We start from the raw sequence: 103,006 nt of genomic DNA, 5'->3' as shown, positions 1-103,006 counted from the left end.
ATGACATTCATTGTTCACATCAGTATAGAACTGGGTCTTTGCTGTTCCATGTAATTCACATCACCATTGTGTTGCCATTTGCAAGATAAAAGGCAAAACCGTAATGTCTTCACCTATAAAGATAGATTGCTAGTATCTTCCTGATATGGGGCAAATTCAGTATTGATTCCAGAGGTATTTGAATTTTTAGTATTATTCTCCCCTGCCTTTCTAATTGAAATAGACAAATTAAGCAAAAATGTGTGTTCACAACCAAATGTTGATGCACTTATCTACAATAATATCCTCTCAATGTTCACTGAGGCATAGAGATTGTTTCAGAGTAGAAATTGCAGCGTGAGGAGAAACTCACCTCACTGTCCTGGAAACAGAACTCAATCATTTTGCTTTTAGGTGATTCTTTTCTCTTTCACCATCATAAGATCTTGTGCCTCCCAGTGCACTGGAAAATGACAAAAGCCTATCTCTCAAAACTCCTATTTAACAAGTTTTCTTTAAGTCACCATCTTTCCAATCTTAGCTCAACTCTCACCAAGTAAAAATTGGCGACTTGGGAGAAAGTTCACTTTCTCTGGTGGGAGGGTGAAGGACTAGGGACAGTTTACACAGGGAAACAAAGTCTAAAGTCCATGTTGAAATAGCACATTTCCACTTATTCTCTGCTAACCCTAAATTATTTTTGCATCTACACTTGAGGTTATAGTCTGTGCCTAGACCTAAATGCACCAGCGGGGGGATTTTTAAAAATCCTTCAAAATCCCAGTTTTTTCCCACAAGTACAATTGTTCTTGTGCCTTCTGTGGCTTTCGATTTCATCTTTTTGACTTTATTTCCAATTACTACAGCTGCAATAAACACTAGATTTTTTTTCTGGCTGTTTGACATAACGTTGATAGCTATGCATATTTTGTGTCTTTTTAAAACAAAGCAGGAGAATACGTTTTTGAAGAAGAGAATTTTTAGAACAGTTTGATACCGCAAATTATTTTTTCCTCAATTGTTTGAGCAGCATTCGAGTTTTGAAAATTCTTGTAGAAGCCAATTTTTTGTAACTGTGGTGCAAATCTTGTGTTTTCTTAGCCTAATGAAAAGTAGTATAGAAGCAATATTTCATACCATGTGCTATATATGTGTGTGCAGATGTGTGAACATAAAAACACATACACACATATACACACATGTAAAAATATACATATATATATGCGTGTGAAGTGGAAAGCTTACCTTTTCCTATCTAGATTTAAGGACCTATTTTAGGCATTTGTTATGTTTTGTGAAAAGAATGTTCTATTTGCAACAACAAAACATTTAATTCTTACTGTATCTCTGGCTGTTTAATGAGGACATTTCACTTTAAATGGTAAAACAACGTGGAAGATGGTAGAATGTAGTAATTATTTAAGGAAATGTTCACCCACATATTCCTGAAGTTTGCTTTGTGCCTCCAAGTATTATTTCATTAAAGTGTTTTATGTTTGCAGAATCTTTGTTGCTGTGCTAGGGATGTGGGTGAATATCATTTTTAAAAATTTTAAAAACAACAAAAAAAAGCAAAACAAAAACACTAAAGCAAGAGGGGAACTTTTATAAAGCAATGTAAATATTTAACCTCATGGCTGTTGTTACGTAAGACATGAGATTTTAATAAATAACTACATTCTCACAACATCTGTTGAATTTATTAGGAACACTTCAGTGACTGTATAGACAGTTGAAAGCATTCTTGAAAATCCTGCTCTCTACTTTTAAAAGATAACAGTCTCTTTCATCAGATGTCAAGGGCAAGGGTAATGCAGTTTCTGTAAATTTATGAAATTTCTTTTCTATGTACATGAAGACATTTAGTATGCAACCTCCCTCCCCCCCACACACACATACATGCATACACATACAGGTTAATATTAAGTCATAAAGCTAAAGATTTGGGGGCTTTAAAAATAAGAAGTCCCCCAGAAGCAATCATAAATTCATCAAAGAAAAAGTGGTTTACAGACTCCCCTGAAAGAAGCAGTGTACATGTGAGGACAGAGCAGAATCTCTTTGCCATGTATATTATAGAATCTTCATTGGTGTGAATAGTACAGATGTTTCGTTCTGGTACAAACTCTGTGTTTGCAAATTACAAGAAGCATTGTTTTTGAAAAGCTCCCCTTAAAAGAACGTAACTGGTTTCTATGAGTAAGCAGTTACTGTATTGCACTTACATGTGATGTTGAAGGAAATGCAGTTTTGTTTTCTGTAGATCTGTTGATTGTAAACCATCCATAAGACTAAAGCTAAAATGCTCATATTCAGAGCTGGGATCAAAACTGGTATTTAACCTTTGCATCTTCTTATAATCATCCTTCTAAGAATATAACGGAATCTGGAAGCATCTGGACTTTGAGTCTTTTCAACTGAGCCCTCTCTCAAACCTGACACCCCCGAAAATGCACAGACATGAACAGAAAAGGCAAACAGACTGGCCCTCTTCTGTGAAAATGGCTTCATTCTTTATTTTTAAAATATTCGAATATTCTCCATAGGTGGGAAAAGCAGTTTAAAATTGTATATTACCACTTCAAAATTAGAATTAGAAAAGCAAATGTATTTGGGGTTGGTCTCAGCAATACCCAGAAAAATCAAAGGTCCTGGCTTCCCCCAATATTGTCCCAGCCATTTCTCATATGTATATAGTATAAACCATGACAAAACACTGCCTTTGTATTATTTAGCAATATGTTGTAAATAGCATTATTAAGCTCTTTTTCTTTTGTAATAAAGACCCTTTGATTTGAATATAGTACAATAACTGAACTGATAAAGTCAATTTTTGATTTTTTTTTTTAGCTAGAGGCATTTTCAATTGTGGATTTTTGTTGTTGTCTATTGTTCTGAAGACTTTGCATAATTTATTGGTTTAATTTATCCTAATTTATTTGATGAAGGTGTACAATTTTGTATTACCAAGGATGTACTGTAATATTAATTGATATGATAAAAAAACAATGAGACTCCCTGTCCATATTAAAAAGTAAATAAAAAGGTGCAGTAGACAATTGATTTTAAAGTAAAAGTAAAAAATTTAGTTTGGCAGCTACTAAATTTTAAAACAGGAAAAAAAAAAATAGTTGTGGGGGGAAGGGTGGGAAGGGGGTTTTACTTTGTGTGTTTAAGCTTTTGTATACTCTCCAAACTTTTACCTTTTGCTTTGTACCACTTAAAGGATACAGTAGTCCAATTGCCTTGTGTGCCTTCCATCTTCTCTTAAACTGAATGTATGTGCAGTATATATGCAAGCTTGTGCAAAATAAAATATACATTACAAGCTCAGTGCCGTTTGATTTTTTTTAAACATGTGACATTTAATTTTTGGACCTGTGTCCAGTTGTAGGACAGCAGGCTAGTTGTGACTGTAATTTCAGTGATGGAGTTTTCCTTCCTCTCCCCACACTTGGCACTTTATTTTATTTATTTATTTATTTTTGGCCACGCAGCTTGCAGGATCTTAGTTCCCCAACCAGGGATTGAACCCGTGCCCTCGGCAGTGAAAGCGTAGAGTCCTAACCACTGAACTGCCAGGGAATTCCCTGGAGTTTTCTTTTTATTGCAATTCTTAATTATGTTGATACAAACCTAGGATCAATGCATGCAACTCCTAGAAATGATCTTTTTTATTTCAGACGTTTGTAGTAAATGGCTAGATTTCTGTCTGAAAACTCTTCTCACAGATTTAACTTTAGCCCTCAAAATTTAAAAACGACAAACATTTTGGTTCAAAACAATGTTGTGAGCTAAATTCAGTTCAACGATTGCTAATAATGTCTCATGATTTGAAGAACAAGGAAGGATGTTCCCCCAAATCACAGAATGGTAAATATATTATTTGAAATATGGGGAGTGAGAGCTTGTGTTGTTTCTACTTGGTTGAACTCAGAACTAAGTCCTAATGTAAATTCAAAACCTTTCTAAAGTGTTCCTTTAGACATGACTGGCAGCATGTTTCATACTAAGAACATTGGTTGTATGGCTTTTGAAATTTTTCTTTATCTCTTTTGCTTTGGTTTAAAATCATGTCTCCTTTATCTTCAAATCAGGAGCATGAAGAGTCAGCAGAAATCATTGACCCTATTAAATGTCATTCACAGCTGCACCTCCCTTTCCATCCACCATATTATTGTTCAGTGAGTCTTCATCTCTCAGATGCCTTCATTTGCTTTTCCCCTCAATGATGAAAACTTGGTATTTTGACCCTGTTGTCATGAGGGTGCTTAGAACCAATGCAATCTCGAAACTATTAAGTGCTAACAGTACTTTTCCACTTTCAGCTCTTTTTCTATCAATGGCACAAACTTAAATTCCAGTCTTCCTAACTAAATTGTGCAAAAGGGCATGCCTGTGTCCCTCTAGGCCAAAATATTTATTCCCTGATTGGAGAAAAAAGGGAATTCCCCCCAACTCCCTTCTACCTGCTCTTGAAAGGGAGAAGGCATTTGTGGTAATGTAATGACTTCCATCTTCTGATACTTATTTAACACCAATCTGCTTTAAATCAGATTGGATAATCCAGGTAGAGACTAAATCACTAAGAAGTTACAGCAGGTGGTAATGTTTTCTGAGAGGAGGTTTATTTAAAATGTTAGCTTCAAATCATTGCTTTTGTGACTCTAATTATCTGACGGCACTAGTCCAGAATAATATGTACCATCCTTCTTAACATTGATCTGAATTCTGATCACAAAACTTTTTCCACATATGTCTGTCTTGATGCCTGGCAGTATCCTTGCTATACTTGAAGGTATAAGTTTCACCAACTAATAGTAAAGAAAAGGTTAATTTTATTCATCGGTACCTCCATTTATCATCTTAAATGATTTACAAGTTTTTCTTAAAGACTAACAGCTAAAGATCATCACATTTTTACAATTAATTTACTCACACATGCTAAGGTGAGGGATAGATGTCCCTGAATACAAGTCATAGGAAAACATCAAATATTTACTGTGTGTTACCAAGTTCTGGGGTCTATGAACACTCCTGAAGGCATAAAATACAAGGGAGGTATTTATAAAGGAAAAGAGCTCATACAATTTTAGAAAACAGCTGATACGATATCTAAGCAAAATGGTGAAAGATTACTAAAGAGATAAATGGTGCCACACATTCCCCCACGCCCCACAAGCAATATAACCCTTTGGAGGGAGGGTCAAGACTGTGGAGGAAAAAACCTAAAGGGTAACCTTTCTAACTAAAGGAAAATAAAGAGAGTACTGCTTTGGGTGTCAGAAGACCTTCCTCCAATCAATCCATTTCTAAAAATCTTTACGTGGCCTCCCTGGGACCCCAGGGCATGACACTTAACCCTTGAATGTCCAGGAGACTGAAAAGAATTATAAAAGGCTAAAGGATTCTTAGAATCAGTGCAACCACCATGTTGACTTTCTCCGAAGGATTTCTACATACCAAAAGAAAAAAAAAGTTAGTTAAAATGTTTTTGCTTCTCATAAGAAAGGGAATTTAAGTTGCAGGGCAAGACAAGGGCAAAATTCTGAAGTTGGCCAAGTGTGACTTTGGATCTTTTTCTCTCTGTTCACGATCTATTCTCCCTTCAGTAAGTGCCTCTGCCCCCTGCCAAGCATTTAATGCTCTCGTGTGGCCCCAGCCTTTCCTCTGTTCATGGGGACTGAGGCGTCTACTAAAGGTAACATGAAGAAATCACTGACTTAGTGTGTTTCTCTTCCAGTGGTATAGGCATTAAAAAATACGTGGTGCATTTTACGTTTTCATATTAGGGCCAAGGACACCTGAGTGATTAGGGGCTGGAGGCCTTCCCCACCAAACACAAGGCCAGGTCCTTTGAGCAGTATCACTCATGGCTACACCTTGCCTGAATGCAGTGTCATCTGTCAAGGCGTCCTTCTTTTCTCTCTGCAGGACTTGTTTCCTGCCCGTGGTCATAGAGTCCTTCCAAATGTCTCCAAAATCATTCAGAAGGAGGGACCCTTCTCCACTGGACATTGGTTTATTTTTCTGGTTAGAGAGGAAAATAACTAGTGCTAAAGAAATTTTAAAGAGAATATAACTCAGTGACTTTTGTTCCCGAGATCTCTAGGGTAATGTGCATTATCTCAGGGGCCACCAAATTGGGACCTCTTTTAACCAAAGGAGCTTTATCTTTATATTGGGGTGCAATAAAATGTTCATTTTTAAAAAAGGGTGTTCTCTGTTTAAAATAACAATGATCTCACCAGGTATAATAGAACAAATCTCTAAGTATGAATGTGAGTATTAAATTCAATAAGTAAGTTCTGTCAAACTTTCATTTAAAGAAAGGAGTTACATGAACTTATGGTTACCAGAGGGGAAGGGTGGGGAGGAGGGATAGATTGGGAGTTTGAGATTGACATGTACACACTGCTATATTTAAAATAGATAACCAACAAGGACCTACTGTATAGCACAGGGAACACTGCTCAATATTCTGTATTGAAATGGAAAAAGAATTGGGAAAAGAATTTGAAAAAGAATAGATACATGTACATGTATAACTGAATCACTTTGCTGTACACATGAAACTGACACAACATTGTTAATCAACTATACTCCAATATAAAATAAAGGTTTAAAAAATATATGCTTACTGATAAAGTCAATCAATGAAAAAACAAACAAAAAAACCAAAATAATAAACGTGGGATCAACCCAATCTTCCACTTACAGATGAATTGATTAAAAAAATGTGGTATATACATACAATGGAATATTATTCAGCCTTAAAAAGGAAGAAAATTCTGACAGAAGCTGTAACATGGAAGCATCTTGAGGACATCATGCTAAGTGCAATAGGCTAGTCACAAAAAGACAAATGCTGTGTGATTCCACTTATATGAGGTTCTAAAAGCAGTCAAATTCAAAGAGTCAGAAAATAGGATGGTGGTTGCCAGGGGGTAAGAGAAGGGAATGGGCAGCTATTGTTTAAGGGGTATGGGGTTTTAAATGGGGGAGATGAAAAAGTTCCAGAGGTGGATAATGGTGATGGTTGCAGACCATGTGAATGTGCTTATTGCCACTGAATTGTACACTTACGAATGGCTAAAAACATAAATTTTATTTTATGTATATTTTACAATATAACAATAAACATTTTTTAAAAAAAGGTAAAACAAAATAAAGAAAGGAGTGCTCTGCTAAACAACAACACAATACTCATTGGGTAGAGTGAGAGATCTTTAAGGATGAATGTGAAAATTAAAACAGTACTTTCTGTGAGTTCTAGCAAACCTTCAAAAAAAGAGATTATTTTTATACTATAGAAACAGCACAGAGCCTGCCTGACACATGGGTTTTTTGCCGAATCACCACTAGTTCCCTTTCTTCTCCCACAGCCGGTGGCTTTTGTCATCTTGCCATATTGTTTCAAATTGCGATCTAAGAACTACACCCAGATCCATGGCAGCTTCCCAGGACATTCAAATTTTGAAGAACACAGACCGTTCTCCAGGAACTGAAAGTTTCTTCCCATGCCTCCTGTTTCCTGGGGCCCTTGCCCTCAGCCTCAGGCCTATAGCTGCTGTAGCCCCACCTGCAGGCAGCCATGCTTGGGTAGGCCCCAGAATAGGAGTGGAGCAGCTTAGAAAAATTAAGGTGGCACAATAAGCTGAAACAATCACAAAGGCTGCCTCTACCCTGGCAAAGGGGAGGGTATTATTTGCAAAGCCCCCTGATGGGTGGCCCAGGTGCCAGCTAGACAGGCTCAGGAGATAGCTTGGCAGCCACCCTGGAAAAAATGCCTGTGTCTCTGCAAATAAATCCACCGGTGGAGAAAGCACTGGGTTTTCCCCAGTGCTTGTGCAAACAGTACTCTGTGCTTTGCCGGTATTGGAAATTCCTTGGTGTGAGTAGCTCTAGACCATGAAAATCGGAGCTATGGATTTCTTGTCATTGTTGTTACCCTTGACCTGTTGGGAAATAATTTCAAAAATCAATAGTCCTATTTCCAATTATTCACAAACATGAAAATTGCTGGTAACCAGAAGAAACATTTTCTCTAAATCCCTGTTCACTGCTCAGCAACTGACAGTGAGCAAGAGAGTCTTGAAGTCTGACACAGAGGAAAGTTAATGATCATGCACCCAAGCATGGTGTGGGCATGTGCATCTGAGTATGGGTATCTGCGGTCTAGAAAAAATTATGAATAATATATAGATTACCAACTGAGTATTATTTATATATTTTCCCCACTCGATATCCAAGAATTTGTAGAATCAACATTATGGTTAAATATGTGAAAAATCTCAGTGAAGTGGATGCATCTCTAAGCAAAATGAAGGTATCAAAATTTACACTAGAGGTAAAAAATTTTAATAGAACCGAGATCCTAAAAGAAATTGAAAAAGCTGTCCAAAAACAATACAAAAACAAATACAATCTCCTCTCCTCCAAAGGCACCCGGCCTCATAGGTTTATGGGTGACTTTTATTCAATATTTAAAAATATTGGATAAACAGCTCAGACACCTACATATATACATATATATATCCCAATTTTTTTTATGAAGTTCACATTTATTAATACAATTGCAAAAATCCTAAGTAAATTCCAATCCACCAGTATAGTAAAATTAAAATACTATACTATACTATAAACAAGCAGGGCTTGTAATGAAACTGAGATGAAGGAAGACCCAGATTTACTGATTTTCTGGGTGAAAAACGGGAAAAAGTTTACTGATATGCTGATTTGTTTTTTCTACCTTCTAATGACAATGGAAACAAATATATCTTATTGGGGCTGTCAGCTAATTTTTTCTTTTACTAGGGCCAAGTAGCCTTTGCTCTTTCAGCCACTTTAGTTTGCCAGGTTGCCTAATTCAGAGGCCGTGTCTCATTTTAATATGTCTTTTTGGAACTCCGAGTCTTTAAAAAAGTCAGATTCATCTAGTAGAGCTTTAAGGATTTCCCTCAATAAATTTTTTTAAAAAGAATAAAAAAAGGAAAAGAAATCCAGAAAAGTAATGCTAATTAAAGATAGGCTATTTCTTCTACATAAAAGGAATCATGACTTTTTCATTTTCTGGAATATTGACTTAAAATTAGAGCCTATTTGTTTATATTATGAGAGGAAAGGATAAGATACCAGGCTCTAAAGAAGTATTGACTTGGCCAGCACTGACCCCAGGCCATCTGGTGAAGCTTACGAGAGTTGCCATTGCTTAGAACTTTGGAGAGGGATGTGGCAATATCCTTAATTTTTTTAAACGTACATGTTTTTGCCTCATCAGCTCCACATCTAGCAATCAACCTTATGGAAACAACTGAATGCATAAGCAGACAGGAATCACAAAAGCACATATTCAGTTAGGTTAAAACTAACCTAACTGTGTGATTTTTTTTTTTTTCTATAACTCAACTTAATCTCTTCCTCAAGCTCCTTTTTTGTCTGATGGTAGGAAATAATCTAGTCACTTTCAGATGTGCTCAACCTTTTCAGACGAAGTTTCATCCCTTTCTGCTGCTTTCCCTTAGGATGGCATCTAAGCTCTTGGGTATTAGCAAGGAGAAGGAGGCTTCTGGTTGTTGGCTGATGTTTAATAGTGCCAGGTCCTCTGATCCTTGAGCAAGGAGTCCTGAGACTTCTGATTCCAAGGCGTCATCAGGCCACCAGCCTTTGTTTGCTAACATGGCTATTACTGCATTGGGCTTCTGGCCTGCAGGGTTCATACCACTTTCCACTAAGGCATCTTCAGGCCTTCACTGGCTCACTTTCTTCCCCATTATATTTCCTTCAGGGCTCTGGGCACAGGGATGTTGGACTCTTTTCTCAAGTCACTCTGAGGTCTATGCTCTCTGCCCCTGGCACTCATATAGTCTCTACCCTATGGAGCCACACTATGTTGGCCCAGGGCATTTCTTCATGGCTACTATATTCTAGGTGCAAGGCAGCACATAGATACAAATCCCTTCTTCTACACTCCAAACGTACTTGGCTGTTCTGTCACCTCCACCCAAACCCCAGGCTCAGCCCAGGACAGAAGTTGCAGGACCCCTTTGTAGGGAAAGGGTCTGATTAAATCCCTCTTATCTTAGCCATTTTGTTGTCCCCTAGACTAGGAAAACTTCTTCCAACCAGTGAAGGTGGGCCAGGCTGGCTCCTCATCTGTTATCACTCTGTTCTTTGTTGAGGATGAAGCTTTATGCCTTGATTCCTTTGACTTAACTTTTGAGACTAAAAACACTCTTTTCTATCACAAAAAAAGTTAGGCTCTGGAAAATTAAAAGCCTTAACTTTCAAGACTATTGTCTCAACACTGAGTTTTAAAACCCTATTTTAAAATTCAAAAGTCAAAACCTTGATTCTTTGTTCTCTGCATTTGCTCCATGAATCCCTTCTAGAAGCAGTCCTTGCCCATGACTGAATGAGGACAAGTCACAGATACTGGTTTGCAGCTGGGAGGACCTCAGTTAAAATGTCTAAATTTTATGTGACATGTTCAGAAATATGCATTGCAGGATTGTATGTAATAATAGAAAATGGTAGACAAACTAAATATCCATCACAAACTGAATTGTTAAAATGAATTGTGTTACTTTATGCCTCTTTCAGCTGAACTTAACTTGGGTAGAACTGACCCCAAGAGTACCTGTTTCCCTAATATGTCATCACAGCCACACAAAAATTATATCTGGCTTTTCCAAAGCTTTATTTGTGCTTTCAGTTGTAAGATTTGTATTTTGATTCCATGGCCTATGGAATATTATGCAGCCACTAAAAATCTGAGGATGAGCGGTAGCTATGTAGTGAAATGGAAAGTTTCCACAATACGTTCTTGAGTTTTACAAATAAATGTAAGAGTATGTCATATAACATGACTCCACTTTGGTATTTTTTTTCAGCTGATATATCTATCTATATCTACAAAGCTCATGCACGCTTGTGTATGGGCACACACACACATACACACACCACCACCACAGTAAATGCTACTTTTGAGGACTAGAAATGGGCAAGGAAGCATTTAGGTGAGGGGGTAATTGTCACATTTACTTTATACATTTCTGTAATGTTGGAGTTTTTTTTAGTGAGCAAGCACAACGTTTGTTTGTAAGGTGCCTACATACCAAGACAAAAGCAAAGAGGGAAAGTGCGCCCTTCACTTCAGAGGGGACTCAAGGTCCTGCCCTGGATGGATGCATCCCCTGTCTTGTCTTGCTCTCCAGTGGGCAGTCTGCACTGCCCAGCTGGCCTCAGGTGTCACGGACTCCTGAAGAAAGTAGGAGGCACAGAGCTAGACGGACCTGCCTCTGAAGCTTAATCCATGACTTGTTAGGTTTTTAGTCTTTTTGAATCACCATTCTTTCTTTCATAAAATAACACCTACCTCTCAAACTGAGGAGTAAAAGAGATGTGTTGTGTGAAGTGCCTGGTATGGAATGTGCTCCTAAACAGTAGGAGGAGGAGAAAGTCAGGTAGGAAGATGTACTGGTAACCTTGGGGAGTGGGAGCCATGATTGTCCCCACAGGGTGGTTATTGACATGGTAATGCACCATTGGTGGCTTATTCCTTTTTCTTTTTTCTTTTTTTCCTTCAACTTAGCAGCCCAGATCCACCCTAATTGAGCATCTGGAAAAGGAAACAAGCAGGGTACACACACAGGAGTGAGCTCTGCACTGTCCTCAAAATGAGCCATCTCCAGGTGGTATGTAGGTGTGGGTATTATAGATGGGAGGCAGGAGTCAAATACACCCAAAGCATATGCTGTGTTTTGCTTGGATCAGTGTGATAATGGGTTTGCAGTTCCCTACCACGTATGAGGAAGAAGTAAGGAAAGAGACAGGGGAAATTTATTTAGGAAGACCAGAGTTTAGGGTGAGTGATCAGAAAAGATATTAACTTATGAAACAGATGGCAAAAAATCATCCTATAAGTCTGGGTACAGGGCAAAATAGGGCAACAGAGAGGATGGTAAACAATGCCCATTCAGACATCAAAACTTGCTCTGGACTTAGTGAGATGTGATGCTTACACTTCCGGGAAATGGAGACTAGGGCAGAGCGTGTATGGAGGCAGAGCAGGAAGGTAGAGGAAATGCAGGCCACCCACATCCCCACCTGCCCTGACCTCTCACCCTAAAGCCTCAGGAAAGGGAAAATCAATGGGCTCCCGAAATGCAGGAGCCCGGGGTCTAGGGCTGGAATCTGACCCATGCAGAGTGTTTACTGATCTAAAGACGGATAGGTTCAAATGAGCTCATCTTTATCTTGAGAGGAAATTAGGGAGCCCAGACCCAGACAAAGGCACATTTTATTCAATGAAAATTTAACACCACCATCACCACTGCCGCCACCACCTCCTACCCCACAACGTACACAATATCACACAAGACATCTACCCTAGTAACCTCATTTCTGAAGTTCAGTTCTGAAACATCAACAAATAGGAAACTATGAGCTTACAGAAAACCAAAAAAGTGATTCCAGAATATTTTACTTTTACCCTTCTTGCTGATCTGTATCCTCTTTTGTCCCCCACAGATTGCAAATATTGACTAAGTTCAAGGGCAGTGGTAGAAGGTCTAACTTCAGAGTTAGCATGAGGTGAAATACTTAAGATGGTGCAATCCTGTCCTAATGAAGAGCATATCAGATCCCAAGTTTGGTTATGGACAGCTCTTGTCCCCTGCCCCAGTTGATATTTGTTTTATCAAGTCAGAGACTATTTTTGTCATCATTGTTAATCTCCCTCTTGCCAGATCTGTTTTGGCCGAGGGCATGCACTTGAGGTATGTTAGAAGAATGGAGTGCAGTATTGTGGGAAAGAATTATCACTAATTCTGTCTGCCTACAGCTTCCTCAGCCCTGTTCATCTGATCTTAACACACTAAGCAAACTTGTAGATGGAAAGTCCTACAAGTCCATGACCTGGTTCCAAGAAGTAGATTTTGAAGCTGAAAGAGCAAGAGAGCAGCATTCCCATGATGACTTTACGTCCTCATTCTGTTGGAAATTTTTTGATTTGCCCATCAGGGGAGAGCTTGATAGAATATTTTGCCAATAAAGAAACACACTGCTAAACGGAAAGCTCCAACTCGTTTAAACTCCTCTTTGGCTTCAGTATTACACAAATCTTGTCTTAAGAATTCCTGGAGACCTGGCCTAAGTCTAGTAGTTCTAACTGGAACTGAGAATGAACTGGCACTTCTGACCCAAGGGTTTTGGAGTTAAATAGACCCTGGCTCAAATCTTAATTTCTCTGAGCCTCAGTTTCTTCCTATGTGAAAATAATCATAACAATGCTCTCCTTGCAAGATAGCCATGAGGATTAAATGTGGTATTATATCTGAAAGCATTTAACACAGTGCCTGTTGCTTAAAATGGGATTAATACATTTTAGTCTCCTTCCTTCCGCTCAGCTCCTCCAGCTGCTGGTGTATCCCCTTTCTCTGCTGCATACATTTGACATAGTGGAATCAGGCCAATGACACTTGAGGGGATACCATCCTGATAAGAATGAATAGAGAAAAGGAAAGGTTAAACAATGTTCAGAATAGCAATGTTCACTTTTAAATGATCTGAGTGTAAACTGAGTGAGTTCCACTGACATTTGAAAAATGCAAATATATAAGTAAACTTGTAGTTGTGCTTTCTAGACCTGGACACTGCCAACAAAAAAATCTCCATGTGGAGACCTTTGGGGAGATTTTTAATCTACACACCATAGAGGCCATTGTATTCTGTTGATATTATTAATGATGTAACTTGGTTACCGAGTAAATGAAATGATAAATCTCCTGGATAGTTTGTTCCAAGGAGAGGTAATATTCTTTCAGACTCATACAGCCTCAGCTGCTATGTTCTACCTAGAGTTCCAACACTATCTCTTGTTTGAAATTATCACATGTAAAAATTGTAGTAGATTATGTAACCCTTAGCCACTTCCTCTCCTAGCATTCTGGGAATGGCTGGAATCCCCCAAACTATATCCTCTTCTTGGGCCTCCCGAGCTCCCCCAGGTGTCTCAAAGCAAACTTGCCTCCTACCCTTTAGATAAATGGCTATATGCAAAGTAGATGGTCAAATGTGTATTTTGTATAAGCCAGTCTTCAAAGGTTCTGACAGCAATAATGACTTCCATATGCAATACAATCAATTCTCCAATGTACACGATCTGGCCAGAGGGAAGATTAATATGAACAACTGAGCATTGAAAATGTATTTATGTTTGATTTTCGAGTGATAACCCATCAGCCTTGAGAGGAAGTCACACAGTAACCCCTGAATCTGGCCTCTGTTTCTCCACTTTTGGTAATTCCCAATATCACCAGAGCTAGACTGGAGGAAGGAATGGGAAGAGACCATAGAGGACACTCAATAAATATGTGGCCAATTAACATATATTTCAATTTATGTTTCTGTATGTTAAACAATAAACAACTAGAACAAAAAAATGGAAATAAAGTAACACTAAACCTATAAATTATTAGGAATAAGGCTAAAAATGGTACTGTAAAGACATAAAGAAGACCTAAAAAAATTCAGTCAGACAATAATGATAACAATAATAATGATGATAACAGTAACTAACATTTATTATGTTCTTATAATGTGGCAGGAATTATCTAGATGATTTCTTTAATCTCAGAAATTTTATGAGGTATTTATACTATTAGCCTAATTTGTAAAAAAAGGAAACTGAGGCACATAAAGGTAAGGTAACTTTTTGAATAGAAAGATCCAAATTCATAAATTTTTTATTTTGTCTAATTTGCTCAATAACTTTATAAATTAATGCAATCAATTTACTCTATAAGCTAATGCAGTCCCAATCAAATTTAGAGGACTGTTAATGGAACTTAATAAACAATTTTAAAGTTCACCTCAAAAAGGAAATGCTAGCAAAAAAGAAAGCCGAGAAAGTGTTGGGAAAAAAAAAAAGAATCAATTTTAAAAACTATTAAAATTATGTTAAGGTTTAGTACGGTTGTTAGATACACTCAAGGACTTACCACAGAGCCCAGGACATAGAGGACACTCAATAATATTTCAAAAGTTAATGCATATTTCTACCTATCTTTTCTATGGCTTGCCCCAATAGATACAGAAACAAAATTTAAAGTTACTGTAATTAAATACTATGTTATTAACACAAGGATTGAAAACAATAGTTCAAGAAAGCAGATTAGAAAATCCTGAAACAGATATATAGGAAACATAGGAATTTGGTCTCTCGTAAAGATTACTTTCAATCAGGAGGAAAAAATAAACTATTCAACAAATAGCATTGGGATAATTTGCTAATGATATGGATAAAACAAAGTTAGATTCCCATCTCACAACATATGTAAAAATAAATTATTGATAGACAAAAGTTTGAAAATATATATTCACACACATAGGCATGTGCACAAACACATGCACACACACACATAACACATGCATGAACATTCTGGAAAACTAATTTTACCATCTTACAGTTTGGAAGATATTTTAAGCAACACAAAACCCAGAAGCCATAAAGAAGTAAAATAAAAGATATGGCTACATAAAAAGCACATATATATACATACATACATATACATGTATGTATGTATATATATATCACTCAGCCGTAAAAAAGAATGAAATTTTGCCATTTGCAGCAACATGGAAGGACTTGGAGGGCATTATGTGAAGTGAAATCAGTCAGACAGAGAAAGACAAATACTGTATGATATCATATGTAGAATCTAAAAAATACAACAAACTAGTGAATATAACAAAAAAAGAAGCAGACTCACAGATACAGAGAACGAACTAGTGGTTACCAGTGGTGAGAGAGAAGAGGGAGGGGCAATAAAGGGATAGGGGATTAAAAAAAGGGGTTATTATGGGTTTCTATGAAATCATGTATGTGAAACTTTTGAAAATTGTAGAATTTAAAGACTCTTTCATTCAATAAAAGAAATTTAAAAATTACATCTCTGGAATAATAACCAAAAAATCATGGAAAAAGAGAAAATAAATATGGAGAAAATACATAGTAGATACATGTAGACTATTAGCCTTACTATAAAAGCATCTATAAATCAATTAAAAAATTGTGCCACTCAATGGTAAAATAGTCAAAGGACACGAATTGTCAGAATACCAGAGAAGAAATGAAAGAGGCTAATGAATATCTGAAAATATGCTTAACTTCTCCAGCAATCAGAGAAATACAAATTTAAAAATAATACCATTTTTGTCAATTTGATTAGAAAAATGAAAAATATTGATATCATCCAGTTTGGACAAGTGCATGGGGAAATGGGCACTCTCAGACATTATTGCAACATTATAAATAGCATTTTTAGGGACAAATTGACAGTAATTGTCAAAATTTAATATGACCTAGTAATTCTACATCTAAGAACTGGAAATGTTCACAAAATACATTGAAAGTACAAGAATCTTCATTAAAGCCCTGTTTTCAACTGCAAAAATTAAAATCTCTCGGTAGATGAATGATTGAATAAATTATTTTAATTTTTTTAAAATAAATTATTTTATATCCTTATATGGGATATTATAGAGTGATTTCTTTCTAATGAGCTAGATCTTTATATATCAATACAGAAAAATCTCCAAGACAAATTACTAACTAAAAATGTCTAGGAGCAGAATAATGTAGTACTATATTCTGTTGATTCTAAAAATCATTTCATTCACATTTCAACACTTCTGACATTGTGAGGTATCATGCAATCAACAGTGTCTAATAATTGTAATAGGTGGTATTTTTCTCTTCTTAGTAAAACATAAAATTATGGCATGCCTTACAATTGATGCAGCTTAGACTTGATGAAATACAGTAAATCATATAATCCCACTTATACTTTAAATTACATTTATTTAAGTATTTAATAGAATGAGTAATTGAGAACTTAATTGATGCCTTTCTTGTGTACCCGTCTTTAAGGGAAATGAAGAAGGAGGAGGAGGAGAAGGAGGAATAGAATTTTCTTCCTTTCCCTTTAAGGATAGTCTGGTCTTTATGTTCTTGAATTTGGCTCACTCATTCCAGGGGACTTTACGTGCCTTTAACCATCAGATCTATGGGTTGATAGCACTATCTCTGAGAAAAAAAGGATGGAGGCATTTGTGTCTCGAGGGGAAGAGAGGGATGTAGAACAACTCCATGCCCTGGTGACTCGGAGGAGATGGGAAATTAGGGTTTGGGTGAGGAGGTGAGAAAGTCACTTCCCTGAAGTGAAAGGATGAGTGGAATTGCTACATAGGTGCCTGTGGAGGACAGAGTGCTAAGCATACAGTGCCGATGGCAGAAGCAAAGATGTCTGCAACCAAGCTTGTCATAGTGGCAGAGATGCCCCATCAGACCCACTTGCCTTAGTAGCCTTTAGCGTCATAAGCAGGAAGCACCGGGTACAGAAGCATAATTGACTGAAGACCCAAGGCCCATCCTCAATCTTACTGGATAAGCCTTTGATCAACCTCAAGGGAGAGAGAGAGTACCCTCAGGTAATCAAGCTTAGATGTCCAGCCAGCTCTGCTTGATGGGCTCTGGGCCACATTATAAAAGAAAATGTCTTAGTTACTGCTTGATTCTGAATGTTCTGGACCAATTTGCACCAGAGAAAGACAGATTAGATAGATAGATAGATAGATAGATAGATAGATAGATAGATAGATAGATAGATGATAGATAGATAGATGATAGATAGATGATAGATACATAGATAGATGCATAGGTAGATGATTAGATAGATACAATAGATATAGATGAATGATAGATAAAAGAGAGATACTTGGGATTAGAGAGAAAAATTGAGTATCTTTAATTTTTCATTGTATAATCTTTTTATTATTTGAATGTTTACAAGCTTTATTGCCTTTATAATTTTAAAACAATTTTTAAAAGAAGAAATTTTACTTTAAAAAAACATGATAAGATGCAGATAAGTAGCTCTGTCTTCATGTATACATTTGCTTATTTAACACATATTGAGCGCATCTGATGTGCCCAGCACTCAGCATGGTCCAAGGGAGGTCTTGGACAAGACCAGGCTACCCCCAGGGAGCTCATGGTCTACAAGATGGCAAACGTCCCCAAAGGAAAGCACTTCAGTTGTGTGTGCCCCCTCATCTTGTAGTAAAATCGTAAGCCTCCTGCTGATTGCTGCCCAGAGTGATCCGGCAGCAAGTGTGGCTTCCCCAACTCAGAACTTGAATTGGTGCATCCTGAAGGTCTTGAGGCTATAGTTTTGCCTGAACTCTGTGCAGTGGCCCCCCCACATGGCCTGCAGCTAAGCTGCTGTCTGGGAATTAGTCCCGTAACTTCTCAAACAACTGCTGAGCGTTGTCGGAGAAGAGTCATTTCACTCCGGGGGCAGAGCACCTCTGAGGTCACAGCCACGCTAAGCTTCAGGCCATCCTTCTTTTTCATCCCTTCCATAAACATTTGTCCTAGGCTTCGCTGAAACAGCTATGAGTAAAGCAGACATGGTTCTAATCCTGACGGAGGCTATACTCTAGTGGGGGAGAGAAGTAGGTCCTGAGTTTGGAGAAAATAGGGAGCATTTGAAAGCCTGAGAGAAGACTGTAGTTCTGGAGTCAGGGAGCCAAAGAGAGGATATTTCCAGGAGAAGATGTTGTGATGGCGAGGATGCTCTATTACACTGGAGGAGGAAAAACACTCAGCTGTTCGGTTTGTATTTTATTTTCGCTTCACCCGACAGATAAAAGTGATTTATATTTAAGGAGAGAGAAAAAAAGAGCCACACTTGATTGATCTGCTCCATCCCAGCTTATGACATCCTTCCCGCAAAATCGTCTTCTCCCAGGTAAGTGGTGTCATCACCCACCCACCTGCTGGCCCAAACCGAGAACCCGGAAGTCATTCCGTCTTTCTTCTCTCAATTCCCACGTGTAATCAACCATTATTTGGCTGTCAATTCACATTCCTCATGTCACTCAAATCCATTCTCTTCTCTCTAGACACAGGTCTCAACTCTGATCTCTGCTTCTACAATGGCAAGAAGTAAACAAATATCAGGATTGGCATTTTTACCTCCAGTTTTTCCACCCCAACATGAATTCATTCTTTTGTACTCTATCCAGAGTGATTTTTCTAAAGTATTAATCTGTCCCCCTATTCAAAATCTGGAGTTTTACCATTGCTCCAGAATAAAGTTCAAACTCCTTAGCGTGGCTCTTAACACCCCTTAGGCTCTGTCCCTGGTTACTTCCTGACCGTTCTCCACTCCTGCTATCATGAATGCTTCTTTTGTGCTGGTCCTTTTTCTTCCAATCTCATGGCCATCCTCCACACTACTGTTATAAGCAATCAATCTTTCTCTATCGCATCTCTGGTATTTCCCAGATTAAGACTAATCTGGGGCTCCCTTTCACTTCAGGATTATAGCCAATCCCCTTAGCATGGCAGATAAGACCCCTTAGGATATTACCCCTACCTTTTCCTTCTGCTGTATTTCCCACTACTTTCTCTCTTCCCTCTAATTCTTGCCCTTTATGCCCCTATAGTATTGACTTGCTTGTACTGTATTGTAGTTCCCAAAACATCCCCTGTCATTTAATGTCTCAGTACATTTGCACAGATGTTCCCACTGCCTAAACGTTTTTCTTTTCTTATTTGTTGCTTGAACTCTTTGTTACTTTCTAAAACACTATTCAGATGTTGAATATGAAAACCTAGAATACAATATTAATCCAAACTATCAACAAGCATAAGAATAAAGACTCCAGTGTGCACTGATTCAAAAACTTATTTTCCATATAGTCTTTCTGAAAAATTTACCTGAGCTATATTCCAACAGAATGAAACTAAAAACCAAAAAAGAGGAAGATGTGGAATAAAGAAAAAGCAGAACAAACTGAGTTATATAGAAGACAGGTTGACAGCTGTGCAACAAGCTTAGAGTACAATTAGTTCAAATTAGAGCAGGAACTCAATAGTTGCAAGAAAGATGTCTTTAGAAAAGTTAAAAAGATTCTGCGCCGTGGGCAGAATGAGTAAGAAGCTTGAAAATATTTGTGAAATGATAATGAAATTCTGTTTTGTCTCATAACAAGGAAAACAGGAAACAACCGAGGGAAACTCCAAGACAATCAAAAAATAAACGAAACAAAAATACAAGAAAGTGAAATTAAAAGAAAATAAAACAGTATGATCTTAAGCAATTGATAAATTATGTGAAGATAATGCATTTTTTGGCGCTTCCCTGGTGGCGCAGTGGTTGAGAGTCTGCCTGCCAATGCAGGGGACACGGGTTCGAGCCCTGGTCTGGGAAGATCCCACATGCCGCGGAGCTACTAGGCCCGTGAGCCACAGCTACTGAGCCTGCGCGTCTGGAGCCTGTGCTCCGCAACAGGAGAGGCCGTGACAGTGAGAGGCCCACGCACCGCGATGAAGAGTGGCCCCCGCTCGCAGCAACTAGAGAAAGCCCTTGCACAGAAACGAAGACCCAACACAAACAAAAATAAATTAAATAAATTAATTAAAAAAAAAAGATAATGCATTTTAGAAAAATATATACCATGCCCACACTAACTCAAAGAAAGCTGGTATAGTGATACTAAAATCAGACCAAAAAAGGCTGATAAAAGGGACAAAAGAGGATTTTTTAAAAGAGAATACTTTTGAATGTACTCTAGACGCATTCTCTCTCCAGTGATATAGAGTCCATGCCAGAAGTTAAGCGTGATGAGGGCAGGCAATTTGATTTGTATAATGCTAACAACTAAAACAGTGCCTGTGATGGGGAAGAGAGTCAATAACTATTTAGTAAATGAATGATTTGAACCCATAAAGAAGGAAATGTACTCTTGGCACTCAGCGTGGCTTAGCAATGCCCAACACCTATACGCTTTAATAGTATAAACGTTGTTTACTCTTTGTTACCACTGAGGATCAGCATACGGACCTAACAGAGAGAACTAAAAGGTGGTTGCAGAGAAGAATGTAAAGGTTATCAAAGTTGGCAAAGTAAAAGCAAAGGCATGATTGGCCAAAGTTAGGAGGTGGAGAGGAGGAAGTGGGGATATTAATACCCTCAACTAGGGAGTCAAAAAACACAGTGTAAAGATGATAGAACTAGAATTAGAGATTTAAAGATGATATTTAAGGTTACAAAGGTACACAATAGTAGGACAGGGGCACCCAAGAACTGTTATCAGACTTCTCTCCAGTTGCATACAGCACCTAAGTGATCTTATCCAGCCTCGTGGCTTGAAAGACCATCTATACACTGCCAGCTCCCAAACGTGTGGTTCCAGCTGGATAATCTCTCAGACTCTTACATCCAAGTGTCTATTAAACATTTCCTCTTAGAAGTCCACTAAAGATTTCAAGTTTAACATGCCCAGTCTAAAGCCCAATAGTGCATTTAAAGAAATTCTCTCTTGAAACAATAAAGTAATTAAAAGCACTTCAAATCTTTACACAGTCTCTGGATGAAATGCTACAAGACAAAGTGAAATGTTAAAGCTCAACGAACATGTAAAAATTTCTCTTTCTCCATCTCTGCTCCTTCTAAAACCTCCCACATGTCAGCAACAGCTCCCTGACACTCATTCACTCCCAACTCCTGCTTTTCACTCCCAACCTCCCCAGATTCTTGTGTAAACATTTTTCCACACTCCCCAGTCTCTTACAGTGCTTTACTCTGTGAATGGTAATAATAACAAATGCTTAGATAGAATTACAACATCCCAGGCACTGTTCCAGCTACTTTACATATATCAACTCATTAAATCTTCACAATCACAAAAGACAGATACTACTATTATACCCCATACATGAAGATATAGATATTGAAAGAAATGATTTGCCCAAGGTCATCCAGCTAGTAAAAAGTGGAAAAATTGAGATTTAAACCTCGTCTGTCTGGCTCCAGAGCTTGTGCTCTTAACTGCTATGTTATCTAGTCTTTGAAACACTCAGGTTTCTTTCTTTCATATTCTCTATTATATGCCCATTACTTCGATTTTCCACAACAAAGGAGAGCCTGAGAGCTGTTTCTACAAGCAATAATTATTCCATGTTAGAAACCAGAAGAAAGTAGGAAAATTGCAAACACTGAAAATAAAAATTTCCCCCCCAAAATAGTAATAATTTTTGCCCCAATAGAAATAGGAAGAATAAAATGCATGGATGAAAATGTGTTACTGAAAACTGTGGGAATGTGCAAACTGGAAGTCCTGAATTTCTCTGGACTAAAGGACCCCAAGATGCATTGCCTTGGAGGACCACAACATGCAACTGCCATCATCCACTTGCAAGTTCCCTCAAGCACAACTACACATGCTGGAAATGTAAACTGGTGCAGTCACTATGGAAAACAGCATGGAGGTTCCTCAAAAAACTAAAAAAATGGAATTACTATATGATCCAGCAATCCAACTCCTGGGCATATATCCAGCACTATTCACAATAGCCAAGACATGGAAACAACCTAAATGTCCATCAACAGATGAATGGATAAAGAAGATGTGGTATATATAGACAATGGAATATTACTCAGCCATAAGAAAGAATGAAATAATACCATTTGCAGCAACATGGATGGACCTAGAGATTATCATACTAGATGAAGTAAGTCAGACAGAGAGAGACAAATACCATATGATATCACTTATATGTGGAATCTAAGATATGACACAAATGAACATATCTATGAAACAGAAACAGACTCACAGATGTAGAGAACAAAATTGTGGTTGCCAAGGGGGAGGAAATGTGGAGGAGGGAAGGATTAGGAGTTTGGGATTAGCAGATGCAAACAATTATATACAGAATGGATAAACAACAAGGTCCTACTGTATAGCACAGGGAACTATATTCAATATCCTGTAATAAACCATAATAGAAAAGAATATGAAAAAGTATATATATATATATATATATATATACACACACACATACATATAACTGAATCACTTTGCTGTACAGCAGAAATTAACACAACATTGTAAATCAACTAAACTTCAATAAAATAAATTTTACAAAGAAAGGAATTATACCTGCTACATCCTAACCCCTCCAGGTCCTTTAGCCTTCAGACATGGCTGCACTCTCTTTATATTCTATGGGGTTGGCAATATTTGGGCAGTCCCTAAGATTCCTGTCCCTTGTGTACATGTCTTGAACAGTCCCCTTACTTTGTGTGTGGGCACAACCTATGGATATGATGAGCTATCACTCCCATGATTAAGTTCCATTATATGGCAAAGATGAAGGTACTTTGCAGATGTAATTATGGTCCCTAAGCAGTTGACTTTGAGTTAATCAAAAGAGAGTTATCCTGGATGTGCCTGGACTAATTAGGTGAGCTCTTAAAAGAGATTTCCCTGCTGGCCTTGAAATGCCAGGTTTTGAACTATCTATATAGGGGCCCACATGGCAAGGACCTGATGGCAGCCTCCAGGAGCTGAAAATGGTCCCTAGTCACCACCCAACAAGAGAGTAATGCCTTTAGTACTGTGACCACAGGGAACTGAATTCTGCCAACAGCTGGAGAGCTTGGGTGAGACTCTAAAGCCTTGCACGAGGTCACAGTCCTAGCCCACACTTTGATTTCAGCCTGAGACCCTGAGCAGAGGGTCCAGCTAACCCATACCAAGATTCCTGCCATATGAAAACTCTGAGATAATACATTTGTCTTACTAAACTTTTTCTAATCATTGAAAATGATTTTTTTCAATGTGTAACTAAATGTGATTTTTATCTATCACTTTACAAGGCTTTATAAATAAATCTGTTCCCAAATCATAAAACAATTTCAATCATAAAATACGTAAATCACCAGACATGCATTTCACCAAGGCTGCCAAATGCAGTTGACTTTTCTTAACTCTCAAATAATAAGAAACATCCAACTCTGACAATGCTTCTCTGACTTTCTCTTTCTCCACTATGGCAAGTTATGGTGGTTTTCTCTGGGCAGCTGAATTTGCAGAGTGTCTTCCAAAGACCACAAGTGAATACAGAGGATCATTCTGCTGCCCCTCTCTATTACACAGTCTCCAAGTCTCTAACACTTTTGATTTCCAGAGGATGAAGCTGTTTCAATGCACTGTTCTGGGCTTTGAGTGTTCCAGGGGTACTATGACTTATTAAGTGGTTTCTGGAGTTCTCTTAAAGGCTTTTGGACCATGTAATATTGCTAAGTCAGTGTTTCTGTGGAAGGACAAAGCCTGAGGCTTCCTCTTCCACCATCTTGATGACATCATCATCATCATGAGTATTTTTTAACTTCATTTATTTGCTCCACAGACTTTAATAAGTGTCTTCTACATGCTGCTTCTAGACTAAGTGCTGGTAAGTAGGAGACTCAAGAAATTCAAAACTTGAATCCAAATATATCTAACTGAAAAGCCCTCCTTGTTGTCTGCACTATGCCATGTTGTTGCCCACTGTACCATTAAATTTGTGGTAGTTTGTTACCCAGCCATAGAAAACGAATTCACATTGCAATGTCAATGATGGTGTCCAGTAGGTGGTGTGGGCACCAGATCAGTTGCTCTTGTGAAAGACTGCTGGAGCCTAAGGTATGATAGCTCCAGGGTCATCGGCCCAGGAGGCAGCAAAGGTGACTGTTAGGAAAGTCCTGTCTGGACATGCTCAGGGTGCTATGTTTCTCTGAAGGAGGGCTTGGCACCCGGGGACATAGGCAGGGGATGGGTTAGGTTTCTCAAGCACTTTGCAGAAATGACAGTGAAGAGGGAGAAATTCAATCATGTAGTAGGATCTTCATGTGTTACCAAACCAAAAAGGCAATGGATTGGATGGAAGCTGGGAAAAAAAGGAATAAATCACACTTTCTAAAAATTGCCCCTTTACTCCACAAGCATGCAAGGTGGATGTTATTACTCCTTATAACAGATAAGTTAACTGAGCATCAGAAAGGTTAAGAAATCTACCTATGTTCTCCCAGGTGTTTGGGTTTGGGGGAGCAGAGTTTGGTCTGAATACAAGGCCTATCTGTTCTTGAATATTTTCTGAATATGTGATAGAAGTATCTTGCTCTAATAATGTTTATGTCCTTGTGCCACTTTTACTATTGATACAATAAAATATTACTTTCAGTTAAAAAAAATTGCCTTATGCATTATTGGTCTGAACTCTAGATAGGACAGACCTGGGTTCAAATCCTTCAAACCACTCTTATTCTGTGCTCTTGAGCAAGTTACCTGAACGTCAGGGTCATTGGCTCTTTCAGGCACCTCCATCACCAGGTTGTTGTGAGAATCAAGAGAACACGTGTATATACCCTAGTTCAAAGTAAAGTGCACAGTAGACACCCAATAAGGGGTAGCTATTGCTATACGATAATAAAATGTTGCAATACATATTGGTTTTCTACGTCTGCAGAACAAATTACCACACATTTTGTGGCCTAAAGCAACACAGATTCATCATCTCATAGTTTCTATGGGCAGGAATTCAGGCATGGACTTGCTGGGTGCTGTCACCTTAATGGGGGCAGTTTACCCCAAAAGCAGGACACACGAATCTGGCCCATTTGGGAAAAGTATTTATATCTCCTTTCTTCAGAGATAGTCCAGCCAAGATGATTGAAATATGTGCCTTGGAGATTCTGACCCTCAATGTAGGAGTGATGATGGTTTGCTGGGGGGAAGGGGCAGAGCTGACGACCTGATTAGTCCTCATCGAAAACGGCTGTCAGAGAAAGGACCAAGAACAGGGAACAGAGCCTGAGCCAGGGCCAAACACCCCTCCCGCCTCTCTGCTCTGGATTTGGAGCTGTGTCTTGCTATTTAAAGGAACTCTTTAATCGAATAGCATTGATTCGTCAGCAGAGAGATACTATTTCTGCTCATCAAGTTCACTGTCATTTGAATTTCTCACGGGTTAACATAGCCTCTTCCAGAGCTGGTTTCCCTGCCCATGTGAACATTCACAAGTGGTCTCTGTACCTCCTACAAACGTGCATAGTTTTACTTAATGTTTCTTCTTATAAGGTCTGGGGAATGGGCAACACTCAGTGGACTATTCAGAGAGAAGATCCATCAGCCTGGTTTTGAATCACCAACGTCCCCTCCATTATGACTGCGGCAACTATGGCAACCACCACAAAGATGCCTCACCAATCCTGATTGGCTGGTTAGTCAGTCACCTCCCCTCCCACTACCCTGCAGTGCACATGGCCTGAACCGAGAGCACCAACTTGCCAGCCTCTGTACTTTACCCTCTCACATTCACATCGTCGTCCCCAGAGCTCACAACCCTGAGAGACTCCGGGAGAAGGAAGACCTGATTATTCCTCTCTCATGGGTAATTTCATTAGTCTGATTAATGATAGGATTTGAGAGCAAACCCAGGACTTGTGAATCCTTGCCTAGCCTGCTTTCTGGGGCCACTGCCTTCCATTTTCCTCCTCACTCTGGGTCATCTGTTAAATGTCTCACAGTTCAATAAATTGATATTCAAACCACAGAAATCTCCCACGCACTGCAGAGATTCTAGATGGAGGTGATCAGAGAAGGTTTCCTTTCCATCCTTCCTCTGCAATTAGGGCCAGCTTCATAGGCATGAGACCTGTGTGGTCACTCAGGGTCCCACACTTAGGGAGAGTCCCACGTTTGCTTTACTGCTCTGCTGGTACCCTCTTGATGTTCTTAATAATTTTTGAACAAAGGGCCACACATTTGGACTGAGCTCTGCAAATTATGTCACCAGTCCTGTGTGCAATCAAGATACAGAGGGCTTTAACATACATTTGCAACTTGGAGAGATAATCTAAATCCCTTTTCTCAATTTGCTAATCTAACTCCAGACATTTATGATAACTCAACGTCCTATCAGCTGTTTTCTAAATTTTTATTTTTTATTGGAGTATAGTTGATTAACAACGTTGTGTTAGTTTCAGGTATAGAGCAAAGTGATGCAGTTACACATATACATGATCAGCTTTACCCTCACTAAAACCAGGTTGATTTCTTTAACCAGTTAACCAATAAAGATAAGCAAAAAGAAGAGGTTTTCGTAGGAGCAGCGTGTGAAACATCACAGGATGGTCCTCCCCACTAGGCGGGTACCTGAAAATTCCCCCCCGTGCCCTCCTCCACCTCCATCCTTGTCCCATCCAGAGTGGCTCTCTACCCACCCTATCCCCACTGGAGGCCCTCGATATCTCCTCCTGTTCGTCTTGGCACGATGGTTCTTCCCCTCATCTCCTATGGCACATCTGTGTTTGTTAAATATTATTTGGCCCACAGTAAGCTCTTCAGAACAAGAGACTTGGATTGCAGGGGCTGGGCAGTGGGCTTGCAAGCCATGCAGGGATGAGATTGTGCTGCCCTCACCTCCCTCTCCTCCCTGCCACACCTACACGGTAACACAGAGCTGGGCACCACGGTGCTGAGAAAGAAAATTAACAGGTCCAGATAAAGTTTTGGAAACGGAGCCTGGTAACTTACCTAGACTTAAAAGCTTGGATTCTGAAGGAGTCTGGAATGGAAGCTGTTGAATCCACATTCTTCTTTTCCAAGTATGTCTGTTTCCTGGCACTACACTCAGGACCTCCACTGAAAAGGTTCTATCATTGACCAGGATCTGATGGCACCACGATCTCTAAATCACTGTTCCCCAAACGTCCCTAATTTGAAAAAGCGAAGTAACCATTTGGAGGGCATACCTCTCTAGCCAGGGCTTCTGCTGGTCTCACATCATTTAATAAGGCCAACTTCTAATACCACAGCACTTTTCTAGGACCTACATGGAAGGAGAGTGGATTTCTGATTGAGAATTCCCAAGGTACAGGGCGATTTCTCCTTTCAATGCAAGACACCACACTCTCCCATTCTCAGACCTTGACAATGACAATCACATGCCTGTCAACAGCACTTTCTATTTTCCAAGACACTTTCTAATCCAGCATTCTATGTGATCTTCTCTGCACTTCTGAGAGATCAGAGAGGCCGACGTTATCCCCATTTTACAGAAGAGACAGCTGAGTCTCACTGATGCTCAGACTGTGCTAGCAGCAACCTCAGCATGTGTTTGAAGCTGTAACCTGGCTTCTGTTTAAAGGTCGAGTTCTCATTGCAAAGCATGAACGATGCAGTCTTTTTCCTTAGACGATGGGAACTTTGGCAGCCGCTTCCTATTTTGCCCTAACTTTGGGCACGAGCCTGCCTTGGATGAGGCTATGCATTCTCTGATCGACACCATGGTTGTGAAAGACGGGATGGTGAGGTGAGACAATTTGCCGAAGGGAGAGAGGAGTTTTTAAGGCTGGAGTAAAAGAGGCTGGAAAGGGAGGCGGGGCGTGGGAGAGCAGAGAGAGCCCCTGATTGCAAGAAAAGGGGAAAATTATCCCAATTCTAGGACTGCTGGAAAATGGGAAAGTTACTGCTGCACAAAGACCCTCTCGAAGCGCCTGCCTTCCAAAATTCCTACTGCACTCTCTGCAGTTACTTGTGTATGGCAGAAGCAGCATCTTTGTATTATATGAACAGTCTGCTTCATAATCAAATACCATCTGTCGCTACATCTGAACTTGTTTTCAACATCTGTGCGTTCTGGTCTTAACAAAGCTTTAAAAACTAATTCAAAAACTTTCACAGATCACTGACTAAATATGTCCATTGACCATCTTTCCACGTTGGTGTGTGATGTTCCTTCTATAGGTGCCTCCCTCTGCCTGGGAAGAGTGAAGACATATACACTTGGAGACTTCATTAAGCTTATTTCCTAATGGCCTTGGGTAGCCAAGTGCAAGAGGGGGACACTTGCTTCTGCACCGAGAGGACCCATCATATTCTTTCTAGGTGCCAATATGGTCCCTTTCTGCCAATGAGAAACCTGTAAGTTGATCAGCTACCATACCCCAATTACTCAAAATGACACTACAGATAAAACGGCAACCAAGGGGAGAATCAACGGTACAGCTTCTACGCAGCTAAAGTGTGTTTGAACAAATGGTGAAGTAAAACCATGAGAGCTCTCAGGAGGATAAGGGCGCTGTTACTTTGCACATGCTTCAGAAATGTGAAGTACATCTTTACAGAACTTTTGGCCAACCCCCTGGCAGATGTTGACCAGTTTTGCTTATGTATACATCAGTTGCAGAACACTAAAACAGAGATTGGAAATTTTAATTTAGTCAAGGCAGTTGGGCTAAAATGATGGCTTTTGTTGAAACCATTAAATAGAGCTGCCTAATGAAGTACAGTACCGGGCTGGCAAACAGAGCCCTGATGAGAGTCAGCTACTTTCGAGCAGGAGAGAGGGAAGGCAGTGGCTGCTTGGGTCTCAGAGTGCAGGCAGCATGGCACCCTCGGACAGAGAGAAAGGCTTGGGGTGTAGGGGCAGAGAGGAAGGGAAGGCTAGAAGCCATGAGCAGAGGGACATCTGTGCACAACACTGACCCTGGTGGAATTTTAACAGCGCATGCGTGTGTGTTCCTGTGCATGAGTGTGTGTAGCTTGTGTGTGTGTGTGTAATGGGGCAAGTGAAGGTTTTATTTTGGAAATGTTCTTTTAAGTTTCAGCTGCCAATTTGCAAGGGGCCAGGAGGGAAGTGTGGTGTGGTGAGCAGGTGTACAGCCCCTTGAAGGTGATTTGGATGGGTTTGGATCAGAGAGATGGGAGAGTGGTGGCAAAGTTGTAAGGCTGGGGAGCTCGTGGGAGGGGTGGGAGGCTGCCAGATTAATGAATCCGGTGATTGATTCCGCTGCTTCAGTACACTTGCCCTTCCCACGGCTGCTTGACGGCAAGTAGCCATTAGGTGTGCCCGAGCTATTCTTCCTTTCCCACTCAGGGTCAGGAGAGGCAGAGCAAAGATAACCTCAGTATTGATAGAAACCCACTTTAGCGTGATGGGGCTGACTGATCACTATTTAGAGGACTGGACATTGACTTCTTACACAGTGATGAATATATTAAAAGCACCAGACTGTGCGTATTTTTCAATTGTTTTCCTGTTTTAGTGGGAATTTTTACCATGTGACCACTTAATACTCTAGTAGTCATGAATGTTTTAAAAGAACAAACAATACTATATTTTAGTGAAGATGACTATTATTATTAAGGTATAATTATTTGCAGCATATAAATAAGTGAAATTGTCTTCAGTAAACACCTATTATTGGCCAGGTTTTACAGGAAATAGAAGGAGAATCAGTCCTTGTTCATCTTGTAGGGAATAGCATGAAACAGCAGTGTATTTTCATCAAACAGAGTTTATTTTGAAAACCACCAAAGGAATCAGTTGATAGTTGCTGGAAATGATTGTCCAAGATTAAGCAGTGTATTTTATTTTCAAGCTGGCTCAGATGTATAGACGTAGCCTAAGTACAAAACCAACCAACAAGCAAAAACACATACACACAAAAACATGTTACTGCTGTTTAGTCTTTTGGATGTGTATATATCGTGTCGTTGTTGGATTTTTGTCAGGGAGAGGATCAGACTCCTAATTCTTCAAGTGAAACCAGCAAAAGGTCAGGATTAAACCCTGAAAGTTCTGTGTTCCAGAACATCTTCCCAACTTCTCAGGGATGAGGACACTTTATGACCCCCAGCATCCTGTAACATAAATTCTTTATACAGGTGATACAATGGACACAGTGAGCATTCCAACATGCACTTTTAGCTCCAATTAACTCTAGATCTTTCATAGTTATAGAGATATATTAATCCCACCCAGTGAAATATGCAAAAGTCAATTCTATTGGGTTAAGGAATATTCATGTTCCACTCAGGTAATTATTGAAATAAGTTTGGATTTTTTAAAAACAGATTTACTGACAGCCTGGGGGGACAACCAAGAGAGTTCTGAGTGGGACAGGGAAACCAGCATGGAATTAAATATTTCCTAAAATATTTCTATTCTAGCTCTCAAAAATGGATGCTTCCCTCCCCACCCCACAAGTGATTGTGATTTGTCTGTAATATTTTCCCCACTGTTTCAGCTAAATATCCAGATTTATCTCCAAATGAACAAATTTCCAGGAGGTTTGGAGAAGGGGAAAGAAGGAGAATTCCAATTAGATACTGCATATTTTATGTATCTACTAAAGAGAGAACAGCAGATGCAATTTTGAAAGCCAAATTATTTGGAGGCGGGTGAGAAGAAAAATCAGAACTCAGTTGACACTGATGATCACCCTGATGTACAGTTTCCAGTTCATTTCTTTTTCCTAGGATGTAGTGTCAGTAAATGGCACTGCTCTTAAAGGTTGGCCAATATTACTGTGAGAACTCTCCATCCTTTCTACTAGGGCTTTGCTATAACTTGGCAATTTGTAAGCACATTGGGCTGAAGCATGGTATACACATTGTCGGTCCAGATGCAATTTTCTGTTGCAATTACCAAAAATGAAATCAAAGAAGCTTCTTGGGATTTTAGTTGACAGGGAAACTTAGTGAAAGAGGAATATTTGTATTGCTATTTTCTTGCTCCACATTTTTTAATCCTTGATTTCGTTCAGCTTTATTTTGGGTTATCCTTATCTTAGAAAAACTAAAGTTTAAACACATATTTAAAAATCAAGGCAGGTTCCGTTATAGAATACATCTTTGTGATGGCACAAATGTGGTTTAAATATGGTTTTTGCTGCTAGAAGTTGAGGGTAGCACATGTACGCTTTTCTCAGCTGCTGCAAAACTCTCTTCATTGCTGTGCTGATTTCCCCCAAGTTTCATGGGATTCTCTGAGCACCCTACATTTTAGTCTGTGTTGGTTCACTGGGGGACAGGGGCCACATCTAAGCAAACCATTGTGTATGAGGCCTCATACTATGTCACCCCTTTGGCCACATCAATGTGTAGCTCTTGACTGAAGAGTCACATTTCTTTAACAATTGACTTAAATTTTTTCAGCTGAATCCTATGATTCTTATGACCTTGTAGATTTGAAGACACATATTTAAGTCATGCCTAAAAAGTATGACTGAAATACGAAGGGAGGGCTCGCTAGAACCATCGATAGCTGTGTGAAAACTCTTGGATTCAGAAAAGGAAAAATGTTCATTGACTTCAACGGAGTAGACCACGTCATAGAAATGGAGTCGGTCCTCAAAGACAAAACTCTAGCTTTATCGCTAAGTCGGTTGTTCTCAAACTAAAGATGAAAAACTCCAGGAAATGGATAGAAGCTGACTTCTGAGGGAGCAGCACACAGTGAGTATTGGCTGGATGAACAAGGGGCCCCAAGAAATGGACTGTGAAATGAGGTCAGGCTCACTACCACCAGCGCTTCTCCCAAGAGGAGAGCTGTCGTTTTCACAGATGCGTCATCTGCTTAAGAGAAAGAATCAGGGTCCTGCTTGAATCCCAGGAAAACTTTAGTCACAAGGATGCTTCCATCAGGGACTTAGCAATTCTTCATTGTCTCACCATCTTCTCCTTTCTCCATTTGATTCTTCCAAAATGGAAAAGGAAAACAGAGGATTGAAGGAAGAAAGAAAGGGAGAGAGGGAAGAAGGGAAGGAGGAAAGGAAAAGAAAGAAAACCCAGCAACTCCTATGCATATTCAGGAACTTCCATTTGACTTCCCACTTCAAAGATGGCTCCTCCCATCACCTTGTTCTCTGACGTGCTGAGCTATGAGGCATTTGAGGAGTAACAGCAAGAGAAAAACCTTGGCATTGCTGACAAGGCACACTGTAGCATCTGGGGTGCTCCTTGGAGACCTGTGGCCAGGCTAACCTGGCCTCACTCTGCGGAGCTTGCAGAACCTAGAGGATGAGGTCACATTTGTCCATGACTATAAATAGACATCAGTGACAACTAAAGCCAAAAGGGAGCTTTGCCTCTGATTCACAGGCTAACATCTCTGAACAAAGGAATTGGGCATCCATCGTTATCTAGAAATCTCAAGAAGAGCAACACACTCTGGAAGGTAATATTTGTCCCCTTCCTTTTTTGCTTCCCTTGAAATCCTTTGATCTGAGAAAGATAGCCCTTGGATTCCAATATCAAGATGAGGAAGGATTCTGAGAAATTCCCTATTGCCTGGGATTCCCTAAGAAAAAGTATCCAACCATAGCCTTATGGCAAATGGAATCATGACACATTTTGACACTGCACAATGACTTTCTCACGGGAGCAATACACTATATAATGTATTATATAATATAATACATTATATTATATATAATATAATGTATTATATTATATATTATATAATACATTACCTATTCACAGTGAGACCTAACATGGCAGCCTACATCCCCCTTCCTGCCCTCGGTGTTACTTATATTACACATAACTCATTATCTCCCCAGAGCCCACCCTTAGCTAACAACTTAGTAGATCTGAACAAGAGTAAAATAGCCTCCCTTGTTTCCAGCACAGCCTGTAAGAACCAGGGTCCAGCCATCTGCAGCATCTGTTCATAGACAACTCAGCGGAGGTATTTGTCTTCCAAATCACAGAGAGAATTCACACGGGGAGCCAAGGTTCTTCCATTTTATGGAGTGGTGGGACCGGCTGTCTGGGAGTCATCCGTCCATTTCCCCAGAAGCATAAGCTGCAGCTGCTCTCTGAGACTCTGAACTCCCCTGCGCCTGAACAGCAGGGTCAACTTGCATTGTCAAGAAAACAGGAACCCGAGCCCCGAGTTCTAACATGAATAACAGTATCCGAGCAAAGTCTGTTCCATCAGAAAATGCAAGTAAGACTCTAAAAAACTGCCATCTGGACGAGGGAAACATGTCATCTCTCAGACTATGCATAGCATCAGTGTTTTTCTTTTCACAAATTTAGCACTCTGCCCCCTCCTCCCTGCCGCCTTGCCCCTCTTCCCTCACTACCCTCTCCACAGCTCTGTCATTTGAGAAGCCCTGTCTTCACTTTTCTTTGTATTTAATTTTTCATATCATTCGCAGGACATATCACATATTTGTTGTGATTTATTCAATACCCATCCCTCCTCTGACTTTGGAGAAGGCTATCACATTCCCCTCCTGCTCTGGGGGAAACTGCCAAGCCCACAGTGTGTGATTTTTGTCATAATCCATGTGCTTAAACAGCCAGGAGAGACTGTCTCAAGATTCTGCATGTCCCCAAAGCCGCCTTCTACCCATTATCTGCCCACTCGGATTTAATTCTAAGGAGAAGGCAGGGTATGCCTGGGTTGAGCACCATGTGATGTGACTTTGTTGAGAATAAGAAACTCACTTTTTTCTTCTTATTTATTCCCTAGGAATGAAGATATTTGGATTTGCTAAAATGTGTAAAACTGTATTTAAAATTTGCCCTAACATGCTGGGGACACAAGTATTAGAAAATGAAACTCTGCCATTTGTTTTTTAAAAAAAATTTATAACCATTTTTTTATTGAAGTATAGTTAATTTACAATGTTGTGGTAGCTTCACGTGTACAGCAAAGTGATTCAGTTTATATATCTATATCTATCTATCTATCTATCTATTCTTTTTCAGATTCTTTTCCATTACAGGTTATTACAAGACATTGAATATAGTTCCCTGTGCTATGCAGTAGGTCCTTGTTGTTTATCTATTTTATACATAGTAGTGTGTATATGTTAACCCCAAACTCCTAATTTATCCCTCCCCCCCACCCCGCTAGCCCCTCTGATAACCATAAGTTTGTTTTCTATGTCTGAATTTATTTCTGTTTTGTAAATAACTTCATTTATATCATTTTTTTTTTTTTAGATTTCACATGTAAGTGATAGCATATGATGTTTGTCTTTCTCTGTCTGACTTCACTTAATATGATACTCTCTAGGTCCATCCATGTTGCTGCAGATTCTGCCATTTGCTTTTAATCATGATGGGTATTGGCACCATCTCCCAAATGGCAAAATATTCATATTTAGAGTGAGTAAGGGAGAGAGAGAGACAAAGACAGGGGCAGAGAGAGGGCGGGATGGAGAGACAGAGAAATGAAAATGAAAAACAAACAAACTACTGAGGTAGGTCAGTTGCTTATTGAGATCATTCTCAGTAAGAGATCTTAAGGAACCAAAAGGGAAAAGAAAACCGTCATGTGGATGTCAGCAAATTTTGATGACTATCAGCCATGTGCAAAGTTCTACTGGGGAAACCAAAAAGAGTAAGGCTCAGTCTGTCCCCTATAAAAGACCTAGATGATGCCCTTACAAGCTAGCATAGAAACTAGGGATCAAGACAAGCCTTTTTTGTTACAGGTATCACTTTCCTCCTTGCTCGTTATTATATAGGCACACATTTTAGCCCTCTTGCTGGAAGGTAAACTGCTTGAAGGCAAAATCCATCATCACCTTAACCTCAATGGTAGGGACCAACAGGAAGTCGATTCCCAATGAATTTAAATGAATGAATGGTCACCTGGAATGGACAATCTCATCAGGCAGGTCAGGCAACTCTGTGATCCTGTGGAGGAGAGGCCAGAGGGAGAACACTCAGGAATTCCATCCACTACTGTTTCTGCACCCCCTCTGTGGGCAGCTATAAAATGAATGGCATGCCACCACAGTCCCCTGATGGCTGTATACATAAAATAGTACTTTTGGCTAAGGCAACACCATGATGTAAAAACTAAAGGCTTTTGCATCTAGTTGGCACTCCATAACTGCGGGTTCTGCATCTTCAGATTCAACCAGCTGGGGATTAAAAATATTCAGAAAAAAAAATCCAGAAATTTCCAAAAAGCAAAACTTGAATTTCCCACACTGGTAACTATTTACATATCATTTACATTGTGTTTAAAATGATTTACACAGTATTTACATTGTATAATACATTCAAAGTAATCTAGATATGATTTAAAGCACGTGCATAGGCTGAGTGCAAATACTATCCCATTTTATATAAGGGACTTGAGCATCCATAGATTTTGGTACCCTCAGGGGTCTTGGAAATAATCCCTCAGGATAGCATTTGACCTAGATGAATCCCCAGCCCTCCTGTTACTGTTCCCCAGTTTGGCCTTTCTGGGGCTTGTATTCCTCAGCCATGCTCCTTTCTGCCGAGTCATTAGAAACAGAATCTCAGTATCTCAAGGTTTCCTTCTGCCCTTGCTGCTTAGAGTCACACCACTTCATTTCTCCAGAAACCCTGTCAATCCATATGGGGTATCCAAAAATCAACCCCACTACTGGCTCTGATTTTGGACAAGCCACTCAACCATTCAAGGTCTCCATCTTCCCCTTCTCTAAAATGAGAAAAATACTGGCCACCCCTCCTACTTCCACCTCAGGATTTTGTGCCACTCAAGTGAGGCAAAATTATATGAACGTGGAGCAAAACTGTCGAATGTTTTCCAAATGCAAGGTGTGACTCTTATCCTGGGCTGTCCAAGGATTTATTTTGTGAAATTGGGATTTTCCCTTGACATTCGTGCGTCTTTGTTTTGCCCACCTATCAAGGCAGAAATTTGCTTTGAGATCTTGAGCAAAAGATACGGTCGTACTACAAATTACCATGATCTAATTAGGCCTCCTTCCATAAATCTGTCATTTGCAAGCCATTCAGGCCTGCTCAGCCCAGCCCTTGATTTAAACTGCTCCAGGAGTCTAGCCGAAGATATGTCCAGGACAGAATCCAACACAATATTCTGGTCTCCTCCCACTGCTCCCTCGAGAATGGGTTGCTCACCAATTTTGGCCACAATAACAGTTATGTAGAAGAGAGATTCATTATAGTTTGGGCATAGATCTTAACCAGTGCCCATGCAACCTCGTGACAACATTATTTAGCATTCAGATTGGATGTGAGCTCTTATTGGGAAAAAAAATATTGCGGAAGATTAGCATTGCTGGGCCCTTAAGCAAAGAGAGACAGATAGGAAAGATGCATATTTTCTCAGCTGAACTGACAGATGTATGCGGCTTCTCCTAAGTATGATGGATACTTTGCAATGACATATCAAACAGAACTATGGTTTTTTTAAAAAATTGCTGGTGCTGGCCAAATCAAATAATGTCCATTCCTGGTTGTTCTGGCTGAAGGAGATAAAAAAAGGGGTATGGAAAATTCAAAGCAATGGGCAATCCAAAACTCATTTATACTGGGCTTTAGAATGTGTGTTTATACTTATCTGATGATGGGTGTCTCCGCGGTTCTGGGAATTCATACGTACCAATGTAGCAACACCACTGTGTCCTCCCCCTGGAAAATCTAGGAAGCAGAAAAACTCCCCATCTTTCCTCTTCTTACCTCTTTCCCCACTACTGATATTTCTGCTTTGCTAACCTTGCCCCACCATCCACAAACACACCCCTACACTTCCACCTTAATATCCTTCTGCACCTCATACCAGGCTATTTGGGTTTCAAAGTAATGCTCTGTGTGCAAAGCAAACAGAAAACGGTGGAATATCAACAAAGCTTTATTAAACAGCTAATGGGCTTACACTCCCTGGAGGAGCCGACACTGGGCTGCTGGGCTGGGAGAGCCCAACACCACGCACACACACAGTGGGATGTGACTCTTATAGCTTTCTTTTCCTGGTTGGAACTGGGAAGGACACAGAATAATCATGTAACAGATGAAGACGGCATTTGGGGATGACAAGGGTGAGCTAGGAGTGGTGGATTCAGAGTCCCAGGAGACAATCAGGTGATTCAGTCAGGGGCTGGGAGAGGAATTAGCATTTCGTACAGCTGTAAAGGGGCAGGGGGATAAGATGTCAGAGACCCTGGAAATACTGAGGGGCCACACTGGGCTTTGCCTCCACACCCCCAGAGGGTTTTCCAGGCAGTCCTTTGTTCTAATGAGCAAAGGCCAACATGAAGATCCCAGTGTTTATCTAAGGGCTGAGGGAGGAGGTGATTAGGGAGGAGGAGGGCAGGAGAAACGAAGCAGAAGGATCAGAGGAGAGAAGAGGGAGAGGAATCAACCAATAAAGGACCGTTTCAGCGTCCCCTTTCACGGGGGTTCAGATTAATGGGGGAGGCGAGCGCCCACACACATCAAGGAGAACGCAGAACCAAGGTTTTTAAGCAGAGCTTCGCAGGAAGGAAAGTCTGAGGAAACGTGAACAGGGGCTCGAAACCTTACTAAGGAAAGGGGTCAATGAATGTTTTCAAAATAAAAAAGGCTGAGAAGAGAAGAGTGAACGGGGTGGCACTGGAGGTCAACCGGCACATTCAAGTGTTTTATTGTTGCTATCAAAAAGATACTTGGAAAGGAAAAGGAGGAAGGGAAAATGCTTTTAAGTTTTAAATTCCTTTTTTCTTCCCTCAAAAAGAGGCATGTGAGCAATGGAGCTGAGTGTTATTTTCGTCTATTTTGGGAGATGATGCTGGTGTCATCGGACTCTAGCCAGCCAGGGAGAGGAGAGGCAAGCAGCCGAGTCCGAGCCTGGATTCCCGAGGCTGAAAGTGGCGGTGATCTGTGCACGGAAGCCGGGCACAACTGCGACCAGGATGTGTGCAAGGGAGAGCTCGTGGGCCTCAACCCGTGAGGGATATGATCAAGACACAGGCAGAGCTGCCATTTTTATGGCTGTGCCCTTTAGCTCTCTCCAGTCTCCAGGGGGGAAAAAAATTCTGGGGGAAAAAAAAAAAAAAACCCTTCCTGAAGGACCGCTCTGGACTCAATGCCAACCTGAGACAGCTGCTGATGGGGAACAACAACATCAAGGACCTACTGTCCCTTCCTGCCCCTCCTCCTCCTCCTCCACCACCCCTGAAAGAACTGTGAAAAGACCAAGAGTTGGTGAGCGGCCAACAAGAACTAAAGAACTTGCAGCTGGTAAAACCACCTGGGCCTTGTCAAATTCCAGCCAAAACAATCCCTTCCCCAGAGTCTCCCGTTCAGGAGAAGGGGAGAAAATCTGATCATAAGATGAGAATCAAAGGGGTGGAAAGTGAGCACTCAGACCAAGCGCTAAGCCAGTCGGGGAAGCGAATACTGGGCGGTCATGCCAATGGAAGGAAAAGCTTTGGTGCTGGTTCTTGAGGAAGAGAGCAACAAATTTGTGCGACCAAGCCAGACGGGCCACGCTGAGACTCCAGCTCCCCTGACGAGCAGAGCTTTGCGGCACCGAGGCTGATGTCTGGATCAGTGTGGCAAACGGTGCAAGAAGGGTGGCACCTTCAAATGCAGGGTGCCCACGGGAATATTCCAGAAAGGGCCCCCTCGCCCTTTCCAACTGCAACATCAAAAGCTGTCTAGAGGTTTAATGGTCCCCAGTTCCACTGCTTATCTGCCATGCTTGATCTACCTGGGAGATTTTTGTTCAGAAGGCCAAGGTCCCGTGGCCAGGCTTCCTAAAAGGTGTGTGAATGACAGTAATAAAGAAGGCATTTGAGGATCGTGGAGAAACAACACATCTTCGAAGGAGATGTTCTCAGATTCAGTCTCTAATGGGAGTTCCTCCTCTTTCAACCCCATTTCTTTTCTTTCTTCCACTTGCTGAGAATGCTTTCTTTCTTCCAATGCCACCATAAGTTTAGTTATCATTCCTCTAGCCAGGGTGTTTTAAAGTAATCACCCATTCATTTGAAGTGCTAATAAGTGCTGGTGCTAAAATTAGAAAGTTCTCCTTGTCCTTTGAAGATTAGCTGAATCTCTAACTAATGTTATCATTGGCCAGGTAATGTTGGCCTCAACCTGAACTGAATTTTTGTTGGCATCTCTAGCTGAAATCCACATCACAATTATAGCCATTAAAGATTAGTAGGTCGTTCCCTGTGTTAAGACTTCATTTTCAAAGTATTTATTCATTTCACTGATGACGGCCACCCCGTCTGGCTTTTTCCTTAGAGCATCCAAGAGAATGCTATGACCAGAAGGATGGTGAGAATAAATAAACCCATGGTCAGCGTCCATTGTAAACACCCAAAGCAACGTCCTATCATTTATCACGGGAAATAGTGGTGCAATTGGTGAAAATAGAGAAAGAGGGTTTCTTTTTTTTCTGGTATTGATATTAAAATCTTCCTTTTTCTATACAAAAGTAAATCTTCATCATAACAAATTGAAATAATAATTATTCAATAATAGTAATTGAAATAGAACAAATTTTTTTAAAATTTTTATTGGGGTATAATTGCTTTGCAATGGTGTGTTAGATTCTGCTTTATAACAAAGTGAATCAGCTATACATATACATATATCCCCATATCTCCTCCCTCTTGCGTCTCCCTCCCATCTCCCGTATCCTACCCCTCTAGGTGAACACAAAGCACTGAGGTGATCTCCCTGTGCTATGCGGCTGCTTCCCACTAGCTATCGATTTTACATTTGGTAGTGTATATGTGTCCATGCCACTCTCTCACTTCGTCCCAGCTTACCCTTCCCCCTTCCCGTGTCCTCAAGTCCATTCTCTACGTTCGCGTCTTTATTCCTGTCCTGCCCCTATGTTCTTCAGAACCTTTTTTTTTTTTTTTTAGATTCCATATATATGGGTTAGCATACAGTATTTGTTTTCCTCTTTCTGACTTACTTACTTCACTCTGTATGATAGACTCTAGGTCCATCCACCTCACTACAAATAACTCAACTGAAATAGAACAAATTTTAATAATATGTTTATTAAAAGTACAATGTTGTTAATGGTAACAGTGCTTTTGTGGTATTCCTGCAGAAAGTATGCAACTTAAATCTAATTATGAGCAAACAAATCCAAATTAAGGGATTTTCTACAAAATAATTGGCCCGTACTCTTCAAAAAAACGTCAAGTTCAAGAAAGACACAGAAAGCCTGAGGACCTGCTCCAGATTAAATGAAACTAAAGTCATGATCACTAAATGAAATGCATGATCCCAGGTTGGATCCTGGACCAAGAAGAAAAAGATAGCTATGAAGAAATTCCTGAGAAATTTGATGAAATTTGAATATGGATTCTGTAATAGTATAGTATTAATGTTTAATTTTCTGATTCATTTTAATATTTTACTATGGTTATATAAGAAATGTCTTTGTTCTTAGAAAATAACACTGAGATAAAAAGAGGAAAAGGGACAGTATATTTCCAACTTAACTCTCCAGTGGTTCAGAAAGAAAAGATAATATGCATACATAGATGAACATAGAGAGAGAATGATAAAGCAAGGGGGCAAAATGGAAACAATTGGTTAATCTGGGTAAACATGCATATAGGAGGTCTTTGGACTATTCTTACAATTTTCTTTAAGTTTGGAATCATATTTTAAAAAGCAAAATTGTCTCCAGTTTCCTGCCTTGGAGATAACTATTTACATATTTACAGTTCAATGCACATTCTGTGGTAAGCAGATTCTAAAATGGTTCCAAATGCACTCAACCTCCTGGTATTCGAGCCCTTGTGTGATCCCCTCCCATTGTGTGTGGGCTGAAGCTAGTGACTTGTGTCTAAGCAATAGAATACTGCAAAAGTGATGGATGTCACTTTTGAAATTTGGTTGCAAAGGTCCTTGACATCCATCTTGCTCACACTCTCTCTGGCTCTTCTCACTTGTTCAGTCTAAGGAAAGTCAGCCACCATGTTTCAAGTTGCCTTAAGGAGAGGCCCACCTGACAAGGAACTAAGGGTGGTCTCCAGCCAACAGCCATCAGAGATCTGAGGCCCTCGGTGCAACAGCAGACAAGGAACTAAATCCTGCCAACAACCCCAAGCATGAACTTGAAAGCTGATCCCTCCTTAGTTGAGCCTTGAGACAACTGCAGCCCTGGCCAACACCTTGATATCAGCCTTTAGAGAGGCCCTGAGCCAGAGGACCCAGTTAAGCTATGCCAGGATTCCTCACCCACAGAAACTGTAAGATAATAAATATTTGTTTCTTTAACGCAGTAAGATTTGGGGAAATTTATTATGCAGAAATAAGTAATACTTTCACCAACTTTCTTCTCTTGTGTTTTTGTTTTTTTTTCTTTCTTTCTTTTCTCGTAGGGGAGGAGGTTACAGTATCATGGAGAGCTTTCCATGTCATTATGTAAAATATTATTTCATTATTTTTAACAGCCAATGTTGTTAAGTATTGTCCAGATTCTGCATTGCAAGGGAGCACCTGGCAGAGGGGGGGGTAGTAGGAATTAAAATCTAGCCTGTGCTCCATTCACCAAATTGTGCTTCCCAGCATTTGGCTTTGTTTACCCAAAGGAGGGGGTATCCTTTTCTAATTTACATAAAGGTGCCCTCTGGGCTAGTAGCATCCTGTTAACAGCTGCATAATATTCCATGGTATGGATATACTATAATTTACTTAACTAACCTCATCTTGCTGGCCATTTAGATTGCTTCCCGTGTTGTTATTGCAATAACAATAATAATGTAATAAACTGCAGTGAACATCCTTTTATATAGATCTTTGTATTCCTGTTCAAACATTTAGAAAAGATTCCAAAATGGGGTTCCTGGACCATAGATTGTGTCCCTCTTTAATTTTGATAGATCCTGACAAATTAACTTTACGAAAGGTTTTCACCTTGTTTATACTCCTAGCAAGTATAAAGAAGTGGCTTATTTCCTTATCCTCTCACCAACACTGGATGAGATCAATCTTTTAAATATTTGCCAATCTGATAAGTAAAAAATTTTATCTCAGTTTTATAGATCATTTGTAGGAAACCAAATATTCCTAACTTTATGACTCTGAGTCAGGACAATTTCCTAGTAATACTGAGTCAATTTTTTCCCGCAAATATGCAGGCAATGTTGAATAAATCTGTTAGAGATCAGAGAATAGACCTTACCCAACCAACGTCTGTTCACTCAATCCTATCTCTTGTGTGAAATGTGAGTAGAAGAGAGAAATACAATGCCAAGTGAGGGTAGCGAAGTGTAGAATTTCAGCAAATGTCTTCCAGCATTTGACTTTCTGATCATGTCTCAATAAAAATTTTATTGACTCTTCACCAGATTTGCTTGTTTAGCCACCACCAGCCCCTTTGCAAATAAGATCACTTTCATTCAACTATTTTGATGTAGGTTATGTGAGCAGAACCAAATGCTAGTGAGAATATCAGGGTTTAGGACACATGTGACTGTAAGCCTTGCTCTTCCATTAGGGGAGTATTTTAGTCCAAGTGCCCTGGGAAGCAGACATGCATAAGAATTTTATTAGAGGAAAGCTCTGTGGTAAAAAATGGTGAAGGAACCAGGGAAAGCAGGAAGAGCTGCCCAGGCAGTGATGCAAGTCTTAGCCCAAGGGAAGGGGAAAAGGAGGGTAAATTGGGTAGACACATCCTAGACTTCCATGCAGTCTAAGGAAGGTTCAGCAAGACTTCGGGAAATCCTCAAACCAAAGCCAGCCATCAGAGGAGTCCGGTGTCTCCCAGAGTGCAATCTGCCTTAGTATTCTTGCCACACCCAGTCACTGGTGGGGAGAAGCTCCAGGGAAGCACAGCCCTGGTGTGAATGGGGCGGTAGATTTCAGAGCACAGAAGCTAGAGGCCTTGGTCAATTGCACATCCTAGAATTGGAGACCTCCTAAACTCATTGTCAAGGCCACCACCACACATTCTCAATGAGCTAATCTGCAGTCAGAGCCTCAGCAGAATTATAACGATAGAAAATAAAAGGGAATTTGTGCTTCCGTTTTGGTTTCTTGTTTCCATAAGTTCTATGCAACTGCTTGCTTTACTTCCAAATAAATGAAAGAAAGCCTTTCTCTCTGGTTAATGATTGTACAACTTTCCTAAGTCTCACAGGTAAAAGATGAAGACTTGTAAAACAGAGAAGTAGCTGGAATTCTGTGAGCAAGAAACAAAGAAATGAACAGCAATTGGGGGATGTAGAAGAGCAAAGAAGAAAGAAGAGGGGAAGTCAGAGGAAACCTAGAAATCCCCAGAGGTAGGTGGCCTGAGAGAAATTCCCAGCAAAAGGCTGGGTGAAGGGTATTGAAGCGTAAGAATGTCCAGTCATCAAAATAATGATTATTTTATGCAAAGCACCAGCATCAGATATACAAATTGCCAGGTTTTTTTTTTAACTAGGTTTATAAGTGCTAGGTTTTGGGGAGAGAAGGTTAAATACTAGCTCCTCTCTAAAATATATGTCTTAGATATTATGTTTGAGTTCATTTTGCCTCATCTCCAGGGGGACATTTTGTTATGTTGAACTCTAAGGAACAGTCCAATTTTTTTTGTTAAATTCGAATTTATCTTTATCAAATACTCTTTTAGAATGTTTATAAAACAGAACTTGGAAATATCTTGTGCTGTGCAAATAGTGTCAGAATTGTTCAATCTGTATATATGTTTGGACCAGTCAAATCTTACCTTTCAGATTGTAAAGTCTTTAGGAGTATCTCTAAAATATAAATATTTCTGTAGCCCGTGCATTTGTCACACCAGAATTATTATTTGATTATGATCATGATGTTTGAATCCTGAAGTGTATGTACAAAAATAAAATATTTTATACACTCGTTAATACAAATCCAATAAGCTCCCCCTTATCTATTTCCTTTGTTGTATCTCTGCTGCTTTTGATACTGTTAATCAATCACTTATTGAATGATGCTTCTTCCTGGGTTCCTATTATATTAACTTCTTGGCTCTCCTCCTAGCTCCCTGCTTCCTCTTTCTCCCCAGCTATATTTGGCTTTCTATCACCTCTTAATTTTGAATATCACACATCAATCTTTCTGAAACTTTCCTTTCCGTTGCTCCTATTACCACCACTAACCTACTGCTCCTATTTTACATTCCCAAATCTTACTTAGCTTTGATCCTGTAGTTTCTACGTCCTCCAGGATGTTTCCTCTAAAACATTCCGTCATCACTGCTAATTCAATTTGGTCCAAAGCCTTCTCTTGCTATCACTTATCAATGTCACTACCATTGTCTTTCACTCCTGCAAAGCAAACTTTGATGATACTACTCACATTTACTCACATCTGACTGCTTTACCAAATGGTATTTCTCTTTTCTTTATGAAACAATATTTCAGCTACCTGTCTTATCGCAAGCCCTCAGCTTAAAGAGGTTGTGTGGTCCTTTAAGCTTGGCTCAAATCCCCTTACTCCATTTAAGAGAAATCTCAGGGTCTCTCCCAATGTTTCCAGAGTTGTCTGGAGATCTCCCATTTCAGCTCATCATTCTGGTTCCTATTTCCTGTTTTCTGGTGAACTTTCATTCTCCCTCACAACTCACCTTTGAAGCTGTTCACGCTGTGTACCCCAAAGGGACCCCAAAATAGGATGTGACTGCTTTGCTTAATTTTACCCCAAACACCTCTCATCCAACAAAGCCTTTTGAGTAAACTTAACTGAAGATTTCAATAGTAATGACAAGGGGCCCATGCAATTGCCCTCAGAGCAGACAACAAAACTAAATATTCAACTTCTCTGCTTTCGAGAGTTCTGTATTCATTCGTGTCACCAGGGAATATACACTAACCATTCCTTATACTAGGGCTCCAGCCCCCATCATCTTTATGAGTTCTAGCTCTCATTTAATCTCCTGCCTTATTCTCAACTTACTCACTCTCAACCCCCAAAGTTCCTTCTCATTTAAGTGGGTAAAGTAGATAAAGTGGGACCAACTGTTAAAGACTCTTGAAACAGTTTAGTTATCACTTTGTCTCATAATATTGAGAGCTTGTTACAAGTGGGTTTCACATCTGAGTCATTTTTGTAATCCCTATGGAGTCTGGCCTGATGCCTGCCACATAGTAGGCTCTTGATAAATAGCTAATAAATTTAATTTGGACTGGGTTAATTCTCTTTGGAAATGGGAATCGTTTTTCTCACCCTGTAATTTACCTTTCAAGGACAATGACTATACTCTGAAAACTCACTCCAACAGGTGGGTCCCTCAGTAATGTTTAAAAACACATGATCGGGGGCTTCCCTGGTGGCGCAGTGTTTGAGAGTCTGCCTGCCAATGCAGGGGACACGGGTTCGAACTCTGGTCTGGGAAGATCCCACATGCTGCACAGCAATTAGGCCCATGAGCCACAACTACTGAGCCTGCGAGTCTGGAGCCTGTGCTCCACAACAAGAGAGGCGGCGATAGTGAGAGGCCCGCGCACCGAGATGAAGAGTGGCCCCCGTTTGCCACAACTAGAGAAAGCCCTCACACAGAAACGAAGACCCAACACAGCCAAAAATAAATAAATAAATAATAAATAAATAAATAAAAAAGAGATCTGCAGCAACTGATAGAATATGAAAGCATCTTGATTTCTATAAAAAAATATGATATATTATATGATACCAAATAACCTGTTGGTTTGATTTTTTTGACCTTGAAATAATCAATTCCTTGGAACCATGTAGTAGAAAGTTTTGATGAATTAACTCAGTTAATATTCATTAGGCGCGGGGCTTCCCTGGTGGCGCAGTGGTTGAGAATCTGCCTGCCAATGCAGGGGACACGGGTTCGAGCCCTGGTCTGGGAAGATCCCACGTGCCGCGGAGCAACTAGGCCCGTGAGGCACAATTACTGAGCCTGCGCATCTGGAGCCTGTGCTCTGCAACAAGAGAGGCGGCGATAGTGAGAGGTCCACGCACCGCGATGATGAGTGGCCCCCACTTGCCACAACTAGAGAAAGCCCTCGCACAGAAACGAAGACCCAACACAGCCAAAAATAAATAAATTAAAAAAAAGAAATTCATTAGGCGCCATCTGTGTGTAAAGGCCTATGCTAGGAGCTTTGTGGGATCCAAAGCTAATTCACACATGATCCTGACTCAGGATGCCTTTGATCTATAGAGGTGACAAGGATGTGGATTCAAATCGTTACAAGGCAAATGTATAGTGTGCAGAGGGTGTTGACTCTCGGTTGGTGTAGTTAAAGTGTGGCTCGAAGCTTCAGGGACATAGGTATCTGGCCATGCTAGTAGTGGTGCTGACCACCCCTTCTACTTGAGCTTGTGCTGACACTAACATGTTGTTATCACAGGGCTTATATCAATTCCAGTTGCTTTCTTTTTATACTTTATCTTGAAAAGCTCACAGTTTTTAATATCTTTATAGAGCAAATAGATCTTGACTTAGATTTCACATTTCCATGGCTTCTATGAACAAAAAAAATTATTTTTCAGTCAACACAACTAACACTGTAGTTTTGCCCATGGAGGGGATCAGCAATGGCTCTGAAATATAGTCACGTGCACCACGGCCCCTCCCAGGCCACTAGCCTTATGATCTCAACTAATCAAACCTGACCACCTCCAGGTGAGAAAGGGCCACTTGGTTGGACTCCATTGAAACATTGAAACTGCCTCTGTGACGCCCTTGCCAAGCGACTGTGCACCTATGATTGGATACCTCCAATGAAAAAGGCCTCACTGCCTCTTGAGGCTGCCCATTCTAAAGTCACAGTCTCCCTTAGAAATGTCCTCCTTTATACTATATGAACATCTATCTCCCAGCATCTTCATCCACTGTGGAGTCATCCAGAAAACATCCAGAAAAAATATCTCATCACTTTTCCAATGATGAGGACTGTATTTGACAATAACTATGTTGCTCCCCTACTGAGTCTTCTCTTCTCCAGACTAAAACTTCCTGTGCCTTCAACCACACTTCATTAGACTGAATTTTGAGTCTTTTTCTAGCCTGCACATCTTCTTTGGAACATTCTATACTTTCTTTTTTAAAGTATAGTATCTGGGTACTTCCGTGGTGGCGCAGTGGTCAAGAATCCACCTGCCAATGCAGGGGACATGGGTTCGAGCCCTGGTCTGGGAAGATCCCACATGCCACAGAGCAACTAAGCCCGTGCACCACAACTACTGAGCCCACGTGCCACAGCTACTGAAGCCCACACACCTAGAGCCCATGCTCCGCAACAAAAGAAGCCACTGCAAGGAGAAGCCTGTGCACCACCATGAAGAGTAGCCCCGGCTCGCCGCAACTAGAGAAAGCTGGCGTGCAACAACGAAGACCCAACGCAGCCAAAAATAAATAAATAAGAAAATAAATTTACATATAAAAAAAGTATAGCATCTGGATGACATATTTCATGCATGTTCTAAATACTACAGACTTAGATAAGACAATCACCTCCCTAATTTTAAACATGAGCTACTATAATGCCTACTAAAAGCACTTTCTTTTTTTGTGTGGGGTGGAATGTCATTCACAGTATTTTTTTGTGTTGAGCTTTATGTTAGTTAAACTCTCTAACTCTTTTTCACATGTGCTATGACTAAGCTGTAAGTATTTGGTATATGGTAAGAGCTTGATAAATGTTAGCTATCATTATTAGCAGTTATCCTTCTTTGTGACAGTGAATTTGATAATTTCAAGTTAGGATAAAACTTGCTCAAATGTAGTATTTTGTACCTCGCATTCCCGTCAGTTCCTCAAATATCTCAGACAGAGCTACAGTGACCAAATTTACAGGTCCTTTCATGACCTGGAACCTAATTTTTCTTGGCAATAAATTATTTCTCTACTTATATACCTTAAGAGAATCTGTAATCTCTACTTTCCAGTTACTGAAATCAGATGCTTATTGGTTACTGATGCTACATGTAATGCTAGGTGAAGGAGGTACAGGAACCAGACATTGCAATCCTTGATCTCAAGGATCCACAATCTAAGGCAAGAGACAGACATATAATATGTAGTAGTAGTCAGCGTTATTGAGGAGAAATAAAATCAGTGGGCACTTGTCCATCTGGGCAATAGTCAGAGCATTTGACAGCTAAATAGCTCCACTCTGTCATCATCTTGAAGCCAAAGTGGGCGAGTCAGAGGTAAACTGATAGATGGTGTGGTGCTAATTTCCCAGAGAGAACATGAGGGAGGTGGGCGGGGCTCAGTCTAAGATGGCAGAGCACAGGGAGGACCAGCCCCGGGCTTGAGTGCAAAGAGAAGGGTCTGGAATCTAAAATATGGCACAAATGAACCTATCTACAAAACAGAAACAGATTCACAGGCATAGAGACTTGCGGTTGCCAAGGGGGAGGGGGGAGGGAGAGGGATGGACTGGGAGTTAGGGGTAAAAAAAAAAAAAATCGGCGGGCATAGAAGAAGATTCAAGTGTTCATTGTAGTCATTGTCAGAGGAAGTCACTTATGGCTAAAGTCTACTATGCTGGATCCAAAAGGATAACTAGAAATTTGCCAGATAAAAATTTAAATGGAAAAAAACACAGAAGGAACAGCGGTTATTACAGTTATTAGAGCAAATTATTTTCCTTAGATACCACCGTCAATCAATTCTTCCGCTCTTCCATGGATTCTCTCCTCCTGTCATATTTATTCTAGACTACTCAGCCTAACTTTTAAGACCTCTACTAGTGTATTCACTGATTCATTCAACAAATATTTATTGAGTGCCCTGATGAGCTATATGAGCCAGGGCCCAGACATGAGTTTAGTTCTAGGCATTAAAAATGCAACAGAAGGGACTTCCCTGGTGGCACAGGGGTTAAGAATCCGCCTGCCAATGTAGGGGACATGGGTTCGAGCCCTGGTCCGGGAAGATCCCACATGCCACAGAGCAACTAAGCACGTGCGCCAAAACTACTGAGCATGCACTCTAGAGCCTGCTAGCCACAACTACTGAGCCCACGTGCCACAACTACTGAAGCCCGTGAGCCTACAGCCCATGCTCGGCAACAAAGAGAAGCCACTGCAATGAGAAGCCCGTGTACCACAACGAAGAGTAGCCCCCGTTCGCCGCAGCTAGAGAAAGCCCGCGCACAGCAACAAAGACCCAAAGCAGCCAAAAATTAAAAAATAAACGAATTTATTTTTAAAAAATGGAACAGAAAACAAAACTAAAAGCTTTAACCTCAAACTTGCTCTCAACCTGTGCCTCCCTGGAGTTTACCTGCTGGTAAAAAGAAACAAGGAAAAAATAAATGAGTTAAATATATAGATGTGTCAAGAAATGCCTGACAGGGGTGGAGGGGTGATCTAGGAAGACCTATCTGAGAAGCAGGCACTGAAGCAAAGAACTGAAGGAGATAAAGGGGGACGAGCACTCCAGGCCAAGGAGGTAGTGAGAGCAAAGGCTCTGAGGCAGGAGTGTTGGAATGTGGCTGAAGAAAATTTGGAGGCAGTTTGGATTGGAGCCAAGTGGGTAAGAGGGAAAAGAGTGGGAAATGAGGTCAGAGAGGTGAGGCGTTGTAAGGACTTTGGTTTTATTCTGAGTAAGAGGTGGGAACTATGAAGGGTTTTGAGCAGAAAAGTGATGTGACCCGATGTGCTTTCATAGGATCATTCTGGCTGCAAAGTTAGGAGGAGGTGAGGGCAGAAAGACAAAGAATGGATCAGAGGCTACCAGACTATCCCAGGTGCCAGATGATGGGGTTTGGACCAAGATAGGGGCATGATGGTAGCATAAAATAATGTAGTTTGGGTTTAATTTGAAGGTTGAGCTGAAAATATATGCTTATGAATTCAACATGGAACATGAAAGGGAAAAGAGAGACAGAGAGAGAGTGAGAACAGTCAGAGGTGACTCCAAGGATTTGGGCTTAAGCAAAAAGTTCGCAGTTATCATTCACTAAGATGGGGAAGACTGTTGAAGAGATAGGTTTGCAGAGAAATTTATGTTAAGCCTGAGATGCCTATTAGATATCCAAGTGGAGATATCAAGTAGGCAGTTGGATATAGGTGTTCCAGGGAGAGTACAGGACTAGAGATAGGAATGTGGGAGTATGATAGGTCCTTGGCTGCCATAACAAAATGCTACAGATTGGGTGGTTAAAACAACAGAAATTTGCTTTCCTACAGTTCTGGAGCCTAGATGTCCAAGATCAAGTTGTCCCCTGAGGTCTCTCTCCTTGGCTTGCAGATGAACCCCTCCTTGCTGTGTCCTCACATGGTCATTTCTCTATGCATGCTCATACCTGGTGTCTCTTTGTGTTTCAGAATCTCCACTTCTTATAAGGACACCAGTCAGATTGGATTAGAGCCTGCCCTTAACAACCTTATTTTAACTTAATCATTTCTTTAAAGGCTCTATCTCCAAATACAGTCACATTCTGAGGTACTGGCAGTTAGCGTTTCAACATATGAATTTTGAGAAGGCACAATTCAGCCCGTAACAGGGAGTCATCACTTATTGAAAGGGATTCGATGAGATCATTAAGGCTGTGAACATAGAGAAAGGAGAGAAGAGGTGTGAAGACGAGCTCTGGTGCTCTTCGATGTTTACAGGTAAGGGCGATAAACAGGAACCAGCAAAGGCGAATGGGAAAGGGTGGCCAGCAAGTTAGAGGAAATCCAGAAACATATGGTAACCTAAGAGCCTAGTAAGGAGATGCTCAAGGAAAGTCATCCACATTGTTAAATGCTTCTGAGAGACAAGATGGGGACTGAGAAGTGACTGTCAAATTTAGACACATGGACGTTATTAGTGACCTTGATGAGAGCAGTTTTGGTGACTGGCTTGGGAAGAAAGGCAGACTGGAGTAGAGTGAGAATTGGAGAGGAATTGTGACATGGAATTTCACCAGTTCTTTTGATTTTTGCCATCAAGGAGAATACAGTAAAAGGTAAAGGGGTATAAGAGGTCAGGGCAGAGGATTTTTTAAGACGGGGATAAATAGCAATATGGGTTGTATGCTGATGGGATTGATGCATTACAAAGGAAGAAATGGATGATACAGAATTGCTGGAGTGAGGTCTTTGAGTAGCAAGACACAAAGCAACATGTAGTATCAAGTAGCAAAAGTAAAGGGGTCTTCCTTACCTAGGAACCTATATATTGAAGGTAGAGCACATAGTCCAAAGGCAGGTGGGTGGGTAGATGTGGTGGTAAAGTTTATAGATTTCCCTACTGAGCACGGATGGGAGGGGAGATATCGCATACTGAGGAAAGAGAAGAAGTTGTGAAATAGCTGTCTAGATGAGAAGGGAAGTGAGTGAAGTAGGGAATTATAGTAGAATTGGCAGCCAACACTGAGAGCCAGCTTGAAATTAGTCATCTTGAGTTTAAACCAAGGCCACTCACCATAGTTGTGTATTTTTCTCCAGCCATGGTCAGCTAGAAAGGTGTGGGTACCATGCAGGTTGGCAGTTAAATTCAACCAGGGTTGAGGTTTTGCCAGACAAGTCCAGCTAGGAGAGAGGAGGCAAGGGAGTTAGAATGTTACGTAGGGGCCGTACTCTAAGAGAAACAAGGACATAATTCAAGCGAGTGATGGTAAAATGGAAGTAGGATCAAGGGGTATGCATCCCGGTGGGGTGACTGAAATTACTGGAGTCAGAGTTCTAAAAGGAGAGAGATGGAAAAATCGAAGGGGTTACTCAGAAAGCTCGTAGCTCAGCTCTATCCTAAATAGCAGTTCTATTCCAAAAGCAGGGGCTATGATTTTTACTTATTTTTCTATCCCCAGAAGCACCTTTTAAACAAACTTCGTATAATAGACATCTCTTGATGAGCGAACCATTATTGCGTTACTAATTTGACAATTATTTTCAGGAGACAGGGTGAGAATAATGGACTTGCACTAACAGAGGCGTGAGATCATCTGGGCTCAAAATCAGACTTTGCCCCTTACTTGTGGTTTGTGGGTTCATTTCTTAACCATTGTGAGCTTCACTTGGCTCATCTGTAAAAGGAGGAAAATAATCGCTGCCCTGCAGTTATTGGCCAGATCAAATGCAATAAGGTATGTGAAAGTGCTTTGTAAACTAAAAGGTCAATTAACAATAACCTGAAATAGCCACAAGATCGTGAATCACCCAGCAAAGGGAGAAAAGCAAGCCTCCAAGGACTTTTGAGGGGGAACTTTGCTCTCCTTCCAGCCTCTGTGACTAAGACAAGCATCATGCTTGTTGGACCCCAGGCTTTGTTTGCAGATTTCTTGCTTACCAGTCCCTTCTTTTATGCTCCCAAATTCTATGTCCCATTGGAGGGGAACAGAGGAAAAGGAAAGGGAAGGGAGAAAGTCAGAGAAGAGAGGAAGAGAGTGGAATGGAAAGAACATCTTCTGAGTGCCTACTGAACACCAGGCACTTTGCATAAATCTCATTTAGTCCTCTCTCCACCACTGTTTGGTATTATCCTCCCCATAATTCGACATTATATAATAGATGAGGAAACAGACTCAAAAGTTTAAGTCATTTAACCCAAATCATACAACCAGGAAGTGGCAGAAGAGGGAATCATCCCTTCTCTTTCTGAATCCAAAGCCCAGGACCTTTCTTACAAATTCTGAGGTGTACAGCTAATTGCAATCACTTTTCTCTGCCCAAGAAAAACTGTCATGTGGGAGAGTTTTCATTTTTTATTGAGGTATATTTGATTTACAACATTAGTTTCAGGTGTACAACATGGTGATTCAATATTTTTAGAGACTATAATCCATTTAAACTTATTATAAAATATTGGCTATATCTCCTGTGCTGTACAATATATCCTTGTAGCTTATTTATTTTATACATGTAGCTTGTACATCTTAATCCCATACCCCTATTTTGCCCCTCCCTCCTTCCCTCTCTCACCTGATAACCATTAGTTTGTTCCCTTTATCTGTGGGTCTGTTTCTGTTTTGTTATATTCATTCATTTGTTTATTTAGTTTTTGGCCACACCACGCAGCTTGCAGGATCTTAGTTCCCAGACCAGGGATCGAACCCAGGCCACAGCAATGAAAGCACTGAGTCCTAACCACTGAGACCTCCAGAGAATTCCCTGTTTATTTTTTAGACTCCACATTTTTTAGATTCCACAAATACTGTATGTTATCACATATAGTATTTGTATTTCTCTGTCTGACTTATTTCACTAGACATAATACCCTCAAGGTCCATCCATGTTTTATAAGGCAAATTTCAAAATTTCATCGTTTTTTATGGTTGAGTAATATTCCATTGTATGAATGTGTGTATATTTGGGTTGGCCAAAATGTTCCTTTGCTTTTTAAGTAAAAATAAAAGACACATTTTTCATTTTCACCAAGAACTTTATTGAACAACGTATTCACCATTTTGTTCCACTACCTTCTGACATTTTTCAGGCAACTTCATAATTCCATCTTCCCAAAACTTTTTATCTTTTTGAGCAAAGAACACAGCTGTTTTTTATGGCCTACCAGGGAATTGAAATTTTTTCCATTAAGAGAATTTTGTAAAGACCGAAATAAATGGAAATCTGAAGGTGCAATGTCTGGTGAATACGGTGGATGAATCAAAACTTCGCAGTCAAGCTATAACAATTTTTGCGTGGTCATCAAAGAAACATGCGGTCTTGCGTTATCCTGATGGAAGATTATGCGTTTTCTGTTGACTAAATCCGGGTGCTTTTTGTCGAGTGCTGCTTTCAGTTGGTCTAATTGGGAGCAGTACTTGTTGGAATTAATTGTTTGGTTTTCTGGAAGGAGCTCATAATAGAGAAGTCTCTTCCAATCCCACCATATACATAACATCACCTTCTTTGGATGAAGGCCGGCCTTTGTTGTGGTTAGTGGTGGTTCATTTCACTTGCCCCACGATCTCTTCCATTCCACATTATTGTACAGTATCCACTTTTCATCGCCAGTCACAAATCGTTTTAAAAACAGAACATTTTCATTACGTTTAGGTAGAGAATTGCACGTGGAAATACAGTCAAGAAGTTTTTTTTCACTTAACTTATGTGGAACCCAGACATCAAAGTGATTAACATAACCAATCGCTTGGTGCAAATGATTTTCAATGCTTGATTTGGATATTTTGAGTATGTTGGATATCTCCCGCTTGGTATAATGTTGATTGTTCTCAATTAATGTCTGGATTTGATCACTATAACTTCAACTGGTCTATCTGACCATGAAACATCGTCCAGCGAAAAATCTCTAGCACAAAACCTCAAAAACCACTTTTGAAACGTTCGATCAGTCACGGCACCTTCTCCATACACTGCACAAATCTTAGTTTTGCATTTCAGTTGCGTTTTTACCTTTCTTGAAATAATAAATGATAATATGCCAAAAATGTTACTTTTTTCTTCCATCTTCAATATTAAAATGGCTACACAAAAATTCACGAACTTTGATAAGTTTTTTTTAAAAGCATGCTGATATGACAGCTCTCATAATACAGTCTAACAAAATAGTTTTGAATGAAGTTAAAGACAACTAAGCACTACTAAAGCCATCTTATGGAAAAAATCAAACCAAGTTTTTAGCCAACCCAATATATATATATATGTATAGATATACATATATATGTATATATCACACCTTCTTTATCCATTCATCTGTTGATGGACACAAGTTGCTTCCATATCTTGGCTATTGTAAATAATGCTGCTGTGAGTATTGAGATGCATGTATTTTTTCAAATTACTGATTTCATTTTCTTCGGATATGTACCCAGGAGTGGAATTGCTGGATCATATGGTAGTTTTATTTTTAGTTTTTGAGGAACTTCCATACTGTTTTCCATAGTGGCTACACCAATTTACGTTCCCACCAACGTGTATGAGGGTTCGCTTTCCTCTAAATCCTCCCCAAAACTTGTTATTTGTGGTCTTTTTGATGATAGCCATTCTGACAGGTATGAGGTAATATCTCATTGTTGTATTGTTTTGCATTTCTATGATGATGGGAGATGGCGAGCACTTTTTCATGGCCTGTTGCCCATCTGTATATCTTCTTTGGGAAAATGTCTATTTAGGTCTTTTGCCCGCTTTTTGATTGGGTTGTTGTTGTTGTTGTTTTGGAATTGAGTTTTATGAGCTGTTTATATATTTTGGATATTAACACTTTATTGGTCATATCATTTGTGAACATTTTCTACCATTCCATAGATTGTCTTTTGATTTTGTCAGTAGTTTCCTTTGCTGTGCAAATGCTTTAAGCTTAGTTAGGTCCCATTTGTTTATTTTTCCTTTCGTTTCCTTTGCCTTAGGAGACAGATCTTAAAAAATATTTCTACTATTTATGTCAAAGAATGTTCTGCCTACTTCTAGGAGTTTTATGGTTTCCAGTCTTACATTTAGGTCTTTAATCCATTTGGGGTTTATTTTTGTATATGGTGTGATAAAATGTTCTAATTTCATTCTTTTACACATAGCTGTCTAGTTTTCTCAGTGCCATTTATTGAAGAAACTGTTCTTCCTCATTGTATATTCTTGCCGACTTTGTCATAGATTAATTGACCATCGGTGCATGGGTTTATTTCTGAGCTCTCTATTCTGTTCCATTGATCTATGTGCCTGTTTTTGTGCCAGTACCATACTGTTTTGATGACTGTAGCTTTGTAGTATAGCCTGAAGTTCGAGAGTGTGCTACCTCCAACGTTGTTGTTTTTTCTCAAGATTGCTTTGGCTATTCAGGGTCTTTTGTGTTTCCATATAAATTTTAGGATTATTTTTTCTAGTTCTGTGAAAAAATGTCATGAGTATTTTGATAGGGGTTGCATCAAATCTGTTGGTTGCTTTGGGTAGTATGGACATTTTAACAATATTAATTCTTTCAATCCGTGAACACAGGACATTTTTCCATTTCTTTGTATCATCTTCAATTTCTTTTATCAATGTTTTATAGTTTTCAGAGTATAGATCTTTCACCTCCTGGGTTAAGTTATTCCTAGATATTATGTTCTTTTTGATGTGATTTTAAATGGGATTGCCTTCTTGCTTTCTCTTTCTGATAGTTCATTGCTAGTGTATAGAAAAGTGACAGATTTGTGTATATTAATCTTGCATCCTGCAAATTTACTGAAGTCATTTATTAGTTCTAATACTCTTTTGGTGGAGATTTTAGGGTTTTCTAAATATAGTATCATGTCATCTGCAAATAGTGACAGTTTTACTTCTTCCCTTCCAAGTTGGATGCCTTTTATTTCTTTTTCTTGTCTGATTGCTGTGGCTAGGACTTCCAATACTATGTTAAATAGAAATGGTGAGAGTGGGCATCCTTGTCCCTGATTTTAGAGGAAAAGCTTTCAGCTTTTCACCACTGAGTATGATGTTAGCTGTAGATTTGTCATATATGGCCTTTTTATGTTGAGATATGTTCCTCTATACCAACTTCGATAAGAGTTTTTGTCATGAATGGATATTGAATTTTATAAAATGCTCTTTCTTCATCTATTGAAATAATCATGTGATTTTTTAAATTCTTCATTATGTTAATGTGGTATAGCACATTGATTGATTTGCAGGTATTGAACCATCTTTGCATCCCAGGAATGAATCCCACTTGATCATGGTGTAGGATCCCTGTTATATGCTGTTGAATTTGGTTTGCTAATATTTTGTTGAGGATTTTGCATCTATAATTGTCAGAAATATTAGCCTGCAAGGTATTTTTTGTAGTGCCTTTCTCTGGTTTTAGTATCAGCGTAATGGTGGCCTCAGAGAATGAATTTGGGAGTGTTCCCTCCTCTTCAATCTTCAGTTTTTTGGAATAGTTTGAGAAGGATAGGTATTAGCTCTGATTTATATGGTTGGTAGAATTCCCCTGTGAAGCCATCCAGTCCTAGACTTTTGTTTGCTGGGAGTTTTTTGATAACTAATTCAATTTCACTACTAGTGATTGGTCTGTTCAAATTGTCTATTTTTTTTCCTGATTCAGTCTTAAAAGATTGTATGTTTCTAGAAATTGTCCATTTCTTCTAGATTGTCTAATTTGTTGGCATTTAACTGTTTGTAGTATTCTCTTATGATTTTTTTGTGATGTCTCCTTTTTCATTCCTTATTTGGGTTCTCTCTTTTTCTTGAAGACACCTAGCAAAAGGCTCATCAATTTTCCTCATCTTTTCAGGAAACAAACTCTTGTTTTCATTGACCTTTTCTACTATTTTTTTTTTTTTGACCTCTACTTTATTTCCTTCTGTTTATTATTTCCTTCCTTCTACTGGCTAACTATTGGCCTTGTTTTTTCTTCTTTTTCTAATTCTTTTAGATGGAAGGTTTGGATGTTTATTTGAGATTTTTCTTGTTTCTTGAGGTAGGCTGTCTCTCTTTAAACTTCCCTCTCAGAACTGCTTTTCCTCATCCCATAGATTTTGGAAAGTTGTGCTTTTATTTTCATTTGTCTCAAGGTACTTTCTGATTTCCTCTTTGATTTCTTCATTGATCCATTGATATTTTAGTAGCATGTTGTTTAGGCTCTCTCCACATATTTGTGTTTTTCTCATTTTTCTTCCTGTAGTTGATTTCTAGTTTCATACCTTGGTGCTCAGAAAAAAATGCTTGATATAATTCCTATCCTCTTAAATTTGTTGAGACCTGTTTTGTTGACCAGCATGTGATTTATCCTAGATAAAGTTCCATGTGCACTTGAAATGAATGTGTATTCTGCTGTTCTTGGATGGAATGTCCTGTGGATATCGAATAAGTCCTACTGGTCTAATGTGTCACGTAAGACCACTGTTTCCTTATTGATTTTCTGTCTGGATGATCTGTCCATTGATGTAAGTGGGATATTAAAGTCCCCTACTATTATTGTATTATTGTCAATTTCTCCATTTATGTCTGTTAATATTTGCTTTGTATTTTTAGGTGGTCCTGTATTAGATGCATATATATTAATGAGTGCTATCCTCTTCTTTTATTGATCCCTTTATCATTTTATAATGCCTTTCTTTGTCTCTAGTCATAGACTTTCTTTTAAACTCTACTTTGTCTGATATGAGTCTTGCTACCCCAGCTTTCTTGTTGCTTCCATTTGCATAACATATCTTTTTCCAGCCCCTTACCTTTATTCTGTGTCTTTAGTGCTGAAGTGAGTCTCTTGTAAGCAGCATATAGATGGGTCTTGTTTTTTTATCCAATCAGCCACCCTATGGTTTTTGATTGAAGCATTTAGTCCACTGACATTTACAGTGATTATTGATGGGCATGTACTTATTGCCATTTTGTTACTTGTTTCCTGGTTGTTTTGTAGATCTTCTCTGTTCTTTTCTTCTTCTTTTATTTTCTTCCCTGTGGTTTGATGATTTTCTTTAGTAGTATGCTTGTGTTCCTTTCTCTCTAGTTTCTGTGTATCTATTGTAGGTTTTTGATTTGTAGCTACATGAAGTTCATATATTTTGTCCTATATCTACTCGTGTTAAACTGATAATTAAGTTCAAATACATTCTAAAAGATCTACATTTTTTTACTCCCCTCCACATTTTGGGGGGTTGATGTCATATTTTATATCTTCATATTTATCCCTTCACTATTTATTGTAGTTATAGTTGATTTTACAATTTTTGTCTTTTAATATTCATACTAGCTTATTTATGTGGTTGATCCATAGCCTTTACCATGTATTTGCCTTTATTAGTGGGATTTTTCCTTTCCTGTAAATTCTTGTTTCTTGTAGCAGCCTTTTCTTTTCCACTTAGAGAATACTCTTTAACATTTCTTTTAGGATAAATTTATTACTGTGAACTCCTTTAGTTTCTGCTCATCTGAGAAGTTCTTTATCTCTCCTTCAATTCTGAATGATAAATATGCTGGGTAGAATATCCTAGGTTGTAGTTTTTTTTCCCACTCAGCACTTTAAATGTATCATGCCACTCCCTTCTTGCCTGCAAAGTTTCTGCAGAAAAATCAGCTGATAACCTTTCTTGTATATGACTCTTTGTTTTTCTCTTGCTGCCTTTAGAATTCTTTCTTTATCTTTAAGTTTTGCCATTTTCATTATGATATGTCTTGGTGTGGGTCTCTTTGGGTTCATCTTGTTTGGGATTCTCTCTGCTTCCTATACCAGGATATCATTAAAGTCTCAGCTCAAATATCATCTCTTCTGGGAGAGCTTCTTTGACAAACACATGACTCCATTTACATCCCCCATAATGCTATGTGCTTGCTTTCTCTTCCATCATCTCTGTTCCCCCACTACAACACAAGCTCTGTGAGAGCAGTGACCTGGTCTATCTTGTCCACAGCATATCTCTAGTGCTGACACTAGTGTCCACTGTGTAGTGGTCATTCAGTCAACTTTTGTTGAATGAATGGATAAACAAATGAATATCTCTGTCACGTAGCAGTCAGTGACTGCCTAGACTCCTCTCCTGACAGAGAATTCTATACTACTTCTCTGGGAAGTTATTTTATCTTTGGACACATCTTAGACAATTCCTGAATGACATTATGAATTTACCTAACTAGTCAAAATAATAATAATAATAACTAGTCTATTATTTATTTACTAACACTAATTCAGGGGTTTCCAAACTGTAACCTCCAAGTGCTATAGCTCTGTGGCTCCAACCCCCAGGAAAAGGTTAAGGGGAAAAGGAAAGACAAGGGACCCCACCATCATTTTAATCATAGTGACAATCCTTTTTTTTTTTTTTTTTAGGGAGATGGGGAAGGACAGGATGCCCAATCTCATAGGGAAAAAAATGAGAAACAGTATGAGGACTTTTTTAAAAAATAAATTTACTTGTTTATTTATTTTTGGCTGTATTGGGTCTTCGTTGCTGCACATGGGCTTTCTCTAGTTGCGGCAAGTGGGGGCTACGCTTTGTTGCGGTGCGCAGGCTTCTCATTGCGGTGGCTTCTCTTGTTGCGGAGCATGGGCTCTAGGTGCATGGGCTTCAGTAGTTGTGGCTTGCTGGCTCAGTAGTTGTGGCTCATGGGCTCTAGAGCGCAGGCTCAGTAGTTGTTGCACACAGGCTTAGTTGCTCCGTGGCATGTGGGATCTTCCCAGCCCAGGGATCAAACCTGTGTCCCCTGCATTTGCAGGTGGATTCTTAACCACTGCACCAAGAGGGAAGTCCCAATAGTGACAATCCTTTTGTTTGTTTTACCTACTGAGGATATATATAAGACAATTTGAAAAATAGTTCCATTGCTAAAAATAAATCTAAGTGGTCTTTTTAACTCTGTTCTATACCTTCATGATGATATTTCTCACAGTGTGGTCTTCCAATCTCCTATGTCAGAATCAACACGTCGGATACTTGTGGAAAATGCAGATTCTCTGGCCTCTATGAATTAAAATTTCTGGCCATAGAACCAAGGAATCTATTAACAAGCACCTCAGGGCTACTTAGGTAGTGATTTAAAAATCACTGCTCTATGATGTGAGAACAATCTAATAAAATACAGAAATGGGTCGTCATGGAAAGTAGAATTCTTTTTCCTTTGGGATGACCTCTTGCAAAATGTAATGTCTTTTCTCAGTACAGTTATCTGTCCATATCCCTGAAGGATTGGTTTCAGGACCATCCTCAAATACCAAAATCTGCAAATGTTCAAGTCCCTTATATAAAATGGTGTAGTACCATCTGCCCTCTGTGACTGCAGAGGCAGAACCCACAGATACAGAGGGCTGACTTTATATACAGAATTTCTTGGAGGAGTAGGAATGACTGGTTGACCTCAAGATATCCAGAAAGTGGACTTTTATCTCTTTGCTGGAGGCCCTGATTGCCCCCAAAAATACCTCTCTGTGGCCAAGTGACTGAAATTAGAGTAGATACATGTGTACACACACACACACACACACACACACACACACGTCAGTGGCCAGCGTCACAGCCAACCTACCACCTCATTCAGCTGAGTCCTGCCAATTAAGTACTTCTGGAGAGGTATAAGAGCAGGGCGCTTAAAATTCCAAGCATAAAACTGCTAATAAGAGAATCTTGTTTAACAAAGTAATAAAAAAAAAAAAAAAAGCAGAGACAAAAAAATGCTGCAAAGTTTTCTTTGTGATCATTGTTTAACACTGTATGTAATTAAATATTAATGAAAGTATGCTACTTTCATTTTGTGAGCAATTTAATTCAATTAAAAATAAATGGGTCTCCTTGGCTCAGTGGGCATACTGACATACAGAACAGCACTGCCCTTAACTTGGCTTCCACTGTGTTTAAATCCAGCACTGAGCAAAGCTACTGAAATACAACCTCAGGCTTACCTGATTAACCCATTAAGAACCAAGACCCACCTCAGGCAGGCAAAGGAGTATAGCGCTAGGTAGTATTCACCAGGTGCAAAGCATAATACGTTTTACTTGAAAAATATATTTATCAAGCATTTGCTAGGTGGGATGAAAAGACATTTAAGACATCTCTTAGATATCAAAACAGTGGTTATGGGGGGGGGGTGGGCATTGACTGGGAAGAAGAATCTAGAAACACTATCTTGACCTGGGTATTGGTTAGTATATACACATACACACACATATATATATATACATATATATATATATATATACACATATATACACACACACATATATTGAGCTGTACTCAATGTATACATATACATACCTAAGATTTGTGTACTTTCCGCAGTTGACTACAGATATTTCACACCTCAGTCGGGGTAAGAGAGACAATTTTCTGCCCACCAGGACCTCACAGTCTGGTATCATTAGCACATGAGAGGCAGCGTGGGCACCAGAAGGTTTCCAGCTTACGGTCTGGCTGGGAAGGCACATGAAAACACTTAAGGGCGTTTACGCTGTGATAAAAACATACACAGATCTTAAAGAGCCCGAGGAAGAAACCGACAAACAAGAGGCAGTGAATTTTTGCAGTCAGTGCTCAGGGACGCATGCGGTACGTAGGGCACCCCGGATGGGGGGGAGAGGAAAGAAGGGACATTGAGGACACAGAAGAGGGCATGGAGCAGAAGCCGGGAGTCAGGGAACCAGCCGCTTGGGGCAAATGAACCCGGTGTCAGGCCTGGCGCGAGTGGGGTCATCCAGCGAGCGCGGAGGGAGGTGGGATGCGCGTGGTGCCAGGACCAGCGAAGAGGAGGGGCAGGGGCACTGGTCCCGGGCGCTGGTTTCAGCCCGGGTTCCGGGGATAACTTTCCCGGCGGGTTTCTTGTGCAGGAGCCGCCCGGGAGGTAATGGATCCGGGCCGCCACCGCGATAACCTAACCGGAGCTGCTCTTTCATTGCACCAGAAGGGCTGTTGTTTGGGAATGACCTCCGGGATTCCAGAGGCCACGTCTAATAATAACAATGTTATCAACGCTGCAAGGCTGAGCCGGGCCGAGTGTGTGTGTCTCTGGGTACCCCAGGGGCCAGCGCCCAGCACTGAAAGCAGAGCCGGCCGGGCGTGAATGGGAAGGAAAATGCCAATCTCTTGACAAAAAGTTCGCTGCTAAAAAAGAAACCCTGGCCAACATTTTACAACCTGGACGCATTGTTAATGTGCTGGTTTATCTGGCAGGAATAGGAAGCCGTGTTTGAAAACAATGTATTCTTTTTAGGTGCAAGGTCAGCCTCTGTTGGCCCTCGGGGTGTCCGCCAGCCCCCCGCCGCATGGGAGAAGGCTCCAAAGGCCGGCCAAGGCGCTTCCTGGGCAGAGAGAAGCGCGCTGAGCCCGGCACGACGGAGGAGAGATGCTAACCCCGGCATCCTGCGGGGAGCCTCGGGCGCACAGGCCCCGCTGAGGCCTGCGAGGGGCTCCTGTGCCCCGCTGGAGGGCGGTGGGGGCAGAGCCTGTCGAGAGAGGACCTCGTGCCATGTGGCACCAAGGCCCCTGGTTTGGCGCTGCGTGGAAGGAGGAATGGGTCCTGTGGACCGGGCACTTTGCCCACTCGCTGCAGGGCCTACAGGGAGCTGCCCTCAGCCGAAGCTGGGAAGGCTCAGAGCTGCTCCAGCCTCCCCCTGGGTCCTCCCCAGAGCCAGAGCAGGTTGGGAGTGGAGAGAATTCAGAAGTGCCTCTTGCAAAACTTGTTCTCAGTGGGAAAGAAAATCCGAGTGGTATACCAGTCAGTCCTGAGTAAGAGTGTGGACTCTGCCACTGATTAGCTGGGTGACCTTGTGTAAGAGATTTAACCTCTCAAAAAAGTCTTCAGTTTACTCACATGCAAAAGGGGAATGATATTAATACCTGCTGCCCAGGGCCACTGCTTAGACTAAATGAGATCATGGAAGTGAAGCGCCTAGCGCAGGCCTGGCATAGGCCAGCACCCAGTCCAGGGCCTTTGTACTTGCCACTCCCTCTACCGAGAACACTCTCTTAGAAAGGCGAGCTCCCTTACCTCTTACAGGTCCCTTCCCTAGTTTATCTGTCTCCACAGTACTATCTAATATACTGTCTACCACTATCTAATATATGATGTCTTTTACCTTTTTATCTTATTTATTGTCTTTCCCAAACCAGAGGGAAGCTCTGTGAGAATAGAGATGCATGTGCTTTGTCTACTGCTGAATCGCCAGAACCTAGAATAATGCCTAGCATACAATAAGTGCTCCGTGAACATTAAACAAAGGATAAATGGTGATGATGATGAAGAAAAGGATCAGAGTGTCAAAAGACCCAGGTTAATCTCCTGATTTCAAATTTCATAAGGTCGGCACTCCTGCTAGGTCATAAGCAATGATGCAGGAATGGTATCTTGCATAACTGGATTCTCCATAGCTAAGGTTGACAGATTTAGCAAATAAAAATATAGGACATTCAGCTAAATTTTAATTTTTTTTTAGTATAAGTATATATCCCACATGTTGCGTACTACACACTTCTAGGAAAACATTATTCACTGTTTATCTAAAATTAAAATTTAACTGGTGCCCTGTATTTTATCTGACAACCCTATCCATAGCCCTTATGTAGAGTAGTTGCTGCATGAATGAATACTATGTTCAAAATCCAGAGAAATCAGAGTAAACCTAAATTAAAGAGCAAGGTCAGGTCCAGCGGTGTGCTAGTAATATCTAACAACTGTCTCGTCAAGGAAAAAACAAAGTGCCTTTATTTACAGTTGCCTATTTCCATGCTGTTAATACTTCCACCATGGCCGATTTCAAGCTTGGACACGTGACTGAATGCAGAACTGGGAAGAAATGACTGCAATTGGCTTTGACAAAGCCAGCATGAGCCAACTTCTGCACAAACTCCTGAAAGTCAGAGGATTAAAGAGACAACAAGCAAACAAGAAAAATGAAAAAGAACTAAGCCACCTGCCCTATAATACACCAAGACTTTACTGGCCACGTCCTTAAATACATTATCTCAACCTCACAACAATTCTATGAAGTAGAAATGATTAGCCATATTGTTGTTAAACAAATGGGGGAAAAGGGGTCAGAGAGAATTTAAAGATTGTCTAGTCACCCAGCTAATAAACCAGCCCAAAGCCCCACTCTCTTTCCCCCAACCAGTCTGCCTCTGCCGTCAGTGGATAGGGAAGCCAAAGGGACTTCAGAGGTCAGCAGGTCAACCTGGCCATTCCTCAGGAGAGAAAACTGAGGCAAGGAGTGAAAGGGTTCGCAACCTCCTGGCAGAGCTGGGATTAGAACCCGTACCTCTTGACTCCTACCCAGTGTGTGTGTGTGTTGTAGAAATATTCTCAAAGTATGTTCAACTAACGTGAAGAAGCTAAGAAACAATCATGGACACCCTCCAGAGGAGTCAACACAGGGTAAATACGAATCAGCCGAGTCTTTAATGCAAATATGGTCTAGGGTTTCTGCTTTCTCCATCTCACCCAAGTGATTTGGAAACTTAGACCAGAACAGAGAATGCTTGTTTACAAAGAAGTGGCTGGTGCAGGGAGGGAGGGGAAGTGCCTCTTTTTCTCTACAAAAGATGAGCAATGGTGACTCATGATTTGAAAGGGGAGCCCACAAAGGTCTCCCAAAATCCCCTGTATATGTCTCTCTTTTCTTGTCCTCCTGGGGGAACCACAGAGGACAGAGTCATGGACAGACCCTTGGCTCAGCCAGTGACCCTTTGTGGCTTCCCCTTTCTCTCCTGTGTTTCCTCAGCTATAAGACAAAAAAGATGATTTCTGGGGCTTTCCCAGCAATCACATTGATGATATTCTCTCTGAATCCCCACTTTGCCCTCCCTCCATCTTCTCACTCTCTTCTCCTTTCCTCATTATCTTCCTTTTTGTTATCAGTTTTTTTTTTAAATCCTCTTTCCCCTTCCCCTCCCCCTCCTGTCTGTCTCCCAGGCCTTCTGTATCACAGACTCACTTCCCTCTCCTCATTCTCTCTACCCTTGCCCCACCCCCCATACACGCACATACGCACACATACTGCTGGAACTAACACTGGCCCTTAATTAGAAACTCCCTCAATAAAACAAAGAAAGAGGGAATCCCCTGGCGGTCCAGTGGTTAGGACTCAGCGCTTTCACTGTGACGGGCCTGGGTTCGATCCCTGGTGCGGGACCTAAGATCCCGCAAGCTGTGTGGCGTGGCCTGGCCGATAAATAAATAAGTAAATAAATAAATAAAATTTTAAAAGCAAAACAAAACAGAAAAAACGCAAAAAACAAAGAAAGAAACTAGGAGAGCTCCTGGCAGACGCTGCCCCGATGCAAAGGCAGATCTCCTCCCGAGCACTCACCTCCCCAATGTTACTCTTCTATTCGTATATATTAACTCTGCCCTTTTCTCTTTTATCTGGAGAGCTCTTTGCCAGCCACACAAACAAAAGATTATGCAGATTATCATAAGTATAAAGAAAAAAAATTGTCTTAACTGAACATCCCAAAACGTAAGCCCTTGAATGGGAAAACTTGGGCTTCCAGCAGCCACGAGCACCCTGCAGGATGAGAAGGGCTCTGCCCTTCGCCCCTTCCCCCTCATGGTGGGCAGCACAGAACCCCAAGAGGCAAGTGTGCTCGGAGATTTCCCAGCTTGCTGGAAACTCGGAAAGCAAATGAGAGCCCTCAAGGCTCATTAGACCTATTTATACAGTTCTTCACCGGGAAAAATTAAATCTTCCAAACACAGATAAATACACCTCTGTGACAAATGAACTAGCTAGTCACGTTCAAACCCCAGCTCCAGCACTGACAAATGTGCTACTTGAGCCCCCCAGGCAAGGTAAACATGTTTCTTTATCTTGAATTCCCTTTAGTTGGGAGAAAAGGAACACAGGGGCTACCGCACGTCATGTAGGGATGGAGGCTGGGCATGGGGAGAGGGTGCGAGGGGGCCGTGTTGGTAGGAAAAGCTCGTGAAGGTCACCTTCTCAGCCAGGTAGTCGAACCACACAACACGTCTCCCTGCCTAGCTCTTCCCAGGCCTTCTGCTAACCTTGAGGGTTCGTCAAGCCAGCTGTGCTGGCTACCAGCTGTGCTGTACAATATCCTCAGAGACTCCAACAGCGCAGAGTGACGCAGAATGCCCTCTAGATGGCTCACTGCCTGCCCCTCTGTATTTCTCAATAGGGCCTATCTTTTCCAGGAAACACTCTTTTTCTGGGAAAGGTTGGCAACATCAGAGAATGATCCTAGCAGGAAATGGCCAGTCACATCTGAGGACCTTTGAGAAGAAATAGAGATAAGATAGAAGAGAAGAAAGAGAAAGCTTTGGCTGACTCTCAGGAACCTCCATTCCTGGAGTGGCAATGGCGTGGTCTAGAGCTGCGCTCTCCAGGACCGTGGGCACTGTCCCCAGGGGCTGTTGAGCATTTGAAAGGTGACTAGCCTGAATTGAGATGTCCTGTAAATGTAAAATACACACTGAATGTTGAAGGCTTGGTACAAAAAGCAAAAGGAATGTGAACCACCTCATTCACAATCTTTTTGTACCAACTACATATTGAAATGATAATTTGAATATATGCATTGGGTTAAATAAAATATATTATTAAAATTAATGTCGCTTTTTTTTCTTTTAAATCGTGACTACTAGAAGATTTAAAATTGCACAGAACCCATATTCTATTTCTATTAGATAGTGTCCCTCAAGAGAATTTTTAGCTTCAACACATTTGAATCCAGCTTCTCTCAAGAGCAGATTTTCAGATCGTGGAATTGATTTGTGTTTTCTTTCTTCCCAGCACAGGGTCCCTAAAGTTACCCTCATCCCAAGCCATGAAATGGAAAGGCGGCTCAGAGGTTCCTCACAGCAGCAGCTGGACGTCTTTGGTTGTCTAAGCTCTCTGCCTCTTCCCATCACCTCTCACTCTTGCTATCTCCCACCCTTGCCCTCAGAACACTGGCTCTTACCTGCTGACCTTCGGTTTAGAAATAGCAGAATAAAAAGGCTGATAAGAAACTGAGGAGACCATCAGACCCATTCAAACTGGTCCACTTGACCCAACCCCAGTGAAACACAGCTGCATTGGTCTAACTTTTTTTAAAAAAACAATAACTCTCATTTGTTTTCATGTAGTAAATAATACTTATTCATTGTAGAAAAATGGTGAAATAGAAACCAAAAGAAGAAAATAGAAATCATCCACAATCCCAAGCCTCGGGCTAGCCATTACTGATTTTTGAGGGTATATCCCACCAAAGTCTTACTTTAGACAACGAAAATAATTGTCACATTTATTGAGCACTTACTATGCCCAGGCACCATGCTAAGTGTTTTTAACATAGTTTTCTTCGTAAGAATCCTAAGGTAGGTTCTATTATTATCCTCATGTTGAGAAAAACTGAGACTTAGCAAGCTTAAATATCATGTCCAAAGCAGACAGCTCATAGTGACCAAAAGAGTTAAACACAGGTCCAAAGGGAATAGGACAGGAAACCCTCGGCCCCCTGCCTGTGGCTGCAGTTCTCCAAGGAGAGACGTGCTATCACCTCCCTCGTGAATTTGTTCTCTTGAAGGCATCCATCTCTTCCTAACCCTCCTAAATTCACAGCGCCTGCCTCTGTCCATTCAGGCTGCATTAACAGAGTACCATAGACTGAGTGACTCATAAATAACAGGACCTTATTTCTCACAGTTCTGGAGGCTGGGAAGTCCAAGATCAGATTCAGGGTCTGGTGAGAACCCACTTCCTGATTCATAGACAGCCATCTTCTCCCTGTGTCCTCACATGGAGGAAGGGGTGAGGGAGCATCCTGGGGTCTCTTCAATAATGGGCACTAACCCACCATGGGAGCTCAGCCCTCATGACCTAATCACCTCCCGGAGGGCCCACTTCCAAGTATCATCACATTGCGAGCTAGGCTTGGAGGGACACAAACATTCAGTATGTAGCAGTGTCGTTCTTTATGCATGTCCTTATCTATCAGCAACTGCTCTCTTTCTGTTTATATATTCACTTAGTCAACAGATGCTCATCGGGCACTTACTTTGTGCCGGCGATATGCTAGGCAACTGGAAAATAGCGATGAACGCAATCAACAAATTTCTTTTACTCTTGTGGCACTTATATTTCAGTTTAGGGAGACAGACGATAAGCAGACAAGCAAATACGTATGATGTCAGATAGCAAGTGAGACAAACCAATATGAGGAGAAAATTGAGTAGTGTGAGGGGGACACACAGTGATGGGAAGGGGAGTAGTGGTAAGCATCACGTGTAGGTTGCATTATTATTTATAATTATTCCTGCCTTACATAGAAGAACCTGGCTAAGACAGACTGCTATCTTTTAGGGCGGTCAGGGAAGACCTCACAGGTAAGGTCCTTGAGCAGAGACCTTGAAAGAAGTGAGGAAACAAGCTATCAAATTATTTGGAAGAAGAACTTTCTAGGGCTGAATGTGCAACAAAAGCAAAAGCCCAGAGATTGGAGTGTGACTGGTGTGTCTGAGGAAGTCCAGGGTTTACTAGAGGAAGACAGTGGTGGAGATTAGGCTAGAGAGTTTCCCAGGATGAGATTAGACTACATAGAACCTTGAGGGCCACTGCAAAACTCTGGCTGTTGCCCAGTGAGATGGAAAGCCACTGGAAGGTTTTTAGCGGAGATGTGACATATCTGTTAAAAGGTTCACTACAACTACTGTCCTGAGACTATATTTGGGGGGCAAGTGATCTATTTGGAACCCACGGGATTTTGCTGATGGATCAAATAATGGGGTGTGAGAGAAAGGGTCAAGGGGGACCCTTTTCAGCTTTGAGCAACTAGAAAGAGGGGATTACCATTAACTAGGATGGAAAAACTACAAGGAGATTTTTTTGAGGGAGTGTAGAAATCAGGGACTTATTTGGGGGTACATTAAGTTTGAGATACCTCTCAGACATCAAAGTAAGTGTGCAAGTAAAAAGTTGTATATTATCTGAGTTCAGGGAACAGTCTAGGAATTAGATATGAATTTGGAAGTTTGGAGAAGATAGGTGGTATTTAAAATCATGACCCTGAATGAGGTTATCTTGGTGGTGATTAGCTATTGATACAACAGGGATGAGATCTTTGGACTAAATCCTTGGGCCTTCCAGTTGGAAGATCTTGCAGAGGTGAGGAGCAAACAGCAAAGGAGACTGGGAGGGAAAAGCCAGTGAAATAAATCAATAACCAGAAGAGAGGAGTAGCCAGGCCAGGTGAGGAAAACTTTGCAAATTGATGGGAGTGCCCAATCCTGTCAACTGCTGCTGCTAGAGTGTGATATGGACTGAGAATTGGCCATTGGATTTGGCAATTTGGAGAGCACGTATATTACCAATATAAGCAAGTGAAATAAACCAAAAGATCACTGTTAAAGGGCACTGGGTAGGGGAGGCAGTGAACCTACACCTTTTCATTCTTCTTGTCTCACGGTTCTTAGGGACACCAGGCGGTTAATTAGCTTCTTTAAACTGTTCTTACTAGTCTAATTTGGCTTCTCTCATTGTCATCCTAGAAATATTGGAGACAAAATGATGAGCAAGTGATAATTTTTAAAAAGCTAATGATGATTGGTGGTGAGTTTCCTATTTGAACATCTCAGGACCCAATGCACCTTCCAAACTTTGGTGAGTTGACAACTCTTGGAAGAAGGAATACATTTTCCAGCCTTTCATGGACTTACAAAGCAGAATATTTTCAGGTGATCGTGCCTATACTCAGAAGAGGATTCATCTCAACAGCAGAATATTATAACATGTACGTGGCCGATGCCTTGTTAGCAAGTATTAACATTAGGTGAAGCAGTCATAATAGAATTAAATTGTCTGGATTCCGTAAATAGACTACTAACCCCAACAACTGCAAATTAACTCGAATTGTCTCATTTTTTCTCTGTCTTCTGACAATAACAAGATGGTGTTTTTCTGTCAAATTCCATCTTAAAAATACGTCTAAAGACTTATAGACTGTTGGCCTGCCAATTGCATGTATATATGATGTGTCAAGCCTATTTTTTTGCATCTAACCCATTTTGCAGAGTCCAACTTGATTCTCAAGATCTACTTCTTGGTCTTCCTTTGCCATCTTCTTACATAATCCATCCACTTGGAATTCACTCAGTCCTTCAGTGTTAAGAGCAGGCAGGAGAGGTTTGATCCAGATGGTGATGGAGGAAAAGTTCCAGAGCCTGAAGGAAGTGCTTCAGGCTTCGTTCCTCCAAGAACAAGAAAAGTTGGCCCTGGGAAAAAGCCAGGCAGACCTGCTCTATTTGTATCTGAAGCCTTGTCTTCTAAATACTGAGGCCTCCAGAAGCTTTCCAGAAGCAACATGACTAAGGATATAGACTTCTCTCAAAAATAGTCATTTTAAGTAATTACAGTTTTCCCGCTCTGAAACTTCACGTGCTCTTTCAATGAACTGGGCTGCTTTTCCAGCCATCTGAAGAGGTGCAGGAGTGCTCTCTTTATCCATTGCATCCACACTGCTCTAGAAGGCTCTTTTTTCATAAAGGGCAGCTCCTTTAAAAGGTCCAGGTTAGAGTTTAGATATGTGAAGCTTTTGAAAAGTTTGAGAACTGTTGAGGACCTCGGCTGCCCATTAGTACAACAACTTCACAATCTATATGCTCTATAAACAAGTTTCTCAAAGCGTAGTCTGCGTTCATTCGTTCAAGAAATCTTCACTGAGCCCTTATTGTCCAAGGCATCTTTCCAGACCCTGGAGAGTACAGCAGTGAAGAAAGCAGATAAAAGTTATTTTTCTCATGGAGTTTACCTTCCAGTGGACAAGACTAAAAACAAACAAAATAAATAAGTGGAATATATTTAGTTAGACGGTGATAAGTGATATGGAGAAAAACAACCAGGGAAGGAGGAGAGGGAGTACCCTAGATGAAGGGGTGGAAAGAGGGCTATAATTTGCAATAAAGGGGTCAGGGAAGAGAAGAGTTAGTTGAAAATGTGTCATCTGAGCAAAGACCAGAAGGCAGAAGTCTGGGAGGAGAGCCGACCAGGAAAAAGGAACTACAGTAGAACAAGTCCTGAGGTTAGAGTGTGCCTGAGATGTTCAAGTTCCAACAAGAAGGCCAGTGTGGCCTGGGTAGAGTGAACGGGGGAGTGAGTAGGAGGAGGGAGGTAGTAGGGACCCAAATCATTCAAGTCTCTCTCAGTAGGGACTTGAGCTTTTGCGCTAGTGTGATGGGGACCCACTGGAGGATTTTGAGTAACTGAGTGACATATTCTAACTTACATTTTAATTCCAACTTATATTGTAACTTATATTTCACACTTGGCTGTTGTGTGAAAAATAGATGATACCAGGGCCATCAGTTAATAGGGTACTGCAATAATCCAAGTGAATATTGATGGTAGCAGATCACCCATTAAAATGATAGAATGCCTACAAAGTTCAGAGTCAAACTTAGATCCACTAATCCAGGATGGGGGTCTGCAGGACTCTGAAGTTTTCACAAGTACTCCCCAGGTATTGCTTAAGTATGCTAGAGTTTAAAAACCTTACTTCTATAATATACCATTTATCAATTTATTGCCTCTCAGCTCCAAATTCATCCTTCACTGCCTGCTCTGCAAAAAATAGATCTGGGCCCTTTAAATATTTTTTTTCCTTCACCAGCTGTCACAATGTTAAGCCTTGTCAGGAGAGAGCACTAGAGAGGCACTGCAGTAGGAAGAGGACTTCCATCCCGGTTCTGGTGTTCTGGTTCAGCAGGCTCCTGCGGCACCAGCATCTTCTCCATTGTCCCACTTCTGCACATGCAGGGTTTCCCCAGTAGCCAGTTCCTGTGGTACAGACACCTCCTCCAGCACCAGGGTCTTACAGCACATGTGGCTTTCCCAGCACACAGTTCCTGCTGGGTGGGCAGTTTCTTCAGTGCCAGACTCCTGCAGTACAGGCAGCTTTTCTAGCAGCCAGCTGCTGAAGTACAGGTGGCTTCTCAAGCATCCAGTTCCTTCAGTGCATGGCAGCCGGTCATACTTCACATCCAGAAGCTTCCCCAGTACCAGATAATTTCATACTAAGTGCCTTCAGAGAGACTCCACTTCTTGCACAACTTCCCCTGCATCCTAGAAAACAGATTTACAAGTTCCACAGGGCAAATATCCAGCAAATTCCATTGATGCAGCTACTCCTCTTCCATCCATTGGGCCATAGCCACATCCAGTGGGCCGTTCTCCAACAATGTCCCTCAATGACTTGAGGGAGGGTGGCAGGAAGGGGCAGTAGTGGGGAGGTGATCTTCCGTGGGCTTCTGTCTCAGTCCTGGGTGTAATAGCTGCTCCTTATATCTGCTATGCCTATATCTTACAGTGCTCTTTACTTATTCCTAGCCAACACTGTTACAGTTAATTTTTATATTAACTCTTTCATGTTTAAATTATTCTGTAGATTCTCTTTCCTGATTGGAACTTGACTGATACATACAGCATCACACATTTGGAAGGAAATTTAAAAATCCAGTCTCTAAATTGCCCAACCTGAACTTTTGGAAATGGTTGGATAGTAGAGACAAACCTCCCAGTTTTCACCCAACTTCTTGGTAGAGTTTTGTGCATGGTAAATAATTCTATTTGCCTCGCTGCTGTTTGTCTTCAGCTGAAGAACCTAGAACTCTCCAAACTGCTGGGATGCAGAGCCCAGTGGAGCACTTCTGCCTGAGGGGTAGATAATGATGGACAAGCCCTTCAAGGTGTATATTGGGTTGGCCAAAAAGTTCGTTCGGGTTTTCCGTATTGTTTTCCATAACATCTTCTGGGAAAACTCAAACTTTGTGGCCAACCCAATAAATAACCCCTGAGCAGAATCAGGGACCTTCTAGAGGTTCCTCCAGTACCAATATCATTTCCACAAAGCAGATGCTTTTTTCTACTTTCCACCTGGTTACAACTGGAGAACGTGAGACCACTTGGATTAGGTGATATTACCTAACAATTACAAATTAAGCTTTTGAGTCAGATACACTTATCACTAACTAGCTCTATGGTCTTGGGCAGGTTACTTAACCTTTTCTGAACCTCAGTTTATCATCCGTAAAATCTGCATAATAGTAGAACTGACTTCCATTGGCCTGTTGTGAGGATTAAATGAAATTGTCCGTTTGGTAAAGAATTATGTACATGGTCGAGAATTTCACCTGGCACCTGTAAATGTGATGGTGGTTGTGTTTGCTGAAAAATGCAAAACTACATTCGTATTTGTTTGTTCCATCAATGTGCTGTCAAGTACAAGTCTGTTGTAACCAAGTTGAGTGACCAGTTTGGGTCTCAATAGTGAAGCTTGAGCCATTTCCAGGGGTGGCTCTTGCAGTGTCTGAGCTTTCCCCCTCCGCCTTGGTTCCTACTCTCATCACCAACTCCAGACCTGACAAGTCATAAAGAAACGTAGTAAGTCCCCTACATATGAACCTTCAAGTTGCAAACTTCAAAGATGTGAACGTGCGTTCACATGTCCAATCACATAAGTTAGTTCAAATGTCTGGCATATATTGTCACGTACGTGCATCCTCTACAAGTGGCTGTGTTTTTGTGTACTTTACTGTACAGTACTGTATAGAGTACAGTAGTACAGTATCTTTATTTCAAGCCCAGGAAGTCTGGAAGCAAGCGTAAAACACCAGTGATATAGCTGGTACTGCTAAGAAGCACCAGCTGTTGTACTACTGCACTACTGTACTTTTCAAGGTATTGTACTGTAAGATTAAAAATGTTTTCTTTATTTTTTACATTTGTTTTTTATGTATTATTGGTGTGAAAAGTATTTTAAACCTATTACAGTACAGTACTATATATCCAATTGTGTTAGTTGGGTACCTAGTCTGACTTTGATGGACTTACGAACAAATTGGACTCAGGAACACGCTCTTGGAACAGAACTCATTCATATATAGGGGACTTACTGTATCAATTCTTGAGACACATGTCCTCTAGAGACAATCTATTAGAAAAAATCTAGAAAGCACCCTTCCATAGAAAAATAATGTGAGCCACGCATGTAACTTTAAATGTTCTACTAGCCATATTTTTTAAAGTAAAAATAAACAGGTAAAATGATTTTTAATAATATAGTTTATTTAAACATATATATGCAATATGTATATAAATTATCATTTATATAAAATGTAATATTGATTAAAATGTAATCAATATTTAAAATACTAGTGGGATAGCTCACATTCTTCTTTCTAGTCTTTGAAATTCAGTATGTATTGTACACTTACAACCATTCTCAATTCAGGCCAGCCACATCAAGTGCTCAAAAGCCACATGTGACAAGTAACCACCTTATTGGACAGAGTAGTTCTAGACCATCTAGCCCAGCCGCCTCATATTTAGAAGAGGACACAGAGGCTCAAACAAGTTTTTTGAGTTGTTCTTTCTAAGTCACAAAATCAGGACTAGAATCCAAGGTAACTGACACCTGGGTTTAAACCCAGTCCTGCCCTTTATTAGCTGTGTGACACAGGGCAACTTTCCTTACCTCTCTGAGCTTCAACTCCCTTTTCTATAATATAGATATAATAAGTCCTCAAGAGTTGTGGTGAGGATTAAATAAGGGAATGGATGTAAAGCACTTAGCCCACAGCAAGCACTGGCTAAACGGAGGAATAAATGATCATAATGGACTTCACCGACCACACTGCCTGCCTTTCATCCAACCTCAGCCTAATCTAGCAGGAGGCAGACAAGGGGCAGCCCCCATTCCACACCACTCGCTTTGGATGTGGCCTTAGTCTAACCAGCAAAAGCAATGTCATGATACTACAAATGCCCATCAAAGCTTTAGCACAGCTCTTCTCTGTTTCCAAGTTAGACAATGGAAAGGTGATTTTCAAGATTCTCCTTGTAAAAGAACCATGATGAATGTTTAAAATTTCAGCGAGAAAAACAGTTATAGGGAGAAGGTCATTGTCATTACGTGCCACACCCATCCCAGTCCCTGGTGACCCTGAGGGCCCCTGACTCACCTGGCTTCCCTGTTGACCCTCTTTGCCCAACCAGGAGCCACAATGGTTGCTCAGAAGGAGATAACGTCATTTGTTGACATTTCCCAGGTGACAACAAAGTCAAGCCTTCTTTTAGGGATCTGAGTCTTTGCATATAATTAGCTGATCAAATTACCCTCAGGGAATTGAGGCTTGACATTCCTCATTGTCTAGAGGAACCACAGCCTTCAGAGAAAGGGGTTGGAGACAACCACCTACACTCCTTTGGGCCTTTCTTCATTTAAGGATCTCAAATGGAGCCAGGGCTCCAGGCTCTACTTCTCCTTTATCTTAAAAACTTACTTCCGAGGACATGTACTCTGCAAGTTAGAGCATAAACTTTCAAGTAACAGGTATCTTCAGGCATCCTACCATTTGTAAAATACTTGGCTAAGAATTATTATTATTATTTTTTGGCCTTGCTGTGAGGCTTGTGGGATCTGAGTTCCCCAACCGGGGATCAAACCCGGGCCCTCAGCAGTGAAAGCGCGGAGTCCTAACCGCTGGACCGCCAGGGAATTCCCTAAAAATTATTTTTAAATTTCAAGAAATGTAAGATCTATTTCGGAAGAAAATATAGAAGAAATAGGTTTACATAATATAGATGGCAATATGATATAATATGTATCATATATGATACATATTATTGGTATAGAATTATATCTATGCAATTACTAATAGAATATTTGATTATTAATTAGGAGAACTAAAGATCTTCTACCACAGTACTTAGGAAAGAAGAGGTATGAAATGACATTGCACGGGAGGGGTTTTTTGTTTGTTTGTTTTCAACTTGTAAAATGTGATATATTTATAAATTACAATGTATTCAGCTTTAAACAGGAAGGAAATTTTGACACAGGCTGTAAAATGCATGAACCTTGAAGATATTATGCTAAGTGAAATAAAGCCAGTCTCAAAAAGAAAAATACACTACCATCCCACTCACACAGATACTTAGGGGTGTCCAATCTATATAGACAGAAAGAATGGCGGTTGCCAGGGGCTGGGAATTGGTGTAAACAGTTATTCTTTAATGGGTAAATGGGTACAGAGGTTTTTTGCAAGACAAAAGACATAGGGAAAAACTTTAGGGAGGAGGTAGCGTTTGAAACATCAGTTGAGTTTAAATGAGTTGGAAGGAAATTCCAGGGGAGTGAGTGTAGAGGGTACTACAAGTGAAGGTCAAAGGAAGGAAAGTTGTGGCATGTGTGGGAGATTGAGGTAAGGTTGATGGGAAGTGGGCGGTGGGAGCACATTGGAGAGGTGGGTTGTGCCCTGTTTTGTCAATGGGTGGTTTTAACACCCGCTCCATGCCCGATCCTAAATTTGGCCATGGAGAGGGAGTTGTTTGCAAAGCCTCCGCAAGACCCCTGCCCCAGCCTGAAGGCCAGGCTTCCGGGTACGGTGGCAGATTTTAATTTTCTGGTACCAGCCTTCACACTGGGAGACTTGTGACAGGGGACACCTGACCCTTCCTCTCACAGTTCCTGCCATGCAGAGACTAGCCTGACAATGGAGTGATTTGACCTTGAAGTACAGAATCAATAGCAGGAACAAGAAGAATGAAGGTGAAGAGTGGGAGAAGATACATTGGAAGTTGTCTAAGAATCATTGCCACTAGGGTCTTGGGAATCTGAGAGCTTTTAATAAATGTCATCTTACTGCATTGACACCCTGGGCTTGGCTTACCGAAGAGCACATTATGCAGTGTCTGTGAAACCCAGGAACTAATGCACAGGCCTCCTCCACAAAACTAGAGGCAGTTTTAGCTATATTGACTTTTAATTCACCCAGGGTATTTTGTCTCACACTTTATTGTACTGAGAGCTGCTTTACCTGGTTTTGCAAAATAAATAACCATCACAGTAGCTGATCCTAAGTACCTTTTGCCCTTTGGATACCTTATTTATGGCCCCTTAATTTTTTTTAAGTTAAGTTTTATTGGAGTATAGTTGCTTTACAATACTGTGCTAGTTTCTGCTGTAGCCCCCTCTTTAAATAACGTTTGCACTTTCAGACTTCTCTTTTCCTTCTTACGGAGTTTTTCTTAAGAGTCTAGCAGGATTCTTTAAAAAAGAAAATTTAAAAGCAAACTTATCTATTTAGTTGCCTTGGGCCTTAAAAATCCTCCCAATGAATCTTCTCTAATTCCCTGACAAACTTCTTTGCTATCTGTAAATGGTGCTGACCAAGGAAAATCAAATTAAGTGTTAGCCCCGGAATTCCATCACCTGAGTGTGCTTGAGTGGCTTCTTCATCCTCAGACTGGGATCCTGCTTGAGCCATTAGCACTTTCCCTAAGAGTAGACAACTTTCTGAAGTTACACCTGAAACAGAAAAAGCTGGTGTCAGCCGAAGGCTGTCATTCGTCATGGGTTGTCTTTCCCTTTGCTAAAGAACTGAAATCAGATGAGTTGCTGACATCTGGTGGTTACTAAGCAGAGTGTAAGCTCAGTCTTAGGAGGACTTCCACCTCAGATTACAATAAACTCCCCAGCCACCAATTTTTGGAGGCCTCCTCTTGAACTAAGAATGTTTTTGTATCCAAAGGGAAAGCAAAGATGCAAACTAAGAAGCAAAGGAAACAATTGGCACCAAGAAGAGACATGCTGGCTACCAGAATGAAAAGTGAAAAGTCACCTTCCCTGGAAGCGACTTCCAGGATTTTGACAAAGATTTGACTTGGTCCCAACATACCTGATGAGTCACGGAAGGGGAATAACACAGGAGATCCCTTTTGGGTTGAAGGTAACATTTTTGTCGCAGCTGGAAATAATTCTACTTCTATTCATTTTCCCGTTGTCACTCAAATATTTTAAAAAGCTCTCCATTTGTTTGAGGCCATAGACTGGAAAGTGTCTTCCAGAGCATTCTGAATTCTTCTACTCTTCTGTCTCTCAGCACATTGAGTGAGAGCAGGAGCTGGTGGAAGTGTCCTGTGCCTCAGATCTTGCTCACAGAAGTTTTTTGAACTCCATCTTCAGGGAAGTAACGGGGAATCTTGGCTCTGGATGGGACAAAGTCATCCACCAATGAGAGTCCCAGAGCCCAGAAGTATGTCAGTAACTCCAAAATTAAAGGTTGGAGAGGGAGGCTTCCCAAAACCTGCAGACAGAAAGGAGATTAGTTGCTCTTCTAAAATGCTATTTGATTTCATCATAGCTCATCACTAAATAAACGGATTTTGTTCATTTATTTGCTTTCTTGGTTTTTGTGTTACCTACTCTTTTTTTTTTTTTTTTAATGGTGGACTTTGGTTCCACCAAATCTTCCAGTGATCTTTTTTTTTCAAATTATTTATTTATTTATTTATTTATGTCTGTGTCTGATCTTAGTGCGGCACACAGGATCTTCATTGCGGCATGTGGGATCTTCCACTGTAGCTCGTGGGCTCCTCTCTAGTTGTGGCGTGTGGGCTCCAGAGCACATGGGCTCAGTAGTTGTGGCGTGCGGGCTTAGTTGCCCCTGAGGCATGTGGGGTCCTAGTTCCCCGACCAGGAATCGAACCTGCATCCCCTGCATTGGAAGGTGGATTCTTAACCAGTGGACCACCAGGGAAGTCCCCGTGTTACCTACTCTTGATTTTGCCTTCTCTCCTCAACACTCCTGCCCCCTAAACTAGAAAGTAAACTTGAGAGCAGGAACTTTGCCTTGTTCACCATTTATATCCCCAGCATCTGAAACATTGTTTAGTACATGGTAAAATTCTCAAATATTTGTTCAATGAAAAGAATGACAACAAACTCCCATAGTTCCTCCTAAAATCAGCTGGGAGTCCCTACTTTACCTTCCTTTACTTTAGAAAGCCCACAGATGGTCATGTCCAGGGACACCATGGAAGTGCCATAATGACTCTGTATTTGCCTCATTGATTGACAGTCTGGAGCAAAGGGCAGACACCCAGGGGCCAACCTGAGTGCCTCCAAGGGTTCCTGGCTGGTGACTGGTGTTAGCAGGGTTGAAGGCTGCCTTCACCACAAGGCCTTCCAAATGCTCCAGAGAACTGGAGACAGAAATCTTTAGGGGCAAGGCTGAGTACGTTGCAACATATGTTCTCGGTGCTAAGCTTCTCTCTGGGTATGCATGAGTCTGTAGGGGCTTGGGGGAAGTGTGTTGGAAAACTTTCCCTCTGTCTCCAACTAAATGGTTTCCTGAGGAAATGAGAAATGGAGGTGGGGTGGGTGGGAAGGAATGAAAAAATTCCAGTAAGGAAAAAAAAATGACTTTTTTTTCTTTGGAACAGGGTGAGTTATTGGCAGATCTGAAATTCCAGGATCTGTCTGTATTAGAAATACAAAAGGCTCTTTAAAAATTTTTTTTTTTTAGTTTTAAACATGGGGTATGAGATGCTAGAGTGAACACTTGAAGGATAACACTTCTGAATTGAGGGGTTTGGGGAAGCTTGGCCCAGAGTGATCTGGACCCTGGGTTCATGCCCCTCCCCACAGAGCCCAGCAGAGCAGGTACTTTCTGGTATCCATTAATATAGTTTACGGTTAAATTGCTGGACCCCATGTGGACTGAAAGGGCCTCTTTATCTTTAAACAAACAGATGAGGAAGGAGAATCTCCCCCACCCCAGCCTAGACCTGGATTTGTGAGGCCACATCATGGGTTTTTCCATTCCAGCTATCAATCTTCCCTTGTTTGTGGTTCCAGAGGAAAAAAGAGAAGTACAGGAGAAGGGAGGTGTAATCAGAAAGGTAACTCAGCTCTGTTTTAGCAGACTTTGAAATAAGTAACTTGGTCTGACTCTTCCTGAATGTTGGGTGGAAATTGAGAGTATCCAGGATTTGTGGGGACTCTCTGAATCTCCCCCTGCCCAAAACACCACCATCGAGTTTCCTATAACTCTCAGGCTGGTGCTTGTGTGCAGGGTCCCTGCCTATAGGCCATGTCTGAAGTTACAGCTTAGAGTGTCATCAACAACAACAGTCACAGGTGGAACAGAAAGCCTTTATTAAGTGTCTTCTGCACATAGCGCCCTGCTAGATGGTGTAGCAAAAAATCACAGCCACAGCTCTGTCACCTTAGAGTTTATGGTCTAAGAATAACCTACTAGCCTTCTCAGGGAATATGGAGTATGCTAATGACAAGGTTATTTTTGCTTTGTTTTCTTTGTTTTTATCACAGTGCCATGTGGAGGGGAAGATCACAAGCTTTTGTGTCAGACAAACCGGGTTAGAATCCCAGCTCTTTCACTCATCATTGTGTGACCTTGAGCCAATTGTGGAAATTCTCTGTGCCTCTCTTTTCTCATCTATGAAATGGGGGTGAATATAACTATCACATAGAGTTGTTGTCAGGATAAAATATCCATAACAAGTTTAACATGGTGCCTGCCACATAGCAAATTTTCAATAAATGACTGCTACTGGTATTGGGTGTAGAAAACCAATTTGCTGAGGACCAGCTACGTGTAAGACACTGTGTTAAGCTCTTTGCCTATATTCTTCACTTTTCCTCATACGAATTCTATGTGGTAAATGCTACTCTTATTCTCGTTTTATATACCTGAGGAAACTGAGGCACACACATCCATGATCACATAGTTAGTAAAGGTGAACCCAAGTTGTCTGGCTCTAGACGCTTCCTCAGAAAGGAAGGTCTAGTGTTTGGACTAAATAGCTGAGCTGCCATTTTTGCCTAAAACACCTGAGTGGAAGATTTCATCACTATCCCTCTCATTTGCTGACACCACTCAGTGAACATCCAACATCAACTGGACTCTGTCTCCTTGGATGGGCCTCAGGCTCAACATGGACGGATGACCTCTAAGAACAGTTACCCTTGCCCTGGTCTCCCAACTGAAAACAAAAAAGGGGACGGTTACATAAAGTAATACTGACCTATATTCTTGACACTCTAAGTTGTTTCTGGTTCTCCAGAGCAAACACAGATGATGTTCACTAGGAGAGAAGCACAAACTAATGTTCGATTCACTCTTACCCCTCAGATGCCCTGCCATAAGCCCAGCTGGGCTGAGATCAGTGGATATTGACTGATTTGGTTTTGCTACCCGTGTTCCCTCAGGGGAAGAACAGCTCTCTAAACATCAACCCAAACCAAACAAAACAAAACACATAGGCTAGAAAAAAGTTTATAATTTCAGATTTTTATGGAAAAAATAAGTTTGCAAAAGGCTGGTGAGAGTAATTACAGACGAGTTCTTTAAAGAAATTGCTTACTTTTTAAATATTTAAACACCATCAAATAAGAGTATTGCTAAATGGGTTTCTGGAGACTAGTTTTAATGAACAAGTGATAAAATCTTATAAATTTTTCATTCCATACATATAATATTTGTATAGATAAAGTTTGGCTCCTCAAGTAATTAAACACCGAGCCCTGCAAGCTTGTTTTGCTAATTGGCTTAGGAGACATTGTTTCAAAATAAAAAACAAATCAGATTTTTTTCATCTAAATTATCCGAATTAGCTATCTTATTACTAAAGTGTTATGGTTATTAGTTTTAAAATTGTTGTTTTATTTTTCTTTAAAGGATACTTGAAAAATCTACTGACTAAATCTCTTCTGGAGCCATTAGCATCTGACAAACAAAAGCAGTGATTTGGGGAATTCCCTGGTGGTCCAGTGGTTAGGACTCCTCGCTTTCACTGCCAAGGGCAAGGGTTCAATTCCAGGTCAGGGAACTAAGATCCTGTAAACTGTGTGGAGAGACCAAAAAAAGAAAGGAGTGACTGATAGCCAGGGTTATCAATGCTGTTTTAATACATGGCCCATTCCTTACAATGTCCCCAAACCACTCCATCATAGTTCCCCAGTAGGAGTCAGAAGTCCAGGTTCAAATACAGAACTATCACTGAATTATTTAGGGACAACCAAAACATCACTTAAATTACCCAGGCCTTGGTTTCCTATCTCCTGTAGATAATTGAACCATTTCCATAGGTTCCTCAGAGATGATGATGATGATAATGTTGATGGCAATGATGGTGGTGATGACAGCAGCTGCTGTTTATTGAGTCTTATCATATGCCAAAGGACTATTTTAAGCCTTTGACTTGAATTAACTCGCAACATACTTCTGGAAACCCTGGACCGGGGATCTCCTCCCAAATCCCTGTCCATTGTGCACTCTTGAGCAGAGAATGCTGTGGCAGATTGCATTTTCAAAAAGTACCCTCAACAATATCTTTCATCCCACAGGCCCTTTGTACAATATGTTTTTGACACTTTTCGCATCAATAAGTGAGGTCTATGTTTCCTCCGCTTGAATCTGCATGGGTTGATAACTGTGGCAGAAGTGGTGCCATGTGACTTCCAAGAATAGGTCATAAAATGCGTAACAGCTCCTGCCTGGTTCTTTTTGAGATGCTTACCCTCCAACCCAGCCACGAGGCTGTGAGGATCTATGGCCACAGGGAGAAGCCCCGTGTAAATGTTACAGCTGGCAACCCCAGTGGGTTCCCCGCTACCAACATCAATTGCCAAATGGGTGAGTGAGGGTGTCTTCAGAGACGCTAGTCCCCAGCCACTGAGTCACCTTCAAGGCTTACCAGTGGAGTTCTCAGACATCAAGTCTCTGTCCCTGTTCTGGGTCCATTCTGAATTTCTGATCCACAAAACTGGTGAACCTAACAAATCATTGGTTTTAGGTCTCTGAGTTTGGAGTGTTTTGTTATCAGCAATATAGGCTTTGCTCTCTGAGACCCTAGACAAGAGCCAGATCTAGGACCTCTTTGTTCCTACTCCTAACGTGTGGGGTCTGTGGCAAAATCAGACAGAGCCCCACGTACTTTATGTCTGAGCTTTGAAATGCTATATATCAAGCTAACAAACTTTTTTTAAAAAATGAATTTGTTTATTTATTTACTTATTTTTGGCTGCGTTGGGTCTTCGTTGCTGCGCGCGGGCTTTCTCTAGTTGCGGCGAGAGGGGGCTACTCTTCATTGAGGTGCGCGGGCTTCTCATTGTTGTGGCTTCTCTTGTTGCGGAGCACGGGCTCTAGGTGCGCGGGCTTCAGTAGTTGTGGCTCGCAGGCTCAGTAGTTGTGGCTCGCAGGCTCAGTAGTTGTGGCTCGCGGGCTCTAGAGCGCAGGCTCAGTAGTTGTGATGCAGGGGCTTAGTTGCTCCAAGGCACGTGGGATCTTCCCCGGCCAGGGCTCTAACCTGTGTCCCTTGCATTGGCAGGCAGATTCTTAACCACTGCGCCACCAGGGAAGCCCTAACAAAGTATTAAGTAAAATATGCTCTGTCTTCCTACATAAATATACCTTTATAACAACCTGAAAGATTCTAATTAAAAATTCCCATGGTCCTCAGAGCTTTGTCCTGGAACATGGGCTTCTGGGACAACTGACCACCAGCCTGTGGTTTGCCCACTTCCCTTCTTCATCCTCCATCTCCACCCTACACCGCAACATTGCAACCCCAGCTGAAATGTCTATTCCTCAGTTCTACACACAAGTGGCATGACCCCACCTCAGGGCAGGGGGCATGAGCAGGAGGAGAGACACCTACCAGCCCACCAAGGTAGAAGCCCACACACACCCTGGGGTCGTCTCAGGGCCATTTGAGCAGGAAGCTCCCAAGGAGGGTGTGGTCTTGGGATGGGCCCCTCCTCTTGTCCCATGGGAAAGGGCACTGCCAGAGGGGGACCAGAGCAGGGTCCTCTAGAGCACAGGGCCTAGGGCAGGGGTCTAAGACAGCACTGCTCCTGGGCCTTCCCTCCACAGCTGCTCAGAACTGAAGACGCTGTAGTAGACATAACCAACCTGACTTCTTCCTGTAGCAGCACGAGAAGAGGAAAGAATGTGCAAGGGTTTCTGGAATCGCTTTACTCCTTCACCAGAGGTTCTATCCCCACACCCATACCAGGCTCAGGAGAAGGATTGGAGGGACATTGCTAGATTGTGTCCAATGTCTCTTAGCCCTCATTCTCTTGGACCTTTCTGTTTTTAAAGAGCACGCACATCCTGCTGTGTTCTTCCATCCAGCTTTGCCATCAATAAAGCCAGGAAACATATTTTGATACCCGTTTGCCTCCTTATCTATAATTATCAGTTGGTTCGAACTAAAGAAAGAAAGAGTAGCTCTGGAGATTGATTAGCATCCCAAATCTCCAACAACAAGCAACTCTCAAGAATTCACATCTTTGGCTCCCCTACCCTTGCCCCCTTCTGAACTACGAATTTCAGAGTCCCGAAGAGACAAGTAAACTGGAAGATCCTTCCAAGAATTATGCATCAGATGGGGAATGGGAAAGAAACATCAATATCTGGATTTTTCTAAACCAGGGGTCCCCAACCCCCGGGGCTATAGACCGGAACCGGTCCGTGGCCTGTTAGGAACCAGGCTGCACAGCAGGAGGTAAGTGTTGGGTGAGCGAGTGAAGCTTCATCTGTATTTACAGCTGCTCCCCATTGCTTGCATCCCTGCCTGAGCTCCGCCTCCTGTCAGATCAGCGGCGGCATTAGATTCTCATAGGAGCGTGAACCCTACTGTGAACTGCGCATGTGAGGGATCTAGGTTGTGCACTCCTTATGAGAATCTAATGCCTGATAATCTGAGGTGGAGCTGAGGCAGTGATACTAATGCTGGGGAGTGGCTGCAAGTACAGATTATCATTAGCAGAGAGGTTTGACTGCACAGAGACCATAATAAATCAATTGCTTGCAGACTCATATCAAAACGCTATCATTGAGGAGCAAGTGAAAACAAGCTCAGGGCTCCCACTGATTCTGCATCGTGGTGAGTTGTATAATTATTTCATTATATATTACAATATAATAATAATAGAAATAAAGTGCACACAAACGTAATGTGCGTGAATCATCCTGAAACCATCCCCCCACCCCCCGGTGCATGGAAAAATTGTCTTCCATGAAACCGATCCCTGGTGCCAAGAAGGTTGGGAACCGCTGCTCTAAACTGTTTACCTCAGGTGTACGTATTCTAAAATGTGAAGGTGTTAAGACGATGAAAAGACCAGGAATTGGTAAGATGGAGGAACAGACTTACAAAGGAAACAATGGAAAAGTATTTAGGGGATGGGGGCCAGATTAAGAATCGAGAACCAGAATCTCCAGCACATGCTATGGCTGTCCTTCAACAGCACTCCTATTCACTACCATAAGGTCAGGAGGCAAGAGGGGAATGAAGAGCATGGTCTATTCTGTTGGTGGGCCTCAGGAGAGCACAAGAAAATTCCACTAAGGATGAAATTTGGCTCACTGTCACCCTTTCTGTCACCAGCCCCATCACCACCAGACTCCCTCCCAAAGCAAATTCCAATTGACTAGTTAACTTGTGTGCACATTATAAGTTACTGGAAGCAGGCATTGCCCAGCCTGAACAATTTAGGTGGAAATTCAGCTGCATTACACTTATTAAAATTGTCAGATTACAGAATTGTTTAAGGTTAAGCTACATTATAAAGTTACAATAACAGTAGGGTCAAATTAATGTGCTGACATTAGTGAAAGAACTCGTTAGTTCTTTGCAAGTGATTAGCAAAATGATGTCCTAAATATGTACACATGTGTATAAATATACATTTCACATGAACATACATATCTATAAGAGAAGTTGGGCTGTATGTATGTTTTAGAACCCAAGCAGTAGGCAATGGAGAAATTAGTTTGCAAAGAGGTTTTCATTACTCCCCACTGTTTTTAATGACTTGTATCCTGAAAACACCTTCTACTTAGACAGATGTGACCTGGCAGTGACCTTTGCTTAAACATTATTTTGGTTTTCTGGGAAATTTGTTTAACTGGTTTAGATTTTGAATGAGGGAGGTAACTGTGAACTCAAAACCAATTAAATGCTGAGCTATCGAGAAACCCTGGCTCCCAAAGCTACAAAAAGACAGGACAACGGTGGGTGAAATGGAATTTGGGAAACTTCACTGCATTCAAGTCGGGAGGTTAATGGAAAGAATGGGAGCCAGAAGAGAAGGCTCCTTGTGTAGGTTCTGCCACTTAGTAGCCATGTGACCTTGGACAAGTCACCTGACCTCTCTGAGCTTCCCTTACCTCCTCCATAAAATTGTGATAAGTCGGTCTTCCCTGCATCAACAAATGGTAGAAAAATGGTGAAAAGGATGAAAAGTTCCTTTTTAAATACAAAATGTACAGTATTAGGCTCCATGCCTAATTTACTTGACGTGTAATTTAATTTTCCCTGTGTGTTGTGTCTGAGGTTCTCCACCAGATTGTAAGTTCCATCCGCACAGGAAACAGGTGTATCATAGCACTGGCTCTGTCCATACTGGCATTCTATAACACCTCTGAATAAATACTTGTGAATGACTAGAGAATCAGGTATTTACTTCTTCACCCTTGAAACTTAAGCACTGTTGGGGCACAAAGAATGTGTGCTCTTTCTTTTTTTTTTTTTTTTTTTTTTTTTTTTTTTTTTTTTTTTTTTTTTTTTCACACACACACACTGTATTTTATTTTTACAAGAGATAAATAGACTGACACCAAGCATTGTACATGGATGACCACAACAAAAGCAACAATGATTGCAATTACCAAACATGAAACACACTCATACTATGTCATAATATTGACATTCAGTCCAGTAATCCTCCACTGTAACAGCTCCTTTACTTTGCAGTGAAAATTGATTTGTATATTCTTTGCCTCTGAGTCCTTGTGGGATTTTTTTTTTTTTTAAATTCAGTCAGAAAGTCACAAAAATTATACTCATCCTCCTCAGTTCACTCAGTCCCATGTAATTAATTTTCTTTTTCATCTTGATCTTTTGTTAGCACTTTTATGAGTTCATCAGTTTTTCATTAGAGTTCTGAAAATGCTTATTCATTCAGTTCAGCAGTACAGTCAGTTACCAGAAACCTGTACTTGTCAGAGTCTTTTCCATGAATTTCTTGAAGATGAAACCCTTTTATAGGAACATATTTGCAAAATCATCAGAGTACACCCAGAACTGTCTGTAAATGACAAAAGACTTAAAAATGACCACGGTTAAAGATTTGATGAAAGTTCATAATAATGCAGTTGACAAGAAAATTAGTTATTTCTGAGATATACATTTTAAAGTAATAACTAGGATTATGACTTATAACATTATACCAGAACATATAAGATTTTTAGAAATTTCATGTAATGTCTGAAACATTTATATTAACATATTTCCATACATATTTCCATACAAATACAAATATAAGATTTTTAGAAATTTCATGTAATGTCTGAAACATTTATATTAACATATTTCCATACAAATAACCCAATGAAAGTTTAGTATTAGTTGTTTTGTTTGTTTTTTTTTTTATACTGCAGGTTCTTATTAGGCATCAATTTTATACACATCAGTGTATATACATGTCAATCCCAATCGCCCAATTCAGCACACCACCATCCCCACCTCACCGCAGTTTTCCCCCTTGGTGTCCATATGTCCATTCTCTACATCTGTGTCTCAACTTCTGCCCTGCAAACTGGCTCATCTGTACCATTTTTCTAGGTTCCACATACATGCATTAATATACGATATTTGTTTTTCTCTTTCTGACTTACTTCACTCTGTATGACAGTCTCTAAATCCATCCACGTCTCAACAAATGACTCAATTTCGTTCCTTTTTATGGCTGAGTAATATTCCATTGTATATATGTACCACATCTTCTTTATCCATTCGTCTGCTGATGGGCATTTAGGTTGCTTCCATGACCTGGCTATTGTAAATAGTGCTGCAATGAACATTCGGGTGCATGTGTCTTTTTGAATTATGGTTTTCTCTGGGTATATGCCCAGTAGTGGGATTGCTGGGTCATATGGTAATTCTATTTTTAGTTTTTTAAGGAACCTCCATATTGTTCTCCATAGTGGCTGTATCAATTTACATTCCCACCAACAGTGCAGGAGGGTTCCCTTTTCTCCACACCCTCTCCAGCATTTGTTGTTTGTAGATTTTCTGATGATGCCCATTCTAACAGGAGTGAGGTGATACCTCATTGTAGTTTTGATTTGCATTTCTCTAATAATTAGTGATGTTGAGCATCTTTTCATGTGCTTCGTGGCCGTCTGTATGTCTTCTTTGGAGAAATGTCTATTTAGGTCTTCTGCCCATTTTTGGATTGGGGTGTTTGTTTCTTTGATATTGAGCTGAATGAGCTGTTTATATATTTTGGAGATTAATCCTTTGTCCGTTGATTCATTTGCAAATATTTTCTCCCATTCTGAGGGTTGTCTTTTCGTCTTGTTTATGGTTTCCTTTGCTGTGCAAAAGCTTTGAAGTTTCATTAGGTCCCACTTGTTTATTTTTGTTTTTATTTCCATTACTCTAGGAGGTGGATCAAAAAAGATCTTGCTGTGATTTATGTCAAAGAGTGTTCTTCCTATGTTTTCCTCTAAGAGTTTTATAGTGTCCAGTCTTATATTTAGGTCTCTAATCCATTTTGAGTTTATTTTTGTGTATGGTGTTAGGGAGTATTCTAATTTCATTCTTTTACATGTAGCTGTCCAGTTTTCCCAGCACCACTTATTGAAGAGACTGTCTTTTCTCCATTGTATATCTTTGCCTCCTTTGTCATAGATTAGTTGACCATAGGTGCGTGGGTTAATCTCTGGGCTTTCTATCTTGTTCCATTGATCTATGTTTCTGTTTTTGTGCCAGTACCATATTGTCTTGATTACTGTAGCTTTGTAGTAGAGTCTGAAGTCAGGGAGTCTGATTCCTCCAGCTCCATTTTTTTGCCTCAAGACTGCTTTGGCTATTCGGGGTCTTTTGTGTCTCCATACAAATTTTAAGATGATTTGTTCTAGCTCCGTAAAAAATGCCATTGGTAATTTGATAGGGATTGCATTGAATCTGTAGATTGCTTTGGGTAGTATACTCATTTTCACAATGTTGATTCTTCCAATCCAAGAACATGGTATATCTCTCCATCTGTTGGTATCATCTTTAATTTCTTTCATCAGTGTCTTATAGTTTTCTGCATACAGGTCTTTTGTCCCCCTAGGTAGGTTTATTCCTAAGTATTTTATTCTTTTTGTTGCAATGGTAAATGGGAGTGTTTCCATAATTTCTCTTTCAGATTTTTCATCATTAGTGTATAGGAATGCAAGAGATTTCTGTGCATTAATTTTGTATCCTGCAACTTTACCATATTCATTAATTAGCTCTAGCAGTTTTCTGGTGGCAGTTTTAGGATTCTCTATGTATAGTATCATGTCATCCGCAAACAGTGACAGTTTTACTTCTTCTTTTCCAATTTGTATTCCTTTTATTTCTTTTTCTTCTCTGATTGCCGTGGCTAGGACTTCCAGAACTATGTTGAATAATAGTGGTGAGAGTGGACATCCTTGTCTCGTTCCTGATCTTAGAGGAAATGCTTTCAGTTTTTCACCATTGAGAATGATGTTTGCTGTGGGTTTGTCATATATGGCCTTTATTATGTTGAGGTAGGTTCCCTCTATGCCCACTTTCTGGAGAGTTTTTATCATAAATGGGTGTTGAATTTTGTCAAAAGCTTTTTCTGCATCTATTGAGATGATCATATGGTTTTTATTCTTCAATTTGTTAATATGGTGTATCACATTGATTGATTTGCGTATATTGAAGAATCCTTGCATCCCTGGGATAAATCCCACTTGATCGTGGTGTATGATCCTTTTAATGTGTTGTTGGATTCTGTTTGCTAGTATTTTGTTGAGGATTTTTGCATCTATATTCATCAGTGATATTGGTCTGTAATTTTCTTTTTTTGTAGTGTCTTTGTCTGGTTTTGGTATCAGGGTGATGGTGGCCTCATAGAATGAGTTTGGGAGTGTTCCTTCCTCTGCAATTTTTTGGAAGAGTTTGAGAAGGATGGGTGTTAGCTCTTCTCTAAATGTTTGATAGAATTCACCTGTGAAGCCATCTGGTCCTGGACTTTTGTTTGTTGGAAGATTTTTAATCACAGTTTCAATTTCATTACTTGTGATTGGTCTGTTCATATTTTCTATTTCTTCCTGATTCAGTCTTGGAAGGTTATACCTTTCTAAGAATTTGTCCATTTCTTCCAGGTTGTCCATTTTATTGGCATAAAGTTGCTTGTAGTAGTCTCTTAGGATGCTTTGTATTTCTGCGGTGTCTGTTGTAATTTCTCCTTTTTCATTTCTGATTTTATTGATTTGAGTCCTCTCCCTCTTTTTCTTGATGAGTCTGGCTAATGGCTTATCAATTTTGTTTATCTTCTCAAAGAACCAACTTTTAGTTTTATTGATCTTTGCTATTGTTTTCTTTGTTTCTATTTCATTTATTTCTGCTCTGATCTTTATGATTTCTTTCCTTCTGCTAACTTTGGGTTTTGTTTGTTCTTCTTTCTCTAGTTTCTTTAGGTGTAAGGTTAGATTGTTTACTTGAGATTTTTCTTGTTTCTTTAGGTAGGCTTGTATAGCTATAAACTTCCCTCTTAGAACCGCTTTTGCTGCATCCCATAGGTTTTGGGTCGTCGTGTTTTCATTGTCATTTGTCTCTAGGTATTTTTTTATTTCCTCTTTGATTTCTTCAGTGATCTCTTGGTTATTTAGTAACGTATTGTTTAGCCTCCATGTGTTTGTCTTTTTTACGTTTTTTTCCCTGTAATTCATTTCTAATCTCATAGCGTTGTGGTCAGAAAAGATGCTTGATATGATTTCAATTTTCTTAAATTTACTGAGGTTTGATTTGTGACCCAAGATGTGATCTATCCTGGAGAATGTTCCGTGCGCACTTGAGAAGAACGTGTAATCTGCTGTTTTTGGATGGAATGTCCTATATATATCAATTAAATCTATCTGGTCTATTGTGTCATTTAAAGCTTCTGTTTCCTTATTTATTTTCATTTTGGATGATCTGTCCATTGGTGTAAGTGAAGTGTTAAAGTCCCCCACTATTATTGTGTTACTGTCGATTTCCTCTTTTATAGCTGTTAGCAGTTGCCTTATGTATTGAGGTGCTCCTATGTTGGGTGCATATATATTTATAATTGTTATATCTTCTTCTTGGATTGATCCCTGGATCATTATGTAGTGTCCTTCCTTGTCTCTTGTAACATTCTTTATTTTAAAGTCTATTTTATCGGATATGAGTATAGCTACTCCAGCTTTCTTTTGATTTCCATTTGCATGGAATATCTTTTTCCATCCCCTCACTTTCAGTCTGTATGTGTCCCTAGGTCTAAAGTGGGTCTCTTGTAGACAGCATATATATGGGTCTTGTTTTTGTATCCATTCAGCCAGTCTATGTCTTTTGGTTGGGGCATTTAATCCATTCACGTTTAAGGTAATTATCGATATGTATGTTCCTATGACCATTTTCTTAGTTGTTTTGGGTTTGTTTTTGTAGGTCCTTTTCTTCTCTTGTGTTTCCCACTTAGAGAAGTTCCTTTAGCATTTGTTGTAGAGCTGGTTTGGTGGTGCTGAATTCTCGTAGCTTTTGCTTGTCTGTAAAGCTTTTGATTTCTCCATCAAATCTAAATGAGATCCTTGCCGGGTAGAGTAATCTTGGTTGTAGGTTCTTCCCTTTCATCACTTTAAGTATATCATGCCACTCCCTTCTGGCTTGCAGAGTTTCTGCTGAGAAATCAGCTGTTAACCTTATGGGAGTTCCCTTGTATGTTATTTGTCGTTTTTCCCTTGCTGCTTTCAATAATTTTTCTTTGTCTTTAATTTTTGCCACTTTGATTACTATGTGTCTCGGCGTGTTTCTCCTTGGGTTTATTCTGTATGGGACTCTCTGCGCTTCCTGGACTTGGGTGGCCATTTCCTTTCCCATGTTAGGGAAGTTTTCGACTATAATCTCTTCAAATATTTTCTCTGGTCCTTTCTCTCTCTCTTCTCCTTCTGGGACCCCTATAATGCGAATGTTGTTGCGTTTAATGTTGTCCCAGATGTCTCTTAGGCTGTCTTCATTTCTTTTCATTCTTTTTTCTTTAGTCTGTTCCGCAGCAGTGAATTCCACCATTCTGTCTTCCAGGTCACTTATCCGTTCTTCTGCCTCAGTTATTCTGCTATTGATTCCTTCTAGTGTAGTTTTCATTTCAGTTATTGTATTGGCCATCTCTGTTTGTTTGTTCTTTAATTCTTCTAGGTCTTTGTTAATCATTTCTTGCATCTTCTCAATCTTTGCCTCCATTCTTATTCCGAGGTCCTGGATCATCTTCACTATCATTATTCTGAATTCTTTTTCTGGAAGGTTGCCTACCTCCACTTCATTTAGTTGTTTTTCTGGGGTTTTTTCTTGTTCCTTCATCTGGTACATAGCCCTCTGCCTTTTCATCTTCTCTATCTTTCTGTAACTGTGGTTTTTGGTCCACAGGCTGCAGGATTGTAGTTTTTCTTGCTTCTGTTGTCTGCCCTCTGGTGGTTGAGGCTATCTAAGAGGCTTGATGGGAGGCTCTGGTGGTGGGTAGAGCTGACTGTTGCTGTGGCGGTCAGAGCTCAGTAAAACCTTAATCCACTTGACTGTTGATGGGTGGGGCTGGGTTCCCTCCTTGTTGCTGTGGCGGTCAGAGCTCAGTAAAACCTTAATCCACTTGACTGTTGATGGGTGGGGCTGGGTTCCCTCCCTGTTGGTTGTTTTGCCTGAGGCAACCCAACACTGGAGCCTACCCGTGCTCTTTGGTGGGGTTAATGGCAGACTCTGGGAGGGCTCACGCCAAGGAGAACTTCCCAGAACCTCTGCTGCCAGTGTCCTTATCCCCACGGTGAAACAGAGCCACCACTCGCCTCTGCAGGAGACCCCCCAACACCAGCAGGTAGGTCTGGTTCAGTCTCCCCCAGGGTCACTGCTCCTTCCCCTGGGTCCCGATGCACACATTACTTTGTGTGTGCCCTGCAAGAGTGGGGTCTCTGTTTCCCCCAGTCCTGTCAAAGTCCTGCAATCAATTCCCACTAGGCTTCAAAGTCTGATTCTCTAGGAATTCCTCCTCCCGTAGCCGGACCCCCTGGTTGGGAAGCCTGACGTGGGGCTCAGAACCTTCACTCCAGTGGGTGGACTTCTGTGGTATAAGTGTTCGCCAGTCTGTGAGCCACCCACCCAGCAGTTATGGGATTTGATTTTACTCTGATTGCGCCCCTCCTACCGTCTCACTGTGGCTTCTCCTCTGTCCTTGGACGTGGGGTATCCTCCTTGGTGAAGTCCAGGGTCTTCCTGTCAATGATTGTCCAGCAGCCAGTTGTGATTCTGGTGCTCTCGCAAGAGGGAGTGAGAGCACGTCCTTCTACTCCGCCATCTTGGTTAATCCCCGGCCTGTGTGCTCTTTCATAGAGGGCAAAGCAACCTATGTCATTGAGATAAACATCAAGCTGTTTTGGAACAATTACTGGTGACTTCCTCTGTCCCTTCCTGGAGATTCTTGGCTTGTTGTTTTGGTGGTGGTGGTTGTTTTCATCTTCTCTCCCTCTATTTTCCCTTCACTCTTCTCCCCTCATCTACGCTCTGATGTTTCCCATCTCTCCCTTTTCCTGTGGGCCCGTTAATGGCCTTCCGGGTTAGAAGTTTACAGCATCGTGCTCTAAAACCTCTGAAACCATGGTGCTCAGACCAGCAGCCATGGCATCACCTGCAAGCTGTTGGCAATGCAGAATCTCATCAACCACTGTCCACCCCACCACAAGATCCTGAGTGATTGGTGTGCACATTAAAATTTGGGAAGCACTGCTCTACAGTGCACACACACACACACACACACACAGAGAGAACTAGCTCTTTGCTAACTTACTGACCAAACTTAATTATTGTGTGCTGATTGTCAGTTTATCCCATTATACCAGTTGTTTCTCTCTTCCTTAATTTGATTCTCTCTTGTGTTTATCTTGTTCCTCTCTAGCACCTCCTCATAAGGCCTGGGGATGGCAATTAAGTAGAAGCAGTATCAAAACTATTCTTTTCAGCAAGTTGGTTTAAAAGTTTAGTGAGGAAAGGGTTACGAAGCATATTCTTAAGAGGATTTTTGAGTTTTCGAGTGCAACCCAGATGTCAGCTGCCGTCACCCCATCACATGAGGTTTGGGTTAAATTAGCTCAAGCTGACTCTGCGATGTCCTGCAGGAACCTGAACGCCTTCCTCAAGACTGCACATTCCTGAGGGCGGACCTCTCAGGACCACATCGACCTCCAAGCTTGCGTTCAATAAGCCCCTGACCTTACTCCTCTTTTTAGCCGGCTTCTCTCCTCTGGACTCCTCCCCAACTTGGACTTCGAAAGGCTGCTCTGCCCTTGATCTCTCTCCTCCCAAACAGTGTGTACAAAAGGCATCGATGTTCAGAAGCCTTAACTGAAAGTTGGGAGATGGAGATGGTTTACACCCCAAGTAATTTAAAATGGCCACTGGGCACATTTGTTCTTAAGTTCCTTCTCCAGGGCTCCACTTTGCAGGTCCAGGTGCCCGCCTTGCTGCCTCATCCAGCCTCTTTCTTCTCTACCTCCCTCCCTTTGTCCCTGCTCTTTCCTCCCCCAAATTCAAGTTCCAGTTCTTATGTGTGACACTCCGGCAATTTTGTTCTGTTTTGCAGGCATCTTTTAACCCATAACCTCAAGTTTTCAAATTGTTTTCCTGAGCAAATTTTCTCCCCTACAAAGCTGCCTGGTTACAGCTGTTTCAATGATAATTTGGGGCCGGCAGGGGGGAAGTTATTGAAGTATAGTTGATTTACAATATTATTTTAGTTTCAGGTGTACAGCATTGTGATTCAGTATTTTTACAGGTTATATGCCATTAAAAGTTACTACAAGATAATGGCTACAATTTCCTGTGCTATACAGTATATCCTTGCGGCTTACCTATTTCATACATAGGAGTTTGTGTCTCTTAATCCCATACCCCTAATTTGCCCCCCACCCTTCCCTCTCCCCTATGGTAACCACTAGTTTGTTTTCTATATTTGTGAGTCTGTTTCTGTTTTGCATATACATTTGTTTGTACTATTTTTTAGATTCCACATATAAGTGATACTATATACTATTTGTCTTTGTCTGACTTATTTCATTAAGCATAATATCCACATTACTGCAAATGGCAGAATTTCATACTTTTCTGGCTAATATTCCATTATACACACACACACACACACACACACACACACACCTTATCTTCTTTATCCATTCGTCTGTTGATGGGCACTTGCGTTGCTTCCATATCTTGGCTATTGTAAATAATGCTGCTATGAACATTGGAGCTCACGCGTCTTTTCAAATTAGTGTTTTTGTTTTTTTCCAGATATATATCCAGGAGTGGAATTGCTGGATCATACAGTAGTTTTATTTTTAGTTTTTTGAAGAACCACCATACTGTTTTCTATAGTGGCTGTACCAATTTACATTCCCACCAACAGTGTAGGAGGGTTCCCTTTTCTCCACACCCTCTCCAGCATTTGTTATTTGTAGACTTTTTGATGATAGCCATTCTGATAGGTGTGAGGTGATACCTCATTGTTGTTTTGACTTGCATTTCTCTGATAATTAGTGATGCTGAGCATCTTTTCACGAACCTGTTGGCCTTCTGTATGTCTTCTTTGGAAAAATGTCTATTCAGGTCTTCTGCCTATTTTTAATCTGTTTTTTTTTATATTGAGTTGTATGTACTGTTTATATATTTTGGATATTAACCCCTTGTCAACCATATCATTTGCAAATATTTTCTCCCATTCCGTAAGTTGTCTTTTCATTTTGTCAATGATTTCCTTTGTTGTGCAAAAGCTTTTAAGTTTACCTGGGTCCCATTTGTTTATTTTTGCTTTTATTTCTTTTGACCTGGGAGACAGATTCAGAAAAATGTCACGTGGTCCTTCCCTCCCATGTCCTCCACCTGCCTTTTGTCTGTAGAAAAACTTTAGTCAAAAAATAAGTTTAATCAGAGAAGTGAGAAAATGCAGAAACAAAGGAAAACAGTCAAATGAGACCAAATAATAATAGTTTAGTCATTAAAATCAAGGACCTTTAGTTCCTCCTCAAGGGCTACAGATAAAATTCTGAGCCATATCCTTTGAACTGTTTTGTAGGTACTGAAACCCCTACCAGGTGGAAGAAGTTAACTACATGATAACCAGACTGTAGCCATGACATAAGCTGCCACAATTCTGAGAACTGGCCTCAAAGAAATGGGAACAAACCAACCCTGGAACTGAAGACTAACTGTACTTAATCAAGATGACACCGATCAGACCACTGCATGACCAATTGCAAGATGACGTCAGAGCTGACTGTACTATTTCTGCATGTAGCCCCCTCCCTCCACCTATAAAATCTCTTGCCCACTGATTGTCAGTGGGGGGAGTTGGCCTTTGGATATCAGTCCGCCCTCCCCGTCCCAGTTGCCAGCCTCTGAAATAAACCAAACTTTCCTTTCCACCAGTTTTCTCTCTTTATTGGCTTTTGAGCAGCAAGCAGCCAGACCCCACTTTTGGTAACAAGGAAACCCATGGAAGCTAGTGAAGAGTAAATTTATCAAGTTCTTGCGAGCAAATGGCCCGTGTTGCCTGACTCCTGCCTGAAAAAAACCTAAGACAAGAGTCTGGTTAAGGCTTCCTCTCATGACAAAGCAAGTAAGAGGGCCATGGGGGAGTAGGGGAGCAGCCAGCCCTTCCAGCTTTCAGTGGAGGAAGGATGCTGAGTTTTCCTGTGGATGAGGCTTGAATCATCAAAGGACCCTGCCCAAGAGGACTCACCATGCCTGTCTTGAATGGCAGGGTGAGATAACTCTAGCAGAAAAAGGCTTGGATGTGCCTGTAGATGCAGAAGGGGAGTGAGTGTCACATAGAGTCAGCTAGAAGGTTACTCACTATGCCAAGGAGTGGCACCATGAGAGGTCCCTGCTGGGGGAAACAGTATCTCTAGATGACCCACCCAGATGCCTAAGGAGGAAAAGAGCCAGCACCGGGGCCATGCATGGAGCCAACCTCAGATTACAAACCATTGGAAGACATTGTTTTTTCCCTCTACTCATTTTTTGCCTCCTTGGGGAAATCAGATTTAGCAGATGTGAGTGATGAGGAAGAAGAAAAGAAACTAGCCAAGGCACCTTTCTCTGAAGGGAGTGCAGAATCTCATCATCTACCACCCACCCACCACAAGATCCTTACTCCAATCATGTGTGCCGTTCCTGGGCATGCAGGAAGACTTCTTTCCCAACTTCATTTGGCAGTTAATCTGACTTCTGATGCCTAAATTCTGGGCAATGGAATACAAGTGAGAGTGATATGGGCCTAGCCACAAAATCCCCTGCATGATCCTCCACTATTTGTCTTCTCCTCCAAGGGTGAACATGGAGGCCACAGGCTGAAGATGGCAGAGCCACAAGATGGAAGGAGCCTGGATCCCTGAGTCACTGCCTGGAGGAGAGCTGCCCTACCCTCAATGGACGTAAGTGACAAAGGACTTTTTTGTGCTAAAGTACCAAAATTTCAGGGATTTTTTTGTTTTGTTTTTTCTTTTATTAGTACAGCATGGCTTAGCCTGCCCTAATAATGCAGTGGAGGCTGGAGCAGGCCTGACCTGGCAGTGCTAGGGAGGGGAGAAGCTCTGCTTCTTGAATTCAGCTCCCTCTGAATATAAGATGAGATATTAAAGTTTTTATATGACACTGGAAAGTAATGCTTCATACTGAAAGATGCATTATTTTATTTTCTATTTTTAATTTTGAAATAATTATAGATTCACAGGAAGTTGTAAAGATAGTACAGAGAGTTCTCAGGTTTTCTTCATCCAGTTTCTTCAATGGTTACCTGTGACATAACTATAGTACAGTATCAAACCAGGACACTGACATTGGTGCATTGTGTTTGTATAGTGCTGAATCATTTTATCACACATGTAAATTCATGTAAATACCAGCTACCAGAGATCTCCCTGGGGCTACCCCTTTCTAGTCACACCCACCTCCCTCATCACTCCCCTTCCTCCCATTTCTAATCCCTGACAACCACTAATTTGTTCTCCATCTCCATAATTTTGTCATTTTAAGACTGTTATAGAAATACAATCATACCTCTTATGACCTTTGGAGATTGGCTTTTTTTTAAATCAGCATAAAGCCCTTGAGATCCATCCAAGTTGTTGGGTGTATCAATAGTTCATTCCCTTTTATTTCAAGGTATGGATGTACCACTTTTGTTTAACCATTCACTTATTGTAGAACGTTGATTGTTTCCACTTTTGGACCAAAAAGTAAACAAATAAAAATGCTGTGAACAATCATGTATAGGTTTTATGTGGACATGTTTCATTTTTCCAGTATAAATGCCCAGGAGTGTGATGGTGTGATTGTATGGTAAGTCTATGTTTAGTTTTCTTTTTTTTTTTTTTTAAGAAACTGTCAAGCTATTTTCCAGAGTGTCTGTAACATTTTAAATTTCCGCCAGCAATGTGTGAGAGACCCAGATTCTCCACATCCTTGCCAGCATTTTGTAGTCTCACTACTATTTAATTTTAGTTGTTCTAATAGGTGTATAGTAAAATCTCATTATGATCTTAATTTTCACTTACCTGATGGCTGGTGATGGTGAACATCTTTTCATGTGCTCATTTGTCATCATACATCTTCTTTAGTAAATGTTTCTTCATGACATTTGTCCATTTTATAATTGAATGGTTTGTTTGCTTTTTAACTGCTGAGTTTTGAGAGTTTTTTATATATTCTAAATACGAGTCCATTTCCAGATATATGGTTTGCAAATATTTTCTCCCAGTCTGTAGTTTGTCTTTCATCCAATTTATCAATTTTTTTTCTTTTATGGATCATGCTTTGGTGTCATGTCTAAAAACTCTTCACCAAATCCTAGGTCTCAAAGACTTTCTCCTAAGTTTTCTTCTAAAAGTGTTATAGTTTTACATTTAAATATATGAGATAATTTTTGTAAAAGGTGTGAAATTTAGGTCGGTTCATTTTTGCCTGTGGATGTCCAATTGCTCCAACACCGTTTGTTGAAAAGGCTCTCCTTCCAGTTAATTGCTTTTGCACCCTCAAAAATCAATTGGTTGTTCTTGTGTAGGGCTATTTCTGGGTTGAATATTTTGTTCCATTGATCTAGGTACCTATCCTTCTGCCAGTATTGCACTGTCTTGACTGATATTATTTTCTAATATGTGAAAGTGGCTAGCCCAGGTTATGGATCTGCCTAACTTATTAGCCAGTAGGAAGGAAAGTGATCCAACGGTGTTTGGAGAGAGTGGTGAAAAAGAGTAAGTTTTCTATCTGCCAAAATCTCACCAAGTTCAGTTTGTTCAATAGGCAATTATAATTATCCACTTCTTGGAGGGTTTCTGTTTGTGTTTTCATTTTGTTTTTTGTTTCAAATTTGTTTAGTTTTTTTTTTTTTGTGCATCATATATAAGAAGCATTTAACATTGTATCTAGTACATTGTAAGTCTTCAATTATATTGTTTGTCATCAATATTCAGCATATCATCCTCTGCCTCACCCATGCTCCTCTCTGAACCCCTTGTAACAGTTACACAGGGAAGCTAGCTTTTCTATCCCTCGAATACATCTCTCACTTATACCTAGAAGTTAAAAATTGCCTTAAGGTAAAAACAAAAATCTTGCTGGTTAGCCTTTTTCACCCACCTTGAATGAAAGGGAAATTTATCCAGACAGGGAACAGACCTCAGAGGTGAACAGAGGTGAGCTTCCTGACCTTCACAGCTACGCACCTGCCTTGTGTTTTTTCAGGTAAGGAGAGCAAGCTGAGCACCCGTGCCCGGGGCCGGCCTCCTGGGTGGTCCATGGCACGTTCAGGGCCCCATGACAGCCAAGGCAGAGGGCTTGAGGGAACGGAGGAGCAAAGAAGGGAAGTCGCACATGTCCTTCAAGCCCTCCTCTGAGCCCTCCAGCACAGATCTCCAGGATCTAAATTGGGAATCCCTAAAGCTTAGCCAACCCCACAATGGCCTGGCTTAGATCTCCCAGCTGAGGACCGGCCTGGAGCCCACACTAATCAATGGGTTAATAAGGATTTTGCGGGCTGGGGAAGTCAGGGTTGCGGCAGCTGGGATGAGGAAAGGGAGCATCATTATTTTTAATTTCAGCCAGTCAATGTGTTAATAAAGGAGTTGGATAAAATGTGAGGATGGTGGTGATTGCGGGTGGGGAGGAGGTGAGAGAAAAGCCCATCACTTTCTAAATGTTTGCCTGCAAGGGCAGCCTGATCTTTGAAATCAGAGTAGAGAATTCTTCAAGTCTGGTAATAGCAAACACTCTTCATCATGCCCTTCAGTGGCTGCTGACTGCAGACAGCTTTTTTTCCCTTCAACAATAGAAGAGATGGGAAAGAAAAGGCAAGCTTTTGGCCTCAGGGTTTTTTTTTTTACCACGGCTCTTTCCGCTCCAACCTACATCTAAGAGGGAGGGAAACTATCTTTTGTTATCACTCAATCTCCCTTAAATTTAAGAACAGCTGGGGATATTTTTCATGATTCATTAAATTCACATCATTCCAAAGAAATCTTCCTGCCGATTTATCTTTGCCTCAGCAGTTGGGGCTCCAAGAGTGAGCAGTTTCCTGAATGCCATCAACCTGGGTCCACTGTTTTGGGCTGAGTCTGTGATCTTTCATGCTGGAATATCTTTTTTTGAGGGTGAAAGAGAGCAGGAAAGGAATCAGGGTATTGAAATGAATCTTTCCAGTCAATTTTTCCCTTTCTGGAGCTAAAGAGAAAGTCGTGTGTCTGGCACAGCTAAAGACTAAACCCCAGCTAATATCCTCAGCGGGGAAGAATAATTAGTAAATTCTCTAATTAGAGTCCTGTTTACATTTCTCTTTTCATAGAGGCTAATCCTTGTGTTTAAAGAAGATATTCTGCCTTGATTAAAACCATTGGTTTTAATCGGAGTCACAGTAGAATCCATGGTAAATGCAAATGGGCTTGAGTTCCATAGGTATTCATTCATTCAATCATTCATTCATTGAAGACCAGCTATATACTTAGCGCTAATACAAATACAACAAGATCTCTACCCCCCTGTGGTCTAGGGCAAGCATAACAAACAAGTTTCATCCCCCATGCCAACTGTCATTCACTGGAGGTGACTTTCTAGAGGATTCTGAGGCCGTTTCCTTGTTCAAGAGAAAGGATAGCTTTACTGGATTATTGACATTCATCAAGAGGGCAGGAAGGTGGGGGAGACTAGAGAGAGGACTCCTCCCAAGCAGGTTATCTGTTGAACACCAGGCAGTACAAACCACTGTATGAATGGCTTTCAAATACTCTCCTGTGATCCTCACACAGGCACACAAATGCAAGTTTGGGCATGATGAGAGAAGTGGTTGGTGCAGCCCTGTGAGAACCCATGGCTTCCTGAGCCCTGCCTTTTCCCTCTCGTTGTCTATATTCAAGTGACACAAGGGGCCAGGCTTAGGAAGTCACTGTGCTACCTGGGCAGCACAGCACAGAGATGAGGAGCTCAGATTCTGGAAACAGCTCTCTGGGTCACACACTGGCTCTGCTATTTGTGGCTGAGGAAAATTAGACAAATTACCTAACTTCTCTGTGCCACAGTTTTCTCATCTGTAAAGTGGGGAGAAGAGTACCTACTATTGGATTGTTAGGAGAATTGAAAGAATTCCCATGGCGTCTGGCTCCTAGTAAGTGCCAGTGCGTGTGATCATTGGAGATGTTGTGGTTGTCATTGCTGAGGACCAGGCCTGGTCAGACACAGCTGAACAGTTCCACTCTCCTTCCACTCTCTCTCTTTTGGTTTCTCCTTTCTAATAGAATTATGTGCAAGTAGGAAAAAAGAGAAAAAAGAAAAAATTTGCATTTCTCTACGTTTAAAGTTAAGGAGAGCCCCACATCCTGAGAGATTCACGTAGGACTCTTCCACAAAAATCGAGTGTAAACACATCTGCCTCTTCTGGAATGAAGAACAGTAAGCTTGTATTTCAACAAGTTTTTGAGGAACTCGAAAATGGTGATACATGAACTGATAAATAAGAAGCCATGGGCACAGTCACGAGCCCTGAATAGGCATAAAATAAAAAAACTTAAAGAATTCTGGTGAATTATTATTTCATTAACATTAATGGTGGGAAACTATCCAGTCCCCTCCACATTATATGTGCCCTTTCCTGATGGCCGATGAATGCTACATTTGTGACTTTCCTTCTTTATAAAGTCCCCTGTAGTGGACACTGTAGGATATTTAAAGAATTTATGACACTTGGCTTCTGCCCCCAAGGAGCCTGACTGGGGAGGTTCCTAATACACACATCAAAAAGAGTAAAATCATTTGCAAAGTCAGGCATTACCATGGGGCCTCTGATTACTGAAGGGACATAGAGTGGAGAGGGATCTGGGTCAGGGAAGTTCATGAGGACAGATGGTAGATTTGAGAGAAATGTTAGATGGGCAAGGCCCTTGAACTGAGGTCTCAGTTGGAAGGAAGGAAATAGAACCAACCAGCAGGTAACCT

The 103,006-nt window shown here is 40.8% G+C and overlaps 1 long non-coding RNA gene across 1 annotated transcript; it reads right to left on the bottom strand.

Annotated features, from left to right (window-relative positions):
* Positions 1–18,688: 18,688 nt before the first annotated feature.
* Positions 18,689–78,718, bottom strand: LOC137761506 (uncharacterized). The gene is made up of 3 exons (XR_011073425.1): positions 78,343–78,718; positions 77,877–77,972; positions 18,689–18,976 (listed from the first exon to the last, which is right to left on the bottom strand). It is a non-coding gene; the product is annotated as an uncharacterized lncRNA (long non-coding RNA).
* Positions 78,719–103,006: the final 24,288 nt, after the last annotated feature.

The sequence above is a fragment of the Eschrichtius robustus genome, chromosome 3 (assembly GCF_028021215.1).
Source record: "Eschrichtius robustus isolate mEscRob2 chromosome 3, mEscRob2.pri, whole genome shotgun sequence".
Taxonomy (NCBI): domain Eukaryota; kingdom Metazoa; phylum Chordata; class Mammalia; order Artiodactyla; family Eschrichtiidae; genus Eschrichtius; species Eschrichtius robustus.
This window is presented reverse-complemented; position numbering and strand designations above follow the sequence as displayed.